Genomic DNA, 137,953 nt, shown 5'->3' with positions numbered 1-137,953 from the left:
GGCAAAACGGAGACCCTCCAACAAAAGAGATGTGGATTTAAAGAGTTGTGAAGAGTTTGTAAACTTCTGCCTTTATTTGGGGTAAACTCAGTGAGAAAACAGAATCATAGAATGGTTTGGGTTGGAAAGGACCTTAAAGACCATCTCATTCCACCCCCTGCCATGGACAGGGACACCTTTCACTAGTCCCAGGTTGCTCCAACCTGGCCTTGGACACTTCCAGGGCTGGGGCAGCCACAGCTGCTCTGGGCAACCTGTGCCAGGGCCTGCCCACCCTCCCAGGGAGGAATTCCTTCTGTACAACTACCCTAAATTTCCTTTCTTTCAGTTTGAACCCATTCCCCCTTGTCCTGTGCCTCAAGTTCCTGATGAAGAGTCCCTGGGAACATCCCCAGGCCAGTTTGGGCTCCCTCTACTTACAAACCATTCCTGGTCCGTAACTCCTGGGGGTTATTTGGGGACTCCTTTGGAGGGTTTCTGTTAGTGCTGAGCAGACAGGTCAGACCAGGAATATTTGTGCTGTTCAGGTGGGCTGTTCACTCCATGTGGGTTGTGGAAGTCACCTGGCAGCGTTTCTGACCAGTAAAGATTTTTGGGGGTGTGAAAAAATAAACGAAACCCAAGTGATTAATAGCAAATCTTAAGAGTTTACAGGCTGAGTGTGGTGCTTTGCATGCAAATAAACACACCCCAAACATCAGGGCAAACCCAGCCCTTGAGCACAGGGACATTTGTGGGTCCCCCAAGTAATTTCTGCGAGTTTGAATGAATCCAAAATAAATCACCTCTGCCATCCTTACACTGGATCACCTTTGGCATCGTTTAAAGGCTACAGAATGGTCTCTTTTTTAAAGCCAGGTCATCTCTTGGGCCTCAACACTTCCCTGAGGGCTCACCTGCAGTTCAGGGAATTATCACTGTGCCTTTTTAAGTGTTTAAGTTGGGGTTTTTTTAAAGTACAGAGCTGTTTGTTTGCAATTCCCGACTCCGGGCACCCACGGAGCCGTCCTGCAGGAAGGTGAAGAAACCCTTCAGAGGGTGCTGCTGGAAAACCCAGGACTGCAGGTGAATTTATCCCAAAAAAAGCATCCATTTAGAGAGGCCTGGCAGCTGACACAGCCACTTATGTAATAGGCAGTTTCAATTACTGATTTGCTAATGACTGTTTTGCCCTTGCGCAGTTTGTTCCCGGTTTCTTCATTCCCTCCTTCCTTCGCTGCCACACTGTGGTGCCTCTTCCTCTTGTTGACATCTGTTCTAGTTCCCAATAGGAAAAGCTGAAGTTGCTGGATTGATTATCCCCAGGGAATTTGCTGCCAGGCCCTGGGAGCCAGGAGGGGACCTGCTTGCCCGTTGCCAGGAGAAGACGAGGAGCCACGAGGACCATCTGCCTCATTTCCCAGGAGCTTGGAAATCCTCTTGGGGAAGGTTTTGGCTTCGTTTGTGATGGAGTGATGGTGTCTGTGAGCCCAGCATGGTTGCATCTGGCATGTCCACGGAGCAAGAAGGCTTTGCTGGTGTTCTCCAAGCTCTGCCAGTCCTGAGTGCCTCAGCATTCCTACAGATCCTGCATCTGAGCTGGAGGAGGAGGAGCAGAAAAGCACCCACCAGCCAGCAGGGTGTCACCAGGCTGGGAATCTCTGAGAGGTGACAGGTCTGGAGTGGGGGGCACGGCACCCATGAAGGAGACCCCGTGACTGAAGGAACCAGCCCAGAGAACAGGAAGAGAAAGACAAAAAAGAAAAAAAAAAAAGCAGGTGTTATCCCAGAGGGATGACAGGAGCAGCCCCAGACATCTTACTCAGAAAGGTGAGTGAGTGGAAATGAATGCTGGGTCATCCTTGGGAGCCAGCAGGGCTTTGGTGCTGAGCCTGGATTTTAACCCTCTGCTGGAGGCTGGACCAGGGGCAGGGCTGACGTGGGGCCTCTGCAGAGCAGGGCTGTAATTAAGGAATATTCCAGTGGCTGGTGAGTAGCAGAACATGCATGTGCTCCTCGCTGGGGCTGCTGGGCTTCCGAGGGATGTGCTGGAGAGCTTTAGTCTTCCCAGCTCAGGGATAAAAACATGGCACAGGGAGCCCAGCACAGGTTAAGGAGTGTTTACTTACTGCCTGGAGCAGGTTTGGCAGCATTTGGAGCTGCTTTGGCAAAGGGACCTGGAGATGCACCAGCACTGCCCTGTTCCTGCAGGCACAGCTCAGTGGGGTTTCCAGACAGAGACCCCTCAGCCGTGGCTCAAAGCATCACCCAGGCAAAGCAATCAATACCAGGATTCCCAGAAGGAATTTTGATGAACAGAGCCTCCACACAGCTCCCAGGAGATGAGCAAACCACCTGAAAACCAGAGTCAGTTCGGGAGCATTTAGGGCAGGATCAGAATTAGGCATGAAGCAACGTCTGGAAGCTCTCCAGGGCAGGGACTGCCTTTGTTCTGCCTCTTGAATAGACTTGAATTCTGGTTTGAAAAGATGACAAAGTGGTTTGGGATAGTAAGAACTGGGGGGGGAAATGGAGGAGGCAGAGCCTGCTGCGTGCCATGCACAGCACAGCCAACCAGCAAATGCAAGGAGGAATCACTGGGAGGCTCCTTTTCCCCCCTCCTCTCCCAGAGAAGTTTGTCTGCCTTGGAGTGGGAGGAGGAGCAGACTGGCTTGTCCAGTGGCCATGAAGAAAGGGCTGTGAGGGAGGTCCCACAAAACCAGAGCCAGGCAGCACTGGCTTCAGAGAGGAAAATTGTCCTGTGGGATGAGAGAAAATGTGGGAGGAAGGTTTGGACAGAGCAACCTGGAGCATTCCAGGAGGATAAAGGCCATTCACAAAGGAACAAGGGAGGAGAGGAAGGCAAGATTTGCTAAAAACCGAGATGAAACCACAGATCTGCAAAGCCACTGAAGGCAGCAGGGTGCAGGATCTGCTCCATGTCCCTTCCACTGCTGGAGCAAGTGGCTGCCAAGGGCTGCTTTTCTCAGCTCACAGGCTGAAGAACCACCTAGAGGAAAAAGGGAATGTCTGGAAGACAGAGGTGAGCTGAGGGATAATAGAAGGAGTAATGGAACACTTAAGTGTGAGAGAGCATGAGAATATGGAACAAATGCAGCCAGGGAGAAAGTTAATACCGAGGACACTTGGGGTGGTTAGTGGACAGCAAATTACAGGGGAGCCTGCAGTGTGGTGTGGCCCAGGGAAAGCTGCTGGAAGGGGGGATTTCACAGCTCACTTCAGTTTTGCTCCTGTGGTTTAGTTCTCTCAGTGCAATCGAGTGTCCAGCCAGCTGGGAAAGTCTCTGGGAAGGAGGAGCTGCACTGAGCTCTGGTGGGATCTGCAGCCCCCTGCCCACCTCCCTGCAACCCAGAGCTCTCACAGGCCCACCGACACTGAGGCACCTCATTTTGGGCATTTACAGTGGCACTGGGACAAAAATATGAACATCTGAGCTCTAGAGCTCCAGGCACAGCTGGAGATCATCACTGAGCATCTCCAGTTTCCTCTCCGACTCTTTTCTCTCAAGCCCCTACAGGGAGTGAAACGTTTCTCCCATGCACCAGCTGCAAGGAACTATTCAAGGGCAAACCAACTGATCATTAGATTTCCATAACTGCCTGAGTCCATTCCCCAAGGAACATTAGCTCAGTGAGTGACTTTTGCCCTTGGGAAGTGGCTGAAGTCTCCTCTCTGCCTGCAGGACACTCTGGGCCTCTCCCTTGCTCTGGGCTGTGATGATGTAAGACAGGCACATGTTCAAGGGCATCTTTGTACCCTCTGATATTTATTTGTGTGTTAGCAGTCTGTGAAATAGGGGGAAATCATCTTATCATGCATCTAAGCCTATATAATATATATATATATAAAATAATTAGGGCTGGTAGAGAGACAAGGGCCGAGGGTGGATTTGAGGCAGCCCTTATAACACATGAAAGCCATGTACAAGCTCACAAGCAAAAGGACAGGAATTCCTTATTTTCTTTACCTTTGTGAATTAAATGGGATGATTCCACTCCTACCAACAGGAGCATCAATATTCCATTAATAATACCCACCATCCAACGAACCAGAACACCAATATTCCATTAATATTAACGTCCACAACTGAATTAATGCCAACCATTAAGAACACCCAGTGTGGGAAGCACCATTCTGTGTGTAACATGTCCAGAGGGTGTGTTCAACCAGTGACATTTGCTGCTGCTGCACAGGCACTGCACTCAACTCCTTCCCTCCCCCCACTACTACAAGCACTAATCAACATTTTCTGCCTTCCCCAGAATAATTAGAGCCCAGCCTTTGTGCAAGCCCAAAGGACTTTCTTCAGGGGTGTTATCTCCATAATCTGCATTTTGAAAGGAAGGACAAGTTTTTAAGCAGAGAAAGACTTTTCTCTTCCCCCCCCCCTCCCCAAATTTCTCCTCCCGGTTGGGGCTCCAGGATGGCAAATGAGCAGCTGCCAGTGGGACTGGTGAACTCTGCTTATCCAGTTCTTCCCCTATTTCCTGCAGGAAAAAGTCCTGGCTGGCTCAGAAGGGCTTGTTGGGATGTGTTGCCAGAGAATCTCCTCACCAGGGCCTGCAGCCATAATGAGGCAACAAGAAGTTGTCTTGTGTCTTGTGGGTTGTGCAAGCATTTCATTGTCAAGGATTTATTGTTTGCCATTTTCTGTTGCACAATAGAAAATGAGGAGAGAAGGAAGGGTGGGGGACAAAGGCATGGACGTGACAGAATTAGGTTTGCAGTGTCCTGGGGTTTTTTTTAATGAGAATTTAAATAATTAATTCATCAGCCAGTGATTACAGGTGACTGTAGCTGTTCACTCAAGAGCCGACTGCATTTCTTTTTTAATCAAAAGTGTCATTTTTACACTCCAAAATACTGGCTTCTTAAAAAAATCTAAACCATGTTCCATGCATGTTTTGTGGCATTTCCTGTTAATACCAAAGATAAAGGGGTAGAACCCAGTAAAAAAACCAGCTGGTTAAGAGGATTCACATCTTTCAGAATAACCATTTAAGAATTTGAGATGAACATTCTACACGTTTTGGTTTCCTAAAACAACACCATCTTTGCCCCTTTTGCTGATTTTGGAGATTTTTTTTTTGGTGACTGATGGTCTCTGGCATCTTTCTGGATCTTTAATTCAAGCTCCTGAGTAAATCTACGTTGTTCAAAGTGTAAATGGGATTGAAATCAGTCCAGATCAGAAGAGTCCTTTCTCAAGGAATTTCAGTCTTATTTCACAACTTCCAGTGTGAGACAAAATCCACTTCTGGGTGGATTTGGAAGGCAGGCAGGAGCTCTGCTGGGGCTGATTTGGGGCTCTAAACACCCCCTGTATCCAGAGTATTAACATTTCCTTATCACAAGCTGCTCCCAAACCCCTTGCAGAGCTGTTTTCCTGGCGGGAACGTGTCAGAACTAATCAATCCAAGGGGATTTGAGCTCTCCCAGAGCCCTGAATCCCCTTCTGCACCATTTCTTACAAAACCAGGCTGTCCTGACTTCAACTAGCGTGGTCCACTTAGTCTGTTCCCAGGGGATAGACGGAATTCCGATGGGGGTGGGAGAGCCCCCGAGGGACGAGCATTGTCCTCGGAGAAGCAGGAAGAAAATCCACGGCCACGTGCTGCCTTGGACTGAGTGGGTGCTCCCTTAGATTGCACTCAGGTATGCAATTCCTCAAGCACACCTGTGGAAACCTTAATGGCTCCAATTACCCCCTGGCATCGTGTGAGGCTCCGGAAACCACGGGAAGGAGGCAGGAAGGAGCTGCTTCCTCCATGGGAAAGTCCGGAGTGGAAAGAACCTTGTGGTTATTTCCTTGGATATTTGCAGGAATTACGGTTGCAAAGCCACTCTAATAACTGAGGGGGGTTGGGGGATTAAAAAAAAGAAGATGAACACACCACCAGCACTCAACCCAACTTTAACTGGAGTGTAACCTTCATGTTAACTCGTTTGTCCAGTTTATTCACTTCCTATTATTCCCTGGATCATGCTTTGAATAATTTCCATGATCTGTTTGTTAAGTCCTGCCCCTTTTGATGTCATCAATTTGATCCATATAGGCTGGACAGCTCCCAATGTATCTTCACTTAGAAATCGGGGAGCTTTGGACCAGGACTCATCATCTTCTTCTGCTCGGGATAAAAGCCCAGGGCTGAGTTTAGTGGCTTCTCTAAACACTCAAAGATAGAATTTCTGCCAAGGTACAGTGTGTGTGTGGGGTTGTAATCTGCTTGTTTTGCTGTTTATTTCTGTATATCTGTGCTTGATCTGTGGCTGTGGACACCTGTGGGTAAATATTTCCCTCCATGCCATTAACCTGTGTTTGCTGTGATCATCCAGGAGTTTTCTTTGCCACTGATTTCTTATAACCTGCAGCCTTTTCCAGGCACTTCCCACAGGCAGGACAGGCAGCTGGTTTTGTTGAATCCCAATTGCTGTGTTCAATAAATTAGTGGTGGGGTAATTTAGTGGTGGAGAGAATCGTGCTGCTGCCCCTGCACATGTGTGCTCTGAAAGATCCCCTCTGGGTTGTTCTGTGTGATCATATGTTTGGGTTTTTTCATGCCAGTTATTTTAAGAATGCAGATTTGATTGGGGTGAACTGGCCATGGCTTTAAAAGCTCAGCTTTAGAATGTCCGAAAACTGTGGGCTGTCTCTAAAAGCCAGGGCTTGACCCTTTAGAGCTGGATTTATTTTTACATTCAATATTACACATCCAAAAAAAGGTATTTGATAGATTCTTTTAGCATTCACTTTTGGTAACTGCATCCTTTTATTCTGCTTTTTCTCATTAGACCAAGGCTGAGTAGTGAGATGGATGAGGAGCCTGAGCTTTCATTTCATCACAACAATTCCTGAGTTATTTGTGCCCTCCTTGTCTCCAACCTCTGCTCCTGTGTCTGTAAGGTTTTTATTTGGAGCTAAGGTTGGACCAAAGTGTTGTCCTCAGTAAACTTTTGTTAATAGCATAATAGGCAGGTGATTCACAGAGTGCTGTAATGTTGGAAACTCACACCTTGCAGGACCTGGTGTCGTGTTCAGCCCGTGGAATTCTGTCACCAGTGTCCCAAACTGGCCCCAGAACTCATGGAGGTGCCCTCAGACTAAAACCTGGGAGCAGAAATAACGTTCAACATGAAGGCTGAAACTCTCTGGAGATGTTTTACTTATTGGGACAAAGGAAAGGTGGACTTGGATTTCTAGTTCTGCCGCTCTTCTTGGGTGATTTTCCATTTCTGTGCTTCCTTTTCCCACCTGTAAAATAGAGAGAAGATTTTTAGATGCCTGGAAGAAGCTACTTATGAAAGAGCTATGTGGCGAAATAGCTGCTAACAGCAGTAATTAATATTTTGGTGGTGTTCAGAAACAACCCCAGAGCATTTTATTTCCAGTAATATCTACCATGCTTTGCCCACATCCTAACTTGGTTCATCCTCTCTGTGGCTTCAGTTGAGGTGATGTTTTTCTCCACTTTCTTTCCTAAAAGTAGCTGATTGTGCTCACCTGAACTCCGAAACAGCTGCTCTGTTTCACGGGGGCAGAAACCAATCCTGGTTATTCTGCAGGATGATGTGATCACACAGCAAAAAAAATGAGAACCAGGTTCTGATTTGCCTGTTTCATTCATCTGAAAAAAGTGGATTCATCCCAATTCCTTGCTGTGAGGGTGCAGCCACATCGCTGGTTCGGAGCCAGCCTGGTTTCAGCCCCACGGGCCACGATATTCCACTGGCAGCGGTGAACTGCAGATCTGCCTGAGCACACGGCCAGATGACACTCCAGAATTAAAGATTGGTTCTTGGAAAGAAGAAAACAACCCACCCCTGTGGCTGCAGACTCCTGAGCAGGGTGTGCATTAGTCACGTTGGCTTGGAGTGCCCACACTGGCGGAGAGGTCATTTGTCAGTGCGGTCAAACACCTCGATTTCTTCGTCAGCAGCACACAGAGGGCTTGACCTCTTTGCTGCTTCCTGGTGTGTCCACGCTCTGGAAAGGCAGAGGAGTCTCTGCTCACACTGTTTTTTCCAAGGAAAAATCCCCGGGGCCTGTTTGGAGGAACCCACGGGTGGGTTCTAAAATTGGTGGTTGTTCTACAATTATTTTAATTTTTTTTTTTTTTTTTTTTGGATGTCTCCTTTCACAGAAAGACCCGTAGAGGATGGAGCAGGGAGCAGCAGAAGGGAAGGAGGAAGGTCTGATCGAGTTCTACGACTCCTTCAAGGACATGTTCGAGTTCTTCTGCAAGAACACGACCATCCACGGCACCATCCGCCTCGTGTGCTCCGGCAGCAACAGGATGAAGACGGCCTTCTGGACCCTGCTGCTCCTGGCCAGCTTTGGGATGCTCTACTGGCAGTTTGCTCTCATGTTCAGCCAGTACTGGGCCTACCCCGTGGTCCTGACCATGTCCATGCACTCCGAGCCCAAGATGTTCCCAGCCATCACCATCTGCAACCTGGATCCCTACAGGTATCCTGGGATTTCTCAGGAAGGGTCAGGGAGCTCCGAGGAGGTCCAAGAGGGAGGTCTCTGCCTCAGGGAGGTGGAAAGGGACTGTTTTGTTATTCCCAAGCTGGTTCTGGGGGATAAGATCTTGTCGGGAATTGTGCAAGAGTCGGATAAGATCTTGTTGGGAATTGTGTAGCAGTTAATTCCACGCACTGAGTCAGGTGAGAGGGAACTCTGCCCGTGGTGTGAGTTGTTGGCTGATGTTGTGCTCTGATAAAAACAGCCTTTCCCTGAAAAAAAACCTGGCTGCTGTGCAAGTTCCTTCCTAACTAAACTCCTGATGTCTGGAATAACGTGTGTCAAAGCTGACTCTCCCAGTTTTTTACTCCACAGAAATGGTGTAAGATGGAAATAATAGAATAAATAAGGCAAAAGTGCAGCTTGTGTGGAAGTCTGTGTGGCTCTGCTTGTCAGACAGGGCTCACACAGCAGTGGCCAAGTTATCACCAAGCTTCACATTACACAGTGAAGGAATTATGTAATTTCCTTGGAATAATTAGCTAGTTGGCTGACAGGAAGGCCAGTTTGTGCAGCTCTGCACAGCTGCATGTTCTGAGCTTTGCAGTGGAGGAGCCAACAACTGGAAATTCAGCTCCTGGAGCTCCTGATAAATTCATTTATCGGTGTGCTGAGCACAGACACCATAACTGCTGGATATTCCCACCCACACATCAAGCTCTGCAGGGACCAGAACAGCCCTTCCAGAGGCACTGAGAGCACATCAAATGCAGTGCTTCTGTCTCAGAGAAATGTGAGTGCTCACCAACAGCTGATCACTGTGCTCCTGGCAGATTTGAGCTGGTCAGTGAGCACTTGGTGCAGCTGGACCGCATGGCAGAGGAATCCATCACCTTCCTGTACGGCATCAACACCTCAGCCAGGCTGTTCCACATGAATGATGGCAACATCCACGTCAAGGACTTGCCCAGCATGGGCAACCTCAGCAGGTCGAGCTTCAAGCTGAGCCAAAACTTCTCCCTCCTGAGGACGACCGACCTGAGGTCGGGGAAGAAACATTCCAGCGTGGGCTTCAGGCTGGTGAGTGTGCCCTCCTGGAGGCTTCAGCTGGCTCCACACACACACTGCAAGGACTTGCTGCTCCCCCAGGGGCAGGGGGAGTCCCCCAGCAGGGCAGGATGGGGGGCCCAACCTCCCAAAAAAATGAGGCAAAACAAGCGGGGAAAACTCACAGTGAGCATCCAGGTCCAAGCAAGAGTCCAGCTCAGCTGGGAAGTTCCTGGTGATGGGGCAGGTTTGAGCTCAGGATGTGAAATTAGGCATCAGCAGGGTCCATGGTGGGGCAGGAGCCCAGCAAAGCCCTGCACCACAGCCCAAGAGAGGTTAAATGGACCCAGGGGCAGAGGGGGTGGGTGGAAGCCCCAGGGGAGGCTTTTCAGGGCCATTAAAGATCTCACAAGGCACACCAAAAAGGAAAAAAGGGAGGGAAAAAGTCCCTGTCCATCAGTTTATGCTGATGGTGAGGGTTGCTGTGGAGTAGAAACAGCAGCAACATCAGTGAACTGCCCCAGCCCAGCTTGTGAAGTCCTTCTGGCAGGGACAAATTCCTCAGGGAATGGGAGGAACAGGCTGTGGGAATCACTGCACCCTTTCTAAAATGGAGATTCAGCAGGTGACCCCAGAAATAACAGAGCAACAACATGCAGGATCCCTGAGTTCCAAGTGCTGTGCTACTGGAAATGCTGCAGATGAAACAAAACACAGCAGTTAAAAATTCAAGGGGGTGGATGCAGTAAATGTGTGTCTGTGGCCTTGGAAGAAAAGGCAAATCCTTCAGATTCTTCCTCTCAAAAACCTGGATGATCCAGGAATAGAAGCTTGGATTGATGTGGCTGGGAAGAGCAGCAATTTTTGCCTGATTATCATCATCCTGCCCTGTCCTGGAGTGCTGCACCAGGCAAACTTTCACCAGAACCTGTGGGTGTTCACCTGTCTGAGGCCTGAGTAAGAGCAGAGAAAGTGTCCCAGGGCTCTGTTCATGATTCATGGGCTGTAGAGAATTCCCACCGGGCCTGTCATCCCTTCTCCCGAGGTTCTGGAGTTCATTTGGCTGCTCCCTCCTCCTGCCCCTTCCCCCTGGCCTCGTTTCCCTGAGCTCAGCTGATGCAGCTCCAGGCAGAGAAGCTGCTCCCGCTCCCAAGATGCTTCCAGAGTTTCTTTCCAACCTCAGCCATTCTATGGGAACTAAAATCACCACAGACTTCACCCTCTGAGAAAAAAAAAAACAATTTTCCCTTATCCCTGTATCCAGTATTGCCTCTTTGGGGTCTCTGCCACCCTCAGGGTGTCGTGTCCTGGCTGTGCTGATCGTTCCCTTCCCTTTCCTTTCCCCCCCCAGTGCAATGCCACGGGTGGGAATTGCTTCTACAAGACCTATTCCTCGGGGATGGACGCGATCCTGGAGTGGTACAGGTTTCACTACATGAACATCATGTCCCAGCTGCCGGTGATAATCAACATTTCCGACCACGAGGAGCAAATAGAAGACATGGTCTACTCCTGCCAGTACGATGGGGAGCCCTGCAGGCCCAGGTGGGATTTCTCTTCCCACGTTCCCTCCTGTCCCTGCACACACCCCCAGGCAAAACACATCCCACACGATGATAAAGGTGCGGCCCCACTGATAATTAATCAAACCCCATCAACATCGCTCTTGGTTTCAGTGACTACGTCCACTTTCACCACCCCGTCTTTGGGAGCTGCTACACTTTTAACAGCAAGGGAACAGACCCTTTTTGGACAGCTACAAAACCAGGAATTCCTTATGGTATGTTATTTTTTTCAGGGGGAGGGGAGAAAGAGCTGAAGTTAATATAATTTGGCTGTGGATTAATATGTGCTCCATTCTGATATATGTTTTTTTGGGGGGAGGGGAAAGAGCTGAAGTTAATATAATTTGGCTGTGGATTAATATGTGTTCTGACATATTTAGCCCTCTCTTCTAGTCTTGGTGGCACAAATTCTGCGCTTGCTTCACCAGCCCCCTGTGTGAGAAGCCACATCAGCCATAACTTAGAGCAAGCAGAATGTTATTTTTGTTTTCAAACAGGGCATCATTGCAGTCATTATTGCAGTATATTACACCGGTGCAGCATATGATGGTATTATTGCAGTATGTTATGGTATTATGGCAGTATTTTGTGGTATTATGGCAGTTTTGGAACAGGCTGGAGCAATTGCTGTCCCTGTCCAGCTCTCCAAGGACGAAGAATGGCTCTTCTGCGAACTAAGACAGCACTTTAATCCGTGCTGAGAGTTGCAGATGTGCTGGTGCTGTTGTTTGGGCTCAAAGCAGGTTGTTTTGTGCTCCCCTCTGCTTGCTTTGCAGGCCTTTCCCTGATCCTGAGGGCGGAGCAGAAGGATCACATCCCGCTCCTGTCCACGGTGGCGGGCGTGAAGGTGATGATCCACAACCACAACCAGACCCCCTTCCTGGAGCACGAGGGCTTTGACATCAGGCCAGGCATTGCCACCACCATTGGCATCCAGCAGGTTGGCCCCTGGCTCCAGGGCTTTGTTCCTCCTCCTTTTTTTTTCTGCAGAGCTGTGAGGAGCTGGCACCCACTGACCCACTCCTGTCCACTCCTTGCCCTGGTGTATATTCATTCACACAAACCCCTTTTCCCTCTTTGCTGTGCTCAGGCTCCCATGGGTAAACCCAAAATTAGTCCAAATGTGGCCTTTTTTTTTTTGTCCTCAAATTGGGGCCTGATTTGTTTTACACCGAGACTTTTGCAGCTCTTAAATCTCCTTGCAGCTCTGCACCAGGGGAATGAGATTATGTTGGGATGGGAACTTCCAGGAGTGATTTGGTTACTTGGGCAGGATGAGTGGCTGCCTGTCAGCTGAACCACAGTGACTAAATACTAAATCAGGGGGTTTAGGGTGGATATCAGGGAAAGGTTCTTCCCCCAGAGGGTGGTTGGCACTGAACAGGCTCCCCAGGGTTTGGTCACAGCCCCAAGGCTGCCAGAGCTCCAGGAGGGTTTGGACAACGCTCTGAGGGACAGGGTGGGATTGTTGGGGTGTCTGTGCAGGGCCAGGGGTTGCACTGATGATCCTTGTGAGTCCCACTCCCCTCCTCTGCCCTGATACTTCATATTTATTATCAAAGTGTAGTTCAGCTGCTCTTCTGCATCACTGGACGTCCCGTGCTGTCCTGCTGCTCTCAGTGAGGTTTGGATGGTGATGGCTGTGCCCAATTAACACCTGCTAATCGCTCTTTTGTGTGTCCACAGGATGAGGTGAATCGCCTGGGTGGCAATTATGGGAAATGCACAACTAATGGGGATGATGTGGATGTGAAGCTGCTGTACAACAACTCCTACACCCTGCAGGTACTGGCTGAGCCCCGGGGCACAACAAAAAAAAGAGAGCTGGGAAGATTCTGTCTCCCAGAACTAAAATCAAGGAATGAGAAGTGAATCCTTTCACATCCTGGTGGCTTTTTGCAGTAACAAAACCTGTGCCTTGTCTCCTGGGAGCTGCACCCTCCACCCTGGGAGGGTGAATTCCTGGGTTACCCCATCTCTCTTTTTTTGCCTTCTTTATTTTCCAGGCTTGTTTGCATTCCTGCTTCCAGCACATCATGGTCCAGAAATGTGGCTGTGGCTACTACTACTACCCCCTGCCCCCTGGGGCTGAGTACTGTGACTACAACAAGCAGCCTGCCTGGGGTAAGAGCCAAGGACTGCTGGTTTGTCCCCACCCTTGGAGAAGGGAACACCCTCCTGCAGTACTCGCTGGGTTTGGGACTCCTTGGATCGCTCCTGCTTTGTGCCACCCCCTGCTTGGATAATCTCCTCACATGGAATCACAGAGGGGACCCACCAGGAGCATCCAGTCCAGCTCCTGGCAGATCCTCAGCAGATCCTCACAGGGGGTGAATCCCCTCTGGAACCATTCCAGAGGGAGAGGAGGGCTCTGAGTGTGTTCCTTCCATTCCTTTCCCCAGGGCACTGCTTTTACCAGCTCTACAACAGGCTCAGAAATCACCACCTGAACTGCTTCGAGCAGTGCCCCAAACCCTGCAGGTAGGTCCCAAAACCAGAGCTCAGAAATGCCAGCTTGGAGAAGTAGGGGAGGGAAATCCCACCAGTGACTGGGGGCAGCTGAGTGGAAAATCTATGGATCAACTGGATTTTTCTGAACCAGAGAGGTTTCAGTGTGAGGTTTGAACCCAAAATGCTGGGAAAGGGAAAAGATGGCATTAGACAAATTAATTAAATTAATCTTGTATGTCCAGGACAGCAAGGAGGGGAAATAGTTTTAGTCATCCTGCAATGTTTTATTAAGCCCAAACCAAGGTATTTTGTGTCATTTCTCAACCTTTACCACTTTATTTTCACCTTTTTTTATTGTGAGTCGGTTTCAAAATGGAAAGACGTGTTTTAAAGCAAAATACCAAATATTTTCATTTTGAATGTATCAAAATACCAGGATCTTGAAACCATTCCAGTTTTCCTCCTGACCTGAACAGTTTTTCAGGCAGCCTCTGGTTTTAATTTTCTAAGCTGACTTAGAAAGCTTTTCCCAAGGACCTCAAGAGCTTTCCCAGGAGCTTCTTCTTTGGGCAGGAGTTGGGATTGTTAAACTCCTTCGTGGCAGGAGTCACTGTGATCATAATCTCCTTTTTTTATCTCCCCAGGGAAAACCTGTACAAGGTGTCTGCTGGGACAGCAAAATGGCCATCAGCAAAGTCTCAGGTACTGCCCAGCCCCTGTGAGTTTTGGGGGGGTTCTACCCTTTACTGTGGCTGTTGAACAGTAAAATTAAGGGTGAAAACAACGGCTTGGGTGGCAGCAAACAAAGCAGACTGATCCAAAATATGGGAATGACCTTGTAGTTAAATAAAATACTATAATCCTAGAGTGGTTTGGGTTGGAGGGGACCTTAAAGATGTCTTGTTTCCACTCCCTGCCATGGGAAGGGGCACCTTCCACCAGCCCAGGGTGCTCCAAGCTGCCAGACTCCGATATTGGAGAGGCTCAGCCGATCCCTGATCCATCCCAAACTTCCCTGTGACCTTAAGCAACCTCCCTGCCTCACTTCCCACCTCCAAAGTGGGGTTAATGACTCTGCTCCAAGTGGGAGTTGTGGGGTGCCAGCTCAGCCCTGGTGCTGTTCACGGGGTGCTGCAGAGGCTCCCTGAGTCAGCAGGTGAGTGTTTCTCCTGTTCTGATGGTAAATGGCCAGGTCATTAATTGCTGTAGGTGATAATGGAGGTGTAAACACAACCAGTGCACTTTGAAAGAGGAAATTATCTGCTGGAGTTGCCATTAAAGGCAGAATGGTTTGCACACCTAAAACATCAGCGTGTATTTCCTTGATACTCTGGCAAATGTGGCTGGTGCTTGATAACCATCACTGCATGTTATAAATCAGCCAATTACAGCATTTTTTGTTATTTGCAATAGCCATTTGGTTGCTAAAAATCTACAGGGAAAAGACAGGAAAGCTCCATAGGTAGGATTGGCACTAACAGCCCTCTTTGCTGCAGGACTGGGTCCGCCAGGCTCTGAGGCACCAGAATGGGTATAACTCCACCAGCAACAGGTCAGTCCCTGTTAAAACTCGGGCTTGATTGACTCTCCATCCTCCCAGGATTTGTGGGTGTTAAGGCTGGGAAGGGAGGACCAGAGTAAAAACGTGCAGGGGTCATCCAGTGAACTTCCAGTGTCTCCTCACAGCACTGTGAGATGTTGACTCCCGTGAGCTTTTTCTCGTGTTGAACACCCTCAGGAAGGTTTGTGGGTGTGGGAACACCTTTATTGCCCAGGAATCAGCAAGTAAAACCAGCCAGGTGATGTCCCACCATCCCTAACTGCTCCCTCTCTCCCGTCCAGGAAGGACATTGCCAAGGTGACCATCTTCTACCAGCAGCTCAACTACCAGTCTGTGAACGAGTCTCCTCTGCTCTCAGTAGGTTCCACCACATCAGCTCCAAGCACTGTGACCTGTCATTAGTCTTGGGGTGTTAGGATGGCTGGAGGGAGGGTTATCCACAGCTGCCAGCATGGGAATATTCTCCTAAGGGAAGAGACTTGGAGTTTTCCCATTTTACACCTGATTCCCTCCCCAGATGGCAGCAGCAAACCGAGCTGCTGGCAACGGGCAGTGATTTCCTGTTCCCAGAGCTCTGCTGTGCCTGACAAACACAACCCTCTGACTCTTTCCACAGGAGAATCTGCTGCTGTCCAGCATGGGGAGCCAGTGGAGCCTCTGGTTTGGCTCCTCGGTGTTGTCTGTGGTTGAAATGTTTGAGCTGCTCATCGACACGCTGGTCCTGTCTCTCCTCTTCTGCTACCAAAGGCTCAGGTCCAAGAAGACACTGAGAGTGGCTCACACTGCCACTGTCCCCAGCGTGAGCCTGGCCCTGGAGAACTACAGAGCTGTGCAGGAAGAGGCTGGAAAAGGGGAGGATTCTGCTCAGCCTCCCTGCTCTGGGGTGGCTGTTGCCAGGCACAGCAGTGGGGACCTGCACCTTCACCCTCCCTCCAGCAAGGTGGGAATGCCTGAGAGTTGCCCTGAGGTGGTGCTGGATGGGTTTAGGGACACAAGGGACAGCAATCTGGGAGGGGAACCGAAGAGCTGAGGGGGTGTCTGTGTGCAGGGAGAAGTGGCAGACTGGGAACTCCTCTGATGCTGCCACAAAGGTGCCAAACAGAGACCTCCTGGATCCACGACCTGTGAGCACCTCCAGAGCACCCTGAGCCTGGAAATCCTCCTCCAGCTGCTGCAGCTTCCCTGCTAACCCATCCATGTGTCCTGCATCCAGGGTTACTGGATCCTAAGGAGTGCCTGGAGAGGGCAGAGCTGCACTTCTGCTCTTGGGGGCAGTTCCTGGAGTTTTCCCTCATGAAAGCCTGTTCACAGCTCTTGATTTCTAAACCCTTGGGAGGGAACCAGCCCGTGGCTTCAGACAGGCCCATCTACATTTCACAGACGGGCTCTCCAGCCTGGCTGCTCGTGGCAAGAATTCCAGTGGAGGCCTGGGATTGTGTGGGAAGGGGGTTGGAAGGAGGTGAGCTCTGAGGTCCCTTCCAACCCAAACCATTCCGTGATTGATTCACATCCAGGGTTGCCACGAGGATGGCAGAGCTTGCAGTAGGCTCTGATCCCAGCTTGGCTTCCCAGACACCTCTTGTCCTGAGCCTGTTCCTGTTGCATTTTGAGGCCAAGGCACAGGATGCTGCTGCTGAGATGCTTTCAGACCTACCCCAGATTATTTCAGACGAGACTGACCCTCCCTCAGAGGGAAAGGAAGAGAAGAAATGGGGTTGATACCTTTTTTTTTTAGGTGAAAAAGCATCTGATTCCTGTAGAAGAGGAAACAATGCTGCGTTTTTGTTGCAGTCCATTTATAAACAGAGATGGTTTAATGTTAATATTTGACAGTAACTTATATGTACATAAAAGAACACATTTATTTTTGATGCTGACATTTGCACAGGAGCATTTTACTCTCTTATAACCTCGTTTGTGACTTTCTGCAGAGAATGAGAGTTAACAAGAACTCCACGAGCTTTGTTTTGTAACTTTTTTTTAAATAATAAAATGCTCTGAATGCAACCTGTGACTGGGGGTAGTAGTTTGACTTTGTTTTACCTTCAACTGATATTTGGGGTCACTGTTGTCTAATTGCTGTTTTCTAAGTGTTGGCTCTGGAAACATCTTCTTCAAATGGTCCAGGAGCTTAAATTTCCAAGGCCAAACCATGGGAGGAGTTTTGCTTCCACACAGGGAGGTGGGATCCTCCCAACCCCTCAAGTTTGCTGCTGGCACCACTGGAAGCCAAGCCCCAACACGGTTTTGAAAGCCTCAGTTTTGCTTGATTTGGCTTTAATACCCGTCTCAAAGCACTAGAAAAATCACTGCACCTTGTAATTTAATTTCCAGGAGGAGCCAAGTTTGGGAGGAAAGGTCCCAAATCCTCTGTCCAAAAGGTCCCAGCAGGACCAGAGATGGAGCGGTGACGTCTCGTGGTCAGATTTGGCACGGGAGGGATGTGGCAACACAGGACAGGGATGGGGCAAATCTGCTTCCCACCTGCTGGTGCCACCTTTAGTAGAACTGGATGGTTTCCTGTGGGAGCCCAAGAACAGGTATCCAGTGTGGAGTTAGATCAGCTCACCCTTCACTGAGGGTGGGGAGCAATTTTCAGCTTAAAGGTCCCTCTTTATTACAGAACATCCCTCAGCCTGCTGCAAGTTGGGAAATCACCCCCCAAAATTGTGCAGGAGGGTCATCCCTTGATGCCTGTGATGTCAGCACTGAAATATCTGCCCTGTGTGGAGGTCTTACACCCAACCCGAGCTTTTCCAGCGTGGAGCAGAAATTGAGACCCAAAAGGGGGCCACTTGTGCTCAGAATCACCCAGCAGTGAGTAAATCCAGTCCCAGCTCCCTGCCCCAGTGCCAGGCTGGTCTCTGCTGGCCCCCAGAGCCTTCCAGAGCTTGTTGGAGCAGGAACATCATCATCCCACCAGTTCTGGAGCAGAACAACCTGCTGAAGGGCACCAGCAGATAATAACAGCTCTCTGTGACAGCAGAGGTGAAGGCACAGAGTTCAGGTGTCCCAGCAGCGCTGCCAGGATGAATCTCCCAGTGCAGGAATGGGGTTTTTATGCTGCAATTCTCGGGGTAATTAGTCACCAGCGTCCCATTAGTGACATCTTTGCTTCTACATCTGCCTGCTTGACTGTTTGTGAGGCAACTTTGGAGCTGCTGAGCTCATTTTCCCCCCCCGGGGGTGAACCCAGGGTAGCCACAGGGGGGGAGATAAGGGAAGGATCGCAGGTATTCAGTGAATACCTTTAATCTTTCACACAGAACTCCTTGTTTGACACAGGCAGACAGTGCCACTGTCACTAGCAGGCAGCAGGACAGAGAGTTGCTGGCAGGAGCTGATCTCGCTGATAAAATCATGAATATACCCTTTGTGAACATTTGTCAAGTGTCTCCCAAACCCTGTGCCTATAAATTTACTGGAATATCCCGCAGCTCTCCTTCCATAAATGCCTTGGAAATGACTGGAATGCTCCTGATTCCCAAGTAGCCACCCTATTTAACTCCTCCACTGAGTTAATGAGTCTACCTGGATCCATTAATTGGGTTCTATTTGTCCCTCCAGAGGAAAACAGGATTTATTCCACAATTTCCCTTTCTGCACTTGTGTTTTCCACGCTGGGTAGGAGAGAAATCACGAGGCCAGGCCAGTCTTGTCTTTTCTCCTTCTGATTTTATTTTTTCTGCCACAGACACACAGGATGGGGGGGGGTGGGGAAAGGATTGCACTGGGTGGGAAAGGGTGGTCCATGTGCAGAAGGGATATTTTCCATGGAGTGCAAGGTCTCCTGGGACAGGACAGGCACCAGCAGAGTCAGGAGCAAGGATTAACTGATTCAGACTCTCAGGAGACACGAGTGGGTGGGTTGGGGCAGGTTGGGGTGACCTGAGCCTGTCACCTTCAGCCCAAAGCAGCCTGAAATTCCACCATGACGAGGCAGAGTCGCAGAAACCCAAGCAAAAAAATGCATTTTTAGTATTTGTGTGGCATTCCAGGCCTGCTCAACTGCCTGTGGGCTGCAGAGGGAAAGGGAAACAGGTTAAAAGGGGGGGTTCTAGATCCAGTTAATACAGGCAGCAAGGCAAGAAACCCTACATCAATAAATCAAGCAGAGAAGGAGGAGGGAAGGAGTTTATCTAGATTTTTATTGACAGTGCTTCAAGAGACCATAGAAGAGAAGGGAAAAGGGGGGAGAGAAAAAAAAAGGCAGACACCACAGCAACAGTTTTAAAATTGTACAAAGATAATAACATACAGAATATCTGGTTCCATGGTTACAGTCAGTCCAGGCTGTGTAGGGAAAAGGGGGGGGGGGGGAAGGTGGGATTAAAAAACCTATTACAAAGTTGTACTGAAAAGCAGGCAAGTGAAGGGAGGAGGTTAATAAGGTTACAGCTTTATTTACAAGCCACCAACCACACTCAGCAGCTCTGGCCTGGCTCCAGGACTTGTTTCTGCCTGTGCTGTTTGGAGAGGAAGGGGTGGGAGCCCCAGGAAGGGAACTGAGAGGTCCACAGAGCCAGGGCCAACCTGAGGTGTCACTGCCAGGTGTTCCCCACGGGAGCAGGAGGACGGACAGGACCCGAATGTGCCCCGTCCTGGCCCCCACGGGGAGGAAGGTGCTCAGTGCTGTGTTTGTGGAGCAAATGCTCCTGGCTCCAGACATTCCTCCCTGTCCATCCCAACTGCTGCACTGGGAGCACACGAGGTCCTCCTCATGCCTTGGAAAAATCCCTTGGCTACAACCCTCTGGCTCCTCATTCCCTCCCCACAACCATCACCCACCAACACAGCTCAGAATGGATGTACCCTCCCCTGCCCGAATTCCCAGCAGGCTGGGAATGCTGGGAGCCCCATTCCCATGGAAACAGTGCTCCTGTATTTTGGAACCTCCAAAAAAAACCCCCCCAAAAAAAACCCAACAAAAAAAACACCCCCTTAAAAATAAATCTTGTTCCTCCAGAACTCCCCCTCTCCCTTCTGCTGCTCTTCTTCCCACCCCCTCCTCCTCCTCCCCGTGACAGCCCCACACTCACACACACGTGCACACTTCCCAGAGATGTCTGGCACCAGCCAAGCCACGGTTTGATGTCACCTTTCAGCCTGGTTTGTCTTTGGTTGAAAGCAATGATGCTCGGGCAGCGAGGGGGACACGTGGGCTGGGCACTGTCCAGCAGCACAGGGAGCCTGGCAGGGACAGCCACGTCGTGGCCACTGGACAGGGAGTTCATCAGTGCATTTCTTTAGGAGGCCCTGGGGTTTTTTTTTCTTGCATAAATAACGGCCATTTTTGCTGCTCTGAGATGTTGCTGATCTAATTCTTCAAAAATCACCTGTTCAGTTCTCTACTCGAAGGTGCAGGATCATCTGCTCGATGAACTCAGAGGTCTCTTCCAACCTTCGTGATTTTATTCTTTATGATTTTATCACAATCTCAGCTCCTCACACCTTTTTTTTTTTTTGTTGTTAAAGACATTCTTTAAATGCCTTTAAATTCTTCCAGTTCCAGTTTTCCCCCTCGTTCCCCACTGCAGGGACCATCTCAGAGCCAGCAATATTAAAATAACCTGAGGCTTCCCTGGATGAGAGGGAACACAGAGGGGATTGTTTCAACTTGCCAGCAACCCTGAACTCATCCCACCTGGAATCAGGGACGTGTGTGAGTGGCAAGACCCCAAAGATTCAAACCTACCTGTCCAGGCACTTGGTTACAGGGGTTGTTGGATCAAATAAAAGCGAGGACAGGTAGAGAAAAATATTCACCCAAGATGTCAGAAACTCAAAGGATGAAGGATCCATGGGGTGGTTTTGGGGTCCAGCTGGGTTTGGGGCAATGCCTGGCATGCTGCTTTCTAGACAAAAGGCAAATTTCCTCATGTTTATCTGTGGTTGCAACCAAGTCACCATCAGAGAGGGAAAAACAAACCTGCGCTTTTGAAAAAGAAAGAAGAGGGGAAAAGAAAAAAAAAAAAAAGGGTAGTTCTGGCATTAGGCATCTCAAACAACACAAATCCAGCTGTAGTGGAAGCAGGGAAACGAGAAAGTGTTGGATTTCTCATCCTCCCTGGAGCCTGGTGAGCCATTTCCTTCGCTGAAAGCAAATTATCTGCTCAACTTCCCCACTTTCCCCTCCAAACTTTCCAAACACACACACACACCCCCCCAACCCCCAAGCAAAACAAAAACCAAATAAAAGAAACACAGAAAACATCGGGAAGTGCCTCCTTAGCATGTTTTTTCCTGGAGAACTTTTTTGTTTTGGAAAACTGCGGGGTGTACTCAAGTGTTGGGTTATATTTCAAATTCGAGGCGTTGTAATTCAAATTATAACACCTTTGTTGGGTTATAATTCAAATTTAATACCTCATGATCTGTATAATGAAAATAGAAGAGAAAGGGGAGGAGAGGGGTGAAGGAAAGAAAGGAAAATTGTGTGTGTGTGTATGGGGAAAAAGGCAGGTTTTGAAAAATATTCCCTAACGATGCTACAAAAAAAAAAAAAATCCTGACATTAAATACAGACAAACTGTATTGAATAAAAATTGCACTAGTCCTCTGGGCACATCAATAATAAATTAAATACTTAACAATTTCACTGATTAAAAAAGACAGCACAAAATCCATAACAAAAGAACATAAAACCCCCCAATACTGTAATGTAGGAAAAGTGCACAAAGTTGCTTTATACATTGAATCTAAATAAAGTACCAATACATGTTAAATAGATAAATTGTCTTGCAAGACACTGCTTTTTGCATCAGTATTTACATTTGCTTTAACTTCATGTACTTCAGCAGTGAGTCTGAGCTTCAAAGGACCGAACTGTACATGATTTTTTGGATGTTCCCGTGAAATAAAAACGACCCAAAGCGGAAGCCACAGTTCTCCCGGGGCTCACAGGAAGGATCAGTTTGTATTTCTAACTTCTCCTAAAAAGCTGCAAAAAACCAATTGGGGTGTTTTAAGTCGCTGTACATGTTAAAAAAAAAAAAACAAACCAACCCAATGAACCCATTGCTGGACAATGAGCACGCTGAGATCCGTGAGCAGAGCAGGACCGTGGCAGTGGTGAAACAGGGATTTCCCTCTCAGGATATCTGAGGTACCCTGAAGGATTCCAGCTCGGGAAGGGCACGACTTGAGGGCACATCAGCACCAAAAAAAACCCCAAAAAACCATCATCTGGATCGATGCAGGTCGGTGTTTAAACCGGGATGGGGCTGGAGAGAGGAGTCACCGCTCGGCTCCCAGCCCGGGAAGCAGAGCGAGCTCGTGGCTGGGTACTGGTGGTGGAGAGCGCTCCAAGTGCTGCTCTGGGTGGCACAGGGGGGTGGTGTGATGGAACCCTGAGCACAGCACGGCCCCACAGGGCAGGCACGGGCGTTGTTGCTGGGTCTGGGGGGGATGGGGGGCTCAGCACCACTGGCCACCAGCGGCCAACCCCACCCCGGCCCTGCAGGGAGCTGGGGGGGCTGCAGGGCTTTGCTCACACGGGCATTTCCACACTGCAGGTTTGGTCCTGGCCACGCTCAGGCTGACTGCAGCACCTCCAGAGCAAAGGGGCTCAGCTGGCAGGGAAGGGATGGCAAAGGGGGCGGTGACCCCTGGCACTGCCCTGCTCGTGGGTTGGGGAAAAATTGAAACTTGAGGTGGTTTGGATCACAGAGAAGCCAAATCCCCAATGCAAATGACTGAAAGATGAAGCTCCACGAGCGTGGGAAGTGGTAACCTCTGTGTCCTGCAGGAGAAACACAGGGGGAAGAGATGCCCAACCTTCCCACGGGGGGCAGGAGGATGTTCAGTGCAAACCGAGGGGCACCAAGAAGCAGCACTGCCACACCCAGGGCACATCTGCCTGCCTTTGGCATCACTCAGCCAGCTTCTGCTCCAGAGTCCCCATCCAGTGGTGACTCCAGAGTCACCCGTGGGTGCTACAAAGTCCCAGCTCTCAGTTGTCCTCTGAACTAGGGATTTGCACATCCCAGCTCCTCTGAAGTGTAGCAAGGGCGGCATTTTATGCCAAGCTGCTTCATCCCACACGTGGTCCTGAGTCACTGCTGAGGGTGCCAGAGCTGGGCAAAGGATGAACAGACCATGGGTTCTGCCCTCTGCCAGCTGCAGGGCCTGTCCTACAGCTTTCACCCAGGGAGAAGTTCAGAGGGAGCACTGCCTGCTCCAACACCAGGCATTGAGCAGCTAAGAAGGGAGAATTTTCATTTCCCAAGACTGCTGGAAGGAGATTGTTCCTTATTTAGAGAAGCATGAAAGGCCCTGGGGGCAGGTTTTGCACTGCAGAGCCCCCAGGGCCAGTCCAGATTCAGACACTGGGAATCAGAACTGAGCCCTTTGGGATTGGGCATCCCAAAACTCCAACGGAATGAGAAAGCAACAAGACAAAGATGCACCTCCAGATCCAGGCTGCACAGCCAGAAAACTGCTCTGGCTGCAGGAAAACTTGGGACAGGACTTCCCTAAGGAAGCAGGGACTGTCCCTTGAACCAAGAGGACCCTACAAGAGACTGAGTGGAGTTTATTGATCCACCTGTAGCTGTGTGGGTGGACACCAAGAGCTGCTGGTTCAGTCTCTGAGGGCACAATTAGAGCAATAGAAACAAACCTACAAAGGTTTCCCCCACTAAGGGGTTCCAGCCACTGAGGGGTGAGCAGGGCAGCAGCCAGGCTGCAAAAGTGTGAAGTCAAACGTGCAATGGATGATAAAGAAGATGATTTTGTACCACTGCTGATGGAACGCAGGAGGATGGGGAAGTCTGCCTGGGATTCTTGCTTTCCTTGCAAGCTCCTGACCCCCTCAAAATCCCAGGACAATCCATAAGGCACTATGGCCTGACCCCAGAGCCAGCAGCCTCGGTGCCCAGGCAGGGGACTGTCACCCACAAGTCCTGACAAACTCTGATGCCAATTGCAGTTGGGGACGTTGGGAAGAGGCTCTTTACAGGAGCACAGCTCAGCATCCAGGCTCCCAGCCAGAGGGAACACAGTGGTGCCTGTGCTCTGCCAGCCCTCCCAAGAGAGGATGACACAGCCCCAGCAGCTCTGCAGAGACACAGACCATCAGCACAGCAACAAAGTGCTCTGAGCAGACCCACATTCCCTCACTCCAGCAAAGAACACCACGAGGAAAAGGAAAGAAACACCAAGAGCATCCTGCTGGTCCCCGGAACCAGGGAACTCCAGAGCCCCCGGGCCAGCTGCTGAGCCGCTCCGGCATGCAGGGGGTGAGCACAGAGGGAACACATGCAAGTGGAATTCTCCTTCCCAGAGGTGCTGTCAGGAATCTGAGGTGACCAGGACACAAACCGAGCTGCAGTCCCAGCGCAGGCGCAGCCGTGGCGGGGGCTGGACGTGGCTTCTCTTCCCTGACACACAAAGCCCATCGCCAGCGACAAGCTTCTCCCGGCCGCCAAAAATCAGCACTGCCACTTCCACAGCGCTTTGTGCACTCTGCACCTTGGCCCAGGAAGCAGGAGCTATGGCTTTGACCAGCTAAACCACCGAGGGCAAAAAAAACCAAAAAACAGAGGGGAGGGCGGCTGGTTTAGTCCTGAGAGCAGTTAAAGTGAGGAGCCGTCGCTCTCAGCCCTACCCCATCTGTGCCTCCTGCAGCAAAACGTCTCTGCCCCACAGAGCAGCCTGTTCCTGATTTAGAGGTCGTCTCTTAAGTTTTCTGAGCTGCTGGTCAGGCTGCCAGGACCCAGAGCTCCACGCCAGGATCCCTCCCAAGCCAACTGTTCAGACAAGAGCTCAGCGCAGAGCGGTTGCACTGGGGCAGAGACAGCTTCGTCAGCTCGTGTTCTTGATGGGTTTCTCCTGGTGAGAGAGGGTTTTCCTTTTCTCTTTTCTTCTCTCTCTCTCTTTTTTTTTTTTTTTTTTACCCTTTTTTTCTTTTTTTCTTTTTTTTTTTTTCTCCTTTTCTCTTTAATGCTAAACTCGTCTCCCACACTTCTCACACACTCAGGTCCACAATGCCATGGTCTGTGGTTATGCCCTGGGAGTCTCCTACGCAAAACCAACCATCCAGTAGTCAAGCATTGAGAACTTAATGCTAACAAGACCCCCTTGTCCCTTCCTGTGTGCAGCTCAACCTATATGTGCAGGCATCAAAAACAGACCAATCTGCAAGGAACACCAATATAACCAAGGGTGGGGCTTCTCAGGGCTTCTGGGAACTTCAGGCCCAACTTCAAGACAGCAGAGGGGACGTGGGGGGAGTTGTCACTAACACTCGTCTATGTTAAGGCTGATGAACTCCTGTATGCACTTCCTGTACTGCAGCTCAGTGGGGCTGTTGCTGGGATATTGCCCTGGTTGTCCGAAGGGACCCTCTGCTTCCCGCATTTCCTCGTTCATCCGAGCCAGACGCAGCCTGGAGCGGGGACAGAGAGAACACAAGGAGACAGAGGGTTGGTTATTCCTTCCCTGGTGGCAATTTTCCTGATCCAAGCTCAGTCATTACCTCTTTTTGAGGTGAATGTGAAATAACCTAAAGCGGGGAACTAAAATACCACTTTTTTTTTTAAGGCCCAGTGCTGTGTCCTCTGCACACCCAATTGGGAGTATGTAAGATAATTTAACTAAATAGATGCACTGAAGCTAAAAAGATTAAGACATCCACCAGTTTCAGTTTTAAAAAAATACCCAAACTCACCCATGGGGCGTGATTAATTCTAGCGAATTCCTCCCAAGGAAGGGTTATGCTGTATTTTCTGGCATATTCTTTCTGACTGTGCACTGAAATGTTTCCCATTGACCCTCGGATTTCTGGCAGACTCATTTCTCTCACTGCCAGAGGTCAAAATTTACTAAGGGCTCAGTAGAGTGCCCTGGCAGCACTCACAGGGTGACGATGTCTGCGTTGGCCGCCTGCACCGCGATGCTCAGCGGGTCCTGCCCGTCGCCGTCCACCGCGTGCTGGTTGGCCCCTCTCTTCAGGAACAGGCACACCTGGCTGCAGGAGGGACAGCAAGGACCATCAGAGCAGAAATTCCAGCTCCCCCAACCCCTCAAAGAGATATCTTCGAGATATCTTCCTGATATCTCATCTAACCCTCCCCTCTGTCAGGGTTCACGTTGCTGATATGATATAAAAGGCATGTTTGCAAACCACCAATTCCCCAAAAACCAGCTCCTGTGCCCACCTCACCCCTGACTCTTGGTGTTAAGGCTGGATCCTGATCCCAGGGGGATGGAGAACGTCCCAGGAAGGTGCAGAGCACTCACCCAGTGTGGCCCAGGTACGTGGCGTGGTGCAGGGGGGCCCGGCCTCGGCTGTCTCTTTGGTTCACATCTGCCCCGTTCTGCAGCAGGAATTCACAGGCTATCAAGGAGCCCTGGCAAGGAAAAGAGGAATTTTTACACGTATCCATCCAGGGAGGATGCACAAGGGATGTGCCAGGCTGTGGTCAGGGCACTCCAAACTGCAGTCAGGACCTCACCACTCCCCGGGGTGTCCCCACAACGTACCCCCTTCACAGCTTGAATCAGGGGAGTTTTGTTCTCGTCCTCGTCGTTCACCCAGTTGATCTCAGCACCGTGAGCGAGTGCTTCTGCCATGAGGGGCAGATTTCGGGCTTGTGCTGCCTTGTAGATCAACAAGCCGGGGTGCAGCTCCCTCAGGTCCTCCAGGTCTGATGCCTCCTGCTCAATCTCTGCTTCCCCGCTGGACTCCTCGGACACCTCGCACTCTGAGAGGCAGGAAAGGATGGAGGGGGATGAGCCAAAAGCCTCACACTTCCAATTTCTCACGTTCCCTGTTGTTCCTGACACCACACAGCCCTGATATCCACCCTGCCTTAGCTGCCACCTCAGTTCCCTCCATGACACCTGATGTCTAAAAGCAGAGAAATAATTCCCTGGACTATTTTTGAGCATTAAAAGGCAAAAGCACTTCTTAGCTGCAACACCAAAGGGTGCACAAAAATATTTTGCACACACTGATTGCACAGGCTTTTCCAATTTTATACCACCATCTGATTAAAATAGTCAGAATCTGGTTAGAATATTTAGACTTTACCTCATCTGTTACACCCACTTCCAAAACCGTCCTTCCCACAGCACCGACCTCACCACACCTCTCAAATTGGAGTCGCTGGTCCCAAAAAGACCATCTCTTCATCTTCCTCTGACCCTCCTGGAACGGTTTCAGGGCTCCTGCTCAGCTTTGACCCACCCATCTCAAGTGTTCTGTCTCATCACACCCACCTTCCTCCGTCACGCTGTCCACCACCGAGCCGAACACCAGGATGTCGGTGCTGCCGTCGGTGCTCCCTCCGAGCCCACTGTCACTGCTCAGACCTGCGGGGCCAACAGGACACAAACCAAGCCCATTTTAACACCCAGGCCCTCCAGAAGTGGGCCCAGCTGAGAGCACGGGGGGGACGGGGCTGCGCAGGCCGTCACACGCACACTGCCGCCGGCGGGGGACAGGGCACTGCTCTCCCACTTAGCCCCACTCGGAAAAACTGCCCAAGGAGAAACTGCAAAGCCTTATGGTGTCCGTGTCCCCACGCTGCCCTTCATGCAGGGATTGCTCCAGCACTGCCAGGGCACTTTGGACCGCTGAGGGCTGCAATCCATGAGGGACGCCGTGACGGAGACTGGAGCGGAGCAGCAGCAGAGACAGCTTGGCTTTGCAGCAGGTTGGGGGGGTGTCACCGGCAAACAAAGACACCCCTCTGCTTTTACCACTGGTCATCTCGGTTTCCTCTCCATCCCTGCTCTGCCCAGAGCTCTGCACTTGTCACTGGGGCACTTCTTTTTATGGACCGTGGCTGGGCCAAACCACATCAGCTGTGTGATGTGCATCCTGGGCCAAGCTCTGAAAGCACCTTCCACTGGCTCTTCCACCTTCCCTTTGCCCACAGTGCTTCCCAAACTCCCTGCTTAGCTGGTGAATGTCACAAGACAGCTGACTGCATCCAAGAAATGGAGTCAGGAATCATTGAATCATGGAATGGTTTGGGTCGGAAGGGACCTTAAAGCTCGTCAGTCCCACCCCCTGCCATGGGCAGGGACATCTTCCACTATCCCAGGTTGCTCCAACCTGGCCTTGGACACTCCCAGGGATGGAAGCGAAGAGATGAAGCCACCTGTCCAAGGACACACAACGTGTCCGTGGCAGAGAAACTTTCTCCCTTTCCCAGCTCACACCCAAAAGCAGCCAAGAAAACAAGAGAAAGGAAGAAAGAAGCACATGCAGGAACTGCTCCTGCAGGAAAAGGGATGGCACATCACCTGTGTCCTGAGGGGTGCCTGGCCAACTTTGGGAAATCTGTCTGGATTCACCTTCTTGCTGCTTTTAACTCCAGAGGTAAAGTTCCCACGATCTACCCCAAGACCTACCACTGTGATTAGGAAGGCAAACAAGCCAGGATTGCAGCTGACAATGTGTTCCTACAAGCAAAGAGTAAGGGCAGGGAAGGCTGCAAGAACTTACAGATCTGAGCCTTGAAAGCCATGGCAGAACAAGGCAGCTGACCCTTAAAGGCTGTTCAACTGCCCAGAGCAGCTACAGCAGGGCCCCAGATAAAGAAAGCAGCCCTGAAACGGTGCAATCCTTCAGCTCTGCCCAACAACCGAAGGAGGTAAGGAAGCCACAGCGGGAAAGGTTTAAAATGGCACATGTCACATGGATCTTTTTTTGGATCTGCTGTCAGAAAAGCCATTGCTGTTTTTAGCAGGAAAAGCAAACACTGCCTGGTGAGACCGCGCTCTCACTCTGGCACTGCGAGGGAAGTGTCGCTCCAGCAGGGCCACGTGGCTCCAGATTTGCAGCAAGGCAAGAAAGCCTCGAGGATCTGGCTCATCTCACATGGATATTAATACACCAAAATTCCCACTGAATCAGGGATAAAATTGCTGTTTTTTTCTACAAGAGCAAGATAAGGCTGTTGAGCCTTAACTCTGGAGTTAACTCTGGAGTCCTGCATCTCCCAAGTAGTTTCTGTTGACTAATAACACTAAATTCCTTGAAACTGGAATAGCCCAGGCCCTGATTCAGACAAGCCCTTTTCTTCACTGATTTCAAGGGAGACGGTGGGCTTGGAGGAAAGCCTGGGAGTTTCTGCTGTGCTGACTCAGGACTGCAAATATTTGTTGTAAATTCATACAACAACAAGCAACTGAGCCAGGAAGTTCTAAGAAGTCACCACTCCTGAGCTCAGGATAATGGATAACGTGGCCAGCCTGAGACAGATGGGGAACACTAAATTAACACTCCACAGAGTCACACAGGTTGGAAAAGATCACCGAGTCCAGCCTTTGACCCAACGCCACCCCAGCAACCAGACCTTGGCACTCAGTGCCACATCCAGTCTTTCCTCAAACACCTCCAGGGATGGTGTGGATGTGGATGATTCCACAACCTCCCTGGGCAGCCCCTTCCAATGCCCACTCACTCCTTCTGTGTAGAACTTCTTCCCAACATCCAGCCTAAACCTCCCCTGGCATGGCTTAAGATTGTGTCCTCCCTGAGATCCCAGGACTGTACCCGAGGAACAGTCATTCCTTTAAGGAAATAACCGGCAATTTTAAGGAATCATTTTGCCTTTTGGAAAGCCCCAGGTAAAAGGGAGGAACTCCAGCCATTTGGCTGAAGGAAAAAATCCACGATAAGCGCTTTGGAATGTCGGCGTGGAAGCAGTGAAATTTAGGGGGGGTGTCTTTGGCCGAACCTCGGTGTGGAAGCAGTGAAAATTTGGGAGTCTCTTTTGCTGCTGGCTGCCAGAGCGTCACCTTACCTCCGTCCAGGAGGAACGGCGAACCGCTCCCACCGGGACCAATGCCACTGCCACTCCAGGGGCCACCTGCGAGCGGGTGCTGCTCAGAGATGTGGCTGGCACCTAGAGGAAGGTGGACGGAACGTGAGGGGAGGTCATCGGCACCAACACAAAAAAAAAATAAAATAATAAAAAATAATAATTAAAAAAAATAAAAAAAAAAAAGAGAGAAAAAATTGCATGTGGTAAGATCGGCTGGAAAAAAATTGGGGGAAATGGTAAAAACAGGGAAAAAATGGGGAAGAATGGAAAAAAGGGAATTAATGGAGAAGAATGGAAAAAAATGGAAAAATGGGGAAATGGAAAAAATGGAAAAATGGGAAGAATGGAAAAATTGAAAAAAATGGGGAAGAATGGAAAAAAGGGAAAAAATGGGGAAGAATGGAAAAAAGGGAAAAAATGGGGAAGAATGGGAAAAAATAGGGAAAATGGGGAAAAATGGGGAAAATGGGAAAAAATGGGGAAAATGGGAAAAAATGGGGAAAATGGGAAAAAATGGAAAATAAGGACAATGAAGAAATGGAAAAAAGTGGAAAATGAAAAGATGGGTAAAATGAAAAATGAAAAAAATGGAATATGAAAAAATGGAAAAGGGAGAGGAAGGAGAGGAAGAAGAGGAAGGAGAGGAAGGAGAATAAAAATGAAAAAATGAAAAAAAAATTTAAAAATTGCAAAAAAATTAAAAATAAAGAGAAAAAATTAAAAAAGAAAAAATGGGGAAAAAAATGAAAACCAGAAAAATAAAAGCCAATGGAATGCACAGCCTGGGAGTCAAAAAAAAAAAATCCCATCCACCAGAACGCAAACATCAGGGACTGACTGGAGAGTGGGTTGAAATCAGTGCAATTAAAGAGCAACGGGTCAGAGTTTGGGCAAGTAACTCCTCATCACTGCCAAAATATTCACCCTCTGCTCTGAGGGCAAGCCCTGGCCGGGGGTGTGGGCAGTGCCCAGGCCCTGAAGAGCTCAGAGCAGACACTCGGTGTGCACTTACTGCGAGGGCCGGAGCCGGCGCCGGTGTCGAAGTAGGAGAAGAGGGAATCCAGCTCGTCGGGGCAGAACAGGGAATCCCGGCGGAACTTCCTCTCCAGGGTGGCTGCTGTTCCACACAGAGACATTTTGGGATTTATCGTTATTAACGTGCAAACGAGAGCCAGTTCTCCAGCTGTGTTCAATCAGGCTGAGCACGCCCAGGTGTGTCCCCTTACGCCAAAATATAACACACTGCTGACCAAACGTGGTGATCCACTGCACACCAACCACCCCAGGGTGGTGATCCACTGCAAACCTACTCATCCCAGAGCATTCTGAGCGGCCAGAACCCTCCCTAGAGCAGCCAGAACCCTTCCTGAGCGTGGCCTCCCTTACAGACCAGGCAGGTAAAAATAAAAGGATTTGAGACTTTATGAAAAAGCACGAACGCAAAAGAAAACGCACAAAGTGGAACGACCTCCTCCTCCTTTAGCCACGAGAAGAAGCTCCTTAAACAGATGGAAAACGTTAGGAAATGGGTCTAAAGACCTGTGCTAATGTGTGCAAATTAGGATTATAGCCAGGGCAGGTTTGCAGGTCCCAGGGAGAGCCGGGGCCAGGGGCTGTCAATGGGATAGCTGGGGACGTAGCAGGGGGCACAGGGATGCTCCCACCTGAGGACAGCATGGCTGGGGAGGCATTCCCTGCCTCGTGCCGGTACTTCCTCCGAGCTGTGGGTGCTTTCGTGGTGCTGTTGTGCCTCTGGCACTTCTTGACGCACCAGCGCCGCGGCTTCCGCTCGTTCTCCGTCAGAGCCTCCCCACTCGGCAGCTTCTTCAGGAACTTCTTCTCCACGTACTTCACCTTGATCCAGGCCTCCTTGTCCTGCCTAAGAGAAGGGCAGCCTCAAGCTGTGCACAGAGTCACAAGTCACGAGGAGATGGAGCCGCCCTGGGGGATTTTACCGGCCCGGCTTTGAGACCTAAAATTCAGGTTTCTCAAAGCTAAAAATATCTGCTCTAAGAAGTGCAGGGTGCAGCTGAGAGTAGAGTGGGACGTTCAGCCCTAGGCACCACCACGTGCTTCAGGTCTCAGAGCAGGTGTAAACCCAGCCAGTCCTGGTTTCCAGCACGTTTCACCAGGGCTGGTATTGCCCCTCCTGACCTTCGTGAGGGTCAAGCTCAGGTGAGCTCCAGAGGGACTGAGTTGAGGTGGGTGTACCTGAGGTATTTTAGAGCCCTCCTAATCTGCCCTTTCAGGGAGTTTGGGCTACTGGGCTTGCAGTGTGGATGGATGAATGGATGGAGGGATGGTTTCCCACAGGACAGAGAGGAGCAGTGTGTGCCCCCACACTCACCTGGAGCTCCCCGCTGTTGGTTTCTTGAGTCCCAGCTCTTCACACTGTGCCTCGTAAATCTGATTCATGGTGCTGTTCCCCAGCTCACACATCAGCTGCAATTCAACAGGGATGAATTAAACCCCCAGGTGAGGAGTTACCTTCCTTCCAGTCTATCCTGCCACCAAATAACACTCCCTCCATGCCCACCACTCATCCATCTCTTGCTGTTAAATTCCAACACTCACTTTCAGTAACTCTGGCTCCCAGGAATCCAGCGTGAGGGATCTGACCTTGGAGCAGTGAACACCCAGACTCCTGTTGATCCAAGAGGAAGAAAACCAAAGTGGTTACACGCCTCAAAACAGAACTTCTTATTCACCTTGTTCAGATGAGCAAGATTGGTCCAGTTCTTATTTATCTCCTACCCAGATGCAGCTACAGCAGAGTGGAGGTACCTGCACACACAGGTACCTCAGCAAGCAATTGCTTTTGAATTTATCTGGACAAGCATTTTAGTCAGTGACAATTCCACCTCCAGCCTTTCCCCCAGGAGCCTGCAATCCACGCCTGGCTCACACAGAGCACACACACAGTACCTGTGGATCCCTGAGCACTCGATGCACAGCAGAATGCCCAGGTTGATGCTGGCCCAGCGAGGGTCTGGCTGCCCACAGTCACAGCACTGGTCATTCCCAGGGATGCTCTGCACCCTCTGCAGGATGGTCTCCCCTTTCCCGCTGCGCTCCCGGGAGTCGGTGGCGGAGTCGATGCTGCTCGTGGAGGGGGAGGCAGTTCGGTCCAGTCTCTGCAGGGAAAAAGGGTTCAAGGGCTCTGCAGAGCTCTGTGGAACAAAGCAGGCTTTGCACAGCAGAGGCACTGACAGGAGGAGAATGAGCTGGTGCTAATTCAAGAAGGGAAGGGGGAAATGGGGGATGTTTCCTCGCTCACCTCGATGTAGTAGCTGTCCGGACTCTCCCGGTAGGCAGAGGCAATGCTGGCCTGCACAGCCTGGATCCAGGCCTGGCGCAGCTTCTCCGAGTCAGCCTGCAGCATGCAGCTCCTGAAAGGCCAGGGGAGCAGTTGGGAAGAGCAAGAGGACATTTTGGTCAAGACTGTTCCCCTTCTTCCTCAGCCTGGACATTCCAGTGTAGGCAGCAAAGGGGCAAAAATGAATCCTACAAGTTTGCACTGTCAGGGCTGTTCCCTCTTCAAACACTGACAGCTGTTTTTTACAGGCTGGCCATTGCCAGCTGCACTGTCTAGATGTATACTAGGTGTAATATATCATTTGGCTTATGTAATGTATCAGCCTGGAGCACAGGCAATGGCATCTCCCAGCCACAATTTGACAGCCCAGGGCAGCATCTGCTCCAATCCCATCTCCTGCTGCTCCATGCACAGCCCAGCTCCCACGAGGACGGCCTGGGGAAGCCACCAAACTCACTTGGTAGGTGAGACCACCTCAAAGCAGAACCTCCTCTCTATGTCCTCACAGGGCTTGACAGTGCAGAGCCGCAGGTCCTCCACCACCACCGTGAGCACATCCTGGAAGGGGGAGAACGGGGGCCTTGAGGGCTCCTGAATCTGTGTCACAGCTCAGAAAACTCCCTCCCAAACCCTGCTGTTGGCACACAGAGGGCAGAGCCAGCCCACCCCAGCTCTCCAGGGCAATGGGAAGGGGTTGTATGGAATTAAGGCACAGGGCAACACGCACGTGACATGGTGGGTTTGCTGGGGACCTCACCAACTTCCTCAGCTGAACAGGAATACTTAATCTAAATAAACATTTGTTTAACAAACACCATCTGCTGACACTTCACCCTCAGAACAGCCTAAGCTTGGAGCACAGTAATGGGCTTGCTGTCCCTCTGATCCAAATCCCCTCCCTGCTCCTTCCACCCCGCTCCCCACCACGGTGCAGGAGTCCCCAGCAAAGCAAGGACACCAGAGCAGTTGGTTAATCCTCTGGTGTCATCTGGGGCAGCCTCACTGACCTTTAGCTTTTTCTGGTACACCAGCTGGCTGTTCTGGATGGAGAACCACCTCCTGAGGGAAGACAGACAGAGAGGCATCAGGACAGGCAAACAGCAGAGCTGCAGACAGGCAGAGCAGCATCTTTCCATTTATATCTCTATTTAAATCTTTAGCAACCTGATCACCTTCATGGAGGGCAAAGGAAGCCATGACCACCACTGAGTTTTCAGGAAGAAGGTACTGGAACACCTGAGCAGAAAGAGTCCGAGGGTTGCAGCAGGGGGTTACTGAGAGCATGTATTACATACCCTGCTGGCAAAGGAATGAAGGGGAAAACGGGATGAGAACAGGATTGCCTTTCTTTTGTCACGGCTGAAATATTAAGGTGATGAAAGAGAACAAAAGGACTTGACATGTCTGTGGAGAAATGGGAAAATACAGGTAATGGAGGCCACCCCATCCATCTGGGAGCCCACTTGGATGAGCTGAGCTGGCTCAGCATCACTCTGAGCTGCTGTGACAGCTGCAGGCTCTGCTCAGCTCCTCAGTGTGAGCCTCGTGGGTCCATTCCAGCTCAGGATATTCTGTGATTCCACGAGGATTTGGCTGCTCCCTCCCCGCTCCCGTGAGGGGGAGGCTCTGAGCTCAGCGAGGAGGTGATGAGTGGGCTCCAGGAGCTGGGAATAGCTGAGCTGTGGGCAGAAGTGGCTGAGGGTGGGTGGGATTGAAGAGATGGATATAGCTGTGGGGAGGCTGCTGCCTCTGTGTGACTGGGCTGTAGGAGGGTGCCTGGGATTTGGGGGCATGGAAAGCCCTTGATGTTACTTCAGACATCAGGAAAAACAAAGTTCCAGAGGGGCTTTTTCCCTCCAGGGTCCGTGCCCTTTGAGGTGACCCATGAATTCACAGCCAGGGGAGCTGCAAGGAGAAGGGAGTTGCCTGGAATTGTTCCTCTCCATCCCAAAAGCCAAGCACAGGTCTTGGCATTAACCTGACAGGCTTTGGAACGACCTCCTGCTGCCCAGAAACACGTGGGGTCAGTGAGAGCAGCCACACTGGGGATCAAGGCTGGACTTTGCTCAGGAAACACCAAGCAGGGAATCCTAAAAAGGTGATAAAAATTCAGCTAAGACACCTTCCCAGGGCACTGAACTCGAACACTGCTGCAGTGGTTCCTCCAAGTGCCAACTTAGTCCTTGACTGTCGGGGGTACCAGAGAGCCTGAGGGCTAAGAAATGACACTAAATTTGTCTGGAATCTCCTCAGCACTCAGGGAAGCTTCAAAGAGAAGGAGCTGCTTATCTAACCAATTCAGAAATCTTTAATAATTCCAGGGCTTTTTTTTTCCCATGCAAGTACAGGCAGTTTCTGTGCATCCCACAAACTGTTCACTGAAGCATTTACTGCTTATTTATTCCAAAGCCTAACAGCAGCACATTCCAGTGTCCTCTGCATGTATCCCACAGCCAAGGAAAAGATCTCTTAATATTCTATCATTTCCCTGTTATGTGAGGGGAGGAAATGTAGGTCAGACCAGCATTGATCTCATGCATTAGAAACCCACTTGGAAGGGCTGGAATCCTTTTGTACAACGGTCTGTGAAACCCACTGGCTGTCTCAAGGGAAACTAAACACAGAAATATCGAGCAGGGGCAGAACATGAAACCTTTCCTTCCACTTTCCAAGGTCTCTGGCAGCTGCAGAGGCTCCTGGCTGGTGCAGGAGGCAGATGAGCCAGGCATTCCCAGTGAGCTATCAGATGAAATATGGATAAATTATTAAGAGCAGGGTCAGGGCACTGAAAGCCACTTCTCAAGCTCCTGGCAGCACAGCTGATATTTCCACTCTCACATATGTCCCTGTCCCAAAAGAGGCAGGTTTGACACTCCTGGCACGTCCTGCTGTGTTATGGTGTGATCTCTTAATTGTTAAAAAATGGGCAGCTCTCCCAGGGCAAGGCTTGAGCTGCACTGTGCCCTCTCCTCCCTGAAAGGAGCCTCGTCCTCCTCCCATTGTGGAAGGCACTAAAGCTGCAGAAACTCTCAAACAAACCTCACTTGAACTATTTTAACTACTCAGCTTTTAACTACTTGGCTTAGAATCCTTGCAGTGATGGCAAGCAGTCAGTAAGAGCTCACTAAAAGGGAGGTGTGTTCCTCTGCAGAGTCTCAGCCCAAACATCAAATGGAATATGGGTTCTTGCTCACCTATTCCATGTTTTGAAAGCATTGCTGGCTCTCTTGAAGAGGTAACCTTCCATCACCACTCCATTTGGGGCATCCACATTGAACTCCACCTTCGAGTCATCGTAGGAGAAGTCCTGCAAACAGAGAGAGCCTGAGCCTCTGGCCTGGCTGCATTTCCAGGGCCATCTGGATCATCTCTAGGTGCAGATGAGCCTGATCAAACCCTCAGGAAGAGAAACACATCTGTCAGAAGCCTGAGGTTCAGGCAGAGCTGCCTGTCACACCCCATCCTCTGTCTCAGTGGGCTGCAGCCATGGAGAGCAGTCAGGAATCATCCCCATTCCAGTAAGTTTATCTGTCCCTGCTGTTTGCAGGAAGGCACTGGACACGCTGTGTTTCCCTCCTCTGGCAGCTGAGGGCTAAAAACTCCCAACATTTGGGTCAGTCTGCAGTGGGAAATAAAGCAGGAGGTGATTTTCACTGGCCACGTGAGGCAGCAAAGCTGCTGCCACCCCCCTCCATGCTGCAAAGGGCCAGGGAGAGAACAAACCCCAACCTTTTCACACAAGGAAAAACGTGCTGATTCCTGGAGGGGTAGAGTTATCAATCCCATGCTCATTAGCTATCCTCAGATGCCATCTCCAGTCTGCGCCCGCTCCCTGCTCTGTGCCGTGCTACCAGTCAGAGCTGATTTGTCAGCTTGGCACTGATTCACCAGGGAGATCTCATGGCTTCTGACAGCTGACACAGAGCAGAGGGAATAGCAGCTGCTCTCCAGAACGTGGGATCTGCCTCCCTGGGCAATGGGCTGCCTCCTTCCCAGGAGAAACTGGGTCATGGAGCAGCGACAGCTTCCCCCCTAACCTGGGGATCCGAGGCACGTCCCCTCCTTGCTCACTGATTGCACTCTAATCACCCATCCCACCCACACCTCCCCTCTCTCCAGAGCAAATATTTCCCCCTGCACACCTCGGTTCAAAGCCACAGCAGTGAAAGCAGCCCCATCAGAAGCCTTTCCTGGCTCAGCAGACCCTGCTGGTGCCGTGTTGCCAGGCAACATGCACTTGGCTCTCATTAAGATGAGTTATTTCCATGCTCGGAGATGCAAACGTGCCTGGGAGGTGTCAGGATAGGAATAACACTGATCCAGAAGGAGGAGATACAATGGGACAGGCCACAGTGACTCCTTGGAAAGACAGCAGGATGCCCAATTAGACACTGCTGCAAGGCACCCAATTAAGAGGGCTCTGCTCAGCCCCAGATTTTCTTGCCCTGAGAGGGTGAATCCCACAGGGCTCCTCTCCTGCAGATGCCTTTCATGTCCATGTTGCAAACAAAGGCTGGGGGGAATTTTCCTGCAACTCGTAGATGTTCCAACGTGTGACTTTTGCACAGCTGCTCCAGAGTGACAATTCTGTATATTTGATGGGAATCTGCACTGATTTATAGTAAGTAATGCAACCATCCGAAAACCTGGAGCTTGCTGAAGAGTGCACAGCAAGTGTAGGGCAAAATGCTTCCAAAACCAGCTTAAAAGTGACCACTTAGCTGTGCCTCACCTTGTGGAATTGGGGGGAAAAAAAAATATCAGGGGGAGGGTCTAAACCTGACTAATCTCCTGACTTCTTCAGCTGCCCTTATCAAGCAGAGTGATGGCAAGGAGGATCTGCTGCTGGGGGAGTGCAGGAGGAACAGATGGGCCACCCACGTCACTGGGGTAAATCCACTGAAAAGCAGTGGAGTCAAGCCAGGTGGGAATTTAACCTCACTTGGGCTGGATTGTAGCACACCTCTACAAATCCAGTGGCTGGAGCTGCACAGCTGAAGGCACATAGAGCTGTTCCCTGCCTTTGAAGGGACCAAGCCCAGTTTCTGAAGATCACACCCAAACCCCACCAAGGGCACACACAGCTGACATGACTCAACCGAGGTCCCCGGGGCCAAATTCTGCTCATTTTTCTGCTGCTGTGAGTCCTGAGCAACCCCAGTGCTGCCAACAGCACTCCTGAAGGGCAGCTGAGGGCAGAACAGTCACCAGAGCTGGAAGCTGGATTTGTAAAGCAGGTCCAAATCAAGGGAGAGATCTGAGGGAGAAGGACCAGCCTGCCCATCACCCCCAGGCACGAGGCACTCGGAGCCTCAGGGCCTCTTTGTTCCATCCCATTGCTCAAAACTCTTTGCTACAGAGTCCTTGGGAGTGTTGAAAGACAAATGAAGGGAAGGCAGAGGGTGGGGAAAATCCAGAATTTATGCCCCTGATCAATGTAATTTCTCCTTTCTCAGCCAGGCAAAGGCCAAAAGGGACAGAAACGGCTCAGAAAGGCAAACCCAAGGCAAGTGCACCTGTGAAACCTCCAGCACACCAGAGGGAGCCTAAAATATGGCTTGACCCATGGATTCCTACACCCAGTAGGCTTCTGCTGCAGCCCATCCAGGGGAATTTCTTACCACAGGCATTGGAAAAGAGGACAGATCTCTGGAAAAGGGAGTTACAAGAACATCTGTTGAGCTCTGACTCCAGGTCAGAGCCAGCTTAGACTCTGCCTGAGGAGATCATCCTGGTGAAGGTGCTGAAAACACCGTGGGGGATGCACAGATGTGTGACAAGCAATCCCTGCCCTTCATAATGTGCCCCTGGATCTGTTCCCTTCACTGGCACAAAGAGATTTTGATCCTTGTTAGTTCTGGGCAATCAGTGGAAGGGTCTCCTGGCTGTGACACTGCCCAGCCCAGCATCAGCTCTGCCTCCAGTCTCTGTGGATGCAGTGGATGGGCACATCTCATCCCTTCTCTTGTCCTCCTCCTCTTCCTTCTCCTCCAGGTTTTAATGTGTGATTTTAACAGCCAACCTTCTGCTGAATTCCTCCCCTCACTGACACGTGCACAGGGAGCAGGCAAGTCTGCCCTAAATGAGTCTGGACTGATTTATTAAGCCTGCATTTAGCACCTCACTGTCTCTGCAACGTGAACAAACTGCTTGACACAGTCAAAGGCTTCTCCAGCAGCATGTGCAGTGAGGATCAGAACAGCAGGGACACGTTGGATCACGCTCTGCTACAAGAAATCGGACGTCTTCCAAAATAAGACACCAGATCTCTGCTGTCATCTGCTTCCCTTTCCCTCCCAGGAAATCACAGCAACCCCTCTCACTGCCCCCTCCTCGGCCCTGTCACTCCCAGTTCACCCACGAGGCTGCCTGGGAACTGATATTCTTTTTGAGAGGACACCACAATGGTTTCCATGGGAGCTGCTGGAGCAAGGGTGAAGTAACACACATTCCAAGAGACACGTCCAGAGTGGGGGGGAAGAGGAAGGACATTAAAATGTGGATGCTTTCAAACCAGCAAATGGAAATTATAAACCCGGCAGAGCCACAGACAGACCCAGGAAAGGATAAAAAAGAAAAGAGGGGAGGAAAAAAGAAAGAGAAAACCTAATTTGAAGGTGGCCTCATGGCCCACCCAGGGACTCCCCAGTCCAGCTCCACTGCTTCCTCCAATTCCTCCTCAGAAATGAGCATTTCATGCAGAAAAAATGGCTGATTAAATTAAATAGCCCTCCAGCATCAGTGAACAGATTTAATATGAGGAGGGAAGCTGCCCCTCAACAGCCTGGAATCTTTGGGGGATGGAATCTTCTAAGGAAGGAGCCCTGAATAAGAGCAATCCCACTGAAAGAACACTAACAGGTTCATTCCTATCCCAAAAAGCACAACCTCTGGCTGAAAACAGACAGAACCTTCTTTTTTCTAAAATACCAAGGCTTCCTTAAAGGTCTTTAAAATAAATACAATCACTGTGGCCACAGCTCTGCCTGAAAAGTCACAGCATTATTCCCTCAGTTCTCAGTTCAGCACGGAAATAACACCCCTTTTTCTACAGTATTTTGATTTTCTCTGATAGAAAACACTATCAAACCTAAGCAAGCATGAGCAGGGACTCCTGTCAGTTCTTAGATACTCAAAGAAATGTTTCTTACTGCCAAACCCCCATATTATTTTCTTTTCAATCAATACCATTTCAGATAAGCAACACCACATGCAATGCACGCTTTCCCTCTTAGGAGACAAAGGCTTTTATCCAAAAGTGCCTTCTCTTGGGCATCCAGTGATGCTCAATATTCCCAATAACACGGGGCACGTTAACAGCATCCATGCACTGAACACAACTCCTGGAGGCCAGCTGGAAATTGTGCCTAGTTTGGCTGTTTGATTGCAAAGAAAACCCAATTCAGAGGAGCATTCCTGTTCCCTAAAGATGCACACACCCCCCTCCACACACACACACCGGTGCCTGCACTTGCTGCTCTCTCCTGGTGCCTGTTTGGATCTCAAGCTTTGCTCTCTCTGGCTCTTTCCACCTCTCTGTCTGTGCCAGGTCCAACCCCAGCCCCTCGGAGCAGATGGAATTTGGAAGAGGGCTCCCCCCCCACCTCCGATCCCGTTCTGCTCAGGCAGCTTTTCACCCATTCCGGCCAAATCCCGATGGCAGAGCTTTTGTTTCTGGAGTTTCCCAGTGCCAAATGTTCTCCCTGCCAGCAGATGATGCCCACAGACCCGTGCCCTGCCCCGGAGCCCTCTCCCAGCCCACACACAGGACCCACAAATTCACAGCAGGTTTGGGGTCGCACCGGCCAGCGAGGTCCTACAGGCACAATTCCCATGGGAAAAGGGAGCCCTAAACGTGCTCCCCCAAGCCCAGCCACCCCTGCAGGAGTTGTCCTTACCAGGAGGTACTCGAGCCTGCCGAAAATCTTCATGCTGCAGCTGCCAGGGAGGCTCTGCCGCTCCCGCCCGCACAGCTGAGCTCCGTGTCCTCCCTCCCTCTAGAGCAGCATCTCTGCTCAGCACCGGGGGCTGGCAGGGAAGGAGGGATTTCTTTCACAGCCCCTTCTCCTTTACCCCTCCTCCTCTTTATTTCCTTTTTTTTTTTTTTTTGGGAAGCTCCAAGCTCTGCCTTCGGCCCCTGTGGGAGCGAGAGGGGCTGGAAGGCTGCTGGCCCCTGGGGACCACCTGCTGCCCCCCCTGCCCGAGCCTCCTATTCAGGGGCAATCAGCTTAGAGCAGGGGCTAATTACCATACAGCTGGCAGGAGAAGCCAGGCAGAGCACAGAGCCCAGCTGACAGCAGGATGCTCACCCAGTGCCTCCCTGACCTTAACAGAGCCAGGCTTGTCTGCCTGGCCCGGGATCTGCTTCCCGGAGCTCCTGGAGCAGGGCCACCCCTCGGCCAGTCAGCCCAGCCATGGGGATCAGGGGGCTGAGGTGCCAGATGGCCCCTGGTTTGTTATCCACCAGCAGGGCTAAATGAGGCAGAGAGCTCTGCCTTGGCACTCCACACAGGCAACACAACACACTTTGCTTCCCAAACTGCTCCGGGCTGGGAAGAGCTGTGAGGCTGGAAAGGGGCTTTTATACAGCCCCATGTTCTTGGAATCACAGGATTGTTAAAGCTGGGAAAAAAAGTCCTCTAAAAATCATCAAGCCCAACTCATAAGCCAACACAGTTTTCACCAGCAAACCACGTCCCCAGGTGCCACATCCACACGGTTCTGAGCACTCCCAGTGATTCTGCCCCTGTTCCAATGCCTGACCACCTTTCAGTGGAGAAATATTCCCTAATATCCAGTCTAACATCTCCCACTCTCAGAGCCCAGCCTCTCAGCTTTGGTGCAGTGGAAGGATTCGGGAAGGTCTGTGAGGAAGGACTGGTTCAAATATCACCCTTTCTCCACTCATTTCCCACTGTGAAAAATTCCCAGGTCTGTGTTTTCCAGATTACCTAAATTACAGCAGCAAACCAAACAGTCGAGGTTTGTGATGAGCTTTTCTTTCCCAGCAGATTCCTTTTAATTAAAACAATAATGAAACAAAATGCCACAGACCATTTCCTTATGAACTTGGCTCTCAGAAGGCTTCCCTCACACCTCACAAAGCTGCCCAAGGACAATTCCCTGCCTTCGGCACCTGCACAGCTCCCACCTCCCAAAATCACTCCAAAATGTATTATTTAACCCAAATTTCCTGGGTTAAAGGAAGTCTGCCGTGCCTTAGCAGGCAGCACTGGTGAGGAAAACATGATATTTGTGCCACCACTCTAATCAAGCACGACTAAATCTCCTCATTTTTCAAGGGACCAGAGGGTTTTGTGGGCTCAGCAGGAAGGTATATATTCAATTAAATGCTGTGGGGAATTGGGGACATCACAATTGCTCCATCACAAAGGGAGGAGCAGCACTGACTCGGAGCAGCTGCAGAGCAGCTCATAACAGTCCCAGGCAGGAAGCTTGAAATCCTAAATTGCAGTGAGGATGCTCAGCCCTGTGCCTGTGTGTCCTGAGGAGCTGCTCACCCTCCCTCCTGGATCCTGAGCTCTGCTGCTCTCCCTGCTGGTCCAGCCAGCAAAGCCCCGGGAAGAGATTGCAGAGAGAGGCACTGGAGAGATTTTCCACGTCCCCCTGGATGAAGTCATCACTCCAGCAGAGTCCCAGGGGGCCTGAGGGTTCACAAATGGACTCATTCCCTCCCCCTCAGAACACTTAAGCAGAGGCAGCACACGGCCAGGCCATTCCCAGGGCACGTCACTCATCAGCTTTCAAAGCTGGTTACGGTCCCATTTCACGGGTTATGACATCTCTGAGGCAGAGGGAGAGCATTAGAGAGGAAGCAGCAGCCACTTCACATTCCTCCTGTGCAGAAGTATCGATCCACACACGCTCTCCTCCCACCAGAGCCATCACACAGGCACCAAACAGGCGTCCAGGGGCCAGCCAGGGACTGCTGCCACTGCAGCCCTGAGTCACAGCTGAGCATCACAGGCAACCAAAACCTTCTTCTAGCACAGGGCTGGAAACCAATTTGGTGAGGGTGAAACCCGACTCACTTTAAAACTGGGCTTTAAAATTACATTTACAGCTCAGGTGATGCCGTGCCAAGGCTTCTTTGTGTTGCTTTCGAAGGCAGAGCAGCAAACTCTGAGAAATAAAGATGCCAGAAGAAGGAAATGCATGTGGGTACTCACCTGCAGGAGGGTCTGCAGGGCCAGGTCAGCAGTCCAGGGAGAAAGAGAAGGAAAAGAAAAATAAGTAATTAGCTGATATTTCTGCAAGCCTCGGATTTTAGAATCATTCCCAGGTCTGGAAAATCAGAGCCCATGTTAACTAAAGATGCCTCCTTGCTGAAAGGTCAGGCTTGTTTGATAATGAATCCCATTATCCTGCCAGTTTGTGGTGGTTCCTCCCAAATCCAGCAGGGGAGAAGTCACACACAGCGGGTCAGCTCGCTCAGCCAGGGCAGCTCCACCACTGGGGTCCCCAGGAACCTTCCCAAAATCCTGCTGCTCCAGCCTGGGAGCAGCATGTCATGATGTCCTGGGAGCCAAGCAGGAGTCAGCTGAGAGCAGAGAGAAGGTCTCTGCAGCTCCCTCCTCCTCTCCCTCCATGACACCCCTGCAGTGCAGAGCGAGCTCCCTGTGCCTGAAGAAAAGGCCCTGCAGCGAGTCCTGCCTGTGGGTACCACAGGAGCATCCACCCCTCCATCTGCTGGGTGATTTCACAGGGACTCTGCCCATCTGGGCGGGTTGGGCACCTCGGGAATGCTGCCACAGTGCTGCCTCCCCACGGGCAAGGCATGGGGAGGTGGCAGAGACACAGCAGCCCTGGCTGGAGATCACACAGGGAAGGATGTGAGGCTGGAGGAGAGGGAAAGAAAGGGTGGGATAAAATGCTCTCATCTCTCCCCAGAAAGCAGCTCTGCCCTGCAGTCCTTTCCACAGGCGATTCCAAAGCGCCACATCCACTCCTTTACTCACGGAGCAATGTTTAAAGAACTTTTAAAGAACGACTCCCACGCCCTCGGCAGCAAAGAGGGAGATGAAACGAGCAGGAAGGTTTGCTCAGAGGCACAGCAGGTCAGGGGCAGAGCTGGGGAAAGCCCCCTGGTGCCCTGGCCTGGGGGGTCCTGCCTGTGCCCCTCTGCCTTCCAGACTCGGATGAGTCAGTGGCTGAACATCCTGCACTTGATCCCAGCATCCACAGGGTGGATCTCCAGTCTCCAGGCTGGGAAGGTCTAACCCAGCAGGGCCCCTCCCCAGCTGGCAGCTCCCACTGTGATGCAGATGGACACAAGTGCTGCTGGCACCCCAGGACTCACCCTTTGCTGGATCAGGGCGTGTTTGTGCTCCATCTCCCTCTTCTCCACGGCAGAATCAATCACCAGCTGGTCCAGCTGAAGGCAGGGAGAAGGACAGCAGGTGGAAGAGTCAGGAAGGAGGTTTATGAGCCATCGTCCTTCTCTGGGATTACACCAGCCCTTCCTAACATCCCAAGCCCCCACAAGGAGGGGACAGGCTGTGGCTGGGTGTGCACTGAGGAACCACAGCCCTTGGCTGCCACCCCACAAAGTGTCACCCCATCCAGCCTCCACCAGGCTTGATGCTCCAGCCACTCCCCTGGTGACCAAGTGTGTGGACAGGGAAAAGGGATGTGCTTTCACCCCCTCAGACAGACTGAGCCACCACCCTGCCTGTCCCCTCACCTCTGTGGCCAGTTTCTTCATGTAGGGATCCAGCTCGTGGAGCAGACTGTAGCCCTGCTGGAAGAAGGTGTACTGGGCGTGCATGAAGGACAACATCTGGGGAGGGAACAACAGCGGGGTCAGAACAGGTTCTGGGACAAAATGAAAAGCCCTAATCCCTTATTACCCACCAAACTGGGTCTGACTTTCCCTTTCCAAAGCAATCCTTAGATTAGGTGCCTCTCCCTCTCCTCCTTCCTTCCTCTCCCAATTCCTTCCACCTGCTGTGAGCACAGAGCAGAAAAGCAACCTCCTGCACCCCTGAAAATCCCCTCAGTGCTGGCCTGGGGAGGACCCTGCTGGCCCTCCAGCTGCCCTCTGTTGCCATACCTGCAGCCCCCAGAGCAGTCCCAACAGTATCTCCGGGGCAGGCAGCCGGTAAATGGGGCCATGCAACCTGAAATGGGAGAGGGCTGCCTTGCATGGGCTCACTGAGAGCAGCCCCAGGAAACACAGGGAGCCCTTACCGCGTCCAGGATCTCAAACTTCTTCTTGGCCTGCAGCACGTTGATCTGGGGAGGAACCAGGACACAAATCTCAGCACCAGCCTGGCTTGGAGAGCTCTGAACAGCCTGCTGTGACAACCCCCCAACAGCACCCACAGAGTAGCCCTGCACAGTTCCAGAAGGTGAAGTTTCTGTAAAGACAGTTCTGGGCAGTTCCAGGTGGAATAAAAATGCCTTTTGCTGCTCTGGGCTGCTACAAGGTCACTGGGGGATGGATGTCTGTCCACAGGCTGGAACAAACAGTGACCCCAGGGTGACATTTGGTGTCAAGTGAAGGAAGTGTTCAATTTATCAGGTCACCGATAAACTGATAAATCAGGTCACTGGAAATTTCTTCGAGCAGGTACCACTTGACAGATATAAAAGAATAAAATAACTCTCCTCATTATAACCTTAATTAAACACCAAAGGACACCTGGACAAGCTGCACATTTCAAAACTGATGGGTTTAAGGTGGTACCTCGAAGGGGACCAAGAGAGAAACCTCCCCAGAGGTGGATCAGCACAATCAAGGAATTCTCCCTCTTTGCCAGCGGGAGAAATGGAGGGAGCTTATTATGGTGTGACCTTGCCAGGAAATGAAGGTGCATTCATGGCTGCATCCAAGATATAAAAAAAACCTGCAGTGCTAAAGCACCAACAATATGCAGGATTTATACTTTGAGGGGGAAAGCACTGCCTGATGTGACACCAGAGACTGTCCCCTGGTCAGCCAGAACCGTCAGCAGATGGGTCTTTGCTGATGCTGCAGGAGTGACAGCTCGTGGGGACACACAGGCAGCACTGAATTTCTCTGCTTAATCCACCCACTGCCTGAGAGCACAGACCTGCCAGGAAAGCTGTGAATGATTCAAAGACAAACCCTTGACCGCTGTGGGAGGGGGAGTGAGCGTTCCTGCTTGGAACGGAAAATTCAGCCTAAGCCACTTTATTTCTCTCACTGAAAAATAAAAGTAATGTTTTCCTTCTCAGGTACATCAGAGCACTTTTAGAGGAAGGGAAGCACGTCCTAAGGACTCCCTGCCTCAGGGGGCAGAGGGCAACAGGGATTGGCAATGCAGTGACCTGTTGAAGGCAGTGGTAAAACCTCACTTTATCTCTTGTTCTGCACTGGGAGGCCCAGTGGGAACTGGGAGGTGGTGGGTGAGGCACTGACACCAACCTGCAACACGTAGTCCAGGGCCAGGTGCCTGAAACACTTCCTGGTGATGGTCAAGGTGCCCGTGGCCTCCTCCACCTCGTGGGGTTTGTGCCGGGGGGCCTGGGCGTTCTTCACCAGGGAGATCTCCATGTCCTCCCGCACCTTGTCAAACTGCTTCTTGGTCTCCTTGAACTTCCTGACGTCACTGGGACACACAGGAGAAGAGGTGGGGAGAAATCACTGTCACAAAGCAGCCAGAGCAGCCCTGACACCAGAGCACGGACAGGTGAAGCCAGGCACACTGTGATCACCCCAAGCTGCTGCTTCAGATGCCACTGGGATTCCAAACTACCCCTCCAAGCACCACCATGTCCAGCTTAAATCAAGCCTTTCTTCAGAGGCAGCTGGTAAGGAAACTCAAGGATCTTTTCCAACCAGCTCTAACAGCAGCATCACTGCAGCCTCAAGATTTAGCTCATAAACCCCTCCTGCTCAGCAAGATCTGTGGTTTGGGAAGGTGATTAAAGGGCATTTGGCTGCTGACACCAGGCCAGGGCAAGCTGACCCTCCTGTGTGACCCCATAAATAAACCAGGCAAGGACCAGTGAGGCTTGGGGACAGGGGAGAGCAGGCAGAGGGCAAGCATTGCCCTCCCATGTCTGAATCACCAGGCAGGGCACAGCTCCCATTGTTGCTTTGTTCCCAGCATCAGCCAGGAAGCTGCAGATTGCTCCTAAAAATGCTCCCAAGCCTGGGGTTTATTTTCCACCCGGGGCAGGAGCACTGCAAATGTCAAAGCTCCAGGGGTTGAGCAGCACAGAGGAATGAGTTGGAAAGACAGTGAAGGGACGACAGACCCAAACCCAAGGTGAAAATCCCCCCTTCCCACTGCCAGCCTTAAGCAGATTAAATCTGAGCTCATCAGAGAAATGATCATGAAGATCAGTGGGGGCAGGGGGAGCGCTGGGCAAGAAGATGGGGCTGAGGAATGGGGTGGGGGCAGCCAGGGACCCCCTCCCTCCATCAGGGCACCCAGCTGCTGAGGGATTCAGCCCGTTCCCATGGCAACCAGCTCCTGCTTAGTGGAGACCTCAGCTGCCTCTCTGACCTATATATTCGGCTGCCGTGGGATCCCTGCACCAGGGACCTGCCCTGGGGAAAAGAGGCACTCAGGAAATGTGGGAATGCAGAGCAGGGACAGCCTTGACCCCAGGGACACGCTGCCCCCATCCAATTAACTCGCTGGGCCCAGTTCTGCAGCGCCCCGGGAGCGAAGAGCCTTAATGGGCAACGCTCTGCTCACAGCAGGGCACTGCAAAGCTGCTTTCCGTCAGCAAATCGCTCTCAAGTGGTGGACAAGCTCCAGGCTGAGGGCACAGGGATGGTCAGGGATGCTCCCTGCACACACAGAAGGGCTCCCACATCTGTCACCTCCCAGTGAGATGCTCGGGTTACTCCCCAGGGCACGTGCAATGGAAGTTCGGGAAGGTGAAGGCTGAACAGACAAGACAAGCACTCACTCTTTCACAAAATTGTGCAGCTGCTGCCGGACTGACCTCTGGGCCTGGTCAAACAGGATCTGGAAGACAGGAAGGGAAAGAAATTCAAATGTTTTGCAACAGGGAAACATCGAAGAGTCAGAAAATCCATAACCACTCTTGAAGAGCTTCGGTGTGAGGGACTCAGCATCACCCCAGGGCTCAGTGGTGCCCATTTCTTGCTGCCTGTCACAATGGATAACCTCTTTTTCCCCAGCTGCAGCACTCCCTTAGCCCTGCAGAATTCCACAGAGAGACCTATGCCCCTGACATACTCCCATGAGAAGAGCTGGTGCTCTTCCAGATGAAGAGTTTTTAGGAGCAATTGCCTTTATATCCCTCTTCTGAACTATCCTGAGTCTCGAATTCCTCGTTTTGCCAGAGGAGGGCACTGGTACCTCAGCTCTACATCCAGGGAAGGAGACAGAACAACCAGGAACATCCCAGCAGCCCCACGCTGGGTGAGAGGTCCAAGTACACGGTGAAAACAGAGATTTGGTTCTTGCAAATCTTTTAAATTTTACTCTCCTTTACAAAATAAATTATCCCTACACCCTCTGCCCATCTTTGTCCCTCACTGCCCCTCCTCAGCCAGGCAGGGGAGAAAACAAGATGGAAAAGCTCACGGAGCGAGACAAGTACAGGGAGATCAACCAGCAGCTGCCATCACAGGGCAAACACACTCGACTTGGGGAAATATTACATTGATTGCCAAGTAAAAACAGACACTGCACAGGTGCAGAGCTCCAAAGGGAAGCCAAACCACCCTGAGCAGGCACAGCAGCAGTGGCTGCAGAGCCTCACCACCTTCATCAGGGGCTTTGCTGCAGCCAAGCACGAGCCCAGGAACATGCCAGGACTGGCTGAGCCTAAACAGCCTCTAAATATGAACAGATGCAAAGCAAGGGGGAAAGAAAGAAAACCCCAAAGACCACCCAGCTTTGTGTTCTTACCCATGTAAATTATTTACTGCTCTTGGCATCTGCTCCCTCTCTCCATCAGCGCTCCAGGAGGCACTGGCCTGGCCTGCAGCTCTTCCCATGGAGCTGCTTCCCCGAGTGATTTTGGGCTTCCCTCCGCTCAGGATGCCATCCAGGGATGGGAAAGCAGCAAGAAACCATCTGGTTCCCACCTGCACCTACACCTGGAGAGCTTCCAGCATTGGTTTCTGCCAGGGGGACACATTTGCTTCGGATCAGGGAAAGGAAGGGACACGATTATGTCGTACTTAGGACTGCAGACAAGTGCCCTGGGATATTCCAGGGAATAAAAGTCAAACCACGCAGCTAAGGGTGAGGAACAGCTTGAGAAACAGCAAATCCAGGCTCCCCAAACTCTTGATGTGGCGGGACCAGCGTGAGTGAAGTCACAGAAACACACGTGTGATGACAGCGTGTCCCACACCGGGCACTGCTACACCCACCTCGCCACTCCTGCCTGGAAAAATCAGCTCCAAGCTGGTGCCTGGAAAGGCTCTGAGCACTGCTGTGTGTGGCTGGGAAAAGGACACACACTTGGAACAGCACAGCAAAGCATTTGCAGGGGGACAGAAGCTCCCTCGAACGATCCCAGCAGGATGCTCCAGGTCTGTGGGCAATGCTCTTCTCCTGCCACAGCAAGGGGCTTGTTCTCCCACTGCCTCGGGAGGAGAATTCACTCAGGGTTCAGCCCAAGCCTCAAAATCAGAGCTCACAAAGCTGCTCCTTCCTGAAGCTGTTTAACTGAGAGGGAGCTGAACTCGTGGGGATCACAGAAGCAGCACAGGGACATTGCTGTGTGCGTTTTTAATTGAAATATCTTGGTACCAGGATGGGAAAACTGCACAGAAAAGGAAGTCAGACCATATATATATGTATATATTTATCCATCTCCTGCTCTGTCACTACTCTTCTCCCCTGCTCCTGAGCCCCCACACCCCTGTGATGGGATTCATCCAGTGAGAGGCTGGAGCAGGGATTGCCAAGTGGTTTCTGAGGGAATCCCAGGCAATGATCATGCCTTTCCTGCAGGCAGCATCTCTGCTGAGAAGCATCCTGATACCTGGATCACTTTGATTGCTCCAGCATTAATTTTGCCAGGCAGGATCACCAGAGGAACATTTTCAAGTGGGTCCCCCATTCAATTTTCAGCACAGAATAAAGAGAGTTTCAAGAGCTGGAGTTTCAAACGTATTTAAATAAAATTAAAAAAAAAAAAATCAAACCTTGGCTTTTTTTCCTTTCCCAGGCATAACTTGGAACAAATCATTTGTTTTAAGATTTTCCAGACCAAATATCACCCCACCCTCTGTCTTTGCTTGCACAGAGACAGGAGAGGTCCAGCCCATGACTCACACACATCTGTGAGGAGGGTCGGGGTGGAACAGGGAATGAACAGGGAATGAACATCCCTCTCACCCAGCAGCCCCAAGATCCTACATTTCCCTTCCCCACCACGGGCTTCTGAGGCAACAGGATAACCCTAAATCCGTGTTTTAGGAATTTCAGGTGCCCAAGAAACGAAAGCAGGCCCAGCAGCCCAGGATGTTGTTCTTGGAACTGGAGGCTATAATTGGGATAGGAGACATCAGAGATCCAAAGGGATGTTCCCTGTGGAGCTTGCAGGAGGAGGGGAGATCCCAGCAGGCTCCAAAGCAAAGCAGGAGCCTAAAAGAAGAAGTGGGATTGCCTGCCTGGCTGTGAACAGCTGGAACAGAGCTTGGAAATAGGACGACATCCCAGCTGCACGTGGGAACAGTGCCTGAGGAGAGACTGAGGGCAACAAAACCCCACTGGTGGTGGGAATTTCTCAGGAGCAGGAGCTGAGGGATGACAGGGCAGGGCAGGGGTCTCACCACCCTGGGATCACAGGGCTGTGGGGATGACACCGGTCTGAAGCCAGGCTGGGAAGCTGCTCCATGGATCAGGGTCAGGCACCTCCAGGCAGATGCAGGGGGACAAGGCAGAGCCAGCACCAAGCTGGAAAACATCGGTCCTTGGAGCTCAAATGGATGTGGGTGAGGTGGGGTGAGGGTGCAGCCCCAGGGAGAGCTGGGCAGGGCCATCACAGCCTGATGGTGCCCTGAGAGCCCCAGTCTGGCAGGAGATGGGGATCATGAAGGGAATCAGCCCTTCTCCTGCCCCAGCTGAGGAGAGGGAGGGCGTGGAGCTTCCTCTGCAGCTGTGGGACACATGGATGGAGGAGGCTCTCCCCTCCCCACAGTGGCCATGAGTCACATCCCAGCTCTGACCTCCCTCATGGCCAGTCTGGAGACCTCATTCCCCCCAAAAAAAAACTGTCTGGGATCTGGTTTATGCTGCATTTAAACGAGAGCTGGCTGCCTGGTGGCCTGGGAGTGGGAGCCTGACCCTTTTATCTGGAAAACAAGCCCAAACACTACTTCTGTTCTGCATGGTGGGTGCCTGCACAGTCTCACTTCTGACCCAAGGTGAAGCTGAGTCTCTCACAAAGGGCTCAAGAGCTCAAGTGCTTAGGTCAAAGGACAGCTTTTCCTACCCCTTCCCTGTTACTGAAGCTGATTCTCTCCCCTAATTAGAAAACAGACAACCCAAGGAATTCCAGAAACCACCACGAACCGAGTCTTCCTGAAAGGCAGAATTCAGCACCGAGCTGGGTTAACTGCACACCCTGGTGCCAAACTTCAAGGGCAGCAGCTCACTGAAGGGTTTTGGACCGGTGCAATGTCACTGCCCCAGGGCACAGTGGCAGAACCCATGAAGGCAGGAGGTGGCAGAAACATCTCCCCTGTCAGATGGCAGTTCTGCATCCACAAATGCTCCCCACCCCCAACCTTACTTGGTGCACCTGGACCCTTCCCAGGCACCGTCAGGAAGTGCAGGTGGTCCTCCCAAACCCTGTGGAGAGCTTGGAAGCATCTTGGAAGCACTTTCCACTTTGCCTTCCTTCTCCTTCCCCCCTGAACTGCAGCAGTGCCCAGTGACATCTGCCATCTGCCTCCCTGACTCATCACAGCTTGGGTGGCTTTTTCTTCTTGTCAGCAGGAAACGCTTCCCAGCTCACTCAGCAGAGCTAAACCTCCCCTGCAAGCTGCTCCTGCTCCTGCTGGAGGATCCCTGTGACGTGGCCACACTGATTTATGGCAGAGGGGAAAGCTCAGGACTCAGTGAAGCTCAGCCCAGCACTGGTGAGGGCAGTGCTCGTGTTTCATCTCCTGGGGTGGAAAGTAGCTGGTGCTGCTGAAGGTGAACTGAGTCCCACCCCAGCAGCACTTTCACTGGCATCCTCTCCCCTTTCCTTATCTTTCTGATCACTCAGAGAAAGGAAATGTGAGGGAAAGGGAGCTGATGTGTAAATGTGACAGGCTTGAGCTGCAGATCTTGGGATTGCCTTCCAAGGCATGTGCAGGGCTGTTGGGAAAAACTGCCTTTCCCACCTCCTGGCAGAGCCAGGGATTATTGCACCCCCACACACACTCACTGCCTCTGGTCCTTGGGTAAACTGGAGCCTTCTCTTCCCTAGTTCCTGGGAAGTGGATGCTGACAGCTTTGGACTATCTGCTAATCTGGGCAGTGTCAGTGCCACGGGGTGGGCACAGAGCAGAGCCAGCTGTGTTTGCTCAAAAACCCTGTGGAAAGGATCACCCTGCTCTCACAGGTGCTGATCAGCAACATCACTGCACTGAAATTCTGGCTCTAGAACGCCCAGGACTGGGAATCCTTACGCCCTTAAATACCTAATGCCCAACAGAGGATCAGACAGGGAATCACTGGTGGAAAAGCTGAGTACAGCACAGCTCCCTGCTGCTGGGACAGGGAAGGGACAGCCCCCTAGAGCAAAATGCTGCATCCACAGCACAGCCACCAAAAGAAATACGTGCTCAGCACCCTGCCTGGAATGTGGCTGGGGGTGACAGGGCCTGGAATGTGGCTGGGGGTGACAGGGCAGCCAGCAGGACCTTTGGCTTTTCTGCTCCCCAAACATCTGCAGTGCAGGGAGGCCTCAAGAGGTCAGCATTGTATCAGCAGGAAACTCTTTTTTTTCCCAGACACTGCTCTGAACAGAACATCCTTGGAAGAAGTCAATTGTCCAGGACTTTCTAAGACCATTTTCCCTAGAGCTGCAAGGAAAATCAGCCTCCCAGCTGAACAGCTGGGATGTTCCAGAAGCACATCCTCAGGGGCTCCAGGGCAGTGCCACTGCCCAGCCCACTGTCACATCACACACACAGCCAGCTGCAGAAATTCATTCCTTGACCTCTTACTCATCCTCATGACCCACCCTGGTCTGTCTGAGCCCTCTGGTATTCCCTGTGTTCCCTGCAAAGCCATTCCCAGGGAAAACAGGGTCAGGGCAGGTTAACACAACCAGGAGCCCAAATTTCTGAAGCCCCTCACAGGCAGCCCCCCCACTTGCAGAGGGCAGCTCAGCAAGTCCTGGGTCACCACTTCAGGGCCTTCCCAGCCAGCACTGCAGCCAGGAGTTCACTGGGTGTGTTTGGTTGCTTTGGAAATGGCTTTAACTGGCCCCAAATCCAGTTGGTGCAGGCACAGGGCAGTGCCCTCTGCAATCCCTGGAGCCAGCACGAGGGAGGGACGACCACAGTGCTGGAAAAAGTTAAAAATGGACAGAAGGCACGTGGCTGAGAGGACAGAAAAAGGCAGAGGACACTGGCTGCAGCTCTAAATCAGCTCTTGTCATCTGTCCCCTAAGGTGGCTTTGATGTTTACTCCTCCCTGTGCATTAAAAGGTGGGAATTCTCCAGAGCTCAGTGTGTTCATCTTCCACATCCAAGCACTTTTAAGCTTGGATTTGGCTCAGCCTGAATCAGGACATGTCTAGGCCCCATGCTCTGGCAATAAAAGTACAGAACAACTGAGTTTTTTTTTTTTTTGGGGGGGGGATACTTTCCCTTCTTTTTAACTTGTTCCAGTTGTACAGACTGTCCTGGCCACATTCCTGGAGTAAGCACTGACAACTGTTTCCTAGCTGAGCTCCTCAGCCGTGGATGAGCCAACACACACACACACACACAAACAGCACAAGGCACTAAAAATAACCCAGCTGATCGAGCCCCTGTCGGAAAGGGCTGAGGATGCAGCAGTCATTCCAAAGCCATTTCCTGGACAGGGACTCACTCTGCTGCACACCAGGGGAGGAGGATGCTCTCCCGAGGCTGGGAGGGAGGGAGGGTTTAAGCACAATTCCCTGTGCTGGCTTGGAGAGCCCCGAGGGAAGGGTGATCCCACATCAGCCGGGATGTGACAGCTCTGGGAAGGGTCCTTCTGCTGCTTGGCTGGCTGAGGGAGGAGCAGTCCCAGCAGTGTTGGCAGAGAGCAGAGGGCCAGGGGAAGCTGCACAGCTGGTGCAGCAGAGCCTGCAGACACAGCTCTGCAGCCAGAGCTTCCTGGCTGGGGCTGCTTCCTCCGGGCTGGGCTGCTCCACTCACTCATCCAGCTGTGCTGTGACCCCTGGAATCAAAGGGGGGAGCTTCTCAGGGCTTCAGATGCTCCTTGGTAGAAAGGTTTTACCACCAAATTTGAGCAGCAGCAGAGAATCAGGGTGTGACTGTCTCTGCTTTGACACAAGCACAGCTTCCCTCTGACGCTCCCTCTCTCCTCACCAACAGCACTGCTGTGCAGCTGTTTGTTCCCAAATATTCACACTCCTAGGAGACCTGCACGTGCAGTACCCTTTTCCCTGTCATTTTTTTTTTTTACACCTGCCTCATGAAATAATTAAATGGACTTGCTGCAGCTTCTCCCCCAGCTGCACGTGGTTATCTCGCATCCCAAAAGCACCAGCTGTGCTTAATGTGCTTTGACAGGGGCATCGGGGATGAAAGTGGGTCAGTCCAGTGCTGACACCCCTGGAGCTCCTGCACTTTAAAGCACTTGTGCCTTGAGCTCTTACAGACTTAAAGAGACTTCAAATTGCAGGTTTGGCAAGGAGCCCACCCATGAAGCGTCTTCCTCTTCCAGGAGGTTTGGGATGCTTGGGGATGGAGGAAGGGCAGATTTGAACTCGGCAGGGTGTGTCAGTGGGATGCAGCTGGCTCAGGAGAGCCATGTCTGGGCATTGCCCTCCTTTGGTGTAGCATTAAAGTGTCCTGTGTGTTAAAATCCTTCTCCACAGAGCTGCACAGAACTGAAGCTGCTCCCAGAACAGTGCAGTGCTCTCGGACTGACCCCTTCACAGCCTCACCAATGTCCTAATGCCACAAATTTGAGGCCCCAGGCTTCAGAGTCCATTCCAAATCTGAAGTAACAGGGTTAAACGTGCAGGCTGTTCACAGCCAGAGCCCTGTGTGTCCTCACTACAGAATCCATCCAAAAAGAAGAACAAAGCACCTGGAGTGGGACCTTTGTGAGTTCTCCTCCCTCTCTGAGGAAAGGGTTTCTGACCTCACCCTTCTCTGTGCAGTGTCAGCTAAACCAAACACAGGAGACCATCAACCTTGAGGAAGAGGGGCCAGGAGCACCCAAAGGGCCAAGAGGAAGCAGCACCTTACCATGTGGTAGTTGATCATCTCCTGCAGGCTGTCTCCGAATTTGTCGAGGCACTCCTGCAAAAAAAAAAAAAAAAAGGTGAAGAGAACTGGCAGTGAAAAGAAACAGCTGCTCTTCACTCCCAGGGGTTCAGGGGCTGAGAGGGGACTCTCATGAAGCCTCTGAAGAGCCACTCTGAGTTTGGCAAGGAGGCATTTCCCGATGCTGGAGCCATAGGCTGCCTGTCCTTTCCAGTTTAGTGCTGGAATCACCGTGTCGCTTGCTGGGCTGGTTCCCCACGTTCCCTACACCACTGATGCTTACTGACCTAGATTCCAACAACCTTGCCAGCACTGTGCTTCTTGAGAGCCCAGATCTGCCTGCAAACAACGAATCTCACTCTGACCTTTCAGCTTTGCCTTATCAGACAGCCCCTACATCCCTCCAGAAACAAAAACCATCATCCTGACCGGCTGCTTAAACACGGACGTGGGATCCACTCACAGCAGCAGGAAGCTGGACACTGCCCAGCCCTCCCTGTGCCCCATGCTCCCTCCCAGGGGTGGGATGCTCCCTCCCAGGGGTGGGATGCTCCCTCCCAGGGGGGATGACTTACCGAAATCATCTCATCCTTCTTGCACTGCTGCGACAAGTCCCGGACGCCGCTGACAAAGTGCTTGTTGGTGGTGATGTAGGCTTTGCCTGCTTCAATCATCCCACTGCAGAGCTTCACCAGCTGCACAGGGACATGCCACCACGTGGAATTAATTACAGCCAGCTTGGGGTTTAGGATCAGCCCCACAAACCCAGGCCTTTGGGGCAGACGCCCTGCACTGACAACCCCTCACTGCACGTGGCTCAAACAGGGGTGCAAAAAATCCCCCCTCCTGCTGTCCACACCTCACTTATCACTTAAGGACAGCAGTTCCAGGCTCTCCCCTAAGGACATGAGTCAGGACAGCCCATTTTTTTTTTTTCCAGTGGGTTTCTCCTGCTCATTCTACCCTGAGGCATCAGGAATGCACCGAAAGGAACCTGATCCCACGGGCTGGTGCCCTGGGAGGGATTACAGGATACAACTCTGGACCACCTGTGACTTGGCACAGGCTTTCTGATGGAAAGAGCCTTGTTACAGTGATGTTACCAGCGAAGTTACCTGAAACCTGCAGCAGAACAGGGTGTCTTCCCACTTTGGAACTTGCTGCAGCACAGGGACACGTCTCCAGACAGCCTTTCTTAACTTTAGATAGTTTAACAGCTGCAGGGAACATTCCCAGACTTCCCAAGCCACAGCAAAGTGCCTCGGCACGCCTGGAACTGGCTCTAAAGCCCAGAGCTTTAGTTTAGGCAGAATTCCTGGCCATTAGCCTATCTCCTTTCAGCCACAGCTCCTCCTAAGAGGCTATGTTAAACAACTTAAGATAAACCCATAAACCAAAGGCCCAAGAGATTTGCAGCATTAAGGGCTGGGCCACTGAGCAAAAACCTTGACATCTTCTTTGTTTGCTTGTTTTTTGCTTGTTTTACCTCATCACCCTTCTGGGCTTCTAAACTAAGTGAAAATAAAGAGCAACACTTGGAAAGCAAGTTTTCCAGCAGCTTTTTAGGGATAATAATTCTACTAAATGAAAAAAAATTGGCTTTAGGAATCTTTGCCTGTCAACCAGCCTCAGGTACAGGCTGGGAACGAGGAGCTCTCAAGCCTGGTTTGATGCCAAAGCCCCGTGTGCTGTTCTGGGGCTTGGTGCTTGTTCTGTTTCTGCAGCCCCAGGGCTCTGGGGTCTGTTCTAGATGTAGGATTGCAGAATTGGCTCTGCAGCTGAGTAGATACACAGCTGAGTTTATCGACGTGTAGACACAGATGCAGCCACACGCGGTACGTCCGTGCACACATCACACGTGCAGCCCTCCCTCTCACACCCTCCCCTGCCCCTGCAGCTTGGCTGTGAGCAGATTTGCACACCCCATCCAAACCCAGAGGAGAAAAGCAAACAGATGCAGTTCCTGTCCCAGCTGGAGGCCAGACGAGCACCAGGGGTTGGTTTGGAGAGATCCCGGGGAAGGGAAATCCAGCCCCTTGTGCAACGTGGCGGTTTGCAGAGGAACCTCTGAGCAAACAGCCCTGGCCAGGGCTGTGGCACCAGGGGCTGAGGGCCAGGCAGCACAACCCCAGCCCCAAGGGGAGCAGTGGACGTGGAGCACGGGGTAAAATTAAGGGTGTCTCTGAAACAGCCATGGAGCCCCAATCTGTAGGTGAATCATTTACACTGCCCTTCCCCTCCCTTTAAACAGGTGCTAAAGACTAATCATCATTTCTAAACTAAGTGCTCAGGGGCACAGCAAAAGGCAGAGGAACAGCCAGGCTTTGGCAGTTTGCTGCTCTGTGAGAAATAACCCTGCCAGCTGTTTGGGTACCACTGACCAACATCCCACCCCGGGGAGGAGCTGGGCCATGCAAGGCTGATGTGTTGGGAAAGGGGGTGATTGAATCTGGCCCAAAGTTACCCTCAGAGAATCTGGCTTGAAGTTCCGTGGCTCTGGAGATGCAAACTCCATCCTCCCCTGCCCTGGACCCAGGCCTGATAAACCCACTGCTGACAGCGACTGAACTCCTGCACTTCCACCCTTAACCCTCCTCCCTCCAGGACTGTTCCTGGCACACCAACTCATCTACCTGGCAGCAGCAGTGCCAGAACCAGAGCAGTTTTCACCCCATGCTCTGCCTTTAGGGCCTCAGCTTGGAGGGGAACAGGTAACCCAAACCCCTGTGCAGCCCTCCCCACTCAGCTCCTGCACACAACCAGTTCAAGCAGCCTGATTAGTAAATAGGTTTTGTAGGACACAGCTTTGCCTAGGGCTTGTGGCTTCAACACAGCCCATTTCTGCATCAGACACAGGAGTTTTATCCCTTGCTAGCTCTGGGGAGGGGGGGGAAATCTCACAGATAAAAAGCAAGCAGCTCTTCTGGCTCATCTTTGCCGTTTCTCTCTGTTCTCCTTCAGAAACAACTCGGCTGATGTCTCTGGCATCGGGTGGAGTGGGGGTGGAAAAGCCACCTTCCACCACAAACTAAGACCCAGACTACCAGCTGGATATAAAGAATCCCCAGCAGCAATGCAGAATGGCCAAACTGGTCCCCGAGAGGGGATTTCCAGGGTCAGATTCCAGCTGCAGTCTGAAGGTGGCCCTTGGTTACCTGCAAGGTCTCCTCACCCCCCTGAGCTGGCACAGGGCTCTGAGGGCACTGAACACCTCCTACCCCACTGATATCACAGGCAAGAGGGAGACCTGGCCCTGGTGACAAGCCCAGTGGGTTAAACATGAGTTCCCTGGCAGCTGGAGATGGGCTCAGGTTTTAGAGGAGGCTGGAGGGGCCGTATTCCTGCTCAGGGATTCCTCAGCCCCTCTTCCGACCCTGCTCTGAGCTGCCCCACCTCACCTTGTCAAGCTTGGCCTCGATCTCCACCACATCTGTCTCCACTTCATCGATGGTTGCCCTGCAATCAAACAGCAAAAAAGGGCTAATTAATTATTTGATGGCTCGTGATGATTGGGAAAGCACCAGGAAGTTGTAGTTGAGTGAGGATCAGAGGGACTGGGGTGGGAGTGCTGCAGGGGACAGGAGGAGGGATCACCATCCCCACTCTGGAGTTTCCTGCTGCTGCATAAACTCGGGACTGAATCACTCAGGACAAGAAGGATCACACCCCCTCAGGAATGAATTCCACAGGGCTGGGGAAAGGGATGGGGATTATTGCATCTCCTGCCAGCGCTATGGAGAAATTCAGGTGGGCTGTGGCAACCACCCCCTGCAAACTCACTGAGTGTTCTGACTCTGCAGGCAGTGCTGCTAATTGGCAGCAGTGCTAATTAACACTGTTCCGCCTCACCATCCATCCCCATCAGGCACAAATTCCTTGTTCCAGCACCACCAACCCCCATTTCCAGGCTGTAACTGTGCCTGGAAGTGCAGCCACGTGGCAAACCATGCCCTTTGAACCCCGGGAACTCGAGCAGAAAACACATCTCAGCCTTTCAGCCACCGAACACCACAAGAAAGAGTCCCTCACACACGTGGGGCTTTCCTTGGGCAGGGAGAAATCTGCTCCAGCATTGCTGGGACTGTTCTCTCTCCACGTCACCGGGCAGATGTGACAGCAAGGGGCCATCAGAATCCAGCTGCAGAGGTCACCAGGCCTCCCTCACATTAACATGACATCAGGCATTTGCAAGAGGCATTCCCAGACTGAGGCACGTGCTGTGGGAATGACTTTTTGGAGGCCAGAATCCCACAGACCTGGGAAGTGAGTGTCCCCTGGCAGAGCTGCCCTGCTGGGACAGTTTGTTTGTGCCACCACACACCTGCAAGCGTGGTCAAACCTCCTGAAGTTCCTCCTGAAGTTTGCGGGCTTGTAATTTAAAAAATGAAATGTTACACTCAGGCTTTACCAAAAAAAAAATAAAAAAATCCAGCCCTGAACATGTGCCAGCTGCAAGAGCCACATGAACCCATCCTGCTCCCAGCAGAAGGACAGGACACCCCCAAACCAAAGGGAACAACGAGGGGATGCCCCATCTGTGCCCCTGGAGCTCCTGGTGTCTCCAGTGACAGCCCAGGAATATTCTCCAGCAGCCTGAAAAAGCACTCCCAACACTCATCCCACCCTCTGGGAGCAGAATCCAAGCAGAAACCCAAACCCAGCCGCCCTCCCCCTGCCGTCATCCAGACTGGAAATGAAATGCCGGTGCCTCCCAGTGGGAGCACAGCCTGCCTCGTGCCCGGGGCTCTGGCCACGATCGATCAGCTACCACCAGCTCTTTGAAAACCCGGCCAGAAAAACAAAACAAAAAAAGAAGCCTCTCTCTCTCTCTCTCTCTCTCTCTCTCTCTCTCTCCCCCAGATAACGCTGGCTGTGCTGGGGGGCAAAGCTTTGGAGAGGAAAGGAATAAATAAAGAGCTTCTTTCAGGCAATTTTTTATTTTTTTTTTCTCCTCTCTCTCTCTCTCTCTCTCTTTTGCAGCTATTTTTGTTCTCTGGGTTTGGGAGTCGTGTGCCTTCATGCATCGCACTCTTAACTGCCAGATTCAATTTTTCCACTCGGTTTCTTCGTGCTTCTGATAGCTGGACATGAAAAAAAAAAAAAAAACCAGCTAAAAAAAATATATATATTAAAAAAAAAGAGAGAGAGCTAGGATTTCTGGGGATGCTTTTCTTTTCAGGAAAGCAGGAGCAGCCATTGTTTAATCTGCAGAGGCGAGTCTGGCAGCATATTTCCTGCCAGAAGGTGGAGAGAGTATAATTTACTCCCCATTTTTATCATAACACATGAAAAGGAGTTGATATATTTGGACTCTGTGGAGGAGGAAGGCATTTTGGGTCTGGTATCTGCCTGTGGCTGGGAGAGCATGAAATTTGAACTTTCTATTCGGTGTGTGGACTCGACGTGAGAGGTTCCAAGTGTTTGATTTCAAGGACGGTGATCTCAGGGACTGACTGGGCTCCAGGACTCTGATGGAGCTCCAGCTTCTTCCCCACAGGAAGCAAAATTGAACATTTATCCAGCCTTTCCAGATCCCTGGTGCTTTTCTATCCCAGTGAAGTCCTTGGGGAGATGAACTACGAGGCTGAGATGTTGCTGGGGGTAGTGCAGCCATCCACTCATTTTGGGTAAGCTGGAAGTGGAAGACAAAAGGACCCCAGTCCTCAATCCTAACTTCTCCCATGTGTCTTTTCCCACACTCCTGGTCTTGTTGGCCGGAGATTTTTCTTCCTGCAGCCTGGCCCTTTGCATCCCAGGGCCTGATTAACACCTGATTTCCCCTCCTTCAAGGGCACAAACATGCCTAAGTCCCATGGAGTCCAAAATGTCGTTATCCTGCTCCCTGATGCATCTCCAGAGCCCCCTGATCCTGCTTCCCTAGAAAAACAACAGCTTTCCCTGCAACTCGCTGCAGAACACAAGCACTGGGCTAAAACCTCCGCCAACCCCGTTCCCAAATTTAAATCCTCCCACTATTCCACCACAGATAAAAGGCAAAGCCCTCTCAGTTACACAACTGAGCTGGGAACCTGGAATGACTCCCTGGGGATGAGCAGAGCCACACTCAGCAGCGCCGAGCTCCGCCACTCCATCCCGAAGGGAATCCAGCAGGGAGACAGAGAGGGAGAGGGAAGGGGCACAAAATGATCCCCAGCCACGGGACACGCCGTGTCCACGGGGTTTGTGCCTCCTGGCACAGGCAGGGGAGAGCCCAGGCACAGGAGGAAGCTGCACTGTGCTCGTGGGGATGCTCAGCACACGCTCCCCCAGCTGCAGGAATCCGCCTGGGAAAGCGAGGGATTCTCACAGGAGGGAATGGAATCCCTTCAGCAGAAAATAAATAAATAAATAAATAAATAAATAAATAATTAAATAAATAAGCAAGCCCAGTGGCTGGGCAGCTCAGAGCAGTTGGAGTCACGTCCTGGCTGGGTGCCCTCCGTGTTTCCTGGTGCTCTTCCTGCTCATGCTCTGCCAGCCCTTGGGCCGTTTCCGTCAGGAGGGGGGGAGAGAAAACAATCCCCGGCCTCATCTGCTCAAGTGGAGCCCTTCCAGCTAAAGAGAGGAGGCTCGAGTTTCCCTGCCCAGAGAAAGCAGCAGTTGCCCACAGTCCAGAGGGCTCTGCATTGTGCCTTTTGCTTTTGTCCTTCAAAGAAGCCTCTCGGAAGCGGGATTTTTACGTGGCCAAAATCTCACCGGGAGCATTTTTACATCCCGTGGCGGGCAGGAATAATGAGCTGTGCTGCTGTCAGGGACACACATCTGCCCTGCACCTCCTCTGACTTGCTCGACTCCCAGTGCCAGCCAAGCACCAGCCAAAGGATCACCTGCATCCCAAAAGTGCCCGATGCAAAGTCCGCTGGAAAACTGAGGCAGAAATCAAGCTGGGGCTGAGTGGGATAAGGTGGGAGCCTAAAACTGGATTTAAATAAGCTGTGCTTGGAGTGCAGCTGGGAGGACAGGGCTGGCAGAGGAGGATGGACAAAGCCAGAGGGAAATGCCAGCCTGACTAAGGGCACTGGCTGGGATGGGTCTCTCTTCAGCTGGATTATCATTAATCACCATTTGCTCCCGGAATAGAAGAGGTGGATGATGACTGGAGCAATGAGCAGCCCAACACGGAAATCACCTCTGAGCCTCGACTTTCCCCATTGCTGAACTGCTAAACAGTGGCTTCCCAGTGACACTGTGAGTATTCAGGGATGAATCCACGCCTGGCAAGTGCTGGGGATCCTCAGGTGACGAGCTGACTACAGCGAGGCACAGTCATGTACTCAATTCACGAACCTCAGCATTAAATAATCTCATGTTACCACAGCTGAGGCATGGAGTGATCCACAGACACTGCTCAGAGAGGCCTGGCTGCATTTTTCCCATTGCTTTTCCTCCCTGCTGGAACAGTGGCCGTGGGGTTTTTTGGCATTTCTTTGTGAGCTGAGGGGCTTTGACACCAACACACACGTGTGCTACATGAAGGCAGAAATCCAACACCGAGCTGGGTATTAAAAAGTAATAAAATGATCTAAAAATTGCTTGGTTACCTCTGGCAACCATATGAAGAAGAGAAGCAAAGGCACACAAAGTGTAATTCTGAACTATTGGCTGCTATAATAGTGACTACTTATCCCTGCAGCTGTCAAAGCAGCTCACAAAGCTGCCTTAATTAACCATGCCCTTCTTTTTCCTTGGGAGGTGCATTTGGCTTTCCTCCCCTTTTCTGGCAGGGAAACTGAGGCACGATAATACAAAGACTAAGTTGTTTTTTTTTTGCTCAGTGTTGATGTTCAGCAAAACACAGAGGTGTTTTCTGTACTCAGTCCCCAGGTTGTTAAACTGGTCCAGTAAGGGCTCCTTTGTCTCTAAGGCACATTTACACACATTTACACACTCTCTCTCCACCACACACAAAAAAAGCTGCAACTTCCCAGTCCAGCACCTAAAAAGCACCTTGGCTTTCCCCAGTGCCCCCCAGGGCAGGCTCACCTTGGGGGCCACCCAGCTCTGCCCTGCAGGAGCTGATCCCGCTGGGAGCCACGTCAGCGGGACGTGTGGGATCCAGGCCAGCTCCCATCACAGTCAGTGGGAAGATATCCCTGCAGCAGGAGCTTCTGGAGAGCCTGCTTCCCTCCCTCCCCCTCCACTGGTGCCAAACTCCAGCCCAGGCTGATTTGTGACCCTCACATCTGTGATGCAGCTACTACATCGTGTTACCCCTCCCTTACAAGCGCCCGTGTCTTCTGGCCATAAAAAAATTCCCAGGGGAGGGAATTTGGAGAGCTTGAGCTGCCAGCAGAGCCCCCACCTGTGAGCCAGCTGTTCCCAGCTGCTGCTCTGGGCACTCACAGGCTCCCCCAGATCCCACATCCCCCTTGCCTTGGCTGAATCCCACACAAACCACGCTCAGAGCGGTGCTCTGAGCTCACCCCTCGTACCTGGTGGGTGTGTTGAGAGGGCTGGGCAGCTCCTAAAATCCCCCCCTGCCCCCAGGAATGCCTGCATATGGCCAGGAGCACAAACCCACTTGGCTCTCAGCTGACTGTCAAACCCAGGAAAAGGGCTAATCCATGCCTTGCAGTGACACCTCCTCCAGGGAAACATCTTCTGCAGGCTGGGAAAGGGCTGCTGTGTGAGCCTGATGGCTTTGGAAGGGAGCCCCCGGCACATCCACAGCTCAGACAACGTTCTTCAGGCACCCAGAGCGCTCAGATGCCTGTTCAATCCAAATCAGGCTGCTGCAGGCCCTACACTACGTGTCACAGCAGGGATGTTCAGGCTCTCCCTCAGTTAATGCCGTGGGACGGGGTGAAATCTGGGATTTCCAGAGCTCAGGCCAGGAAACAGCAACTCCTGGATCCTGTGGCTGGTGGCCACAGCATCCTTCAGCATAGTCTCTGTGCCTCGTTATTGCTGCTAAAAGATGAGGAAAATTAATCCTTCCCACTCTCACAGGAGTGTTTGGAGGGTTTCATAAATAATAACAGTGGCAAAACGCTCAGAGAGTCAGGAGCTGCAGGTGTGCAAAGCAGAGTAGTTGTTATTATGATGATTACGATTACTGTTATTATTATTATTATTAAATCTGATTGAGTTCTATTTGAAATGGAGTGGAACCAGCGTTTGCCTTGGTGAGATGAGCTCTGCCCTGAACTAAACAGGGATATTTGGCCCAGACACAAGTCATTTCTCATTCAGCTCCTTCTTCTAGAACCATCAGCAGCCTGACAAGGTCACTGACAGCTGGCAACTACACCAGCTTTCTCTAGGAATTAAAATAAATGTATCCCTTTAAGGAGTTTGGGGATTTTTCAGTTCCACATCCTCATCGTCTGCAAGATTTCTGGAGGCTTTGACCGAGCCAAGCACTGATTGTTGGTGATCACTCTTTAGATTTTTTCAGGTAGTTTTGAGTGATTCATTTCTTATTAGTTACTAACCTCCCTAAATATCGACCTGAAAGCCTCTGTGCCCCGTAGCACCCTGTGTTCTTTCCCCCTTTCTTCCAGAGAATAAGTGCACTTTGCACGCCTGTCAATGGGAGCAGACAGCACCATGGCAACAGCTCCATGGAGACAGTGTCCATGACAACCAGATCCTGCAACTGCCCGGCTCCCCATTCCCGGGGATTTGCATGGCTTTTTGCATTTTTGGACTCCTGTTGGAAGAGTCAAGCCAGAAGAGGGATGGTGGGGAGTAAAACCGAGCAGAAGTCAGGAGGAATACGTGGAAAACAGACCCCACTGACAGGAAATCTTCCCATCCCTGGCCCTTATGCTCTGTCAGCAAAGTGTGGCTCATGCCCAGCACTAATCCCTGCCAGGCACACCAGAGCTCTCCCAATCACACCCAGAGCTAAAGAGTGTTAATTTAGGATTAGGTCACACCTGAGGCTTTAGGGGCTGCCTGGATGATGGTCAGGATGCTCCTGCCATCTGTTTTTCCTTTGCTTCTTCCCTATTCCCTCTCCCAGCCAGCCCTTCACCCCAAGCACCCACACGTGGTCCAGGCACAGCCCTGTCACCTGCTCTTTTAAAAATCAGGAGCCACCTCTTCCAAGCTCCACCAGATTCTCCCATCACATTCCCACCAACCCCAACCCTTAACCCTTGCTCTTCCCCTCTTCAGAACCTGCCTCTCCTCACGGCTGGGTGAGCACACACACACAAAAACAAAACAACCCAAGGAACAGCCTGGATAGTTGAAAACTCTGCACACAACTGAGGAAAGTCAGATTCAAAGCATTCCTGCTGGTGCCTGGGTTTAAGTTGGCTGAAGGGAGCTGGTTCCATGGGCTTGAGCCTGATGTGCACAAACCAGTGCACACCACTGTCCTCACTTGTCTCTCACTGTCCCTCTTTCCTTCCAGAGATGAAGCAGATCAGCTGGTGTTGACTCCCCTGGGCCTCAGGGACTATTGTTCCTTCATCAACAGCAGGATCAGGATGAACTGGATTAAAACTCAGTTGGGTTAAATTAGACCAGTAACTTCAGTGATGCTGAAACCCCATTTCAGAGCAGCAAGTTCACAGAACTGTAGAATAGAATAACCTGAGCTGGAAGCAACCCACAAGGATCACCAAGTTCTCACAGTGCAAGCTTCATTCCTCTTTCTGTGCATCAGTGGGAAAACCCTGCACTTAACACCAGGAGGGTGAAATCCTGTCTTTCTTATGCTTGGATAGGAAAACCTCCTGGTTTTCCTGGAGACATCAGGGGAAAAGCCCCTCCCTCAGGCCCTGCTGCTACCTGCTCTCACCCATCCTCACCAAGCTCCTGAGCCATTTGCTCCCTGCAGGTTCTCGGGAAAGGCAGCCTGTTCCCTTCTCCCCTCATTATTTATCCCCTTTTATCCCGCACTCAGCTCCCAGCCATCCCTCTGGCTGCAGTGGGGGGAGGGAGCTCCCACAGTCCCCGCTGGCTGCAGCGCTCCCACAAAGGAAAAGTCAATGTTTATCTGCTTCTTTGGCATGTATATCGCTGCCCGTGCTTCCAGCTCGGCCCAGCAGCCTCGCTGCAGCTGGAATGAACGCCCTGGAATACCGTATTCCAAGGGTGGGTCCGAGCAGGCTGGGGAGGGAGCGCTGTCTGGAGTCAGGGAGCCAGCGCTGCATCCTCACCTCGGGCAATGTGTCATCAAAACTAACTCGTCCTTCCCTGCCTGGGAAATGGAGCCACGTGCACGGAGCTGTGCCGTGAACTCCGCTCTGTGACAGCTGGGACACCCTCGGAGCCCCTTCAGACGGCAGACACCGCGGGGAGACGGCTCCCAAAATTGCCAGGGATTTTATTAACACCCCCCCCCCCACCACCTCCCGTGTGCTGACGAGTCAACAGCACAAACGCTGCGCTCAGTGCAAACACTGACCTAGATTTTGAGGAGTTCTGCTGGAAACTGGCACATGTGATGCTCCTGCTCGCTGGCTTTCGAGTCAGCAGCGTCCACGTAAGCAGGGAATGCACAGCCACCTCCGGAGCTGGCCCTTTGCTGCTGCCACTCAGCGTTTCCCAGAGCAGACCGAAGATTATTTGCTCTTTTTCCACCCCCAGACTGAAGGCTCTGCTGCTGGAGTGGAAGCAGAACGTCTGCCAGGTGCAGAACAAAGGTTTGAAACACCCCCTGACACTTCAGCTTCTACCTGGGACAGGGCAGTGCTGCCTGTAAATGCCAGTGCTGCAGGGTGAACACAGGGTGGCCCAGACCAGCCCTGTGATGCCAGCAGTGACCTGGCTGTGAGGGAAAGAAATTCCCACAACGCACCAGTTCAGTTCCCAGTGGAGAGGAGGAGGACAGAGCTCCTTCCCCAGCCCTGCAGGGAGCGGATGTCACACTCACACATGACTAATCATCTTGCTCCATCAGTTTGAGGAGAAAGGTCCAGTTTTACTAGAAAACACCGGTTTCCTTCCTGATTTCTGTCTGTGTGAGGGATTGGCTCCTGGTGCTGGAATCTCATGGTACTCATGCAGCCTGTCCTGCCTGCAGGGCTCCCTTCGAGCATCCACGGGGCTCTTGCCCCAGCCCTTGCCTGCAAAATCCAGTGGGAAAGCAACCAAAGGGGTGTTACCACCACAGTCACCACTGGCAAAGGCTTAGGGGGACAGTCCTGGAGCCAACCCTGCCTTGCAGGGCGTGAGACCCAAACTCCTCCAGCAGATACTGGACTGTAAACCTTCCCCTCATCCCAAATCCCGTGGGATGTGTGCCCAGTGCTGAGCACACGCTTCACCCAGCTCACCAAGCTGGAACAGGAAGCAGAGTGAGGAAAGAAAGGTCTCTGCAAAACCAGTTGCACTGGTACAGCCAGTAAATGAAGCAGACCCAGAGATGTGCCCAGTCAGGAATAAACTCAGGAGCTGATGTCACAACACTGCTGCCCTTAAAGCCCTGGGTGCCAAGGCTGAGCTGGCACACACAGATGCCTCTTGCTAATCCTGGTTGAAGTTAAACAAACCAGTCCTGGTTTGTTGTGGCCTTGCTCCACCTGCACTACCTGCCACTAAAGAGCCCACTAATAACCTGGAGTCCCACGAAAAGGCCACCCACAAAGCCAATGTTTTCACATCGTGGCTGAGCATCCCAGGCCAGCCTAAATAAACTGAGGAAAAGGGTGGTCACCCCAAGGCCTGCGGAGGTCAAACTGCGGGTTGCTACATTTCTCCAAGTAAACAAAAATATTTTCACTGGACTGTTATGCAAACAAAGGAAGGGTAAAGGCAGGCACAAGAGGGAGGAGGAGGAATTTTGGGGGTCTGCATGAGCATTGTCCAGATATCCTTGCCCATGGAACTGCACTGCTCTGCAGACGCTTCCAAACACATGATAGCTAAAAATAAGAAGCATGAAATCCTTCTTATTTGCCTGTGGGCTTTTCTCTGGCACCACTAATTCTTTGATTCCTCCGTGTCCCATGTGATCACTTGTCAGCAGAAGCTTCAACTTGAAAAAAAAACCCCAAATATCACAAATTAATTATCAACTCCTAATTTGGCCGGCAAGTGAAAGCAGACAGGCTGGATCTGCTGGCACGAGACACTGAGCACACATCCCCCACTCCTGCCACAAATATCATCCTAAAATACTAAGCCAGAAGGGCAGGACATATGCAGAATCAGGGTGTAGTGGCTGTAGGTGGGTGATGAATCGCAGAATTGACTGTTAAATGTCTACATATTAAATGGAGGCATTAAATCACACCCTGAACGTTTACCTGCACAAGTGATGAATTGGACCCTGCAGCTGAGGGCTGCAGACCTTGTCACTGATCTACATCAAATTAGAGGACGTCAGTAAGGGATTAAATGGGCTCTTAATTCGAAAACAAATCTGTTTCATGCAAAACCCTGCAGCCTGCTGGTAACGGTGTGGGCTGGCAGGTAAAGCCAGGGCCTGCAACTCACGAGAATTCCACAGAAAAGTTGTTTTGGAAAGAAAAAAAAAAAAAAAAAAAAAAAAGCCCCACTGGCAGATGTTGTGAGGACTCTGTTGTGAGGCTCCTGCCCCGAACCAGAAAGAGCTGGACTGCGGCTCTTGTTTAGTCTATGATGGTTATTGCTGCGGAGAGAGCTTTGTTTTTACTCCTAAATACTCCTTCTCCCACACACAGGCAGGACCACAGCGCACACACGGAGTTTGGCAGCAGATGCAGAGCTGCGTGCCCCGAACCCAGAGCTGGAAGGCCAAGGGATTTTGGGGATCGAAGGGAGCCAAGGGATTTTGGGGATCGAAGGGAGCCAAGGGATTTCGGGGATCGAAGGGAGCCAAGGGGACAGGCAGGGCAAAGACACGTCGGCAACAACGGGAGCCGCTGCAAATCCACGGTGGGGGGCCAGGGAAACCACGCAGAGAGGGTGGGTTGGCAAAGGGACGTGGAGTTCCAGCTCACACAAAGCCCCTGGGGAGCTGCTGGGTCGCCCCAGCTGGGACTGCAGCCCCCAGCTCCGCTCCCAAGAGGGCTGTGCCACAAAGCTCTGCCGGGCCAGGCTGTGCTTCCTGTGCCCCTTCGTGTGCCAGAAGCCTTGGGCACCCACCTGGGCTGGCTCTGGACCCTCCTCTGAAGAGCCAAGAGAGAGGAGGAAAGGAGAGGGAGGGGGGTTGTGTTGAGAAAGCCCCATTCACCGAGGCAGGGCAAGGCAAACGCTGCCAGTGGCAGGTGTCCCTCGTGGCACAGATAAATGTCCCCCCGGCCGGGAACACACACACCCCCACCACGCACACTCCGGCTCTTGTTCCCGTTAGCTGCGGGAACAGGAGCCCATTCTGGGGCAGGGGATCATCCTGCACTGATTGCTGCTTGTCCCCTGCCTCGCTGGGGAGTTTTGAACCCACTGAGCCGCCAGCGGGCCCCGCACGTGGAGCGCTGGCACGCCCGGGGACGGGGACAATGCCCTCCCCTGTGGCCTCAGCCACAGGAACTCCATTGTGCGCCCCAACACTGGGGCTGTGTTCCCCTTGGCCGGCTCCCCGCGGTTCTCCCAGCTCTGTGAGAATCCCCCACCCTCTGCCAAGGCCGAGCCTCGCTGGCCTTTTCACGCCGGGGGTTTTTGCTTCCCCTTTCCCAGCACGGCTCTGGTGCCCGTCCAGCTCCGCTGGCAGGGGCCGCATTCCCAGCTCTCCCCGGCACCTGAGCCCGCAGTCACCCCCTTCTGCTGGAAGCACAGGGCCCTGACCCTGCAGAGCCCCCAGATTTCTCTCCTGTGACCCCCAGAAGGAGCTTGGTTTGCACGAGGAACGTGGCATTTGGTGTTGCCTCCTGTGATGCTCGTGAGCAGCATTTCCCTCCCTGCTCGCCGTGCTGGGTCATTGGGAAAATCGACCTCCCAGAGGGGTTTTTTTTTGATTGTTCAAACCCACCCCTAAGTGGAGAAGTGCTGTGATTACAGGTAGAGCAGGGGAATCCTAGGAATGCTTCTGGGATAAACATAATCCTCCAAATCAGTGCCAAAACGCCACGGGAACTCACAGATTTGCAGTCTGGAGGCAGCAGGGACAGCCAGGACCGTCCAGTCGTACCTGCATCACCCAGAAGCATCCCACTGGTCACTCCAAGACCCGATTCTATTTTGTTTCCAGACAGAAGGAATTCTTCTACCCCTGAGAGCAGAGATATCCAGAACTAAACTCCCTGGGAAGAGACACTGATGCCCTTTCAATGTGCACCCTACCCTGCCTCACCCTTCAACATCTTCTCTTCCTGACATCGAACCTAAACCTCCCCTGACCCAGGGATCTCTCTCCCAGCCACAGAAGGAGTCGTGTCCCATTATCTAAGGCAGATAGAGCATCTACCACTTTCCCTGGATAATCCCTTAATTAGTGTGGCCTCCAAAATAATCCTATTGAACGGTTTACAGGCAGCACAGTTTAAAACAAGCCACAGATCCCAGGGAAATGGCCAGCCTGTCACTCCTGGGTGTCATTGTATTAGCTGATTAGTTCCCTTTTATATCTGCTACAACAGGTTGTGCCCAACCCTCCCAATCCTTCCACAGCACTAATGGACCTTGGATTAATAAATCACAGCTTGCTGGGCTTAAAGGCCAAAAGATATTTCCCAGATCCATTCCAAGCTGGCACCCAGGAACAGCTTGCAGGCAGCACCCTTTGCAAGGAAAATCACGTCCATGCCAGCAGCTCCATCCTCCCTGTGGAGGCTGAAGGAGCAGGGTGGGGATTAAGGCATTATTAGCCTGGCCTCTTGCAGGAGAGTGGGAAGAAATGTTGTTACTGATTCATGAAGACAGATAAGGAAACAATTGCTCTGCTTATCCGACGGGGTTGGGAGTCAGGGATGTGTGTGTGCCCTAAAGCGCTGGGAAATGAGCTCTCATCACGTCCTGCATCCACAGAGGAATCAGGGGCACTGCAGGAATTATACACAGAGGGGGAGGGTCTGGTGCTTCAGGCAGTTAAAGCCCTGAGGAGCAAGAAGTGCTCCCTGAAATCAAACCCCACGGGCTGGAAAAAAAAAAAAAAAAAAATTAAACCAACCTGTCCTTTGGGGCACAATAACAGTTATTCTTTCTCCTTTCTCTCTCTCAGTGCACACACATAAATATGTGCACTGCCCTTTTAACTGCAAATACTGAGCAAGCTCTCCGAGGACAATGTCTGGAAAGGTTTCCTCCCATTGCCAGAAGAAACAAATGTCTTGTGTGAGAGATGCTGGCTGGGGGGAGAGAGAGGGGGCTGGGTTTGGATCGGGCTCTCAACGCTTTTTCTCTCCCCTCTTCCCACTCCCTGTTTCTCCTCTGATTCACAAGGAAACCACAAAGCAAACTCAGGACTGAATGAGACTTGGTTTTGTGAATGTTCTGGCTTCTTTTTTTGGTTTTTTTTTCTTTTCCTTTGGACATTTCACTTCCTCCCCCTCCAGCCTCAATCTCCTCCTTTTCCAGCAGCCCAACAAACTCCGCAAACTTCCACCGGTGTCAACACCACCAAAACCTGGCCTCGTATTTCATTTCCTCTGCAGAAGCCACTGGGAGTTGCAGTGATGGACAAAGGCAAATTTTAACGGCCTCATTTGGTCCAGTCCTATTTAATTTAAACTCTTCAAGCACCTTCGTGTGAGGACAGACTGAGAGGAGCGAAAGCCCAGGGTTACTCAGTGCTTTGAGCTGTGCTGTCCGTGAGGTGAATCCCTCTGTGTCCCCAAGGCACCTCCTCTGAGAGGCACCTTCCAAGGCACCTCTGTGACCCTCCACCTCAGTATTTTGCCACATCACCACGTCATCAGGAGGGCCCTGCTCTGCCCCACTGCAAAATTCAGCAGAACCAACTTACAGCACCTTTGTTGTTGCTTTTATAACTTATTTTATATACTTCAGCCTGTGTCTACTCCATAATGGGATTTAAGGCTTTTTTTTTTTTTTTTAAATTTCACAAGCCACCCACCTATTTCCACAGGCCTTTAAAATTCCAGCCTTGGGTCATCAGCTCTAAAGTGACATTAATCCCCTATCTAACAAAGAACTGAGGGAAGACCTCTGTTAATGCTTATTTGGATGACACAAGGATGGACTAATCCGAGTGGAAAGGCTGGGAAAAGAAAAATCTTCTGCAAAGCACTGGCTGGAATTGGTGTGTTTGAGCCAAGGCTTCCTTTTCCTGGGAAACAGGTTCTCCTGCTCAGGGCTGAGTAGGAGTGATCACACATCAAAGGCTCTGCTTATGCAACCAACTCAGCCTGGGATGGCACAGAATCCCTGGGATGTCACATCCCATGGAGACCCTCCTGGGAATTTTCTGGAGGGGGGAAAAGGTATTTTCTGGTGAAAAAAAGAGTCTTTTATCCAAGAATTCTTTGGCACTGGGCAGCTCTGGTTTATCAGAGTGAAATGTTTCACGAGCCAGGGGTGAGGATGGGGAATATTCCATCCTGGAAGGAGAAGATGTCGTGCTTCCATCACTCTGGAACCGAGCTCTTTGAATTCTAAGTTTCACACCAAGATCTGAGCCCAGCTGGAAATGGAAGGACAAGTTTTCAAGTGAAAAAATTACTTTGGAATTTCACGGAATCACAGACTCATTAAAACCAGAAAAGACCTTTTGAGGTCATCAAATCCCACCGTCAAGCACCACCACCCCGTTCACCACTAAACCACGTCCTCAAGTGCCACATCCACACGATTTCTGAGCACTTCCAGGGATGGGGACTCCCCCTGGGCAGCCTATTCCAATGCTTTACAACCCTTTCCATGAAAACACCCCACTTCCCAACATCTCATCTAAACCTCTCCTGGCACAACTCGAGGCCGTTTCCTCCCCGTTATTTTCACGCCCCAGGAGTTTCTTGGACCGATTTTTTAAGGCCGTACCACTCCTGAAATAAAAACTGTGGGGGGAAAAAAAAGAACCCCACAGAAATTCCTGCAAAGCTGCACTCCCAACTCCAAGAAAACCCAGCCCTGCCCTGGGAACTGGCTGTGCGTGGCAGAGCAACCTGTCACATCGAGGGGGTAATGAGGGACTTGTGGAACAGGAGCTGGCAAGCATAAGGAAGATTTCACACCCTTCCTGCCATGAATGGGAAGAGCCATTCACTCCAGAGCGCTGCCTGGTCCTCAATCATCCCCTTTGTGTCCAGGGCCATTAATATCTTTACATGACCAGTGGAGCCACGGGCTAAGCTTTTGTGTCTTGGCTACTGCTTAATGGTTGCAAAACACACACAGAGGTCACACCCACCAGGAAAGAAAGGGATGTATTTGATATACAGAATGTCACAGGAAGGCTGTCACACCTCCAGTGAATTTAAGGAGATAAGGCAGTTAAAGAGTGAGAGAAACAGAGGCATGTGAGAGGAAATGTCACCCAAGGAAATCAAGACAAGAATAGAATTTATGCCACCTGATCCCTCAGCCAGTACTTGAAATCATAGAATCATAGAATCACAGAAGGTTTGGGTGGGAAAGGACCTTCAGCTCATCTCATGCCACTGTTCTGGCCATCCAACAGGGATAACCACGTGCCAGGCCAAGGATGCTGTCCAGACACAGCCACCTGCCACACTTTTGGGTTCACTGACTGATAAGTGGTGGCAAGAGAAGGGTTTGTGGCTCTAAGAGCAGGCAGGGTGTGTTTAGAGACCCCCAAACCACGGAAGAGTCTCTGAACACCCCTGTTCTCCAGCCTCCTGAACAGCCAACATCCTCTCCCTGCACTGGGAGGAGGAGAAGGCAGAGCCCTGAATGAGATGTCCTGGAAAGGAACGGGCCAAGGAGACAAGAGTTCATGTGGGGAGGAGCTGCCTGGGTTTGATTTGAGGCTGAGTCAAGGCCAAGCCACGGCCCTGGATTCTCCATCACTGAGATCACACAAGGCTCAGAAAACAACTGACCAAAACTCCTCAGAACTGGTGACTGTGACACACCAAGAAACCTCAGAGGCACCAAACTCAGCCTTCCCCCCAGCCAGCACCAGGGAGGCTTTGACCTGGTTGCATCCAGAACCACCTCAAGAGCTAAAGCTCCAACAGGGCTCTGCCTCCATCCCGGACTCAGGAATGATCCAAGGGGGAGGATTTCTGCACTTTCAGGTGATCCAAAATAAAGATCACCTGGAATTAGAAATAGATGGATGCTCCTTCTCCGTGACAGCCCCCAAATCTATGGCCCAGCTGAGCAGGAATAGTGGCTGTGGTGGTTTCTGCCCGGTCTGGAGCTCGGTGTGCTCTCAGTGCTCCCTCAAGGCAGGCAGATCCTTCAGCTCTGATCCCTCCCAAAGCTGTGCTATCAGCCTGAAAACATCCACAAAACCCCAGACCTGCTGCTACTAATCTCTGTTTCCCTTTTCTGCTCAGAAGTGACAAAGCAGAAAGCAGCTCCTGCCTCACATTCCTCCAAGCCCACAGGAAACCATAAATCAGAAGGAAAACATAACATGCAGAGAGAACTTGAGAAAGGCCAAACACCAGGATGGGCCCAGGGGCTGGGGAAAGGGAGCAGGGAACCAGCAAAACCAGCCACAAAGTGGGCACCAAACCCACACCTCCACCTGGGCTGGGAAAGGTCCTGCTCCAAAAAAAGAAAAATACAAGAGAATTGAGGGTGAGGGCAACTAAAAGTCTTGCCCTCTTTCAAGGCAATACATATAGACACATACATCTATATTCTGCATTTCCTTCCACCACCCCATTGCCTATTCTGTAATTTAGAATAATAACAACAACAACAACAATAATAATAATAATAATAATAATTTTAAACCTTTTAGGAGGAGAGGGTTGAGCCTCCCCAAGCACCCCCTGGGCAGAGGTCTCAGCTGGCTTCAGGGGCACCAAGTGACCCCACCAGGGGACAGGCCAGCAGCAGGAGAGGAGGGCAGCTGAGGGGTGGGAGGAAGAGCTGAGATGAGTTTGTGTTTGCAGTTTGGGAGTGAGTGAGTGAGGCTGTGACCTGCTTGCTCGGGGTCTTGAAGGCTTTTTTGGAGTGTCCCAAAGGGATCCTGCGGGGCCAGCGGGACCGAGGACGGTGCTTGAGGCTGAAGCTCTTTGTGTCTGAATGCAACAAGGACCTGCTGCCTTTAGAGGTGACTTGTTCTGGTCAAAATGGCTGAGATTTGCTCTGGCCCAGATAAATCTATTTATAGCAAGTGTTATTCTAATTCCCCACACACGGATCTGATCCGCTGGCACTCGCTGCAGCATTAATTCCTCCTGCTACCTGTCCTTTTTAACCCCTTCTGGGCACCAGCAGCCTTTCCATCCTCAGATCACCAGCTCTAACAATAAGCCAGATGGGTTCTTCCCCTTTCTTCCATTTCCAGAAAACCCCATTTCCAGTGTTCCTTTTCCCTGTGAAATTGCTGCTTCAAATCCGTGTCTGGAACAAGTGGGAGAAACCTTGGTAAAAACAGGTTATAGAAGCAATTTTAAAGCCACCCACATTTAAGTCACTTAAAAAATATATATATATTAAAAAATTGAATTGCTTTTATTGCCTTACCTGAGGTTCATGTCAGGTTTTGTAAAGACTAATTCACTTACTGCCCCTCTTGTGAACTAAGGAGTGTGGAGGGGATTTGAACTCATCATTGAAATGAGTCTTTGGGATAAACTGGACCAATTGCTTAATGGAGAAATGGTAATGCAAGAGCTGTTTTTAGTGGCTGGAGTCTCCTGGTTTTGCTCCAGGATAATGGAATAAGCTCTATTTCTAATCTTGACTAAAATCTCTCTACAGATGGCTGCAAGCACGATGCAGATGTGGAAGGCTGTGCCAGTGCTTTTGGATCCTGGGAGCAGGAGGGAGTTTTCTGCAGGAGAAAAATGAGGTAGAGCAGCAGAAGCTTGGACCATGTAAGTGACACTGAAATCATCTCCCTCCTCTTCACTGTTTTATTCTCATTTGAAGGTGTTTTTTGGTTTGTTTTGTTTTTTTTCAAAAGGCTCAGTGAAAAATCACTTCTCCCTTTCAGTGACTGCTCAAAAACTTGAACTTGTCATCAAATCCATCAGCTCCAGCTCCTTCCCTGCTCCAGAACTACAAGCAGCCACCAGACTCAACCCCTCACTCTTTATAAAATAAAAAGTCCCCCTGGGGAGGGTTTTGGGTCACCAGTTTGCCAAGAGCACAACAAACAATTTAACCAGAGAGCGCATCAAGACTCACAAAAGTGATTGCCCAAATCTCTTTTTCACCAGGGCACGAACACAGCTGTTTCCTGCTGTTTGGTGCTTTATTTCTCCCCATTTTCCACGGGGGGCTGCAAGCCCTAAAAGTCATGAGGTTTTTCTCAGAGGTGAAGAGACACCCTGTGCCTAAACTTAGCCCTGGCTTTGGTGCCAGTGCTCATAACATTTAGCACAGCCACCAAAACCCCCAAGCCTTTGTCTGGAACATGCTAAATGTCAGTTTACAGCTCCCACCCTTCTCCTGAGAGGCTGGAGGTGTATGTTTAGACAAGGCTTTGAAGCAAGATGAGTAAGACTCGGTAGTTTGGTTGCTTGGTGTGCTCCATTGACTTGAAATCTGCACATTAATATTCAGCAAGAGCTGGCACTGCCTCCAGGAGACACAGAATTGCAGATATGGCTTTTATGCAACTCTGCTATACATGCAAATATAGGATTTTCCACTATTGCCTCTCATTTATGTTCAAATTATAGAAAGGCCTATTGGAATTTATTAAAGGATTTGAGTTTACCAAGGACTTTGAATTCCTCATCACTATTTTCTGATAGCCAGGCAGCTCCTGCAGCATCAAGGAGCTACTTGGACCAATGCTTTGAGAAGGGCATTTGGATTAGATGACCTCCAGAGGTCTCTTCCAACTTAAATTACTCTAGGATTTAATGGCTTAAAGATGAAATCCTTCCTTAGCTCTTCTAATGCACTCCTTATGTAATGTATCTCATTGATAACAGGTTTTCCCCAGCTTCTCTTTTGCAACTCAACAGCCAAATGTTCAAGGAGACCAGAGCAACTTCGAGCATCTGGATGTCTCATGTCCAGCCCTGGCTGATCACCAGAGCAGAGAGGAAAGGCCAGTGCACCAGGCACTTCACTTTTCATCACTCACTGCAGTCCAGAGGGGAAATTCCGACAGAAGTTGCAGCAAAACTATTTCCTACTCGTGCCCTCGGCACTTGAGCAGCTTCCCAAATCTTGAGGGAAAAGGGGAGCAGCCCAGCAATGTCACATCCCTGTTCATATTCCATTACTGGTGTCTCAGTGTGAGGGGAAGCCCTCTAGAAGAGTGATTTGCTGGGGACAGGTGGCTCAGGAAGCAGCACTGAAGGAGTTTGGTTCCCTGTGGGTGGTTCAGATCTGCAGATGTCTGTGCAAACTGTGGTCAAACCAGCCCAGGACCACGGACCCCTCAGGGCTTCTGACAGTAAATCAAGAGAGCTGACTGTGAAAAGGCACCATCCTGAGGGCAGAGGGGGCTTCTCCACTTGCCAGAGCACTCAGGACCACCCATTTCTTGTTCGACACTGTCCTTGGGCCTTTCAGCTCACTAAAAGCCATTTCCCAGCCCAGATGCTGAGCTGAGCAGCTCAAAGTGATGGATTCTCCACGTGGGCCATTTCACCACGTGTGCTAATGCTGATGGATCAGCAGGGACCCGACAAAGACCATCTGGTGACCACCACACAGCAGCTCCCACCCTCAGCTCAGCAGAGCATTGCCCCTTTTCAGCTGAGAGCCACTAATTCCCCTGGTTACCCAACTCTGCCTTCCCTCCTGCTCTGGACATTCATTTTGCAGGAGAATGACACAGCTGGCAAGACTGGAGCTCTGGTTCAAGGTGTCCCTGCCCAGGGCAGAGGATGGGATTAGATGGCCCTCAGAGGTGCCTTCCAACCCAAACCACTCCATGGCTCCACGGGACACGTGCCCAACAACCACATATTCTCCACCCTCACAACTTCATCACTCATTTGCCCTTTCCCAGGAGTGCTGCTTTTCCCTGCACACTTTGATCCATCTTGCTGAGCAGCTTCAGAGCAGAGCTGGCCTGTCTGCTCCTTTCCCTGGGCTGCAAGGACCGAGCTTTTGCAGTGGGAACTGCACAGTGAAGACTAAACACAGGAAGCTGAAGAAAGAACCCTGATGTGGCATCATCTCTAGATGACATTTGTTTGGTTTTGTTTTTTGGTGTTTTGTTTGTTTTTTTTTTTTAAACAAGCCAAATGGATTTATCAGAAGAGCTCGTATCAAACAGCTCTACCTTCTCCCCAAGTGACCCTGGAGACATCCGTTTACCAACAGGGCTGGAGGAGATCCAGGAGGCTTTGTTGAGACTTCCCCCCACCCGTGCACAGCTGAGCCCAAGCCACCCTCCCCCAGCAGGGCTCTCTTTCAGCACTAAATGCTCCTTGTTTCTTTTTTTTTTTTTTTTTTTTCCTCTCTCTCTCTCCCCCTCCCCTGGGCTTTGGCTCGGGGCTGGAGCTCCCCAACCTCTGTGCTCCCTTTGTCCCCGCCTGAAAGGCTTTTCCTGTGTCGTGTCCTGCCAAACCCAGCCAAGGTCCTGCCCTCCCTGGCAGCAGAAACGCTCCAAGTGCTGCTGACCCGGGGGTGGGGAAGGCAATAAGGGAGGGTCCTGCCCCTTCCCGTGCCCTGGGACAGTTGGGTGGCACTTGCACCCTCCCAGAGGTGCCAAATGTTTGGTTTTTTTTGCTGTGTCCCAGCGCCACAAAACAACTGTGTTTGGGTTGTTTGTTTGGTTTTTTTTCCCCTCTAGTGATACCAGCAGCACAAGCCTTTCCTAAAGGGATCAGAGTTTTTGGCTGCATGGAAGCTTGCTGGGGGAATAGCAATAAGTGTCCCAGACACCAAACATCCCTTGCTGTCATTCATTCCTCTCAAGGGTTGGGAATGGTTCTGTTTTCCTAGCTCTGACTTCCCCGAGATCCTCTCCAGAGGGAATAGAATAGTGACTGGGATCAGGGGATTAATTCTTATCCGAAAAATTGGTGTCTCAGCCACCAAGCTCTGGGAAAGGACACTTTGAAGTGCAGCTAGAAGGGTTGTCACCAGTTACACATCGATCTCTGTGGCCATGGGAGGAGGACTGGCACACCCCTCTGAGCTCCTGAATCATCCCAGTGCTGCCCTGGACCCTGCCCTGCAGATAGGCTGGTCAGGCTCATCCACAGGGAGGAAATTCCCAAGCTCACACAGAAGTCGAGGGCAGGGGGAGTAACTGGGACCACTGGAGTAAAATTAATACACCCTCTGTGCTGAGTGAGGCAGCCCAGGCACGGGAGAACAGAGCTGGTATTGTGGCAACGGGGGCTGAGCAGAGAAAAAGAAGCGGGGCACAAAGTGCAGGGTCAGAACAACAAAGGTCAGCCCTGCAGGACTCACAGGCTCATCCTCTGTGCCACAGCTTCAGCTCAAAACCTCCACTTCTTGATTTCCTGGTGTCAGGTAGGAGAGCTAAAGTGGGACTGACTGTGGGGAACACTGTGGGAGATGAAAGTGGGAGCGACAGCATCCCGACTTCTGACAGGAGCCTCTTCCCATCCCAGCCACACATGGATCAGCCTGGAGCTTTCCAGGGGCCCAGCCCTGTTTACTAGTTTGGCATTTTCTGCATGATCTCTGAAATCAGATGAGTCAGTGGCACATCAAGTGGCTCGTGTTATTCCCAACTCCTAAACTCAATCTGGGTTTCTTCCACTCTTGGAACACCGAAGGCAGGAGGAGCCTTCCTACAAATGTCACTGTGCTGCCTTCTCGTCCTCCAGCCTTCAGGTGGGCAGCAGCTGAAGTGCCAGCCCCCAGACAGTGCCAGCTGGGAATCTGGGAAGTGTGGGGGAAGGGAAAAGAGGGGGAAATAGGGGAAAAAATTTAAAAAAAAAAAGAAGAGAAGGGAAGGGAAGGGAAGGGAAGGGAAGGGAAGGAAGGGAAGGAAGGGAAGGGAAGGGAAGGAAGGGAAGGGAAGGAAGGGAAGGAAGGAAGGGGAGGAGGGAAGGGAAGGGAAGGAAGGGAAGGGAAGGGAAGGAAGGGAAGGGAAGGAAGGAAGGGAAGGAAGGGAAGGGAAGGGAAGGGAAGGAAGGGAAGGGAAGGGAGGAGGAAGGGAAGGGAAGGGAAGGGAAGGGAAGGGAAGGGAAGGGAAGGGAAGGGAAGGGAAGGGAAGGAGCCTCCAGCTCTATCAGTGCTCTCACAGTGCCCATTTCCTTCATCCTGGGGCGAGGTCATGGAGCAGGGACAAATCCACACTTCCTGCCCAAAACTGGGTTTCTCAGAGAACAAAGGGGTGATATTCTGCAAGGGGGCTGAGCTGTGGGAACCACCATTGTTTCCCCGAGCTAGGACAGAGCAGGAACAGCAGACAGGCTTAAACAGCTGCCCTTGAGAACAGTGATGGAGGTTTCTGCACTGCCCCAACACTGCCAGGCTGGCAGGACACTGGTGGTGCCTAAATAAAGCCCGGCACAACTGCCTGGATGCTGAGAAAGGACCACAAGCTCTCTGTCTCTCATTCTCTCTGTAGGTGCAGGACATACAGCTACATTTTACTGCCATCAAACATCCTTTGACCTCACCTCAGGCAGATGTATCCAAGCCTTGGAATCACCCATGTGTTCACACACATGTTCCCACACACACACACACGCTGTTTCTGTCAGTGGTAGCATCTCCCAGAGAAAATGGGAATATCTCAGCCCTGCTGGAGTGTGATGGAGCAGGCTGGCTCTGCAGAGCAGGGATTATCTCACTCCCTGATATTATATAATCTGTTTAGATGGTGCCACTCGATGCTTATTTGAGGAATGAATGAGCACTTCGCCCTGGGATGTGCCACCCCTGAGCTGTGACATCATCCCCCTAATCCACTGGAATGACTCCAGGGCTTTGCCTCCCAGCCCTTCCCACTGCAGAGATGTGGGAGTGGGCACGTGTGGCAGAGTTATTCCACAGCAACATCACCCAATTCCACAACCATTCCGGTGGGAAAAGACCTCTGAGACCACCGAGTCCCCCCTGTGCCCCATCCCCACCTCACCCCCCAGCCCAGAGTGCCACGACCAGTTGTTCCTTGGGCACCTCCAGGGGTGGGGACTCCAAACCTCCCTGGGCAGCCCCTTCCAGTGCCAGACCACCCTTTCCATGAGGAAATCCCTCCTGATGTCCAACCTGACCCTCCCCTGGCACAGCTTGAGGTCGTTCCCTCTCCTCCTGTCCCTCATTCCCTGGAGCAGAGCCCGACCCCCCTCCGGCTCCCCTCTCCTGTCAGGGAGTTGCAGAGAGCAGAAAAGTCCCCCCTAACTCTCCTTTTCTCCAGGCAAGGTAAATGGTGATTAACTACATCAGAATGTTCTCCACCTCCCTCAAGAAGGGCCCTGGCACGTAGGAGAAGTGAATTTCTGCAGATAAGGTGAAGCAGGACGAGAACCTGACGTGTTCTGAAGGCACCACACTGCGTTTGTTTGGTTAACCTCACACTCAGTGGCTTGGTATGGGCTGTTGAGAGCACACCTACAACCTTTCCCGTGGCCTGGGACTGAGGCAAACAGCTCCCCAGTGCTCCACACAGGGAATTCTGCAGCTCCAGCTCCTCGTCCTGCCCACTCCACGATCCTAAAGCAGTGCCTCAGAGAAGCTAAGGCAGCAGTCACAAAGCTGCTGGCAGGTGGAAATCTCAGCTTTCCACACTGGCCGTGTTGCTGCTTCCCCTCTGCCTCCAGGTCTGGAACTGCTGGTCAAAGAAGGAACAAATTCTGCTCCTGGTTCCCCTTCCTTTCCCCACAGGGACACAGCACAGAACCAAATCTATTTTCTTTTTTCTTTTTCTTTTCCTCACTTCCTTCCCTCCACCCTCATTTCTGAAGCCTGACCCTAGATAGGAACCACGTTAACTCTGGGGAGAGCCAACAATCCATGCGTGCAACAAACACTCGGGAAACGGCAGCCAGGAGTGCCTGGAAACGTCTGAAATCAGAACACAGCCCTGAGACAGGGCAGAACTGCAAGCAAACAAGCAAGGGAGCACTTGGCTCCAGGGAAACATTCTGTCCTGTCCTCAAAATTCAACCAGACTTGGATTGCAGGTCCGTTCTGAGGGCTCTTTTCTTTATCCCAGATAACCAAACTCGCACAGCGAGCACTAGCCTAGGTTTGTTGTTGTTTTTTTTTAAAGCAAAGCCAGTGCTTAAGAAGCCAGAAAAACTCATGGTTGCACTGGCCTTCCTGCTGCAAAAAATTCATCCCGTGGCTGAAATTTCATAGTGTTATGAAACCAGGTTTTAAAGGGGCCATGGCCAGCTCAGGAAAACCTGGGATTCCAAAGCCCCTGGGCTTGCTTTTCACTCCTCCCTCCCACCCCTGCTCTTCCACTGCCTCTGGAGAAGGGCAGTTGAGGACGTTCAGAGTGGGCTTTGCAGATTCAGGTCGCTTTTGGGTGCAGAAATGAGGCCGATTTCGCAAGGGCTGCAGGAAACTGCGGTGGGGAAAAGGGCCCTGAGCAGGGGCCAGGGCTGTGAGCTCGCCCTGACAGCCCGGTGAGACAGCCCAGAGACAGCTGCAGCCAGCCCCAGAGTCACTCCTGCAGCTCTGCTTACAGGTCCCAGCCTTCCCTGCTGCTCCCATCTCCAGCCAGCCCCAGAGTCACTCCTGCAGCTCTGGTTACAGGTCCCTGCTGTTCCCATCCCCAAATGGGATGCACACCCGCCCTCCACCCTGAGCTCAGCTGTCCTCCTGAGCTGGGAGCCTCCTGCCATCCAGTGTGTGGCTCAAACAGGGGCTCTCAGCTCACTGTACCTGTGCAGTAACCCCAGGATGTGTTCCCTGTTTAGCTGCAGAAAGGGACTCGCCGGATCCCCCGGCGTGTATTGAACAAACTCCGTAATGGAATTTCCAGCGCCCTGATCCCTGCATTAGCAGATGAGACAGTGCTTTATTCCTTATCCAGTGATTACAGGTCACAGCTGAACCGCCCTCCTGACAGTGCAAAACTTTGCAAAAGCCACCCAGATGAGCGGAGGCCGCGTCACCGCGAGCACCGAGGACGCGCCACGAGCGCCCGGCACAGCCGGGGCCAGACGGAGGAAGCTGCCAGACACAGCCCCAGCTCCTCCAGGCAAAGGATCCTCCTGCATCCCTTCTCCCTGAGCGGCCTGGATGATGCTGTTGAGGCAAAAAAAAAAAAGTCTGAGCTGCCTCCCTGTCTCTGGGAGGCTCAGCGGGATGAAGGTGAGCAGATGGCTCCTCTCACTCGGGCTGGGAAGGTCCCCGGTGTGTGCACAGCACCCCTCTGCCCTCCTCTCCAGCCCTTCTCCCCACTGCTGGAATGCCAGAATCCTACTACCTACAGGAACCACCAGGAATGAATGATTAATCAGTCAGTGCTGATGGCACCACGTTATGAAGGTGCTTCGTCATCACAAACATGAATTATTTCACAGGCTCTTGACTCCGTGTGACCCATCTCTACCTAAGCTGAGGGAAATGAAACAAAGGAGCTGCTGGAATGAATAAAAGGGACGTTCATCAGTCACACAATCACTGAGAGCCAAAGCTCCTGCGCTCCCCAGGCTCCACTCCAGCCACCAGAGAGCCTGGATCCCTTCAGGTCCACAAAACTGGCTCTGTGGCACCTTTCCAGCTCCCTGAGCTTCAGCAGTGAGTGACAACAGACTCTGACTTACCCCCAGCATGGAAAGCTCGCTGGCTCTGCAGGAACTCACATTTCCACAGGAGCCTGACAGAGTCCACATGAACGAGGCTGCAGCAAATGCTGCTGCCCTGAACTCCCTCTCACCCTCCATCCCTGAACTCTCACCCTCCATCTGACCTGGCCATGCTGAGGTCAGGGTTGGAATCCAGAGGCACTGCCCAGTGCCAAGACAACCAGCAAAGCACAATTACCACGAAGAACAGACTCACACCCCCAGCAGGTGACAGCTTTGGGTGTAAAATCATTCAGGTTGGACAACTTTCCCCTGACCCTGATGGGAAGCAGAAGAGCCAGTGAGAGGGAAGGATGTCCAAAGACCATCAGTGACAAAAAAAGAGATGGTTTTCATCTGTGTGTGCCAGCAGAGAGACAAGAAAGAGGAACAGCTACTGAAAAGGAAAGACTTAAAATGAAAAGCGACCCAAAATAAAAGCTACTCAGAAACCACTCTGTTAAGACAACTAGAAGCATTTCAAAGTTTGCAAATACTCTCACACTGTTACAAACAAGAGTGTTGTTTTGGTAACAAAGTCAAGTCAGTTCTCTCATGGGGGATTTTTCCCTGACTACACACTGAGTAAAGAACTTCAGCTCTGCCCACAGCACTGCAGCTTTTCCTAAGCACTTCAGGATTCCCATGGGAGTTTTAATGTCAGGCAACCTCAGATTAAGGGATTTCTGCTTCCAAATACTCCTGTGCTACCACCTATGGATGAAAAACCCCTGTGCCACGCGAGGGTCCTGGTGTGATCTGTGTGACCAGGATTCACCTGACACAGGAGCAGCTGGAATGTCACACACACCCTCTGGGAGATGCTGTCACATCCCCAGGCTGGGAATGGCACATCAGGTACAAACTGCCCCAAATACACGTGTGGGGAGAGGAGACAACCAAACAAATTGGGGATGGGCCCCCACCATCAACCCTGTCCGGGCACAACCCCAGCAAAGGCCAGACTTGGTTCTGCTTTACTGACCTGGGGTCACTTGGAAGCGACACCGAAAAAGGGAGGCTGGAAACCAGGAGAGGGAACAAAGCTTCCCACAGGGAACAAAGCTTCCCACAGAGATATTCAGGGGCTGGATGGGCAGGATGGACAACTGCAACTGGAGAGCATCTCACGGTAGTGTGAGAGGAAGCAGCTCCACGGTGACATTCTTGCTTTGACTTCTCCCTTTACACACCTCCCTTTGACGATAGCCAGATAAGAAATAAATGCACCATGATTGACACAGATAACAGCAACCTTGCTTTTATGATAGCATCTTCCCCCTCGTGCAACTGAAGCAGCAAGTGCTGGCAACTGGGCTCGTTAGTGAGCGATTCAAGAAGCAGCAGCTCCGTGTGGGTGTCGTGCGACTGCCACCGGGCTCGGGGGATCCTGCTTACATAAGCCTTGTGTAACAAAAAAAAACGATTCCAAATCAATGCCTTTGCTCTTCTGGTTGAACTGGTCGAGTTCCTTTGGCCATCCTGTGTGTGCCATTTCGATTTGCTTCGAGCTGGCCAGCTTAATTAATAAGCTTGGCTCACCCCGAGCTGCACCTCGCTGGGGTGCGGGGTCAGCTGGCACAGAGCACACGGAAGCCACTCAGGTTTTCCCTGGGCAGGCCTTTGCTAACACACACTCACCCAGCCTGGGTGCACTAAAACTGGTTATGCTGGCTTTAAACTTGCCTGATTCCATCTGTTATCAGACTTAGGAAGATCAGGGGTTTTAATTCTTCCCGTTCTGTTTGAAACGCCCCAGTCGGAGTTCGAAGGTTATTTTCTAAATGTACTCGTTTTTCCACTTTCCTTTCCTCTGGCAAGTGGCTTTTTATTTCCTTGCATCTTTCACGGAGCTGGAATTACACCCCTGCACCTTTCCCTGCCTAATGAGACCACAACAGGGTGCAGACAGTGCTGCAGAGTGCCAGAACAAAGCTCTCTGCCTATGTCCCTGGGTCACTGCCTGACGACAGCGCTGCTCCTGGAGTGTCTGAGCCACCAGACAAGAGGCTGCAAGGCATGGGGGAGGTGAAGCTGCCACCCCTCAGATCTGGCCTCGGGAAACCTCAATTCCAGGTCTCCCATTCCTGCTGAGCAGCACAGGGCTCCCCCAGGGACCTGGAGCTGGGATGCCCGTGGAGAGATGCTGTTAATGGTCTGCTCCTGTAGGCTGTGGCGGCTGTGAGGGCTCCCTGGGAGAAGATTCCAGAACCTGAGTCACTGTGCTAGAGTCAGGGCAGGGCAGCTCTGGCTCAGCCCATGGACATGGGGAACCCTGACCTCACAACAAGCTGATTAATCGGGTTCGTTAAGAGCGACAAGGACGACAATTAGCAACGTTAGTTATGGAAATAACCACCCATCTCGGGAGTTACCACAGAGCCATTTGGGGTTTTCTGTGGCCTGCAGAGCCAGGCCCAGCCTCTGCAATTTGTTCCTCCTCTTCCCTTATCCTCCTGAGTGTTCCTGGAGCGCATTTACACCCAGAGTGAGTGTCACAGAATCGCAGACGGCTTTGGGTGGGAAGGGACCTTAAAGATCATCTCGTTCCTCACCCTCCTGGTGTCCCTTGCTCCAACCTGGCCTTGGACACTCCCAGGGATCCAGGGGCAGCCACAGCTCCTCTGGCCTTCATTTTTGCAAGAATGAATCACGGAATGGTTTGGGTTGGAAGCCCCAAACGAACCCAAGTGACTCATCTGGCACTGTCTCTTAAAGGGTTAGGGCAGCACTGGCTCCTCCTCTGCATCAGCCCGGACCACCAGCTTCCAGGAGCGAGGGGAACACGCCAGGAACGTGTTCCTGGATTTCCCAGACCCCTCCTAGTCAAACAGCAGGCTCTGCACATGGCAGGGAGATGATGAAAGCCACAGCATCTATCGGGGGTTGCATTCAAATGTGCAGGAACAGGTCTTTCAAGGTAATTATCCTTGTTTACTGGAGCTGAATGCACGTCTCTACAAGATGCCTTGTGGAAATCAGGCTCTGATCTGCCAATGTGAAGATGAGACAATATTCAAGTCTATGAAATTTAAAAGAAAATGCAAGTTTTCATTGTGTCTATGAAGCACTGAAGGATTGAGTGTATTCTTAGCATTGATCTGGAGCATTTTGGCATGTAAATGATTGCTAAAGTAGACCAGTTTGGTAGCCTTATCATGGGGTGTTCAATCCAGTGTTTCTTTATGCCTGTGTCATTTTTTTGGAGCTTTTTGCCCTCCCTGTGTCCAACACACAGAAGACAATTTTTGATCACTCGATTGAGGAGAATAAATAAACCAGCTGTAAAACATGGCACAACCTTTGGCTGGGGAGTGCAGAGGGGTTCTGTGGGTGCCAGCAGGAAAGGGAGGGTAATTCCTACCTATAGGACTGGCACAGGAAACCTGGATTAAATTTTCCCTCTTTCACAGTGCTTCCTATGGCAAGGGACTTCAGCTATTGCTGTCTCAGCCTCTGTTGAGAAAGTGGATTATGTGCTACCTTCTATCACCTCTTTTTAAGCCATATTTTTATATATATGTATATTTTACTTTTTTATAGCTGTAAGATTTTAGGGACATGTTAGCAAGCATCTCTGCCCCTTACACACATTCAAGGATTCTCTTGAAACAATTCTAACAGAAGAATTAATTCAAGATTTGGAAGGAAGAAAAGTACAAGAGGAGGCTAAAACCTGTACCTTTGAGAAATTCCATTTGGTTCTTCCTTCTTTTTTTTTTTTTTTCCCCTAGGCCTGCTAAAGTCAGGATTTCTCGCTGTTTAAGGTGTTCATAGCTTAAATATCCCCCTGCTGCACACATTTCATCCCTCTTGAAATATCCAGCCTTATTCCTCCAGCCTAATCTCTTGTTCTCCCCGTAACAGGCAGACTGTGTCTGGCCATTTGGGAAATAGTTCATAATTCCATGCTTAAATAACTGCCTTTTGATAAAGGTCCAGCACAGTGCTCTGAGAGCTGTTTTGTTTTTATGGATGGAGCAGACAGAGCAGAATGATGTTGCCTGCATACTAAGAAACTTGGCCCGGAGCCCACACACACACACACACACACACACAAACCAAAGGCAAAATAAATAAATAAACATATCAATCAATCTTGACGTCACCAGGAAAAGGGTCACTGCCATGTGGAACGAGACATCTGGCCAGTGAAGTCACAGCTCTGGAAGGATGCCACCGAGCAAGTTCACATGCTCTGCAGCACAATGGGACGAGATGACAGTCCAAAGGGGGAAAAAAAAAAAGGGGGAGGATCGATTTTAATTGATGCTAAGTGAGCAGGGCATTAAAGCAGGAGCTCCCTATCTTCTGCCAACCTGTCCTTTTCCTGTTGAAAAACTCCCATGATTGCAGCCCCAGCCAGGGCAAGACCAGCCTGTCATCTCACATGACACCATCCATTTACCTTTCAGAACCAGCTTTGGAACAAGACAGAGCAGACTCTCGCCGCACAATTAAAATTAAAACACGTGGAGGAGGACCCTTCCCGCAGCCCTACACATTCCCACACGCGGGAATAAAGGAGGTGCCCTCGCCCAGGTGTTTGTGTTACCTGCAGCTGCACCACAACCACACACACAAAATGACAATTTGTCAGAGAACCCACAGCCACAGACCACTGCAGCCCTCGGGATGCAGCCTGCATTCCAAGGGAGGACTTGTAAACGCACCTAAAAGCAAAATGCGAACTGTTTCACTTATTAAACAACAAGGTTTGGAGAAGAAGGAACACGAAATGTCTGCAGGAAGGAGAGAAACCCCCCCTGACAACTCTTTCCCCCTGCACACACGGCCAACTTGCTCCTGCAGGCTATTGTCTGTATTTCCCTCGGTCCCCATCCAGACACAGCACTGAAAGCAGCGGGAGATTGTTCCCTGTGGAAGCTCCGATATTCCCTTTATAGCGCCGGGACATCGGAGCCCATCCGGACGCGCAGCCAGGATGCTGCTGGCACAATGGAGCATCTGCCCCCGGAGCGTGGCGGCTCCTGCAGCCCTGGGCATTTCTGAGGCGGCCTGATTTGAATGCAGCGCAGCCGAGCCGGAGTCTTTGTTGTCATAGCCCAGATTCCTTCAAGACCGCTAAAAAAAAAAAAATAAAAAAAAAAAAAAATCCACCCTCCAAGAGATGGGAATGTGACTGCATGGAAAATGACTGTATTCCTGAGCTCCCGGCTCTGCGGGCGGTTCCAATCAGCTCCGTCCGGCTGAGCCCCGCGGGGTGATGCCCCGTCCCAATCCCAACGGGATCCGGCGCTGGCTGCCTGGATCGTGGAATTCCTCATTTTTAATTTTTTTTTTTTTTTTTCACGTGCCAAGGGCCCGGACTGAGCGGGACAGCGCGGCGGGGACGGGCGGGATGCGGGGCACGGGAGAGGGGGGGACGCGGGGTAGGATGCGGGGCACGGGGGGGGATGCAGGGCATGGGAAAGGGGGGATGCGGGATAGAATGAGGGGCACGGGAGGGGGGGATGCGGGGTGGAATAAGGGGCACCGGAGGGATGCCGGGCACTGGAGGGGGGGGGATGCGGGGCACGGAGGGGCAACGCCCGCTGTCCCGGCTGGGCCCCGTCTCCATCCCCCGGGCGGCTCCGGGGGTTGCGGGGCCGTCTCCCCTCTCCCCTCCGCAGCCCGGGCGCGGCCCCGCGCAGCGCGGAGCCGGGGAGGGCCCCGCCGACCTCTCCGTCCCCTCTCCGGCCTCCCGAAACCATCGCCGGGGGCTGCCCCGGGCTGGCTGCCCTGCTCTTACCGGAACCGGGGCGAGTCCTTGATGCACTCCTCGAACTCCACCGTCATGCTGCCGGTCGGCCCTGGGCGCGCTCAGCGGAGGAAGCGCATCGCCCGCCGGAGCCGAGGACGCGCGGGCAGCGCCCGCCCCCCGCCGCCGCTGCGGGGATGGAGCGAGCCCGGCACCCGCCTCCCTCCCACCGCACCGGGCCACGGCCGGCACCGCCGGCCACGCACCGCGGGGAGGGATGGACCGCGGGGCACCCCCTGTCCGGCACCCCCCTCACACACACACACAGACACCCACACCCCCATCCCCCGGGATGAGGTGGGTGGGTGCCGTCCCCTTCGCTCGGGGTGACGGCGTTAATTAGGGATGGAAAGGACCTCTGAGGGCATAGGATCATAAAAACATCCAGGCTGGAAGAGGGCTTTAGGGTCGAGTCCAGCTGTCACCCGGTGTAACCCACAGCGCCCAGCACCAGATCCCGGGTGCCTCTTGGACACCCCCGGGGATGGGGACTCCACCACCTCCCAGGGCATCCTGACCATCCTTCTTTTTCCACCTTTTTATTCCAATGCCTGATCACCCTCACAGTGAAAAATTTTTTCTAATATCTGATCTGGCCTTCCCCTGTCTCATCTTGAACATCTCCAGGGGTGGTGATTCCACCACCTCCTAGAGAGGGATGGGATACCCCATCCCTGGAAACATCCAAGGTCAGACTGGACAAAGCTCTGAGCAACCTCACCCTAGTGGAAGGTGTCCTTGCCCACTGGACTAATGACCTTCACAGGTCCCTTCCAACCCAAACCATTCCATGCCTTGCAGGTAGGATTGCCACCAGGTTGTGTGCACTAAAAAAAAAACCAAAACCACCCAACCAACCAAACTGTGCAATTCTGTATCAGCAGCAGCAAAAGGATTGACATCAATCCTGTTACTACTTAATCTAGTTTTTAATTTTCTATACACAGTGGATTTGCTGCTGCCATCAGCCCTGTGATAAATCTGCAGTGTCTCCTCTGAAGCCAACATAATCACCCAAGGAAGGAAGACATCTGGGCTTGGGGGTCCAGCTGAACAGATCACGTTTTCCACAGGACAGGCACCGTAATATGGTGAGGATAAATGAGGTTAATTAGCATGGGCTTAGTGCTGAGCCTCCCCCCACCCAGCACCACAGACACAACAGAATCAACCACCTCATTCACTGCAAGTTTTATAGAACTGAGAGATGAACTTTTATAGGAACAGAGAGAAGGGCCTGAAGTGTAAATCTCCACGTTTTAAGAAAATCCTGTGTCGTAGGACCATGAGTCAAACACTTGTCTGAATCCATGGCCTTACCTCAGCCACGGACAGAACCGTGATGGAATCAGATGAAATGAGATGTTTGATGTCATTCCTATACAAAAAACACAGCCAAGATTCCCCTCTAGCCCCCTGTTCCTGCCACAGCCAAGAGCCACAGCCAAGAGCACCTTTGTGTGAGCAACAGTGAGTCAGTTCACATCCTTATCAGCCGCTGGAGGGTTCTGAGGAATTCAGGGAAGGGAATTAGCCCTGCCAAACACCTCGGTCCAGAAGGGGCAAGGTGACCTCTTGTGGCCTCTGTTTCATGTGGTTTCATAAAGGTCAGCCCAATGCAGTGATTATTTCCTCTGCTGCTCCCAGCAGAGATGAAAGAGGGCGGCTGCTCCCGCCTGCCTGTGTGTGCCCAGGCTCGGGGATTAGAAATTACCGTCCTCTTTAAAGCTGAGATTCATCACTTTCATTATAATAGACTCCGGATGCCATTGTGTGGGTTGAAAGCTGGTTGGATTTTTCCATTCAAAGCAGATCTCAGATTTGTATGAGGGGCCAGAGATTTTTTTCTATTGCTCTCTCCCTGCTTTTCTAATGAGTTGGGTGCTTGTTTATACTGGTTTGAGGCTTCTGCACGTACAGACATTGCAGTTCAGTGTTTCAGAAAGACCCAAGATTTTTAAATACAGATCACAGTCATTAAGAACATCTGCAGCCTTTGTGTATTATCATTATCTTTGCCTATTTTTGTCCCCATAGCTGTTATTTACCCTCAGCCAGTGGCTGCCTGAACACATCTTTCCACAGGCAGGCTGAAATACATGGATGTGGGATTGCCTGAAACGCCTGTGCTGGCGGGATTTGGGATGGAAGGGACTTTAAAAATCATCCAGTTCCCACTCCCTGCCATGGGCAGGGACACCTTCCACTACCCCAGGTTGTTCCAAGCCCCATCCAACCTGGCCTTGGACACTTCCAGGGATGGGGCAGCCACAGCTTCTCTGGGCAACCTGTGCCAGGGCCTCACCACCCTCACAGGGAATGATTTCTTCCCAGTATCCCATCTAACCCTGCCCTCTGGCAGTGGGAAGCCATTCCCCTTGTCCTGTCCCTCCATCCCTTGTCCCCAGTCCCTCTCCAGCTCTCCTGGAGCTCTTTTAGGCCCTGGAAGAGGTTCTCAGGTCTCCCTGGAGCCTTCTCTTCTTCAGATGAAACCCCCCAGCTCTCCCAGCCTGGCTCCAGGTTGTGGAGCTGGACAGGGCTGGACACAGAGACACATCCCCATAAACCACTTTTTTTTTTTTTTTTTTTTGTGGGAGTCCCATTCCTGCTGTAACATTTTAACTTTTTGACATTCCCCTCTGCCTCAGGGAGGGACTGACAGGTAACTGATGCCCCCACGCTGTGCTGGGAATGGCCCGAGGGATCAAATCCCCTTAGGAATTGACGAAAAACAAACAGCGAGTCGAGCTCTGGTGGTTTCCAGCGGCAAACGCTGAGGCAACCAAAGCTGGGTCACAGAGTTAAACCTGGTTATCAGCTGATCAGTTCCAGGTAATAACCACAGTTAGCAGGTCTGAGGAAGGCAGGGAAGGCAATGAGCCCTGCAGAACCCTTCCCAGGCCAGGAGAAGGGGCAAGGTGACCTCCTGTGGCCTCTACGGGGTTTCACAGGTCAAAACAATACAATTATTATTTTCTCAGGTCCAAGGAAGTTGCAGGTAGCACAACGGGAGAGCTGAGGAGCAGCCGAGGTGAATCCCAGAGTTCCCCCCCTCCCCATCCTGGTCCTCATCATTCCATCCCTCCTCCCCATCATCCCATCCCCGTTCCACCCCCACATCCCGATCCCCATGAGCCCATCCCTGCTCCCCATCGTCCCATCCCGCTCCCCATCGCTCCATCCCCGCTCCCCATCATCCCATCCCGCTCCCCATCGCTCCATCCCCGCTCCCCATCGCTCCATCCCCGCTCCCCATCATCCCGTCCCGGTCCCCATCGCTCCATCCCCGCTCCCCATCGCTCCATCCTGGTCCCCATCGCTCCATCCCGCTCCCCATCGCTCCATCCTGGTCCCCATCGCTCCATCCCCGCTCCCCATCGCTCCATCCTGGTCCCCATCGCTCCATCCCGCTCCCCATCGCTCCATCCCGGTCCCCATCGCTCCATCCTGGTCCCCATCGCTCCATCCCGGTCCCCATCATCCCATCCCCGCTCCCCATCGCTCCATCCCGGTCCCCATCGCTCCATCCTGGTCCCCATCGCTCCATCCGCTCCCCATCGCTCCATCCTGGTCCCCATCGCTCCATCCCGCTCCCCATCGCTCCATCCTGGTCCCCATCGCTCCATCCCGCTCCCCCATCGCTCCATCCCCGCTCCCCATCGCTCCATCCCGCTCCCCATCGCTCCATCCTGGTCCCCATCGCTCCATCCGCTCCCCATCGCTCCATCCCCGCTCCCCATCGCTCCATCCCGCTCCCCATCGCTCCATCCTGGTCCCCATCGCTCCATCCCGCTCCCCATCGCTCCATCCCGCTCCCCATCGCTCCATCCCCGCTCCCCATCATCCCACCCCGCTCCCCATCATCCCACCCCGGTCCCCATCGCTCCATCCCCGCTCCCCATCATCCCATCCCGCTCCCCATCATCCCATCCCGCTCCCCATCGCTCCATCCCCGCTCCCCATCGCTCCCGGTCCCCATCGCTCCATCCCCGCTCCCCATCGCTCCATCCCCGCTCCCCATCATCCCATCCCGCTCCCCATCGCTCCATCCCGCTCCCCATCGCTCCATCCCGGTCCCCATCGCTCCATCCCGCTCCCCATCGCTCCATCCCGGTCCCCATGGCTCCATCCCCGCTCCCCATCATCCCATCCCGCTCCCCATCGCTCCATCCCGCTCCCCATGGCTCCATCCCCGCTCCCCATGGCTCCATCCCCGCTCCCCCATGGCTCCCATCCGCTCCCCATCGCTCCATCCCACTCCCCATCGCTCCATCCCGCTCCCCATGTCCATCCCGCTCCCCATCATCCCATCCTGCTCCCCATCGCTCCATCCCCGCTCCCCATCATCCCATCCCCGCTCCCCATCGCTCCATCCCGCTCCCCATCATCCCATCCCGCTCCCCATCGCTCCATCCCCGCTCCCCATCGCTCCATCCCCGCTCCCCATCGCTCCATCCCGGTCCCCATCGCTCCATCCCCCTCCCCATCGCTCCATCCCGCTCCCCATCGCTCCATCCCATCCCCATCGTCCCATCCCGCTCCCCATCGCTCCATCCGAGTCCCCATCGCTCCATCCCGCTCCATCGCTCCATCCCCGCTCCCCATCGCTCCATCCCGCTCCCCATCGCTCCATCCGCTCCCCATCGTCCCATCCACTCCCCATCGCTCCATCCGCTCCCCATCATCCCATCCCGCTCCCCATCGCTCCATCCCGCTCCCCATCATCCCATCCCGCTCCCCATCGCTCCATCCCCGCTCCCCATCGCTCCATCCCGGTCCCCATCGCTCCATCCCGCTCCCCATCGCTCCATCCCCGCTCCCCATCGCTCCATCCCCGCTCCCCATCATCCCATCCCGCTCCCCATCGCTCCATCCCCGCTCCCCATCATCCCACCCCCGCTCCCCATCGCTCCATCCCGGTCCCCATCGCTCCATCCCCGCTCCCCGCGCCCCCCCCGCGCTCGGCGGCGGAAGCGGCGGGGCCGTGCGGGGGAAGGGGCGGTGCTGCCCGGCCGGTCGGGGCCGGGGAGGGTGCTGGGGGTGCCCCCCGGCAGAGATGGGCTGTGCCCCGGCCCGGTACCTGGTGTTCTTTCAGTACTTTGGCACCAGGTACAGGTACGTGCCCCACAGACTGGGGCGGCACTGGGAGAGCTGGGGAGGGATGGGGAGAGCGGAGCGTGGGGAGGGCGGAGTGTGGGGAGAGAGTAGAATTTGGGAAGGGTGGAATATGGGGAGGGCAGAATTTGGGCAGAGAGTAGAATTTGGGAAGGGTGGAATATGGGGAGGGCAGAATTTGGGGAGAGCAGAGTTTGGGGAAAGCAAAGTTTGGGGAGAGCAGAATTTGGGGGGTGATGGGTGAGAATAGAGTTCAGGTGTGAGATGGGGAGGGCGGAGTTTGGGGAGAGCGGAGTTTAGGGAGGAGAGGGTGTGGGGAAGGGATGGGTGAGAGCAGTGTTCAGATGAGAATTGGTGAGAGCAGAGTCTGGGGAGGAGAGAGTTTGGGGAAGGCAGTGTTCAGGGCAGGAGTGGGTGAGAACAGAGTTTGGGGAGGGATGGATGGGAGCAGTGTCTGGGGAGGGATGGATGGATGGGAACAGTGTCTGGGGAGGGATGGATGGATGGGAACAGTGTTCAGGGGAGGGATGATCCCTCGCTGAGCAGGTGGGAGCACTCAGGGAGCTGGGCTCTGCTTCCTGCTGTGCACAGCAGTGTGAAGGGAGGGGGTGGTTCAGGCAGGAAAGGCATAAAATTAGCAAAGAGAAAAGGTCTAAGGAAAGAGAAGAAGGGAAACTTATCTCAGGCTGGGGAGGGAGGGACAAGTTGCTGTATTTCCTGCAGTGATACCTGGCTGTGGCCAGTTCTCAGTGCTCAGGTACCTGGTGCTGCCCAGAGATGCAGGTGAAGTGATGTGTTCCTGTCACAGAGTAACATCCTGTGCCAAACTCCACAGCTCGTTCACAGTGTGTGGTCTTGTGCCACTGTGAGCACTCAAATTATTCTGAGTAGGCCCAGGTAGGGTGGGGTTAGCCTGGGAATGAATCTCTCAGCTCCTCGGTGTGCAGGGCAGTGACCTCTGCAGCAGAGAAGGAAGCTCCTCACAAACTGTCCCCACGCTCCTTTAGTCCCCCTGTGGCACTCACACAAAAGCACCTGCATTTGGCAACCGACTCCTGGCCCTGAAATAGTTTTATCTGCAAACTGGTGTCATTTGTCTGCCCTATCTCCCAGCCAGCCTCCATCTGAAGGGGCAGTTCACAGAGTAATAATTTAAGGGCGATTTTAATTCCAGGCTCGTTTCCTGCACGTAACCAACCCCTGCATCAGTTTTCCTGCCCACCCATGAGTGGTTGCTCCCTGCAAGTTCTGTGGGAAGATCCAGGTGGTCCAAAAGCAAACAGTTGACACATCTCAATGACTGTTGTGTTTGTTTTGCTCTGCAGTGGGGTTGTGGAAACTAAGAGTGATCAGGCACTGGTTGGAGTCCAGAATTATTTGGAGGTAGGTCCCTGCTAATCATAATGTCATTTAGAATGAAGCTCCTGGGGTCACATTGCTCAGCTACAGATTTTATCAGGGTTATTATTATTATTATTATTTTGAGGCTGACACTCAATAAAACTGGTGCTTTAGAAGTGATGTCGCTGTGGAGATTCTGATCCTGAAAAAGATGAGCCTTGCTCTTCAAACTGCCTCGGTTCTAGTTCATGGCAAAATCCTTTATGGCTTTGGAAACTCTGTCCTCCTGGGAGAGGATGCCTCTGATGGATGTTTTCAGAACAAAGCACAGCAGGATGTCCATTGTTCCTTGCTGTTTCCATTCTTTTGGAGTTCTGATATGCCAGGGGAAAGAAGTTAGGATCCTGTTCTCCTGCTTGTTGCTGTGCTGCTCCCAGGGATCCCCTGGAATGTAAGAATGGCTTTCAGGACCCGAGTGCTGTTGGGGCTTGGAGTGAGCATGCAAAATGCAGTAGGAAATGGGTCCTAGGGTGAAAGCTCAGCCCACCTGAGCATTGTAATCCAGTTGTAATTTAATTACAAGCTGCTGGTGGATCCCATGGTGCGGCGCAGGAATCAAAAGGAAGCTGCACTGTTTGTCCTGGGAGCATCATGGGGTTCAAAGTGAAGCTCGTGCGTTTTAAGGAGATAAGAGGTTGCTGAAGAGGTTCAGGCTGATGGCTGTGGGTCAGATCAGACCCGTTTTGCACCCCATTTTTGGTCCCAAATGCAGCAGTGTGCAGGTGAGGTGCCCACCACAGTCCGTGCCCTGCCTTGGTGACAAGCCTGGGGTGGTGAAGAGCTGAGTTGTCCAAGGGCTGGTCCAGAAGGACTTGCTGTCCCACCCAGCCTCTCTCTGTGACCATGGCCAAGGCATTTCCACACCACTGAGCGTGGGAGTTCCTGTGTGCCCTCACTCCCCAGCCTGCAGGGGGAAAGTGTGAGGAATCATGGTTTGGGTAAGAGTTCTCAGGGTGTATTTCTGTGGCTTCTTGCCTGAGACCGTTGCAGAGAAAGTGGATAAATATTGTGCAGATCTTGAAAGAAGAGCCCAGAGGACTTTCTATCTCATTTATCTCATCCTCTGAGCCATCCCAGTGCCTCAGCCCCAGGACTTTGGCTGAGCCCAGCAGTTGTTTTGCATTATCCCAGTTACTCTGTTTGAACAGGCAGATGGGTGTAGGATGGGTGATTAGGGGAGAAAAGAAGAAGAAAAAAAAAGGAAAACATGAGCTTATTTGGTGTTGTCTTTTCACAGTATCAGCACTTTGCAGGCCAGTTCTGGGCTATGTGCTTTGCTTTCATGTGGTGGTATTGATGCTGGGCACTGCTGTGTCGATTGGAACCACATGGGAAGTCTTAAAGCAACTCTAATAGAAAACTTCTGGAGCCTGTAGGAATTTCTCTTCCTTCCTCCTTTTCTATGCAGCCTTGAACTCCACTGCTCTCCAAAAGCCAGGAAGGCAACTGAAGGGAAGGGCAGAATGAAACCTGTAATGAGATCCTTATTGTATCCCAGAGATGTTCAGACATTTGTTTGCAGTCACAGGCGAGCAGAAATAACCTGTGAGCTGCAGAGCTTGTGTTTCAACAGCTGCCTCACTGGAAGTGTCATGGGCTGGTTGGTTTGTGAGCGTGTGCTGGGGTGAAATTGCTGGGCTGGGGCTGGGCAGGAGGGCTGTGCCTCTGTAAAAATGCTGGATCATACAGGACACAGAAGCTTTTGCAGCCCTCAGTCCTGCTCTGTAACAGAGCCCTGGGACTGTCAAGAGGAAGTGGAGAACTTGTTTTAGCTCTGGGACAGATGTAGATATTTGTTGGAGCTTTTAATATCTCTTTGAGGAGGATGAGCTTTGCAAGAAAACACTTTATTTCTTTCTTGGAGGCAGCATATTTACCTCGAAGCCCTTGCTGGTGATGGGTCCAACCCCAATCCCAGACCTCGCTTCCCCAGACGGGACATTTTAGCCCTGTGCCTTGGCTCCCTCCCGTTCTTTGGGGAAACCTGTGAGCTGCAGGACTTCATGTTCTGCTCTCAGCCCTCCCAGATGTCCCTGTTGTAAAGGGGAGGTCTCCCACGTGGCCCCTTTAGCCAGGCTGTTTGTGCTGGCAAACACCTCGTGGCACCCGCAGATTCGCCCTCCGCCTCTCGTGCCCGGTGGGTGCCACCTCTGCTGAGTGTGCCCTCTCCCTCTGTGCTGGTGGATGCTGCCCAGAGCTAATCTTCCCCACACAAAGCTCTGGTTTTGGCCAGCAGCCTTGTGCTGAGGCCAGATATTATTCCTCATGGAAGGAGAAGGGAGGAGGAGAGGAGAGGAGGAACACACATCAGCTCCTTACTATGCCAGGCAGCTTTGCTAAGGCCTTCTGCCCTCCCCTCTTCCCAACCCCCTGAGAAAACAAAAAAGAGGAAGAAATAAAGAAAAAACAGACCAAGAGAACTGTCATCTTCAACCCCTGTTTTGATAATAATTTCAGTGATGGAGGAGGTCGCTTTGGAAACCTTTTTTTTTTTTCCCCTTTCTTTCCAGCAGAATCCACGTTCTCAGCTTTTCCCTCCTGGCTTTCACTTCGTCTTTTACCTATCCCACTACAAACGAGGGAGATTTTGAATTAGTTTCAGTTGACACAGCACCCACAGCGAGTCAGGGAGGCTGTGATGACTCTCAACCAGAAGCCTGCACGTTACTATTTATTAGAACATTGTCATTTCTAAATCCTGCAGAGCCTCCCTGGCTGGGCAGTGCAGCCCCCTGTGCCTGTGCACACCATGAAACCATGTTCTCATCATCCAGACTGAAATGGGATGCAGTGTGGGATCCAAACTTCTCCAAGCCTCTAATAATAAAAAAAAAAAAAAAAGAGGATGTTTTCCATGTTCTCCACTGTTCTCTCTCTCAACTCTTGTTTCCAGTGGCTGGTTTTTGTCTGATGAGAGAGGAGGGGGAGAAGAGGAAAGGGAGGAGTCTGCACAGTCCAAACATCTCAGAAACTTTGCTCTTAAAATCAGCTTCTGCTTTAGGACAAATTGCTGAGGCACAAGCCAAGGTCTGCTCCAGAAAACTATGTAATTTCTGTCTGCTTCTCTCTGCTTAAGGGTGATAAATAAAGATTTTCACTGTTAATTGTAACCACATGTGAACTCCAAAAAGCAAGATTAGGAAGGGAAAAAAAATCAGTTTTGTTCTGTTTCCCAGGCCTCCCCCTGCAGCTTGGGGACATTTTTTCCTGCCTTCCTCTGCATTTTAACTGTGCATTTCTGAGAGCTCAGAATCCTGACTGCTCAAACTGGGAGTCTGGAAGGTATTTGTGAGTCAGCAGTTCAAACTTTATTGGCTCTTGTACCAAATTAAAATCTAATAAAGACCACCGCTGGCTTCACTGCTCAGGAGTGGGGATGGGAAGGAGAAGGAAATTTCTTGTCATTCCTCTGGTTTTCTGCCTTCTTTTGTGGGTTTTCAGTCTTTGAAATGTTTCTGTTATTCCCTGGAACGATTTTCACTGGGTTTTCTGTCTCAGGGCCTGGCCTCACAGAGGAAGACTGTGTTTGCATCTCTTCTTTTTGCTCTTGTTTGAGTGTGAATCTTGATTAAAAGACACCTTATTAGTGACTCATTTAGCAGGGGTTTATTTACTTTCCCAGCAGGAACCTTTAGTAATTCACCCAGTTGTTTTTCCAGTCAGTGGGCAGAAGGGAAAGGCAGAATAAAAGGGGGATAAAAACCAGCTGTGTGGAGAGGAACAGCTGGGAAAGGGAAACAACAATCAGAGCCACAGGTGGATCCTCCAGCAAATCCCTGCCAAAATCCATAGGCAGGACCTCGAGGATCCTGTTGCAGTGCATTTTTGCTGAGTAATTTTTAAAGGGCATCTCAGCTGCTGTGTAATTTTAGGGGTTTGGGGCTCTAATAATCTTAAACTGGCTGATGCTGTAATTAAGTTTGTTGTCTTCTGCCTTAGCCCTGCTGTGCCAGAGGTCTTGGGGTGAGTGAGGCATCACCTGAATAGTGAGGCAGCTCTTGGCTCCTGAAGAAAACCACTCTTGAGGAATATATGGGGAAAAATATGAGTAAAAATCCATGCTGTTTGTGCTGTGGTTGGTTGTAGCTGCTGGGCCAGCTCAGTGTCAGCTCCTCGGTGCTGGTGTGTTTTGAGAGCTGTGTTCTTGGTTCTTAGCTCTGTTTGTATGGATATTCCTCAGTGGGAGCAGTAAATGCATTACCTCAGGTGCTGTGCTGCCCCTGCTCTGGTCCCCTGGCTCCTCTGCTCTCCACAATTCCATTGTGGCTGGAAAAGAACTCCTGCCTGCAGCAACAACAACCACAGCAACAACCACAGCACTTTGCACCATCCTGGTCTGCAGTGCCAGCAAAGGCTGCAGCCTGAGCTCCTTCAGACACCTTGCCTGGTGTCTTGGCTGGTTTCCATCCCTTTTTGAGGGCCTGGGTTTTCGACAGTGAGTTCAGGGATGGTTGGTGTGAATAGTTAATCCTCTGTCTTGCTTCTCACTCACCCAGTGGCACAAGGCAAAGGACAGGGAGAGGAGTGTTTTCACTTGATTTTCTACATGAAGGGAAGCTCATGTGGCATTTGGGTGTTCCATTTGAAGTGATTTCAGGGCACAAAGTGAAAAGCCCCTGGTGCTGGGAGGAGTCCCCCAGACAGGCTCCTCTCCATCACCTCCTGTGCCCGCAGTGGCTCCAAATTGCTTTTCTATCCGAGCAGTAACACCTGCTGAGCAAGGAGAGGGATGGTTTTTTATTTTCCCAGCTGGCTCCAGGTGAGCCTGCTGTGGCTGAACCCATCTCCTGTTGGCTTTCAGAAGGCAGCTCAGAACCTCAAGGCCAGCGTTCCCATCAAGTTCCACATCTCCAGCCGGACCGACACGGGCGTCCACGCGCTCTGCAACGCCGCCCACCTGGACATCCAGAGGGGCCCAGGGAAGCCCCATTTCAGTGAGGAGCAGCTCCTGTTCAGCCTCAACTACCACCTCAGGCCTGAGCCCATCCGGTGAGTCGCTGCCAAGTCCAAAATCTGCTGTTCTGCCTTTGCTGGGGACGGGAGGAAATGCAGCGATGATCCCCCCACCTTCACACATGGGATGGATTTTTCCCCTGTCCTGGGTTGGTAAATCACTCCCTTGCACGTGTATTTCTGCTGCAATTAAAGTAGTTAATACCTCCCCCGATTTTATTAATTATATTAATTATAATTATTTTATAGATATGAGATATAATTAAAAAATCATCAGAGCACAAGTGTGACAGCTTTCAGTTATTATTTCTTGCAGAATTTCAGAGTGGGATTACTCTGCAGGATACCTAGGAAATAATCATGGAATCAACAGTTTCTGTTAGGAATGTGCATCAGTTACAGAATTAATTACTTCACACCTTGAGAAGGTTTCAAAAGATGGGTTGAATTTCATGTTCTTCGATTTTCATCCCGAGTGGTTGTGTCTCCTCTGTCAGGTGTCACTTCTGGTTCTCCCCCAGACATGAAGAACTTGTAACTTTTTATGGTTAAAGTGTAAATTGAATGAAGCATTGGGATTTTTAGCCTAAAAGCCAAATCTGTGCTGTGTCATAGAACCAACATGTCATTTGCCAGCAGCTGCTCTGCTTTGCTCTGCTCTGTTCTTTCCTGTGTTACTTTGCCTTATTTGCATAAGTGAAAACTCTTCAAGGCACAGGTAGGGAGGGTCAAAGCACTTCAGAGTGTTGTACAAGAAGGGGGGGAGTTTATAAGGAGGTGTTGAGGTGAGCAAAAGAACTTGGGCACAAGGTGCTCAGAGGGCCCAGGTCCTCCATCCATGACTGTCACCCTTCTGATGTCTGGTGACATCAGAAGATTACAGAAGCAGAGTCCCCATGGCAGAGCAAGAGCCCAGGGCATAAAAGCACCCCCAGGGAGGGGATTGTTGTGAGAGCGGTGCCCTGACTGGGAGCTCCATTCCCCCTGCCTGCTTCACCCACTCTGCTTTGTTTCCTAATCCCTTCTTTGTGAAACAGGACCTGCCCCAAATGCTGACGGAGCAAGGCCTGGGATTTGGGGTCTGACATCACTCTGGGTTTTGCAAGGGTGGATTCCAGTTCTGCAGGGCCACGAATCCGGCTCTGAATGGGCAGGTGCTCAGACAGGTTGGGGTCTGGGGGAGGACTGGGAGGTGGGTGATGGTGTTGCTCTTTTCCCAGGAGGTTCTTTTCGTGGCTGCAAGTGCTGTGGAGTTCAGCAGCCCCTGGCACAGCTTGCTCCAAACTCAGGAGGGGCTGCAGGGATCACCTGCTGGTCCAGTGGCCGTTCCCAAGCCAAGTGTGCTGTGTGATGCAAAGAGCTGCATGAGATGAAGGGACTCTGCTGTGTCACATCCAGAGGGCACAGTGACTCCAGGGAACAAATTCCAGCCTGTGCTGATGGTCATGAGGGGGTGTGTGTGTGTGACACTTGGTAGCTTGGCACTTGCTGCTGCAGGAAGGTCTGCTGTGACTGGGCTCCCACTTCTGTGGGTCTGTGCCAAATATTGGTGCCTGTAGCTCTCCTGGCCTCGGGATTGGGTTTTCCAGTGTCTCCTGCAGCGTTTCTGGGGCTGTGTGTCAGTCATGCTTTGCATCTGTTGAAGTGCAGTGGGACCTTTTCTCTTTGGGATCCCAGCTGGAGCAGAAGCTGTCTCAGCCAGCCGCATTCTTTCACCTCTGAACGAGCACCAGGGGAGCCATCAGAGAGGGGAAGGGGAAGAGGAAGTGAAATCCTTGGAATCTGAGCTCAGGAAGGAGGGCAGGAAGGCACTGTGAGCGCCTCATATCTACAGACACCCAGTTCCTGTTAGTGGCTGTTTGTTGTGCTGCTTTAGCTGACCTTTCTCCCTGATGTTTGCAGTTCCTCTGGCAGTTCCCCAGACAGTTTTAGGAACAGCAGAAGGCCACTCTGCCTTTTCCCTTTGATCCTGGCAGCCTCCTGACTGTCCATGTTAGCTCAGGTGTTGCTGCCCCTCCGTGAAACCCTCCTGTGCTGTGTCTGAGCTCAGCCTAAGGGTTAGGGTTAGGTGGTTGTTATGCTCAGGCTAGAAACCCATGAATGTCAGCCCCCCCAGAAATCCATGAGGGAATGTCCCCTCCCCCTCCCCCTTGTTTGCAGAAATGTGTTTTGGCAGTCTGCAGGTTTGGTGGAGCGTTAAAGCAAAGGTTTCACAGCGGGCACCTGAAGGAAAAGCGAATTTTATTTCCATTGCTTCTGCCCCACAGCCCAGGGACAGCCAGCCAGGAACAAGTCAGGTCCTGCACCCCAAACCTGAGGTGGAACATCAGCATGGCAGTAGAGGATTGACAGTTTTGCACTCACAAATCCAGTTCCTCAGCAGTGAGAGGCCACAAGGCAAATCTCTCTCTCTCTCTCAAGCTGACTGGGAGTTCCTGTCCCTTGACAGCTCTCACCTTCCCTGACATATGTGCAAAGAGTCTAAAGCAGCTGCTCCGGGGTGGGGCTGGAGAGGGTTTCTTTCCAGAATTAAAAATAATATTCTGAAATAGGATTTGACTTGGGCAGGGGGTTGGGTTGTTCATTTTTGCTCAGCCTGAAAACTAGGTCAGAATCTGTGCTCCCTGGAAGTCAAACCCTTTCTGGATGTTTTAGCAGTAACAGGGAACCTGAAGTAGGTCATGGTTTTGGTTTCCTTCCTTAAAAGACTAAAGCAGTTTGGGAGCAGAACTCTCTTGATTTTACAGCCAGGCAGTCTGTCTGTAGTGGTCAGTCTGTTCTGAGCATCCCCAGCCACTGAATCTCTGTCTCTCTTCCCTGAATTCGGGGCTGTGACTGCGAGTGGTGGTGTTGAGCTTTAATGGAATAAGTTGTCCTAGAGAGCTAAAAGTGCTGCTTTCAGTGCTGGAAGTCCTACAGACCCATAGTGATGGTTAGGCTTGTCCTAAGAGCAACCAGGATTGCTGCTGAAGAAGGTTTGAACTGGAGACCACCTCCAAAAGGAAGCAGCAGTGGGATCTCACAGAGGGGAGGAGTTCTCTGTCTCACCCTGAGATCTGACAGGTTTCAGGAGGTGATACCTTGTGATAAGAGCACAACCCAGCCCTGCTCAGTCAGTCTGAGTTTGTCAGGCAGCTTTTCCTCCTCCCTGGGGCTCAGCCTTTGGAAAATGGTTCATCTGCTTCCCATTAAGGAGCCGGTGCCGGGCATGAGCCCACGTGTGCTCAGCAACCACCCCCTCCCTCTGCAAGTGTTGCTCTGCCAAGGAGAATTCTCTCCTAATGCCGAAGAGAGAACTCCAAACTTTCATGTGGTTGCAAGCAGGGGGTGATGGAGAGAGGGATCTTTGTGAGAACACATTGTTGGTGGTGGAGCTTGGAAGGGAAACAAGATTCCAAGCGGGCTGACTGTACCATCAGCCACAATAACCTCCTTTGTGGGGTGGTGGGTCTCCTCTATCAACTGATCTGCCTTTTAAACTCGCAAAAACACATGGGAAAGGATCCTCTCCTCAAAGAGCAGAGCGTGTCTCAGAGATGGGGTGATTTTAGGAGGACTTTGCTGTCCCTCAAGTAGGGATGGTAATGCCAGGAGCAGACTCACGCCTCCTGTTTCTGGTGAAAGTTGTCTGAGTGCCAAGGCAGAGCTTGGAGTCCTCCCACCCTCTGCAAATTGGCTTTTGGGTTGTGCTGTCAGTGGGGAGAGCAGGATGTGCTTCTGGGGGACATCTTTGTCTAATACATTGTCATTTCCAGTTACGTGTCTTTGGGCTTTTTTCCCTTCGACCTCCTCTGGAAGTCAGGTCCTGTTGGAAAGGTGAAGAATGCCATGAGTTTTTATTCACCCTTTTCAAAAAACTGGGATCTTAACAAAGCCTGAAATGTAGCTGCTGGAATATTCCTGGCTGGAAGGAGTCTGTGGCAGCAATCGCATCTGGTTGGAGAGGCAGGAAAGGATGCCTGACTTGAAGAATTATGTGAGCATAAATAGGTTTCTCTGAAAGAATCACCCTAAAAGGATGGTTATTTAATAAAAAAAATCACAGAAGTGTTAACAAGAGAAGCTCAGGATAGATGATATGCTTGTGGAGGCATGTAGGCAGAGGAAAATAAGTGTAATAGTTTTATTATTGTGTTTAGAAGAGGCTGGAGGTCCTGGGTTCAGACTGCACTGCAGGCCTGGAGGATGTAGTTTGCATTTCTCCTGGTGGTTTATAGCAGTGAAGGAATCTCCTGGGCTTGTTATTGCAAATCTTTGTGGGGGCCTGTGGCTCAGCTTTAATTTCTCCTTCTGTGGCCTGAGCCTTTGCAGTGAAGGGCTGTGAGCCAGAGACACTTGAGCTGGCAAAAATCCCCCCCCAGCACCAACCTTTTTAAAGTAAATAAATAGATTTGACTGTTACGTGCTCTCAAATGGTATCCTTTTTTTTTTTTTTTTTTTACCCTGTCTGGGTCCCTTCTCCTCCCTCTGCCAAATTCCAAAGGCAGAAGGAGGGCAAACAGCAGGGGGAAAACTCCCTTCTAAGGTGTGCTGTCCCTGCTGGCTGTGAGTGATGGCCTTGGCCTGGAGAAACACGATTTCTCCCTGCTGCTGATAGAAGAAAACAGGGAAGTTCAGCTGCCTGGAAAGCTCCTTCTTGAGTCAACTGCCTGGAGCCAGTGGGAGATGAGTAGACATGAGCAGAAAAGCGCTCTGGGGGATGCTCCTGTGAAGTGAGAGGGTTCATCCTGCCGCTTTCAGTCAGACTCGACCTCGGGGATGGGGGGGATTCACCTTCATTCCATCGCCACAGCCAAGTGCTGTGTGTCTTGGAGGTCGTGGGGGGGAGGTGGCAGGGAAGTGACCTACTTCCAGCTGTCTCCATCTGCTCCAGGCTGCCCTTGGGAGCGAGCACGGGGGTGTCTGTTGTCAGGGTGTTGGGGGGGTTTGTTCCCACTCAGTTTGGGATGGCAGATCTGCAGAAGCAGGAGGGTGGGGTGTGTTGGAAGGTGAGCTCCTCACCTCGAGGTGAGGGAGTCAAGAGTGCTGGGGAGGCGCTGCCTCTCACCTGGAGCGTGGCCAGGAACACGTGTGCAATCAATACCTGACATTTCTGTCCGTCTCCCTCCCTCCCCTCTGTGCCTGCAGCATCCTGAGTGCCCACCGAGTGCCCAGCAGCTTCCACGCCCGGTTCTCTGCCTTGTCCAGGACCTACATTTACAGGCTGCTGCTGGGCTGTTCCCACCATTCCCAGGTGCCCGTGTTTGAGCGGGATCTGTGCTGGGCTCCTGCAGGAGGGTGAGTGTCTGCCATCAGATATCCCTGGAAAGAAAGGAAGAGTCCCATGAGGAGCAGCTGGGGGGGCTCAGCCTGGAGAAGAGGAGGCTCAGGGGGGACCTTCTGGCTCTCCACAACTCCCTGACAGGAGGGGGAAGCTGAGGGGTCAGGTTCTGCTCCCAGGGAACAGGGACAGGAGGAGAGGGAACGGCCTCCAGCTGTGCCAGGGGAGGGTCAGGTTGGACATCAGGAGGAATTTCCTCATGGAAAAGGTGGTCAGGCCTTGGAAGGGGGTGCCCAGGGAGGTTTAGAGTCCCCACCCCTGGAGGTGTCCAAGGAAGGGCTGGACGTGGCACTCAGAGCTCTGGGCTGGGGGACAAGGTGGGGATCTCTTTGGACTCCATGGGCTGGGAGGGCTTTCCCAACCCAAATAATTCTGTGTTTCTGTGAAAGGCTTGGCTTTTGGGGGGGCAGTTTCCATGGGTGAGGCCTCATCCCCTGTTTGTACTGACGGGATTTCGGCGAGGAAACGCCCCGAGTTGTGATCACTGAGCCCTATTCATTTCCCCCCATTTCTCTAAACCTCCTCTCTCATTCCCTGAGTGTTTGAACAGTGAGAGCCAATGGCTCTGAGCAAACCCTACAATAATAAATCAGGGTATCAGCTCAGTGTTCACTTGTGTTCTTGGGGTAACCACCGAGTCATAACAAATCAGTGCTTGTGTGTGCAGGGGAAGAAAAACACATTCAGTGCCATTAAAAAAAAAACAAAAACCAACTAAAATCTTAGGGCATGGTAAACAGTGGGTGAGAAAAATAAGCAAACAAAGGCCAGAAGATAATCTGTTATTGTTCCTTTAGTTTATGTTGTACTGAGATAAACACACATTCAAGAAACCTGGAGTTTTCCAGGCACTGCAGAAAACCAGGTTGTGGTCATTTCACCAGCACTGTTGGGATAACAGTTGTGGGTAATGGGAAAAAATGTGATTCCAGCTGTCTTAGGAGAGGAGTGAAGATGACATTGCCCTACCATTAAACTGCTGACTTTCTCTTCTGCGGGCTGTGGAAGGGAAAAATAAATAGGAAAGTACAGAATTAGATGCTGTGTGCACAGCGTGCTTTATGAAACAGCATTGAACCAAGCCCAGACACTGCAATTAATTCTCTCAAGTGGCAGCACCACGTAAAGGGAAGACTGAACATATCAGAAATCCTGAATGGGAGTAAGTTCTTACTAAAAGGGGGGATATTTGGGCTGCCAGTAGTGGAGAAGCTCACGTGTGAGAGCACTCCTGAGCACATCTGGTGTGGAGGGCACATAATGCACATGAAAACTTCTGTGGGGATCTGAATTGGCAATCAGGAGCCATCAGTGCTCTGGGTGGGAGCAGCGTTCCCTCAGAGCTCGGGTCACTGGGCATTTTGGTTTGTGCTTTGGGCCACTGCAAGACGGGCTCCATCCAAATGCATTTCCACGTTCCCACGAGGTGAAATCTCTGCCTGATTTCACGGATTCATCGCCCTTTGACCCCCTCTAACACGCTGCTCCCACCTGATGCTCCTTTCCCTTGGCTGTGTGTGTTTAATTCCAGCCCCCTGAACGTCCCTGCCATGCAGGAGGCAGCGCAATTCCTGCTGGGAACCCACGACTTCAGCACCTTCCGCTCCCTCAACAGCGACGCGGAGCTCAAGTCTCCGGTCAGGACCATCCTCCAGGTGGACATCCAGCCCTCTCCTGGCTTCCTGGCCCACCACTACGAGCACAGGTGAGAGCCCAGAGACCCTGCCAAGGTCTTTTCCGAGCTGAGAAGCTGCTCCCAAGCCCTGTTTTGGGGGCTGATCTCCCGCTGGCCTTGCCCTCACATCGCTGCTCTTGGGGCTCTGCTGAGGGACAGCTTGGAAAAATCCCTTCCTTTCCCTCTCCTCCCCAGTGTCCTCAGGGAGAAGGATGAGCAGGAACGAGGGTGAGGGAAGCTGGTCCAGTTGTTTGTACATGAAAGGCCGGATGTTCTGAGCTGGTGGCTGGAATCTGGCAGGGAGCAGTTCCTGTGAGGGGCTTCCAGCACTTTTACACTCACTTTGGTTGCTAAAAACCAGCTCTGCCAAGGGTTAGACTTACTTTTTTTATCCTCCCCTGCTGCTGTCCTGGCTTTGCCTAAAGGCTGGAAATGGAGGGGGAAAAGCCCACCCAGCACCTGGGTCAGTGCTGTGGTTGTGCAGACCCACTCAGTTCACTCCACCAGCTCCTGCTGCCTTCCCAGGGGATGTTGCTGAAATCCAATATTCCTCAGTCATTACATAAACAAAAGACAGTGGAGTATCGAGTTCTCTCAGGACCAGGTCTTGCAAGTATTGAAATGAAGTGGCTGAATGCATTCTCTCTCGAGCAGAAGCTGAAGTTTTTTCCCAGAAAGATCATGGATATTTATCATCTGAACGTGATTTTTCCTTTCCTGCTGCCTTCTCTCTCACGGTTGTGTTTCAGCTTGAAAGCAAACCTGGCTGTTGTCTGTCTCAAATTCCATTTTTTTGTTCTTTCTGATCAGGAAAAAAACCCAACACTTTTATTTTGAGTTCTGAGCTCACCTGAAAATAACCATTGAGAGTCTCTCAAGATCTCCAGATGGACCAGGGTTACCCTCCAGCCCAGCCCTGCTACTGTCACTGGCCTGATCTCTGAGATTTAATGCATATTTTAAGTCTGCAATTTTAATGTAAAACAGGGAAATTGCCGTTCTTTGCATAACTTGCTGCAGAAACCCATCCCACAGGAGGCCAAAAACAGCTTGAGAGAGAGAGAAAACAAACCTAAAAACTGCACTGCAAAGCACCAAACCAGCTCCTGGTGGAATATTTTTGCTTTTGGTGACACATGCAGCCAAACTTGGGTTTTGCAGTGAGTCATTCTTGTAACCTGTCAATATTAATTCATTTAATGAATGTTTAGGCTGGAAGGGATGGCTTTGAGGAGCATGATGGCATTTACCTCTCTTGGAATCCTTTGTCAGTGATAACCACAACCAGGAGTTTTCTGATTCAGAGACAGAAGCTGTGGGGTTTGGGTCTTTGTGACGGACTTAATGCAGTACAAAAGGAGTTGGGAAAATGCAAAAATGGTCAGGAAAATGCAAAAAAAAAAGCTAGAAAACAGCTTGTAAAGATTTAGCAGGTGCCAGTAAGGTGTTGGAGTAGTAGAGTTCTTACAGGGAATATTGGTTACTACCCTAAAAATTCCGGGAAAAATGGTGTCTATACGAACACATTTGCTCCACCCATCCCCAAACATCCCCATTCCTGCTCTGGAGGCATTTCCTTGTCTTGCCACTGCCTGTTCTCCTGCTCCAGGCAGATCCCTCAGGCCCATCCCCCTGACTCCTGACCTTTCCAGTGGCACGTGGATGTCACGGTGGGCACTGCCGAGGGTTGGAATCCATCCTGCAGTTCCTGGGAGCAGCAGCACGTGGTTCCCTCAAGCCACCTCTGGAGGAATGGTGGTTTCTTTGCTATGGCTGGTGGTTTCTGCCTTTCTCCAGGGAATACCAGGCTGAATCTCTCGGGCCAGCAGTGCCTTGGCTGCTGCTCAGGTGCTGCACCTTGGTTTGGGTTGCCCCTTTTCCCTTTTGTTTGAGGGGTTCTGCTTAGGACAGGAAGGTCATAAAACCAGGAACATGCCAAGCAGGTAGGGATCGTTTCATCCCAGAAATCCTCTGTGTCTGAGCAGCCAAGGAGCAGCCTGGGGTTCCAAACAAGGGGCAGTGCAGCTGCCTCACTGTCATCTTTGACATTTACTTCATCTGTGGGTAAAAAGAACCATTTGAAATGTGATTTTTAAATGCCTTTTTTTTGTTGTTCTTTAGGCCTCTGGAGTTCTGGGAGGTGAAGTTCAGGGGCAGGTCGTTTCTTTACCGACAGGTAGGTTTGGGGCTGTGTCCAGCAAACACTTTGCCTCCAAGAACCAGAGCCTTGCTGCCCCTAGAAATATTACCTGTTTTAGTAGTGCTCCATCCCTGTGTGGCTCCATCTCGTGCAGAGCTGCTGTTCCAGCTGTGTGACACTCCCAGGGACCTGGGGCAGCAGAGAGGTCAGGGATCCGTGTCCTCTGATCCATTAGAACCAGGATCTCTTCAGCCCGTGCCTAAAATGGTTTGTCCCAACCTCCCAAACCCGTGTGGGAGGATGGAAAGTTTTTGTTTTCCACCATCCTTGTCCCTGCAGTGGGGTGGTAAAACCCAGCAGACATGTGTTCCTGCTCTGCTGGATGGCGCTGGGCCCGCCAAAGCCTGCCTGGAATTTCGCCTCCTGGCTTCGGAGCACGAAGTGATTCTCAGTGGGAAGGCTCTGCAGGATCTCTGCCTCTGCCACGGAGGGTTTTATTTTTAAATAACTCTCCTGGGATCCTCAGGTGAGATCCTCTCTCTGTTCCCAACTTAAGGCATCACCTGGTTAGGGAAGAGCTGCTCTCACTCTGCCCCTCCTGCCCTTGGTCACGCTCTGGAGGCAGAGAGCAGGCAGGAGAGGGCTTGTTTATTTTGGAGGAGAGGGGGTGTTTTGTGGGAACAGCAAGCAGCTATTTTTTTTTTTACCCTGTTTTGACAAACCCAGTTTGTTTTTTTTATCCTGTGCCAAGCAATGCTCTGGGAGCTCTGGCAAGTGGGTGTCTGGATGGGACAACAACGTGCTTGGGAAGGGCTTGATGCCCAGCAGGGATTTGCTCCCTCAGGTGCTCTGGTGAGCAGGAGAAGATGCTGGTAACCGTTTTGGTGCCTTGGAAGGGAAATTCCTCTCAGTGCCCCTGTGCAGAGGGAACAGTTGTCCGTGTAAGCCTCTCTCAGCCCTGCTCCCAGCAAGGGAACAGTGAGGCAGGGATGGGCTGAACACCTGAACTTCAACACTTTAGGAGTGTTCAAGGCCACGCTGGAGGGAGCCCTGAGCAGCCTGGTGTAGTCAGTGGCATCCCTGCCCGTAGCAGGGGGGTGGAAATGGATGATCCTTGAGGTCCCTTCCAACCCAAACCCATTCTAATCTGAGCATCTCCTCTGCCCTCCATCATAAAGAGGAGACCAGGCCAAAGTGAACTTCTGCTCTCACTCATGTGTAGTCTATAAGTACTGAAATCTGGGTGATTTCATTATTACAAAGGGTTAAACCACCCCAAAACCTTTATATATACATATTTTTTTTTGCTGAATGCCCTGCAGAAGTGGGGAGAGACACCAAACACGTGGCTGTTCAGGATGTGGACCATTAGTGTGGTTTTTTTTTTTTTCCTCAGCTGATTCTTGAGTGTGGAGACATCAAAGCTGAAGTCATGGCATGCAATGACCTCTAGTGAGGGTGGATAAAATAACAGATGTGGAGGATCCTGCAGGCAGGCTCAGAGCACACAGGGAGAGCCAGCACTTGCCAAGATAATTCTGTCTTGGCCTGTTGGACCTTCCTCCTCACCAGTGATAAACATGACCTTAAGTGGGTTTTTGGTTTATTCTTCAGTTAAATGCCACTGGATCAGAAACTCAGACCAGTGATTCATCCCAGCACTGCAAGTGAAGGTTTGGGAGAGCTTTGAAAGGGCATGAACAGAATGAGTGTTTATTTAATCCAAATAACTGATGTTTGTGGCCACCACACAGGGAGAACCAGGGCTGGAGAACGAGAGATGGAGAATTAGGGATGGAGAACCAGGGATGGAGAAGCAGCATTTGGTGTGCAGGTGGCATTGGCAGCTCCAAATTCTGGCCCTCCTGGAGGGATTTTTTTCCTCCAGGAGGAATTTTCTCAGCCAGGAGGACGCTGAGGTGTGAGGGGTGTTTGTGCAGGAGGTGAGCACCGAGGTGTGAAATCTCTGCCAGCCCACCAGGCCTGGAGTTGCCGGGTGTGGAGGGAGGGAAGGAGAGCTTTGACAAGCAGAGGTGTGTGAAAATACCAATTTGCTGATGATAGGGTGATTTCTTTTTTTCCCCCTTCTTTTCTGGCTTTGTGAGAGAGAAACAAGTCCCTGCATAACCCCTCCCACCTGAGAAGTGTTGCTCGTGTGTTAAAAGCTGTGAGCTCAGCTCCCCACCAGGCATGTGAGCTTCCTGCCACAGACCATGTGTGGGTGCTGCTGTTGTTTCTGGAACTGAAAGCAGCCCCTGCTCAGCTCCCTGCCCACGTGTGGTGGGAGCAGAGCCTGCTCCAAGGCACTGCTGTGGGGCTGGAGATGGTTGTGTTGCAGGTCCTGTGGATGCCCTTTAGTTTGCAGGGAAGGGCTTAGAGGAAATGGGGTGGTTTTCACTGGGTCTTCTCCCTTCCCCACCGCCGGCTTTGGGCACTGAGAAGATCCCACTGCTCGTTGCAAACAGGCTGAGTGTGTCACCCCACCCAGGTAGCCCCTGCAATCCCTGCTGAAAGGGGAAAGAACAGCTTTTCTTGCAGATTTTTGGGGTGGCTGTGGCTGCTGGGGAGGGCCCAGGGGCTAAGGGTTGGTGATGATCTCCCTGAAGAGGTAAAGTGAGCACTGGAAGTGCTCCCTGGGAGGATTGTTGTGTGATGCCAAGGGCACACAAGGGGCAGCCAGGACTGGCTTGAACCCTGATGGATGAATCTGGGCTGGGACTTGAGGAACTTCAGTGGCACCTGAAACAAGGGCCTGGCCAGAATTCCCTCATCAGCTCTGCATTTTTTTTGCCAGGGCAGCTCCTGAACTGTGGCCTCTTGTTTTTGCAGGTCAGGAGGATGGTTGGGGCTCTGGTTGCAGTTGGCCAGGGCAGGTTGGCCCCTCATCACGTCAAGGAGTTGCTGGAGGCAAAGGATGCCCTGGCTTTTCCTCCCAATGCCATGGCCCCACCCTCGGGGCTCTTCCTGAAATCCGTGGAATACGACGAGGCAGGTGGGTGGGTGCTGGGAATGGCTTGGGGTTTTGGTGGGGTCAGGTCTTGGGAGGGAGAGGGGACAGTGTGGACACCCACCCAGGATGGGTTGGGTTGGGTTGGGAGGGATCTTGAAGATCATCTGGTGGAGATCACAGCGAGGGTGTCAGACACAGAGGGGTTCCCAGCAGGTGGTGTGGGAAAAGAGTCTTAATTTTCATTTGTAGGTTTTCCCCTCTTCCTTTTCAGGTTAGTAAGAGAGAAGTTCTGCTGGCAGTGGCTTTAAATGGTACTTTAAATTCTCATCAATTCTTGTTCTGTCCCAGACCGTGGATAAAGACCCGATTTTCTGTGGATCCGGTTCAGTTCACTCCCTTTCCCCGTGGTATTGTAAGAGGAGGACAGAGCAGAGCATCTTTTTGCTTATATAGTGTCTGTCTTAATTTAACAGCATCAGGAGGTGTCCAAGGCTGGGTTTAACAGGGCTCTGAGCAACCTGGTTCAGTGGAAGGTGTCCCTGTCCATGGCAGGGGGTTGCAATGAGATGATCTTTAAGGTCTCTTCCAACCCAAACCATTCCCTGATTCTCTGAGAAGCTATTACAGTTTTTTGGCTTAAAAAAAGGAGCAGTGCAGGATTAGCAAAGGGATGTCATGGCAGTTTGAAGTCCCTGCTAGGGAGAGCCAGGTGTTTGAGGTGTCTGTGGTCAATCCAGTGCCCTTAAAATGTGCCTTCAAAGGACTTTCCCCACGCTCAGACCTTCCCCAGGCTCAGCAGAGCCCAGCCCTGGGCAGGAGGGGAAGGGGAGCAGCAAAGAGCAGTGCAGGGAGCTGAAATGAGCTCTGGGTACTCAGGCTTGGCCCTGGAAAAGCAGCTGCTGGGTTTGTCCCCCTCCTTCCCTGCCAGATCTGCCTGTGCCCTGGGCAGGGAGCCCAGGGGGAAGTGCAGACTGCACATTTTAAGTGCTTTCAGGTGCTTTCAGTGCCATCTTCTTCCCCTAAGTCAATGTTTTCTTTTTTTTTTCCCTCTCTCCCCTCCCAGATCTGGCCATGACAGGGTCCCCAGGAGAATGAATAGCAGCTCTGTGGGGATGAGCTGTGTGTGAAAGGACTGCTGTGGATGTGGGATGGAGCCTGGCCAAGGGACACAGCCTTGTCTCAATAAAAACCATTGACTGTGGCTGGAGGCATCTTCCTATCATTTGTTCTTGCCCTCTGAGGCTGCCAAGGGAAAAGGAAGATAACTGAAGATAACTGCTCTTTCTCTGGGGTTCTGGTGCCTGTCTCAGGAGGAGGAGGAGGAGGAGGAAGGAGTGGGGGCTCGGGTTTTTTGTTGGTGGGGTGTTCTTTTCTCCTCCTGTGGGGGTGTGTGTGGGAGGAAGGCAGGCTGAGAGCAGAGAACTGAGCATTTCCTCTCCTCTCCAGCCCTGCCTTTGTGCAGGGCAAGGGGCAGCTGTTGCTGCCTGATTGATGAGTGATTTACAGCCCCAGCCTTTGAAAGTGCTGCTGTTTCCTCTCCCCATCACCACTCACTCCTCTGCTGAGCTGCAGCACAGGAACTTCATCCTGTCCCCTGCTTACAAAGCCACTTCTGTACAGACCAGAGTTCCTCTGAGGTCACTTAAAACAGTTCTGGTGGTCCCAGCACAGGAGCAGCGACTCAGGTGAGTCAGGAATGACCACAAGACAGCCCTTTGGGGTTCCTCTGAGGTGGCTCGTGCTGCTGCTGGGCTCTGATGTGCTTGTTGTCACCTTTTGCCCTTCTCTTTGGTGGCTGCAGAGTGTTCTGGGTCTGTCAGAGATCTCAGGGCCTGTGAATCAGAGTGCAGAGAGCTCATGTTTTTCTTTAATTTTTTTTTTTTTTTTTTTTTTTTGGTCTTTTTTAACCACTCCAACCTCAGGTCCTGCCTGCTTGCCCAGGCAATAAATACACCCTGGGTGAGCTGTGGGGGTTTTCCACGTGAGTGACACCAGAATCTCTGTCTGTTTGGGTTATGAAGTGACTGTTGCAATGTCAGGTTACAGGGAGGATGAAGATGTTGGCTTGTGAAGCTCACAGAACAAACAATACCTGGGTTAGACACTCCTGCAGTGGGAGCTGAGGTGCTGAAAACCAGCCTTTCCTCTGACCACAGGCACTGAGTGAGAGATCCTGATGGACAGCATGGAAAGGAAAAGGTGAGATATTTCTGGCTGCCCTCTCCCTTCCCATGGAGCTCCTTATTCCCTCAGGGCTGAATTCCCAACGTCTCCACGGGTCTGTAACACGGAAAAGCAAGAGCTGAAGCTGCTTCTCTTGCTCCTGTGGTACCTCTTTGTGCTTCCTGGCCCATCCTGGCTGGATCAGGACAGGGAATTGGGGATGCTGAGCAGCCTGCAGGGATTTTCCAGCACCAGCAGTGAGGGCTCCTCCAGCTCTGCCAAATCTTTTTAGCCAGAGGTTTTCCTGAGAGGGAATGGCAGCATTCCTTTGCTTTTCCCCCTTCCAGGGGAGTGGGAGTGGGAGTGCAGCTCCAGGCCTGTTTTGGAGCAGTGGTGCCTGGTTCAGATGGGATGGGAGGAGAGGGGAGGACTGGAGGGGATCAGGGGTGGCTTTGGGGTGGGTGTTTTGTGCCTCCCTCGTGCAGGGGATGCTTGGGGAGAACAAAAGCCCCCCCTGGTTCTCTCTGCCCAGTTTTTGGGGACACTGCACTGCCAGGGCAGGGGCTCTGTCTTGGGTGTGAGTGACAGATGGTGGCTTCCTGTGGTTTCTCTCTGCAGAGCAACGTGACAGAACTCACCACTCGGGTGTCAGACTCCCCACAGAGGAGCTGAGCAGGGACCTGGTGGCTGTGAGGACCCTGGAGGGGCCACTGAACTCACCTACAGCTTTTGCTCTGAGCTCTGGTAAGTTCTATTTCTAACTAAATTTATGGTGAGTCTTTACAGGGCATAAAACCACTAAATACTGACACTGTTTGAGTGTTAACCAGGCCAAATTTTAACATCACAGTGCAAAAATACCTGTCAGTGAGGTTTCTGCAGGTGTTTCCCAACTTCTGGTTGCCATAAAAACCTTGCAGTGACTGAGCAGCTCAGGCTCAGCTACCCAGGCAGCAGTTCAGGAGTGGATTCCCTGCAAACACTACACTTTGAACCTGCCCAAGGTGGGTGTTCAGTGGCTCTTGCTCTCCCAAACTCTGAGATAAAGGTCATTTCCAGTCCTAAAGTCAGGCCTGGTTTGGTATAAATTCCCCCCCTGTGTTTACAGACCCTCTGCTGTGAGGTGCCAGACCTGTGTAAGCAAACCTGGCCTGCTTTTTTTATTTCCTTTCTCGTGTTCCACTTACCTCTGGTGGGTTTGCCCTTGTCAGAAAAACAACTGTGGGGGGGGGAAGGAAGTGTGAACTCAGAGTTTCCTTTGGAAAGTACCCAGCAGCCTTCATAGTTTTGTGCCTTTTGCAATTGGTGGCTGAGTTTTGTTTCTCAAGATCAGCTTTTTCAGGGGCCTCTACTGAAGTGTCTGTGTTTGGTTTACTCAGGTTTCTTTTATTTCTGGTGGAAGCTGCACTGCTGGAGTGCAGTTTATTGCCTGAGTGACCTGGGTGAGGAGTCCTGCTTGTGCACTGCCTCTTTGCATTATTCCAAACATATAAACCAGTCCTTCAGGCTCCCTGTGTAACAGGGGGAGTGGTGGTTTCTTTTCTGCCTGCAGAGAAGGTTTAGGATGCTGTAAATTCACCCTCCATGAATTCCCCTTGTACAGGAACATCAGCTGCCTCTGTTATCGTCACCTTGGGGTGATTTCAATGCCAGTAAATGCTGTCTTACTGCGTAAACTCAAATGCTGGTGTTTCAAATGACTTCTTTTTTCCCTTCTAGTGGCACTGCTTTCCATCTGAGCAGCTCTGAAGCCCAGACCTCGCCAGGCTGAACATCTGTGGTGCAGCTTTAGCTCTGGCTCATCGAGATGAACTAAAACTCCGGGACCTCCTGAGGTGAGGGATGGATTGAGGCTCTCACCTCGTTTTGGGTATCCTCCTCTCCAGCAGAGACCATGGCAGGCGTTTCCTGGGCCTCCAACGAGACAGTTGCCAGCGGCAGCTCAGAGCAGCTCTGGCTGGAAGGAGATTTCCAGCATTCCTTGTTCCCTGTCGCCTACGGCGTCGCCTTCGTGCTGGGGCTGGTGGGAAACACCCTGGCCCTGTACCTGCTGTCCTGCAGAGTGAGGCACCTGTCCCACTCCTCCATCTACCTGCTCAACCTGGCCCTGCTGGGCACCCTGTTTGTCTGGGTGCTGCCTCTCAAAATCCACTCCCACCTGCACGGGAGCCGCTGGGTCTTCGGGGCCGCCGCCCGCCGGGTGGCGGGGACCCTGTTCCACGTCCACATCCACCTCAGCACCGCCCTCCTGGCCTGCATCTGCGTGGACCGCTACGTGGCCGTGCTGCACCCCCTCACCTACATCCGCATCAGGGCCCCCCACCGCGTGCTGGTGGCCGCGGCCCTGTGGGTGGTGGCCCTCGGTGTCGCCGTCCCGCTCGCCCTGAGGGGTCCCCTCCTCAGCCGGGGCGTGGGGAACAACACCACGACCTGCTTCGAGGGTTTCCCCGCGGGCAGCTGGGCCCGGCGGGCGGCCCCTCACGACGTGCTGGCCGTGGTGCTGGGGTGTGGGGTGCCCTTCTCCCTCGCCCTGGTGGGGTGGCCGCTCGTGGCCGGAGGGATCTCGCGCGCCAAGCGCGGCGCGTCCAGGAGGAGGGCCCTGGGCACCGTCTGCATCGCCCTGGCCATCTGCGCCCTGTGCTTCCTCCCCCACCACCTCACCCACCTGCTGAGCTTCCTGGTGAGGGTCCAGGTCATCCGGGACGAGTCATTCTCAGCCCTGATCTGCAGGATGAGGAGGGTCAGCCTGGCCCTGGTGAGCCTCAGCTGCTGCCTCACCCCGCTCCTCTGCTACTACAGTGCTTCCAGCAAGCACTGCCACTGCAGCTTCAGGCTCAGGTTCAGGTCTAAAAAGGTGTTCACCATCTGTGACCGGAATTTTGGGGAGCCCTCCCGTGATTATAAACTCTGGCAGAGATGTGGAAGCAAAAACCCGGAGACGGAGTCAACTGGTTTGCCTCAGGTAAGTACAGGGGTGATCTTTCCAGCTGTTTCTTCACAAGCAAAGCTGTAAAACCTGCTGGTTTTTTGGTGTGGTGGCTGTTAAGGCACTGGAGGGAAGTGCCCACCAGCTGGGGATTTTGATCAGCCCACTGGCACAGCCCCTGGGGGAGCTGTGTCCTGGGACAGGCCCTTCCCAGCACGTGCTGAAACCTCCTGTGTTCACGTGCAGTGATGTTTTGGGCTCGTTCTGTTTAGCTTCGGGGTTGGCAGAGCACGGGGCTCTTTTTTGGGAAGCAGCACAGCCCAGGAAAGGGCCACTTGAAGGAAATCAGCCTCCTAATTGATAGAGGTGGATTCAGGCAGCCCTGCGTGGTTTTTCCCTGTTTTGGAGGGGTCTGGTGTGTTCTCCCCTGGGTTCACAGCCCACATTCCACAGCCAAATAGGGGCTTCTCATCCTCACTTACTTGGCTTCCTGAGGAGTATTCCAGGACAGGCTTTCCTGGATTCAAGCTGGACGTGTATTAATGCAAGTTTAGAAGGCAGCAGATCCCAGTATTTATCAGTCAGTGGTAAACAAGCTCCTCTCTCCACACACTGCTGGAGGGCACTTCCTGCCACAGCTCTTTGCAGGGTGCAGTCCCCTTCAAATGTCGAAGCTCTCTTTTTTTTCAGCCACATTTTGTGATATAAACACACCACCTGACCTTTCTCACCCCCTTTTTCTTGCATTAACAGACCCACGTGGCTTCTGAGAACCCGCTGAGTTTTCCACCCTGAGACCGGGGAGAGGATTTTTCATCTGTGGGTGATCCGAGGCACCAGAAAAACCACAGGCCCTGGCTGACAACCCAGGTTTACTTCAGAGGGATGAGGGTTTTTGGGGTAAGAGATGCAGAGAGTCTCTGCTCTGCTCCTCCCCACAGGCCACCCCAAAACTGTCAGGCTGCCACGTGCAAACCCTGGCACTGGGGAGGCAAGGGAGGCTCAGAGGGAGAATTAGCACCAATTAATCCTTCACCTTCCAGGAGACATTGCTATTTTTATCCCATTTCCAGACTCTGGAAAATCCTCCCAGCACTGGAGGAGGGGAGGGGGGAATGGCTCTTATCAGCTGAGCACAATCTTTATGCTCTGCAAAAAGGAAGGAAAATGTTTTTAGAGCCTCCATGCAGGAGAGCAGCTTTCCTGGAGGCTTCTCAGCTGTCCCTGAGGGAAGGAGGGAGAATTAAAATGAGTTTTGCTGCTTGGCAATCAGCACACTTAGGGCTTTATTCCTTTACCTCCATCCTACTCTGCATTTTAATTGTTTCACTCAGCACTGCTGAGATTTTTAAGGGCAGTGAGCTGTGGGAGGGAAGAACACTGAGTAACTTTTGCTTTACTGTGTAAGCAACTCAGAGCTTGTTCCTCAGGACTGTTTAAAAACAGGCTGTACCAACTCCCTGCCCGGCTTTCCAAGGGGGAAGATCACAGTGCTGGTGACAGGCAGGCACTGGCACTGCAGTAACTGGACAAACACTGTAATTCTTTTATTAAAACAAACCAGAAAAAAAAAACATTGACAAAGTAAACAAAATAAAATCTAAGTCTCTGTAACGCCCTGTGCTCTGCTCTGCCCTCAGGATGTGCTCTGGGGCAGGCCTTTCTTCAGGAGGGAGGTGAGATAACTGCCCAGCTCTTCATCCTACAGAGGAGAAAGAGAAACGGGATGAAAGCAAAAATCTTCCACCTGAGTGTCCCATCTGGGGCAGTAAATTCAACTGTGGTACCCAGAAAGAGGCTGAAATAATTCTTGGACCCTGCAGGATCTAATGTTCAAAAATGGAACATTCCAAAAATGGAATTATTTCAAAATATTGGTGTAAAACTCCTGTTTGTCGAAGGAGGTGGCTGGACCTGAGGGGTCTCTTTGGAGGAAAAGCATCTTTTTTCTGGAAAGCAAAAGGACTAAAGAACCATTGATGGCATCTTTGCCCTCAACTGGCATTTCCTTGCTCTAAAGAAAGAATTTAGTAATACAGCCAGAGAAAAGTGTGCTTTTGAGAGGAAGAAAATGTAATGAAGATCTAATAAAACTGTGTTAAGATTAGACACAGGCTTCAAGCAAGTAGTACCTTGTGCCACACTCTGCATGGCAGTAGGGATATAGCTCAGTGTCCTCCAAACACAGACAGAATTGTAATTAACTGTAATTAACTCTAATTACTCCAGCTCAGTGGTCCCAGAGAGCTCCTGTGAAAGCCATTTGTACTAAACCCAAAATGGTCCAAAAAATGGCAGGAACTCAGCTCATCCTCCAGTCAAACTCCTTCAAAAGCAGAGGGAGGAAGGCCCAACACTTCCAGCCACCTCCAGTCCAGGACAGTTTGGGACTGAAAGGAGTTAAGAGCAGAAAGTCCTTGTGTGTTCCTACCTGGTAAGTCCAGGACACGAGCAGGACTTTGGTTCCCTGGTCCTCTGAGTGTGCTGTGGCCTGGATAAGGATGGACTCCACGGTTATAGAGCCATCAGGGAGATGCTGCACAGAATAATCCTTCAGGACCCTGGGAAGAGAGAAAAAAGATGATTAATTTGGGAGGGAAATGCACACAGGTGAAGAGTGGGTCACCCCTGCACCTTCATCCCAAACCCCAGCCTGCTGTTAACTCCTTTTCCCTGTGGCTGAGCCAGCACCTACTCCCTCCAAAGGAGTCTCCCACTTCCCAAGGAAGGGAGAACAGGGCTAATCCACAGCTTGGTGACTCTGCTGCTTGTATTAATCATGTAGCATTTCCTACAGAACTTATTTCTGGCCTTCATGACAGTTCTACCCCCGGTGTGAGCCCTGCTCGTCAGAGCAAAGCCCCGCTCAGGGATCCACCAGCAGGTTCTGCTGTTGCCAGCTCCAAGGAGGGGGCAACCTGTGCTACCTGGATTGGGAATGATAAACTCAACTGCATCCCTAGAGGGTGGGGAAAAAAAAAACAAAAAGCTGAGGTAAGAAAGGCCTCACCCCTTGAGGTGGTTGTAGACCCGAAGCACCGTCTCGTGCTCCTTGCGCGGGTCCTGGATGTGGACGCGGCAGGTGAAGCGCAGCTGATGCTCCGCCAGGCCCAGCTCCTTCAGGGCCTGCTCGGGGGAAACCAGCCTGAAACTCTGCAGGGAAAAGGGATAAAATCCATTCAGATCCACTGCTGGGAGCTTTCTGGAGTGGCACTGCTCCTCTGGGGGCAGCTGGCTGTGTTCAGCACACTTCATCACACTGGTCACCTTTCCCGTCTCACTGCTGTGAGCATGAGGGGATGAAGGGCAGCAAAGGGAGGGGGAAGGCAGGTGTCCAAAATGTCCACCTAAATAATCACACCAGCCCTTCATTTAACAAAATTAAAGTGGCTCTCTGGAAGTTTGGTTTTATCCTCTTTAGCAGGGGAAATGATGTTTGGATATAAACAACGTGAGGTCGCAGAGGAAGAAATCCTCCCCTGGCGCCTTCTTTGTAAGAAACCAGACCTGCTTAACCTTGATTTTGGCTCCTTGTGCACCCAGAGCTCGTGTGTGAATTATAACACACTCAGAGGACACAAGACAAGCAGAAGGACACTTTTACTCACGTTATCCTTCATGAGCAACGTGCCGTGCATGAGCTTTGGCTTCTTGGCATCTGGTACAGGACCTAAACCACGGCCAGGGGGAAGAAAAGACAAGTTAACAATGAGGTGCTGAATTTTCCCATTAAACAGCTGCTCTAGGACTCAATAGCTGGACCTCTGAGGCCCTCATGAGGTTCAGACACTAAAATTCTTCACCTTTTTTTCTTGCTAAGTGCATTTGTGGTGCTCAACCATTATCAGAATAACTGACACATAAGAAACCATGTCTAGTTTACAACACAGAACAACTGCCTTTCTTCCCAGAGCACATCCTGGTTTGAGGGGGTTTAGATTATTTCTTTTTTTCAATTGAGTTTATAAAAATAACTCCAGTTTTCCCAAACCTGGCTGGTAAAAGCACAGGTGAGTTTTTGTCACCACAGTGAACGAGCAACGAAGGGGCAAACCAGGCAGTGTGTGCGTGCATTTGTTTTTAAACAAACATTATTAAATGTGTATTTGCAGCATTCTGCCTCCTGCCAGTGCTACCCAGCACAGGGGCAGGGCCTGAAAGGGGGAATTGGTGGTTGGGAGAGTCACCTATTGCTGCTTCTCTCTTGAGGAGGCCCAGGGAGATGTCCACAGGGATGCTGGGGTTGGTGAAGATGGTGGTGGTCTCCCCGTTGGCAGGCATGTAACAGCTGACATCTGCAAAGGGAGCAGCCCCTGTCAGGAGTGTGGCACCAGGAAATGCTGCACCACAACAGAACAGCTTCACTTCGAGTCCAAAGGGTTGTTACAATTAACTTTGCTTAGTTAGTATGTTAATTAAGATGGAGGGTATCTGTAAATTCCATCAGACCTAACCCTGCCGAGGGCCAGTGGATTAAACACATGACCTTGAGTGCTCTGCTGCCACTCCCTGCTCAGCACCAACACACACAGGGATACCTACGGAATTCCTGCTCTATCTTCTGCTTCAGGAACTCCATTTTCTTGGCTTCCCCGTGGACCAGGAGCACGTTCCGAGGCTCAGCCTGGCGGATGAGCTGCATGATCCCCTTGGCATCTGCGTGGGCGCTGAAGGACATGTACTCCACCTGCATCTTCACCTCCAGCTGGGCAGGAGCAGAAAACACAGGATTTGGGGAATTGTTTTGGCTCACTGCAGCTTGTATAACACAGACAGATCCAGACTCCTCTCTAGTTAGTTCTAAGGAGGAAGGAGAACACCTAAATTGCCTTAAAGAAAAGCTTTCAATCACTTGCAGGCTCAAATTCCCGATTCCAGAGAATCCTTGACACACATTTGCCAGAACAAATCAATACTTAAGGACAGCTGGTGTCATTTCATTATCCACATCTGCTTAAAAATGTAATATTTTTACCTATTTGACTAATGGGGCTTTGTTATTAAATGTTATAAATGTGCCCCAAAAGTTTTTATAGCACAAGACAACACACTTGCCAAGGCAAAGAGGAAAAAAATGAGTCCAAATCCAGAAAAAAAAAAGGTTACTTTGAGGCATTTTCAGGGTTGGGTGCAGCACAATCCCACTACCAGCCCATGGTGTGTAACCACCACCTTAAGCTTTGAAGAATTTCCCCCAGATGACTTTTCCCTCCTGCTTGAAAAAATCCAACTTACAATTTGTCTGCCCTCCATCTCCAGCTTGCGCTGCCCGCTGAGGATCTTGTGGCCCACCGTGCCCTGCACGCAGTACCCAGGCATGATCACCTGGCAGGGAGAGCAGGAACATCAGCAAATGCCCTCCTGCAGCCTCTGCCCTTGGTGCCACTGGCACCTCAACGGAAAGCATCAGCCAAGGAAACAGTTTCTTACCATGTTCTTTTCGTTCCCTGCCCATTTCCTGAAGATCTGAAGGGACTGCCCCGCGTGGAGCATTCCGGGGGTTGCAAACACCACCTGGAATTCAAAGGTACGCCATGAATCATCACAGAAAACAGGTTTTTCCATTACTTATAATACATAAATGTTCTAAATCTGTGCAGAGTATCCCCCCATTACAGACACTCCATCAAATGGGGATTTTTGCTGGTTTATTTTTTTCCCCCACCTTGTCTAATTTTCACATGAGCTGAAAACTGCTGTTTGTGAGCAGTGTCTGCTGAAAACTCTGAATGGTTTTATAACTAATAAACCAGTCAGAAATAAACCCAGTTCCCTCCCTAACACCCACCTACCATGGGCCCTGGGTTGTCTGCAAAGGCCCTGTCGAAGGCTTTGATGTGTTTGAACTCAAACATGTTCCTCTGCACAAAGGTTTTCCGGATTTTCTGATTAGTCCAGGTGATGAAGAGCTTGTAATAATGGTTGGCCTTCTCTGTCAGGCCCGTGGAGAAGTAGATTGGAGCCTTCAGGTTCATCCTTTCCCTGTGGAAAGAAGTGTCCCAGAGACCTGTGAGGGCCAAAGCGGGATCCTAGCTATCCAGGCTGGGAGTCCATAAGCTTCCAAGGATCCCAGAAACCTGCCAGGGGCACAGAGGAGGACAAAAAGGTACCTGCAACAGAGAGACTGCACTCACCAGAAAGTTTCCAGTAAAATGCAAAGTTCCTGGGCACGTCCAAGGGCAAAAACCGGGATAAGAACCTGCAACAGAGAGGGGATTTGGCGTCTGTGAAACCCACACAGCATTAAATTCACCTCAGAAAGGTGGGCCTCACAAGAAAAAAAACCACCCCAACACAAACAAAACTAAAGGAATACATAAGAAAAGCACATAAAAAGGAGTTTTGGGTCACAGTTACCACTATCCCAGTTCCTGGCCTGTGCCCGTACTGAGGGGGGGTTCTGTTCTCTCCTGGGTTAACAGGAAACCAAACTGTTGAGAGCAACACTTGTGGCATTATTTGGGGAGGTGGCCACTGTACCTTCCCTCCTCTTTCCACGGTCTCGTGGACCTTCTTCAGGAAGTCCCTCTCCCTGCAGCGTTTGGAGTCGCGGATGGTGGTGGCGTAGGTGGACTCGCTGATCAGCAGGTCCGGGCGGCACTTATCGATCCAGGCAGCCCTGGGAAAGGGAGATTGGAGGCAAAGCCAATTAGGAGATGGCATTAATGACCTGCAGGTCTCAAAGCTAGGGGTGGGGGTGTGGATATCACTGCCTCCATCTGCAGACAGGAGCACGGCTGTGCCTTGGCTTGGCCGAAGTCACTGGGAATTCTGGGGCAGCATCAGGAGCCCTCTCTGCAGGCACAGCTCCTTTAAATCAATCCAGCTCAAAGCAGACACTACAGACCTTGAAAAGCAATACTGATCCAGCCTATTACCTGTTTTAAATGCATTAAAATATGAAGCATGAATACCACAAATCTCTCACCTATGCTAGGAAAAATTAGCGTTAAAGCTTGTGACTCATACTCTGTTAGGAACTGAAAACATTGAGAAGACACCATGAAGTAACAGTTCAAACACTGAAATCCCATCACTGCACAGCCTTAAAAATATTTATGTGTCATACTCACCCCAAGTGTCTGTCTGGTGTCATGTTATAATCACCCTGATGGAAGAAGAGAAATGAATTAATATTATGAAAGCAACAGGACAGGCCATTAAGAGGTGATGTAGGGGTCTAGAAATACTGCTGTGCATATACATATATATATATATCAGTATCTATAAATAATGTCTATATAGAAGAGGCAAATGTGTGTAAATCTGTGCATACTCACAGTGTACACAACTGACTCACATCCAACCTTGATCTGGAACATGGCAGCTCCAAGGACATGGCCTGCATAGTATGCCTTGATCTCCAGCTCCTCATCCACCTGCCCCACCAGGCAAACACTCCATTAGTGCCAGCATTTCCAAAGAAAACTTCTTTGTGCCTTCTGCAGCAACCCTTGGTGCGATCCAGAAGTACAAAGCAATGCCCCTTTACCTGCACTGTCTGGTGAAGGTGCACAGCCACCACCTTCTTCATGCAGTCTTTAATCATCTGGGAAGTGAAGAAGTTGGTTTCCCCTTTCTTGTCCACGGTTATCTTCCTGTAGTCCTCCAGGAGGATGGGGCAGATGGCCTTGGTGGGGTGGGTCATGTAGATGGGCCCATCGTAACCCACCATCTCACTGAAATAGGGCAACGCCCCACAATGGTCCAAGTGGAAGTGGCTGCAAAAAAACCCCAGAGAAAATAAGGGAGATGCTGCATGGAATTCAGCCTGGCTGGTGCTCACATCCTGCTGCTGCTGATTTTTAAAGCTCTGCACGGCATGGAGGAACTTGTCAAAGTATGAGTGATGGACTTGGAGCGTGTTTGGGTTGCAAGGGGCAGCATGACAAAGCATTCCCATCTCCCACTGGGGCTGGGGCAGGGAAGGAGCTGCCTCACCTGATGATCACACAGTCCAGAAAGTCAGTCAGCCTCCCGTTCTGGGTGATGTAGGAGAAGTCAGGGAAGCGCCTCTGCAGACAGGGAAAAACAGGGAATCCATCAGGACACAGAGCCAGGCAATGCTGCACCACTGACCCAACAAAACAGCAGAGGGAGGGACCTGGAACACTGGGAATGTGCAGAAGGAGTCAGAGGGGAAGGAGGGAAGAGCTGCCAGGGAACTGGCCTTGGTTAGAGAAGAATCTTCCCCCAGAGGGTGGCTGGCACTGAACAGGATATTCCATGATTCCATCCACACACCCCTGTGTCACATGAGATGAGCCAGGCAAGGTACCAGAGTGGAACAATCCTGCTGGGAAGGGCCAGGACACGTCCCCTCACCCCATCCCTGCTCCCCACTGCACTCACATCATCGTTGTAGCCCATGTGCATCCCACAGTCCAGCATCACGTTCTTCCCAGCGATGGACACGAGGATACAGCTCCGTCCCACATCCTGCCCAGCCCCTGGACACAAGGAAAAGGCAGGAAAAACATCTCTGGGAACGTTTACAATCCTTTCAGAAGAGAAGCTGTTAAAGGTCTAGCACAAACTTCCTGCAAGGTGCAGCTACAGTTTCAAGTGAAGCCAAAATAATCCTTTATCTGGAAGGGATTAACGTGGAACTCAGGTCCCTCTGGTGCTCTGCCCTCAGTGGAAGCTTCATTAAGCTTTAATTAAGTCCACACCAAGCCCAAAAATTATCCATCAGGGTAAGGCAGTTCTCCTGCCCAGCACATCCTGTGCTCTCTCTCAGCACAGAAAAAAATTCTGGGCAACCCATAAAAATAGATATAAAAAGTTTAAAAAAAAAAGAGAAAGATTTGCTTCCTGTGGCTCTTTAGCACAGTAAGTGAACTAAGGCTGTACCTCCACTGTCCAACCCTACAGTGCCTTTACCACAACACGTTAATTAACCCTCTAATAAATGAGTAATGACTGTTTAGAGTCTTATTTGCTCAAAGAGCAGTGAGAAGGCAAGAATGTGACTGACAAGCAGCTGACAAGAACCACAACTGTCCCCCACATTGCAGGTGCCACCAGGGCCAGCTTCCAGTGCCAACCCCACACACCTCACCCTCATTCCCAAATTCCACAGCGTTTGTGTTTCAGGAAGATTTCGGACTGGACTTACCCAAGGGGGTGACTTTGATCTCAGGCATCTCAGCAGAGTCCAGACCCCAAATCACACAAAGGGAGTCACTCCAGGCCCTGCTCAGAGCGGGGCACGGGGAGGGAAGATCCCACAGGTTTTACAGGAGCCATTTCCAACAGGGGGAAACAATCTGGCACAAGGCTTGGGTGGAGGTCAGAAACTTCTTCCTGGAGAAGGGGAAAAGAGGCAGGAAAGGAGTCAGATGATTGAGGAACAAGTTATGGAAAGTTGGCCCTGCCTGGGTTTGATATCCACACCCCCCAATTGCTGCGAGGTGGGAAAAACACAGAGAGACACACAGAACACACAGAGAAATACACAAAACACACTGAGAAATTCACAAAACACACTGAGAAATTCACAAAACACGCGCAGAAACACACAAAATACATAGAGAAATACACAGAATCAAACACAAAAACACCCAGACACACACACACCACACAGAGAAGCACACGAAACCCACATACAACCAAACCCACTCAGAGAAACAAAAACCAGGGAAACACCAAAAAAATGAACACAAACGCACGGAGAAACACGCAAAACCCACGTATAACCAAACCCACGCACAGAGACACACGAACACACAAAACCAAAGACGAGCACGCGCAGAAACACGCAAAACCAAACCCCCCCACGTACAGAAACACCCAGAATCGTACAAAACCGCACAAAACTCGCACAAAGTCAGGCAGAAAGCAACGAAACCCACCCGGCCCCGCAGCCGCGGCGCTCCCGGCCCGCAGCCCTCACACCGCCCCCCGCGCCTGCGCCGACACCGCCCCGGCGGGCCGCGCCCCTGCGCCGCACCCAGCGCGGATTGGCCGCGCCGCGGTGACGCACGGGATGTTGATTGGTCCGCTCTCCGAGCCGCGGTGACGCACCGGACGTTGATTGGTTCGCTGTGCGAGCCGCAGCGACGCACCGCGAGCTGATTGGCTCGCTGGCGGAGGCGGGTGTCGGACCGCGCGCGGATTGGCCGCGCCGGGGGTGCGGGAGGAGGAGGAGGAGGAGGAGGAGGAGGAGGAGGCGGCGCGGGGCGATGGCGGCCGCGGGCGCGTTCAGCCTGAGGGAGGTCCTGGACGCCTTCCGGGGCTGCGTGACCGAGCGGCGGGAGGTGCTGCTGGAGCCCTACCTGAGCGGCTGGTGGGGGCTCATCCGGTGAGTGCCCGCCCGCGCACGGGAGCTTCGGGAGTGACAGCGCAAGGTGGGGTCGGCTGCTCCTTGAGGCAGATGGGAACGGAAAAGAATTAGAGTGTTCGGGCAGGAAGGGAGCTCCCACGGGAAAAACAAAATAAATAAAATGGTTTATGGGGATGGATATCTGTGCGCAGCCCTGCGGCCTCCGGGATAAGGAGGATGCGAGTCCGGAGATGCTCCCAGGGATGGAGCCCCTCTGTCTGGAGCCAGGCTGGGAGAGTTGGGGGGTCCACCTGGAGAAGAAAAGGCTTTTCTTTTTCAAGGAGACCTGAGAGCCCCTTGCAGGGCCTAAAGGGGCTCCAGGAGAGCTGGAGAGGGACTTGGAACAAGGGATGGAAGGACAGGATAAGGGAATGGCTTCCCAGTGCCAGAGGGCAGGGATAGATGGGATATAGGGAGGGAATTCTTCCTTCCTGGCACAGGTTGCCCAGAGTGGCTGCTCCTGGATCCCTGGGAGTGTCCCAAGGCCAGGTTGGACGGGGCTTGGAGCAGCCTGGGCTGGTGGAAGGTGGGTGTGGCACTGGATGCTCCTTGAGCTCCCTTCCATCCCAACCCGCTCTCTGATTCCACGGTCCCCCCCAGGTTCCTGCAGAGCCTCGGCGCCGTCTTCGGCTTCATCTCCAGGGACGCCGTGGCCAAGGTGCAGATCATGGAGCGGCACCGCCGCGGGGAGCAGGGCCGGCACTACGAATCGCTGCAGTCCATGGTGGAGTTCGAGCTGTCCCAGGGGCCGGGCGAGCTGCGGGGCCGCCCCGACTCCGGGTGCCGGACGGTGCTGCGGCTGCACCGCGCCCTGCTCTGGCTGCAGCTCTTCCTGGAGGGGCTGCGCACGGGGCACAGGGAGTCCCGCACCGCCGCCATCTGCACGGACTCCTACAACGCCTCGCTGGCCCAGCACCACCCCTGGGTGGTCCGCAAGGCCGCCACGCTCGCCTTCTGCGCCCTGCCCTCCCGCGACGCCTTCCTGGAGGTGATGAACGTGGGGCCCCCCGAGCAGGCCGTGCACATGCTGGGGGAGGCCATTCCCCACATCCAGAGCGTCTACGGCATCACCCAGGAGCTCTTCGCCCGGCACAGCCTGCTGGACCTGCCCTGACAGGAGGAGGGCCCATCCCAGCAGGACTGGGGGGGGAAAATCAGGGGTTTAACTGGTTCTCTGCACCTCCACTCTTCCCTTCCCCCACTCAGCCAAGCTGCTCTGGGTGCCTCACCTTACGAAACACGTACCAGGGGTTTTTATATCTATTTATGTGATACATGTAAAATACATATCATACATGTATTTTATGTCTGTGTCAGTGTGTGTGTGGGGCAGAGGGGGCTCCCCAAAGGCTTCCTTTCCCTTCCCAGCAGGGAGCTGGACAAGCTATTCAGGGTGCTTCACTTTGTGACAGAAAAAGATGTACCTTTTTTTTTTTTCCCTGTGTGTGTGGTGCACGTATATACATGTATGACCTGTATTTTATACCTGTGTCAGTGTGTGTGTGGACCTCGAGGCTAAAAAGAGAACTCACAGCACTGTGAGCTGCTCAAGGGATTCCTTTTTTTTTTGTTGCTGGAGTCACCTCCAGCTCTCCAGCCAGGCTGGGAGGGGAGGTGGTTTCTTTTTGAAGCCAAACCCTGCCATTGAGCAGCTTCTGTGCATTTAACGCCAGTAGCTGTGGCCTTGTGTGACAGGAGGTGGGTTCTGAACACATTTACACTCCACCTGAGCTCCCCTGGCCACTTCTGTTTATCAGCTTTATCAAAACAGGGGGGGTTTGCCCCCCTGTTGTGCTTTAACCTCGAGAATATAACCCTGAGTAAAGGCTGTGTGGTCCCACCCCCCCACCTGAGCTCTGCTGCTAATCCTGCATCCCCTGGAGCTGAAGGAGCTGGGGGGAAGATGTGGATCCCTCTCAGCAGCACCTCTGTGCCGCTTCCCCTGCCCATTAAATCCATGCTCTCTGCACTTGGGATGTGGATCAGTTTTTAATCTGCACAGCCTGCACCTGAGCTGGGTTCCAGCCACGCTTCTATGTTGTGTGCTCACGTGGTGGTTGTTTCTTTTTTGTTAATGAATGTGTTAAATGCCTACAAAAAGGATTTCTCTGACTGGGGAGAAATCCAGACTTGTACTGTAAATCACTACGTGGCTCCTACTGCAAATCACTGTAACAGCCAAAGGATGCAAAATGGAATTTACTGAGCTGCTGGAAAGCTGAGAAAGCACTACATGTTTAGTCCAGGGTGATGGGAATATTTGGGGGAGGAGGGTTCTCACAATGTTCTGATTGTACCTTTTGGGCATAATGTAGGGAATCACTGTTACCTCCTGGAGACTGGACTAACTGCACATAAAATTATGTGAATAATGTGCTTCTGAGCAGTGTCCTTTATGGGAATGTGCTCTGGGACTGTGGGGTTGGAAGGACCATGTCTTACACTGTCATCTACTCTGATCTTCTCTCACTGGCAGAATCATTTTCACTTACCTGGAGATCAAGTTGAGCTTTTTAAAAGAAGTTACATATTTAAAGCTAACACTTAAATATTCCATTATGGGGGAAGTATCCTTAAAAATATCTCTGTATAAACATACCTATAGAACACAGCTACAACTGTTGCTTGCCTGAAGTAATGGTGTTATTTAACTCTCTGCAGTGCATTTGCTTCTCCTCATTCAAGGAAAATATTGCAGCACTTTGGGGCAACTTGGTGCATCAGTTTTAGATTATATATATATATATTATATAATATAATAGATAAATATATGTAATATATAAATAAATTTTTATATAATATATAAATATGTAATAAACCAATGATATGCAGTAAATTGAACTTTTCATTCAGAGCTATCCCGTGTTCTGAAATTCAAACCTGACAGAAGAAATGCAAGCCACGAGCCAGCCTAAATTGCTACGCTGGGAACTTGGACCTAAACCTGAAGGTTTTCAGCTGAGATCAACATCATAGCTCAGTGTGAGGAAAAAAAAATCCGATCAGCCAGTAAAAACTTCCTAAAAAATAGCAACCACCAACCTTGTGACCCAGGACTGGCCTTCTCCAGGCAAATTCCTGTGATGCCCCGAGGAAGAGCTGGTTATCTCCGTGATGGGGTGACCTTGAATATGGAAAATATATAAATAAAAATGACTGCTGTGTTAACCTCTTACCACTGCCAAAATTAGAGTGGGGGACCCGAGTGTTTTTACCACCTATATCCCAGGGGAAGCCCAATTTCCAGAGGTGAGATAAAGAATTTGGTGGCAGGAAAGCAGGATGGGAGGGCAGTGGTTTCCCACCAAGAGCACTCAGAGGGCGCTGCTGCAGATTTGACTACTGCAGTTAAATCGATGCATTTTGCTAAACAAATCCTCACCCCATATTTTTCATCTCTCGAGTTCTACTTAAAGCCATGAGATTCGGATACCCCACCTTACCCTTCTTCCCTCGGAGATTTCTTTTCTCCTCCCCTAAACAAACAAACAAAACCAACCCAAAAATGGTCCCCGAGCTGCTGCTGTGCATGGGGTTGGGCTGTGCAGGAGCTCTGAGCCCCACCTGCCTGTCGGCTCAGTTCAGCAGGCCCGGGGATTACATCCTGGGAGGGCTCTTCCCCTTCGGGAAGGACACCGTCAACCTCACGGCACGCTCGGAGCCCACCCTGCTGGTGTGTGAGAGGTAAGAGAGATTTTGGGCTTCACCAGAGCTGGGGGGAGAAAGGAAAGGCAATCACCCTGCTGGTGGGTGGGTGGGAGGTTGAAGAACTGCTTTCCTTTCTCAGAAGAACCACTTTCCTTTCTCCCCCCAGCCCTGGTGAAACCAGAGCTGGGGGGAGAAAGGAAAGTGGTTCTTCTGGTGGTTTTTGATGCTGCCGACCCTTTTAGCGCTCGAATCCAACACACAAAGGTTGTCAGTGATGCTTTGGCTCCGTGCCCTGCTCTCCCACAGGCAGATCCTACATTGGGATGGTGCTGCTGCCCTTTTTTGAGGTAAAAGGACACTCAGTACTGGGCAAAAAGGCAAAGCAGGGAAGGAAATCCCCTGGGTTACACATGATCAGCATTTCCTACTCGCTCACCCCGAGGTGGTTCGCCCCATTTACAAGCTCCTCACAGCTCTCTGGGAGGAGGAGAAGTTGGTGTCCTGCCTCCTGCTTTGGCAAAGCAACAAAGCCCAGAAAAGCAGGGGCCAAAATCCTTCCATCTTCACAGGTCCTGGGTCCTCAGCGTGCTGAGATGCACGTGGGAGGAAAATCCCAGGAGGAAGGACATTTCTCCTGAAACTGGCACCTTGGGAATCTCTGGCTTCATGGGTGAAGCACACAAAGCTGAGGGCAGCTCTTGACCCTCAGGGCTAAACTTAACTTATCTCCATACTCCATTCCTTCTCCTGGGAAGCTCCGAGGATGTATTGGCTGGCAGACAAGATTAATTCGATTTGAGAGGTGCTCAAACTCTCACATTAGAAAATTTACCAATGGGTACAGGGGTGCTCTGACTGCCTGGCTTGGCCACAGACAAGAAGCAAAGTGTAATTCCTGCCTCCTCCTCCTCCTCCTCCTGCAGGTTGTTCTTGGACGGGCTGGTCTGGGCTCTGGGGATGAAGTTCGCCATCGATGAGATCAACAACTCCACCTCCCTTCTCCCAGGGGTGACCCTGGGCTATGACATGTACGACACCTGCTTCGAGCCCCTGGTGGCCCTGCAGCCCAGCCTGCTGTTCCTGACCCGGAATGGCACCACAGGCATCGGGATTTTGTGCAACTCCACCGACTGCCAGCCCCGCGTGACCGCCGTGATCGGGCCCCACAAGTCGGATCTCTGCCTGGTGACAGCCAAACCGTTCAGCTCCTTCTTGATCCCACAGGTAAAGAGCCTCTCTGGAGAAGCAGGAATCCTCCTTTTTGTCAGGGATCAGCTCTGGGGACATGGATTGTTAAAGGGCAGTTCCAGTCTTTGCTCTCCCACAGGTTTCCCGAAGGATCTTGGGTAGGGCAGTCAAATTCCCTCTGGAATGGAGACACTACGGTGTTTAACCACCCAGAGGGAACAGGGACAACTCAGACCACTGTGATCCATGTAAAATGGGAATAACAGAGCTCCCAGTGTAAACTGGGAGTATTTTAGTTAGCATTTTCATGAGATCCTCCCAGTTTAGACTGGGAGGATCTCAAGAAAATACTAAAATACTTGACTACACACGAGAAAATATGACTACATACTCAGTTACCACAACAGGGAGCTCTAATCCTCGGGGATATTTAGCCCTGAGCTAAGATATAACTGAACTTTAGGGGGTGTCACCCTGTGTAGAAAGCAACCAATTATCACTGTCATTAATGATAAGGGCTGGTGCTCTGATGATGGACACAAGTGGCAGTAAACGCAGCCAAGATGGATGAGTTCTTCCCGCCATCCTGACCAGCATTTTTGAAAGTTTAGTGCACTAACACTAAGAAAAGAAGGTGGAGAATGACCTGGACATCCCTCTGTCCCTCCCTCCCTGCAGGTGAGCTATGCAGCCAGCAGTGAGAAGCTGAGCAATGCCCAGCTGTACCCGTCCTTCTACCGCACTGTCCCCAGTGACAAGAACCTGGTGGAGGCTGTGGTCCTGCTCCTGAACAGGTTTGGGTGGAACTGGATTGCCACCATTGCAAGTGATGATGAGTATGGCCAGGGAGCCCAGGAACTCTTCTTAAGCACAGCTGGAAATAACAACATCTGCATTGCCTTCGAGGGGCTGATTCCTACAGACCTGTCCGAGCCCAATGCCAAAAAACAACTGGAAGACACCATTAATTTAATTAACAAGACCAAAGTCAACATCATCGTCCTTTTTGCCTTTAATCTGCCAGCCCAGGCCCTGCTGGAACAAAGCATCAGGATGGGACTGAGCAAGAAAGTCTGGATCGGCACCAAAGCCTGGATGCTGTCTGACATACCTACCTCTGTCCCAAACATTCAGAGCATTGGGACAGTCCTAGGCTTTGTGATGAAAGCAGGCACAGTCCCTGGCTTCCAGAGGTACGTTGCTGACCTCTTTACCTCTGTTCAGCAGGATGAATTTTGCCAGGAGTCCAGGGAACTCAGCCGGCTCATGAACACCGACGTGCTGGGCACGCACTGCGAGGAGTGTGACCACATCTCCCTGGGGGACCTCTCCTTCCTGCTGAGCATCATCCAGGTGCAGCCTGTGCACGTGGCTGTGTACAGCGTGGCCTATGCTCTGCACAGAGCCCTGGGCTGCACCCCCAAAGCCTGCCCCAAAGCACCCATCAGATCCTGGCAGGTGAGTAAAGGTCACACACAAACAGCCACTTTTCGCCATAACCCAACCTCAGCCCTTGTTGAGGGACAACTGATTTCAGCCAGAAATTGGCTTGCAGCCTTATCATCCTCCAAACATCGGCTGCACCAACACCAATTTCCATTCTCCCCTCAGCTGCTGCAATTCATGGACACTCTCCCCTTCGAGGTGAACGGCCAGAGCTTCAGGTTTGATCAGTCCCACAGCACAAACACTGGCTACAAGCTCATATTCTGGTCCTGGAAGAATGGCAGCCTTACGAACCTGCCTGTAGGTGACTATGAACAGACCCTGCACATCGATGAGTCCCAGATCCAGTTCCACACCCCAGATCAAAAGGTAAAGATGGCCCAGCCAATTCCTTCCAATTCCTTTGGTCCTACAATTCTCCTGGAAGTGCCTGGCTGATGTTCACTCCTCCCTTTGCCAGGAGCCCACATCAGAGTGCTTCAGGCACTGCAAACCAGGACAAGTCAGAAGGATAAAAGGATTCCACCTCTGCTGCTATGACTGTACAGACTGCCCAGAAAACACCTTCTGGAGCAGTGAAGGTGAGGTCTGAGAACTCTGAAGGCTTTAAGTGTATTATGTCTATCTGCTGGTCGAGGTAACAAGCAGTGGGGTGCTCTTCCTCCATGAAGCACTGCCAAGTGCAGGGGGTTTTGCCCAGTCTTGCCCTACACCCCTTCCCTGGGGACCTGCCTCTGCTGAGCCCAGAGGGATTGCACCAGGACAACGTGTGTGTATTTTACCTCAAGAGGTTAGGAGAGAGGGCTATGATGAAATTCTGGGGTCACAGGTGGGAGGGAGAGAGGCATATGATGAAAACCTGGGATCTTCTGGAAGCTTTCTGGGGAAGGGAAACAAGAGCCAAGAAAAGCGAGTCCTCTGGGGAGGAGGGTGGGGGGAAAAAAAAAAAAAAAACAAGAGTGAACTATCAGAAGCTTTGGAGGCAGGGACATGGGCAAAGCAGCTACCTGATCCCTCCTCGAGGGCTGGGTGGTCATCATGCCCTCACTGCTCCTTTGCAGACAGCTCCAGCTGCTCCCCCTGCCCGCAGCACCAGTGGGCCCCCGCCCGGAGCACGCGGTGCTACGAGCGCAGCGAGAGGTTCCTCTTCTGGGACGAGCCCCTCGCCATCGCCCTGCTGGCCCTGATGTCCATCACCGTCCTGCTGACCTGCCTGGCAGCTCTGCTCTTCCTGAGGAACCTGCAGACCCCCCTGGTGCGGGCTGCCGGGGGCGAGAGGACCCTCTTTGCCCTGCTGTGCCTCGCTCTGCTGAGCCTCAGCTGCTGCCTGCACGTGGGGAGGCCCAGTGGCACCCTCTGCGCCGTGCAGGGGGTGGTCTACGCCCTGTGCCTCAACGGCTGCTTCTCCACCTTCCTCATCAAGACCCTGGAGATCACCCTGGTGACGGAGTTCCCCCGCCGTGCCCCCTCCCTGCTGCGCTGGGTGACCCACAGGAGGTCCTGGCTCCTCGTGGCCTCGTGCCTGCTCACCCAGGGCTTGCTCTGCCTCTGCCACCTCCACCTGGGCCCCGCCTACCTGGTCCCTGACTACAAATCCCTGCCCACCGAGGTGCTGCTGGTGTGCCACACCAGGTCCTGGGGGGCCTTTGCCCTCCTGCACGGCTACAACAGCTGCCTGGCCCTCGTGTGCTTCCTGGGCACCTTCATGGTGCAAACGCTGGGCAAGAGGTACAACCTGGCCAGGGGCATCACCCTCGCCACCCTCATCTACTTCGTCGTCTGGATCTTCTTTGTGGCTGTCTTTGCCTCGCTGAGGACAGTCCTCAGGGCTGTCTCTAAGGTTGCCACCACCCTGATGATCAGCCTGGGCATCCTGGGCACCTACTACCTCCCCAAATGCTACATCATCTTGTTCAAGCCCGAGATGAACACGGTGGACTGTTTCCAGAATTCCATCCAAGAGGAGCCAGAGGAGGACTCGGCAAACAGGCAATAAACCAGCCCCACTGTCACCTGCTCCTCAGTAAAGGCTGCCTGCATTTTAATGAGATAATTCTGTTTATGAGCGCTCTCTGGCCCCAGGCACAAGCACCAGGAGGTCCAGCTGTGAAAGCAAAGGGCTCTGTTCAGCCAGCTAAAGCCAGAGGAGCAGATCCATCCTCTCTGGAATGGCCTGTTCCATCCCCCACAAAGAGCCAAAAGCAGGTTCAGTTAATCAGCCAACCTCCAGTAGTGATATTTTATACGAATCTCTCTCTCAGCTCTGGCAGTGTGAGCAGGAAACCTCACCCAGAACATTTCCCTCTAAACACTGCTGGTGATTTCCCCTTCGAATTAACTAAATAATTGCTCCAGAGATCAAGCCATGAATCCTTCCCCAAGCCTGAGAAGAATTTTCAAATATATCCAACAACACAGAAATAAAAAAGAACATTCTGATATGTAACAGCAGCTGTGTGAGTGATATAAAGAGAGCATTACCCATTCAAATTGCAGCTCACTCATTTGTGTTTCGCTCACACATGTTTGCAAAGGACATGGAAATCAGGCCAAGGCACATGGAAATGAGCAGGGTGCAAATCACACCATCCCAAGCCAGGGCACAAAGCTCCTGCATCCCAAAAAACACGCAGAGGTCACCAAAACCTCCACGTTGCTGCCAAACAGTACAAAGTCAATCCAAACTCACATCACCAAGATCTTTTCTTTTCCCCACTCGCTTTAACAGT

General features: G+C 51.7%; 7 protein-coding genes across 11 annotated transcripts; 5 read left to right on the top strand and 2 right to left on the bottom strand.

The window, feature by feature from the left end:
• The first annotated feature begins 8,156 nt into the window (after positions 1 to 8,156).
• On the top strand, positions 8,157 to 16,118 carry SCNN1D (sodium channel epithelial 1 subunit delta). Its single transcript, XM_050322244.1, has 12 exons — positions 8,157 to 8,467; positions 9,298 to 9,544; positions 10,863 to 11,056; positions 11,188 to 11,291; positions 11,853 to 12,016; positions 12,763 to 12,861; positions 13,083 to 13,200; positions 13,479 to 13,557; positions 14,172 to 14,229; positions 15,024 to 15,079; positions 15,370 to 15,445; positions 15,705 to 16,118. Exons 1-12 carry the CDS (start codon positions 8,157 to 8,159, stop codon positions 16,116 to 16,118), a joined length of 1,920 nt encoding a protein of 639 aa, XP_050178201.1.
• Positions 16,119 to 19,215: 3,097 nt separating this feature from the next.
• On the bottom strand, positions 19,216 to 90,121 carry ACAP3 (ArfGAP with coiled-coil, ankyrin repeat and PH domains 3). The gene is made up of 25 exons (XM_050322243.1): positions 89,967 to 90,121; positions 58,997 to 59,054; positions 56,174 to 56,293; positions 55,581 to 55,634; positions 48,095 to 48,153; positions 46,596 to 46,779; positions 45,395 to 45,439; positions 44,889 to 44,984; positions 44,505 to 44,579; positions 43,375 to 43,386; positions 36,379 to 36,491; positions 34,192 to 34,243; positions 33,642 to 33,742; positions 33,146 to 33,257; positions 32,794 to 33,002; positions 32,443 to 32,512; positions 32,216 to 32,310; positions 31,533 to 31,747; positions 30,881 to 30,985; positions 29,848 to 29,949; positions 27,311 to 27,403; positions 26,573 to 26,793; positions 26,330 to 26,439; positions 25,947 to 26,057; positions 19,216 to 25,475 (listed from the first exon to the last, which is right to left on the bottom strand). The coding sequence occupies exons 1-25, from the start codon at positions 90,011 to 90,013 to the stop codon at positions 25,328 to 25,330; spliced, it is 2,607 nt and encodes an 868-aa protein (XP_050178200.1). The 5' UTR covers positions 90,014 to 90,121; the 3' UTR covers positions 19,216 to 25,327.
• Positions 90,122 to 94,975: 4,854 nt separating this feature from the next.
• Positions 94,976 to 114,730, top strand: PUSL1 (pseudouridine synthase like 1). 3 transcript variants are annotated; one of them, XM_050322600.1, is made up of 8 exons: positions 94,976 to 95,090; positions 96,416 to 96,473; positions 101,293 to 101,480; positions 106,572 to 106,721; positions 108,296 to 108,469; positions 110,561 to 110,615; positions 113,409 to 113,571; positions 114,593 to 114,730. In XM_050322600.1, the coding sequence occupies exons 1-8, from the start codon at positions 95,032 to 95,034 to the stop codon at positions 114,622 to 114,624; spliced, it is 879 nt and encodes a 292-aa protein (XP_050178557.1). In that variant the 5' UTR covers positions 94,976 to 95,031; the 3' UTR covers positions 114,625 to 114,730. The 3 variants fall into 3 exon arrangements, with proteins under 3 accessions (XP_050178557.1, XP_050178558.1, XP_050178560.1); XM_050322601.1 differs by having other exon boundaries at positions 94,991 to 95,084; XM_050322603.1 differs by lacking the exon at positions 106,572 to 106,721 and having other exon boundaries at positions 94,992 to 95,090.
• Positions 114,731 to 114,861: 131 nt separating this feature from the next.
• On the top strand, positions 114,862 to 120,747 carry LOC126643867 (lysophosphatidic acid receptor 6-like). 3 transcript variants are annotated; one of them, XM_050322599.1, is made up of 5 exons: positions 114,862 to 115,214; positions 115,576 to 115,728; positions 116,311 to 116,436; positions 117,412 to 118,654; positions 119,372 to 120,747. In XM_050322599.1, the coding sequence occupies exons 4-5, from the start codon at positions 117,587 to 117,589 to the stop codon at positions 119,411 to 119,413; spliced, it is 1,110 nt and encodes a 369-aa protein (XP_050178556.1). In that variant the 5' UTR covers positions 114,862 to 115,214; positions 115,576 to 115,728; positions 116,311 to 116,436; positions 117,412 to 117,586; the 3' UTR covers positions 119,414 to 120,747. The 3 variants fall into 3 exon arrangements, with proteins under 3 accessions (XP_050178556.1, XP_050178555.1, XP_050178554.1); XM_050322598.1 differs by having other exon boundaries at positions 115,569 to 115,728; XM_050322597.1 differs by having other exon boundaries at positions 114,862 to 115,728.
• Positions 120,141 to 128,529, bottom strand: INTS11 (integrator complex subunit 11). The gene is made up of 18 exons (XM_050322590.1): positions 128,473 to 128,529; positions 127,737 to 127,924; positions 126,971 to 127,068; positions 126,560 to 126,633; positions 126,111 to 126,339; positions 125,899 to 125,997; positions 125,692 to 125,726; positions 125,099 to 125,237; positions 124,753 to 124,817; positions 124,411 to 124,600; positions 124,049 to 124,132; positions 123,854 to 123,943; positions 123,161 to 123,323; positions 122,806 to 122,913; positions 122,227 to 122,288; positions 121,629 to 121,771; positions 121,050 to 121,179; positions 120,141 to 120,320 (listed from the first exon to the last, which is right to left on the bottom strand). Exons 2-18 carry the CDS (start codon positions 127,762 to 127,764, stop codon positions 120,255 to 120,257), a joined length of 1,803 nt encoding a protein of 600 aa, XP_050178547.1. The 5' UTR covers positions 127,765 to 127,924; positions 128,473 to 128,529; the 3' UTR covers positions 120,141 to 120,254.
• Positions 128,530 to 128,788: 259 nt separating this feature from the next.
• On the top strand, positions 128,789 to 131,314 carry CPTP (ceramide-1-phosphate transfer protein). Its single transcript, XM_050322605.1, has 2 exons — positions 128,789 to 128,921; positions 129,543 to 131,314. The coding sequence occupies exons 1-2, from the start codon at positions 128,803 to 128,805 to the stop codon at positions 130,054 to 130,056; spliced, it is 633 nt and encodes a 210-aa protein (XP_050178562.1). The 5' UTR covers positions 128,789 to 128,802; the 3' UTR covers positions 130,057 to 131,314.
• Positions 131,315 to 132,434: 1,120 nt separating this feature from the next.
• Positions 132,435 to 137,314, top strand: TAS1R3 (taste 1 receptor member 3). The gene is made up of 6 exons (XM_050322612.1): positions 132,435 to 132,626; positions 133,514 to 133,814; positions 134,457 to 135,236; positions 135,390 to 135,593; positions 135,685 to 135,805; positions 136,286 to 137,314. The coding sequence occupies exons 1-6, from the start codon at positions 132,448 to 132,450 to the stop codon at positions 137,218 to 137,220; spliced, it is 2,520 nt and encodes an 839-aa protein (XP_050178569.1). The 5' UTR covers positions 132,435 to 132,447; the 3' UTR covers positions 137,221 to 137,314.
• The last annotated feature ends 639 nt before the right edge of the window (positions 137,315 to 137,953 follow it).

Source organism: Myiozetetes cayanensis, unplaced genomic scaffold (assembly GCF_022539395.1).
Source record: "Myiozetetes cayanensis isolate MyiCay16 unplaced genomic scaffold, myiCay2020 scf28, whole genome shotgun sequence".
Taxonomy (NCBI): domain Eukaryota; kingdom Metazoa; phylum Chordata; class Aves; order Passeriformes; family Tyrannidae; genus Myiozetetes; species Myiozetetes cayanensis.
This window is presented reverse-complemented; position numbering and strand designations above follow the sequence as displayed.

Bases quoted from the DNA above. Each gene is read 5' to 3' on its own strand.
- CPTP (XM_050322605.1), top strand. From the start codon at position 128,803: ATGGCGGCCGCGGGCGCGTTCAGCCTGAGGGAGGTCCTGGACGCCTTC. The intron at 128,922-129,542 runs GTGAGTGCCCGC...GGTCCCCCCCAG, and splicing joins GGCTGGTGGGGGCTCATCCG to GTTCCTGCAGAGCCTCGGCG.
- TAS1R3 (XM_050322612.1), top strand. From the start codon at position 132,448: ATGGTCCCCGAGCTGCTGCTGTGCATGGGGTTGGGCTGTGCAGGAGCT. The intron at 132,627-133,513 runs GTAAGAGAGATT...CTCCTCCTGCAG, and splicing joins ACCCTGCTGGTGTGTGAGAG to GTTGTTCTTGGACGGGCTGG. The intron at 135,237-135,389 runs GTGAGTAAAGGT...TTCTCCCCTCAG, and splicing joins CACCCATCAGATCCTGGCAG to CTGCTGCAATTCATGGACAC.
- ACAP3 (XM_050322243.1), bottom strand. From the start codon at position 90,013: ATGACGGTGGAGTTCGAGGAGTGCATCAAGGACTCGCCCCGGTTCCG. The intron at 45,440-46,595 runs GTTGGTGTCAGT...GTTCCTCCCCAG, and splicing joins CCCTGGACTACGTGTTGCAG to ATCAACGTGCTGCAGGCCAA. The intron at 31,748-32,215 runs GTGAGTGTGGGG...CCCTTCTCTTAG, and splicing joins CCAACAGCGGGGAGCTCCAG to GCAGGACAAGGAGGCCTGGA.
- PUSL1 (XM_050322600.1), top strand. From the start codon at position 95,032: ATGGGCTGTGCCCCGGCCCGGTACCTGGTGTTCTTTCAGTACTTTGGC. The intron at 95,091-96,415 runs GTACGTGCCCCA...TTTGCTCTGCAG, and splicing joins TACTTTGGCACCAGGTACAG to TGGGGTTGTGGAAACTAAGA. The intron at 101,481-106,571 runs GTGAGTCGCTGC...CTGTGCCTGCAG, and splicing joins CTCAGGCCTGAGCCCATCCG to CATCCTGAGTGCCCACCGAG.
- SCNN1D (XM_050322244.1), top strand. From the start codon at position 8,157: ATGGAGCAGGGAGCAGCAGAAGGGAAGGAGGAAGGTCTGATCGAGTTC. The intron at 12,862-13,082 runs GTACTGGCTGAG...TTTATTTTCCAG, and splicing joins ACAACTCCTACACCCTGCAG to GCTTGTTTGCATTCCTGCTT. The intron at 14,230-15,023 runs GTACTGCCCAGC...TCTTTGCTGCAG, and splicing joins GGCCATCAGCAAAGTCTCAG to GACTGGGTCCGCCAGGCTCT.
- INTS11 (XM_050322590.1), bottom strand. From the start codon at position 127,764: ATGCCTGAGATCAAAGTCACCCCCTTGG. The intron at 126,634-126,970 runs GTGAGTGCAGTG...CCCTGTCTGCAG, and splicing joins ACATGGGCTACAACGATGAT to AGGCGCTTCCCTGACTTCTC. The intron at 125,998-126,110 runs GTAAAGGGGCAT...CTGGTGGGGCAG, and splicing joins ACCTTCACCAGACAGTGCAG to GTGGATGAGGAGCTGGAGAT.
- LOC126643867 (XM_050322599.1), top strand. From the start codon at position 117,587: ATGGCAGGCGTTTCCTGGGCCTCCAACGAGACAGTTGCCAGCGGCAGC. The intron at 118,655-119,371 runs GTAAGTACAGGG...TTGCATTAACAG, and splicing joins AGTCAACTGGTTTGCCTCAG to ACCCACGTGGCTTCTGAGAA.